The sequence below is a fragment of the Hippocampus bargibanti genome, linkage group LG13 (genome assembly GCF_051943395.1).
Source record: "Hippocampus bargibanti isolate YZ-2025 linkage group LG13, ASM5194339v1, whole genome shotgun sequence".
NCBI lineage: Eukaryota > Metazoa > Chordata > Actinopteri > Syngnathiformes > Syngnathidae > Hippocampus > Hippocampus bargibanti.
Window position 1 is genome coordinate 5105050 of NC_142746.1, and position 144179 is coordinate 5249228.

The 144179-nt window shown below is 39.8% G+C and overlaps 4 protein-coding genes across 4 annotated transcripts; 1 reads left to right on the top strand and 3 right to left on the bottom strand.

Annotated features, from left to right (window-relative positions):
• Positions 1-7060: 7060 nt before the first annotated feature.
• eno4 (enolase 4) lies at positions 7061-29130 on the top strand. Its single transcript, XM_089012002.1, has 13 exons — positions 7061-7478; positions 8097-8225; positions 11547-11731; positions 13252-13385; positions 13996-14162; positions 15213-15341; positions 17759-17827; positions 18682-18846; positions 18956-19081; positions 19682-19856; positions 22957-23018; positions 26760-26877; positions 28061-29130. The coding sequence occupies exons 1-13, from the start codon at positions 7317-7319 to the stop codon at positions 28168-28170; spliced, it is 1731 nt and encodes a 576-aa protein (XP_088868128.1). The 5' UTR covers positions 7061-7316; the 3' UTR covers positions 28171-29130.
• Positions 29131-34976: 5846 nt separating this feature from the next.
• Positions 34977-62905, bottom strand: shtn1 (shootin 1). Its single transcript, XM_089012001.1, has 16 exons — positions 62768-62905; positions 60624-60676; positions 59870-59930; positions 55892-55986; positions 51484-51646; positions 50383-50480; positions 47828-47909; positions 47633-47727; positions 47362-47508; positions 45654-45807; positions 43593-43722; positions 42182-42261; positions 40985-41085; positions 36658-36708; positions 36151-36274; positions 34977-35800 (listed from the first exon to the last, which is right to left on the bottom strand). The coding sequence occupies exons 1-15, from the start codon at positions 62820-62822 to the stop codon at positions 36152-36154; spliced, it is 1488 nt and encodes a 495-aa protein (XP_088868127.1). The 5' UTR covers positions 62823-62905; the 3' UTR covers positions 34977-35800; position 36151.
• A 3685-nt stretch (positions 62906-66590) lies between these two features.
• Positions 66591-107556, bottom strand: atp6v1b2a (ATPase H+ transporting V1 subunit B2a). Its single transcript, XM_089012064.1, has 14 exons — positions 107348-107556; positions 91678-91733; positions 90464-90562; positions 88387-88480; positions 86819-86896; positions 85135-85274; positions 77683-77784; positions 76129-76226; positions 75865-75988; positions 72497-72647; positions 70744-70826; positions 70544-70648; positions 68361-68490; positions 66591-67469 (listed from the first exon to the last, which is right to left on the bottom strand). The coding sequence occupies exons 1-14, from the start codon at positions 107451-107453 to the stop codon at positions 67327-67329; spliced, it is 1509 nt and encodes a 502-aa protein (XP_088868190.1). The 5' UTR covers positions 107454-107556; the 3' UTR covers positions 66591-67326.
• A 16543-nt stretch (positions 107557-124099) lies between these two features.
• Positions 124100-135697, bottom strand: vax1 (ventral anterior homeobox 1). Its single transcript, XM_089012065.1, has 3 exons — positions 135119-135697; positions 133713-133900; positions 124100-125692 (listed from the first exon to the last, which is right to left on the bottom strand). Exons 1-3 carry the CDS (start codon positions 135330-135332, stop codon positions 125162-125164), a joined length of 933 nt encoding a protein of 310 aa, XP_088868191.1. The 5' UTR covers positions 135333-135697; the 3' UTR covers positions 124100-125161.
• Between the last annotated feature and the right edge of the window lie 8482 nt (positions 135698-144179).

Here is a 144179-nt window from a genome sequence, read left to right on the forward strand (position 1 = left end):
TAAGTTTTTTAAGCCATCAACGACCATCACAAAGGTAAATAAAATGACTTTATTATCAAGTGCAGTTTATTTTTTTAATTACAATACCATAGCATATTTATTATACATAACATAAGGTATATATATTGTGTGTAGTTTTAAGGCTTATTTAGTTGTCAATTGTTTTATGGGGACCTGGGAACGGATTATTCTCATTTTATGGGTTTCCTATGGGAAATTAATATTTGGAATACACACTTTTCGCCTTACACACACTTTCTGGGAACCAATTAAGTTCGTAACCCAAGGTATCACTGTATTGTTAATTTTGAACGAAGGTTCCCATTATACTCCAACGGGACAATTACAACTTAGCACATCTGCCTCACAGTGTAGCGGTGCATGATTTGACCTTCCTGAGTGTATGTTCTCCCTGCGCTTGCATGCAGATTTCTCTGGTTTTCTCCAACATTCAAAAATACATGTGAGGCAGGCTGATTGAACACTTGAAATTGTCCCTAGATGTGAGTGTGAGAGTGACTGGTTGTTCGTCGATTGTGATTGGCTGGCAAAAAGTTCAGGGTGTCAATGCCAAAAGATAGCTGGGATAGGATCCAGGATGCCTGTGAGCCTCGTGTGTCCAAGCTTTGTGATAGAATTTAGCTATTTTGTCATTGGCACTGGCCGGGTGTTAAATCCGCACAAAAGCAGTATGTGCTTTACCACTACCTGTCACCAGTCAATAGCAAGGCACGTATACGTTGTACAAACATACACATTCACACTTGGGCAATTTGGGATATTCAATGAACGTAATTCATGTATTCATTTATGCATTGGGGAGGATGAACATGGAATCTCCACACAGAAGGGCCCCAAGTCAAGATTCAAACCAAGAACCTCTTGACTGTGAGGCCAATGTGATATACCTCACTTCATAATTCCACAAAACCAAAATGCATTTGTACAAATGTAGGCTTCCACCTAAATATATTTAACATAATCTCCAGTATGATATCTCTCAGACAGAAAATTGAAAATTCCCTGAAACCTAATCCAGCTAATGAAACATTTGCAATGGGATTCTTATCGTGAATATATACAGCCAATCATATCCATAACATAAAGTCATTAACTTTGAAAAGATGCATCTCTAAAAGCATGCTTTTCATTTTTGTTCAGATCTTGACAAGGCTGTGCTTGCTTTTATCCCATCAAGGGTTGATTATTGTAACACAATGAATTTAAGGTTGAGGAAAAAACCCGTCGCACGGCGACTATAAATGCTGCAGGTTGTTTATGACCAAAAAAGAACATAGGACAAGATCATATCTGTCCCAATTAGGCCACTCTTCACTGTTTACATTCGACATTCATTTTGGGATTGATTTTAGGACATTATATAAAACGACATGTCATGTCTCTGTTACATTACGCCACTATGAGACAGGGTACAGCCTCATATATTCAGTCTGACATTGAACACATGGCCATTCTTTTTTGAAAAAAGTACTTTTTCAAATAGATTATTCTCTGTCTGTTGTCTCTCTGTCTCTGTCTGTCTGTCTGTCTGTCTGTCTGCTCTCTCTCTCTCTCTCTCTCTCTCTCTCTCTCTCTCTCTCTCTCTCTCTCTCTCTCTCTCTCTCTCTCTCTCTCTCTCTGTCCAGGTGGAGTTTTAGTTTAGTCATTATTAACAGTTCCAACTACCAGTCAGTGTTAGCACAATAGTGACATAATTCTGACAAAAAGAAACACATTTCAATAAAAGCCTACTAGAACAGTGGGAATTTATTTGTGGCTAGTGGAAGACATTTTAAATGGTGGCAGAAGTTTCACATGAGATTGATTGTGAATTGGTTATTTTGAACACAATCACATGCATAGTCCAACCACATTGTCTCAGTTGTTTGTGAAGTATACAAAGCATCTTTCCTTGTGAAAATTGTTTCAATGAATTCTTTCAATTGAGTTGTATGTGTTTTAGGTCACATAAATTGTGAAAAAAAGATCAGGCACACAGGTTATCCGCAAAAAATGAAACATTTTAGAACCTGCTAAATCAACTGTGTGTTTTTTCTTTGCACATTGAACGCATTTAACTGAATCAAGGCAGCCACTACTTTCAGTCAGTTTTCAGTCAACAAGCGGGGAGCCGGTTAACACCTCCAAAGACATCCATGGCACGCTGATTGAACACTGTCAAGCGTTTCTCTGTGTGATTGTGAGTTCGTGTGTGCTCTGCGATTGGCTGGGCACAAAACGTGTGTGAGCGTGTGTGTGTGTGTATACTGTATATATAGATGGATGGAGGGATGGCTAGAAGGATATATATCCATTTTCTGCACCGGTTATTACTCATTAGGGTCGCGGGAGGTGCTGGAGCCTATCCCAGCCATCTTTGGGCACAAGGCGGGGGACACCCTGAATTGGTTGCCAGCCAATCGCAGGGCACACAGAGACAAACAACCATCCACACTCACATCTAGGGACAATTTGGAGTGTTCAATCTGCCTGCCATGCATGTTTTTAGAATGTGGGAGGCAACCGGAGGACCCGGAGAAAACCCACGCGGGCCCAGGGAGAACATGCAAACTCCACACAGGGAGGCCGGAGCGTGACGCGAACCGGCGACCTTTGAACTGAACGGCGACCTCTGAACTGTGAATCCAGCATGCGAACCACTTGACTACTGGACCGCCCGGATATATATATATATATATATATATATATATATATATATATATATATATATATATATATATATGTGTGTGTGTGTGTGTGTGTGTGTGCCGAATGCACACACACAAACGCACACACACACACACACACACACACACATATTCAATAACATTGAGCGGCTCCAGTTGTCCCTGTCGCACCACCCATCAAAAAGTGATTCTTCTGCTGAAAAGTGATTCTTCTTCTGATACCAGTTTGAAACCACAGTTTAAAGAAAAGCAATGTTCCCATTGAAAGCACACCTGGCTAAGTTTGAAAACATGGCTAGGATATTTTAATTAGGTGCAATTAGAGATGGTCACCATACATCGACCAAGAAAGCACCCCCGCCTGCTCTTTAGTCAAGAAAGAGAAAAAAGATGCACTAATTAGGCCGAAGGCTACTTTTATTCCTGTGACCTGTTGTGACCCCACACAAGCTGTTTCGTGTCACAGCCTATCCACGAATGGGAATTCATTTAAGAGAGGGGCTGCATGTTGATGTAAACAGACGCCATCACTTTCACACAAATGAGATGAGTTGTCTGTGTATGAGTCTTTACACCTTTACCGAGACAGTATACAGATGAATTCAACCCCTCCCCATGTAGCCAAAAGTTCTTTTTAAAGATTTGAAGATTAAATGTTAAGGAATTGAACATATTTTGTTGTGAATAAATACAATCGGAAGACGACTGAAAATCTATCAGAAGTGAACCCCCCGACCCCTCCCTTTTACACAATGCAAACCATCGCTTTAAGCATACATTCAGTGTACTCTTCAGTGATAAATTAGCTTCTAACACTTCATCCAGCCCAATTTGATGTGCCATTTATGTCAATTAGACCAGAGTGGCCTGGCTACATTTTCATGTCAGTTACAGCAGCATTTTTTTCAGTGAAGACACCCTGCTGTTGTAACCTTCAGTCCTCAGCAAGTCCCTCCCCCGCCCCCTCCACCCAAAAAAAAAGAAAGCAAAGAAAGTATAAAAGGATGTCCCTATTTTAGCTATCTTATATGACAAAGGAATGTTCATATCCTTACAGGGGTTTGTGGTCTTTTAATGTTTTTAAAGGTTATGATCAAACTGTTGCTCCACGTGAGAGAATTCTGCTCTGGTATGCCTGTATCAAAGATGGGTGATCACCCCTTTGAATCGTCATTCTTTTTAATGTATGTATTTCTTTCTTGAATATAGTTTAATGAGAGTGTCAAGGAAAATAAATTATCTTCAAGTGAACAGACGTTGCAAAAGGAAGCTATTGTTTTTATCCATGTGGAGGTGACAAAACAATTGAATAGCATGCTAGCGGACAAAAAAATAAGCGCTGTTTTTATTTATGTCTTCTATTTTGATTCCCATTTAGTCACATAATGGACATAGTGATAAACAATTCGCCATTGTCAAAATTAACTTATGAATGAACAAAATTCTTACTATCTTCTAAATGCTGGTTACAGTTGTAAACATTGACCTCCAACTGGCATAAGTGATGGGATTTTAAAATTCAAAAATGTATAAAATTGAACACGGGGGGATGTATAACGTTCTTTTTTTAAATATATTTTTCTGAATTTGCATATAAACTACAGGTTGATTATATACAGTATGCATTTGCCCATTCAGTTAATTATTTATTAATTTTGTTCTTGATCGTCTGTCTCAAAGGGCACCCTTTGAATGAATTGAGTTGTATCCAAGGTTATGACAATCATTTGGTATATTTGCATCCCGCCACACCAACCTCTGAGTTTCACCAATCCTTTACAGAAGCACAAACATGTACAATACATGCTTGAAAACACTTTAATAATTTTGTTTTAATGCAATTATTGTTTTTATGTTTATCTTTATGTCATGTATGAGGCAATGTTGTAGCGATTACTGTGATAGCAACATATTATTTGGGAAAGTGTCACTGCAAAAGAATTCAACACTCATTTGGAGACGGATTTAGTGCAATAGGTAGTATACAGTACGTGTGTGTGCATGTGTTTATTCTAAATACAAAAAAAAGCCTTGCTTCAGTTTTATGTTTCTATATCTAACATTCTCTGTGAAATAGTGTTGTGAAAATATATCACCTATAATATTGTTTCCAGATATTGGCATCGGTTATTGATGCACAATTGTCAGACATTTTTGTCACTATTTATAGTTTGTTGTTAATTAAACAGCGCATGATTAAATGATTGTGTACATCAAATAAACATCAAAGGTTCATTTATATCAAGTGAGGCAATTTTCTTAAATTCAAATTGTTGTTCACGCTTTTTAAAAGACAGACATTTTTATTTTGAATGATAGAGTGATCAAGCACAGGTGAAATTAACTCTTAAATATCTTCCACATCGCAAGGTAAAGCTGAGTGGAAATTACATTAAAGGACAACAGACACCTCCTGCCACAGTTGCGTCCATAATTTGTCAAATCACTTCAAATGACTTCTACTGACCGCATTTTACAATAGCTATATTTTTATTTGTTGAAATGTGTATTCAATGGGTCTTGTTTTCGAGTTGATGAAGCTGCCGGAAATGACGTATCTTTAGGAGCCTCTCGAGGCAGGCCTCCCTCTTTGTTGTTTGTTGACATTGTAGATTGAGCAAGAAAGCGATACACAGGAGATTTCATGTGCATTTTTGCTCCTTTGTTTAGTCTGAAAACACCATGTTGAGCGCGACATTAGTACATTAATAACGTAATGGTGAATCGTTGTGTAGCAGCGAATTGCGGTAACACGCATAAAGAAGGTGTACATTTACACAATTCCCAGCGGACAAACAAGCCATTTGGGCGGAGTGGGAAAGACAAGTCAATCGAACTAGAGCAGGGTGGAAGGCCATGAAGCATTCATTTTTTGTAGTGCTCATTTTGAAGAAGATTGATTCGAAAGGAAAAAGTGTCCTCAACAACAGATGGAACAGGCACGTCGCCCCCAACCAAAAGACCCCGCACAGCGCTTGCCAAACGGGAGAGGTCCAGGCTAAGTGTATTGATCTAGTCTAGAATTCTAAAATGTGCTTTGGCCGATATACATACATATACATAGTTTGAATTCGTAGGCCTTGGTCTACAGTCTAGTAATATTAATGCATTTTATGGCTTCTATTATCTAGACACTGCTCGATGCATGTCCTGTTCAATGAAATTGTGATTCGAAGCCCATGATTAAATTCTCGATATGATGTGAATTGTGATTCACTACAATTTTCTCGTCATGAACTCCATTGTATAGAAGGCCATTCATACGTGAGTTTTTAACTTTTCATCTTGAAAGTTGTAACTTTTTTCATGCACAACTATTAAACAATCTACCTTGATGTTGACATCTTGTAACTTATTATATGTTATTCATGTCCATATATGTAACATATCACCGAAGTTGATGCGATATATCTAATTCACTGAGCTTCATATATGCTTCATATATTTGCCGCTTGCATACATACTCCTTGAATCGATAGCAAACACTTCAAAACTATTTGAATTATATTCTTAACTGGATGAGGATCACCCTCAAAGTTCCCAATGTGACGTCATAAACATGGCGGCAGAACTCCTGGATCTCTCCAGGTTGAAGATTGCCAGTGGCAGTTTTGGGCAACTTTAAATAATTTTTATTTGTGTTTTGCGTTTGACTAAAAAAATCAGCCTGCGTGTTTTGGGTATTCTAGATGCTGTAAAATGTGATCTGATGTCAGTTAGGCACAAAAAAATGGTGTGTGTTGTAGTTTAAAAACATGTTGAATCGGCTTATTTACTTTATTAACAACTGTGGGTTAAAAGCTACAAGATTATGTAATTTTGTCAAGTGGTTGTAAAAATTAAAACAAACTGTACCCTGATACTTTTCAACTGGATTGGCCTAGATACATGTCCATGTCAGTTGCAAGAGCATTTTTTCCAAGCGTTGTAGACTGTATATGTTGAATTTACGACATTTAATACATCAATTAAAAAATATGCGGAAGAGACGTGATTTTATTTTGTCCAACCAGCTGCCGACATAAAATGCCCCCCAAAAAATCCACACCGATTTTCCCGTTTTATAATCAGCTTCCAGAGCACAAAATACTTATTAATCTAGTTCTAATCAGTGATGCAGAAATGCACTGCATCAAATAGCAATTTATATTCCAATCGTACTTGAGAAATGACACACTAACGCTAATGACACCTTGCTCACGTCATCTTATTTCGACGCCAGTGGATCTATGCGAAGGTGACTGGCAATAATATTCACACCTATCACTGACAATAATGTTTTTCTTTCACTGAGGCTAAATGTGCATTGAATCACGGTGAAAAGGGAATTTCACCGATGTAATGGATGAAGAGCCGTATGTTGCGACTGTTTTTGACCTAATTCAATTACACTGGAACTCGACTCATCGAGACAGATTACATTTCAAGGCTGCATTGAGCGTTCTGCGTAGGGCACTTAAACGTGTTTAAAAATATCTTTTTTTTTTATGAGGATGTCACAAAGGGAACGGGAAAGTGCATAGCGAGAAACTTTCTATTTCCACGTCTCCTACTGTCACCCCAACGTGCCGCTCCCATGGTAACAAGAAAAAAACAGCAGTTTAAGTGAGACCACACGACAGCCGAACAATGTCTGCTTTCGTCAACTGTCTTTCTGAAGAAGACCAGGAATTCGAGGAAATCAAAAACGCAGCTGCGGAGTTTTACCGGGCGAACAGAGTACCTGAGGAACTTGAGAAAGCCCTGGGAGAGCTTTTCTTCCAGAACCCCGAGGACGTCCATGGTTACCTGGTGCATGGAACTTTACTTCCTGATATTTAGCATACATATATTCAGCCTATTTTATTTTTTGTACACTCAGCGCTTTTATTGTTAGCTTGCTAATACACTATGTTTACAAAAAATACAGTTGGCGAAGGCCTATTTATATAGAGCATACAGTCTGCCTTTCTGTTTGTAATGCAAATTCGAGAGAAACGAGCCACGGAAATCAATGAAGCTATATTTGACGTACAATTTGAAAACAATTATTGGGGATAGCGACCACAATATTTCGGGAGTATACAAAACTTAAATCTGTTTTTACACGTGTTATATATTTTAGTGCTTTATGCATGCGTTGTATACCGGGAGGACGTTAAACATATCGGAGTACAGGTGAACAAAATTGAAATCACAATCGGTGTTTTAGAACCGTGACACTTATTAAATAATTCCATAGCCAAGGTACACATTCAAACTGGATTACAACAGCCTGCAACACGCACACAAAAATCAAAATCATTTTACAATATGTAGATTATTTGCATCGAGATAGATGTTCAATGCATGCATTTTACATTTGTATTTGCTCTACTCTTCCTAAATATTCATATTTGAATGAGTTTTCCCCAACCACTGACTCCCTAGGCAAACTATTTCACAAACCTCTCATCACAACCACGTATCAGGAGATTGAATGGAAAGGAGGTCTATGATTCAAGAGGGCAACTGTGTGCTGAGGCTGAAGTGTTTTGCATCATCTGCAATAAGGAAAAGGTAACACTCAATAAATGAGACACAATGTCTTAAAACATTGCACTGCCATACTGATTTCTGAGTCTTTGCATATTTCCTAAATTTAAATGTTCAGATTATCAGACTACTTTTTATACCTCTCAAAGTCAACCCAAGTTCAGAAATTGTAAAGTCAATGTCACACACAAAAATAAACTCAGAACCTTTTGGCCCAATGTGGATAAAATAATTGCTGACTGCACCTAATGTATAGAAAATTGCTTCTTCCACCCTTGGCCACAATCGTTGAAATCAAGAGTCCTTTGAATCCACGTGGAGGGATTCTAATCAAAAACTTCCCTTTTTTCAGCCATTTAGAGGTTGATTCACAGGTGAGCTCTCGGTCATTCTCCTGCAGCCACCTGCACTTGAGATTTAGGAGGGAGGGGGGAAATTGACGTCCAGCCATTTGTCTATAATATTTCCAGGTAGACAAGAGAAATAATTGCTCATTTTATCACAGCAATTTATACAGGACCCAGCAAACCAACTGTCATACTAGCACAACCATATTTGACTGGTGGTATGATGTTCTCTAGAGGCCGATGTGGAAATTTGGTCAGTCTGTCGCCTGTCTGTCATCGTCAAACCATCATTGTTATTTCACCAATCATTCCATCATCACAAAATTACAATTACTGGTAGTCACAACTATTTTCGAACGGTAAGACTTTGATTTAATTCCAATTTTGAAAGGATTTTACATCCTTCATTTTTGATGGTGTGGTGCAAGAATATACATTTCATCACACGCCATTTGACATGGGCGTATACTTTGAGCACGATTGGAAACAAAACACTTGAGTGCATGTACAATTTATGTGCTAATGTCAGCTTGTGGTGACTCGAACCCGAGGCTTTGCTTCATTCTTTCACATCAAGGGTTTAAGTTCCCTGGTGTCTATTTATTTATTATTATTTTTAAAATGTTTATAATTTCTTGCAGCCAATTGTAAATGATAAATGAGCCTTTTTGTTAGACATTATGAATAAAGAATCAAATAGTAGCTGGTTGTCACTATCTTTTCACTCCCATATAAATAACATAACTCGGTCTGCATATTTCCACCTCCGCAATATCAATTGTCTCCGTCCCTCGCTCACCCCTCACTCCGCTGCTATCCTTCTCCACAGTCTCGTCACCTCCCGCATCGATTATTGTCACTCACTTCTCCTCAGTGTCAATCAGAAATTTCTCCATAAACTCCAACTAGTCCAAAATTCTTTAGCCTGGATCATCACTAAAACCCCCTCCTTTCACCACATCACCCCTGTCCTCCAGCAGCTCCACTGGCTCCCATCGGATTGAATTCAAAATACTTCTGTTTACATACAAAGCCATCCATAACCTTGTCCCTCCCTATCTGTCTGACATGCTTCAAATCTCCGTTCCCTCTCGGTCCCTCAGATCCTCATCCTCCCTTCACCTCTATGTGCCCCCTGCCCGTCTCACCACGATGGGGTTCGGAGCTTTCAGCCACTCTGCTCCACAACTCTGGAATTCACTTCCACCCAACATCCGTAATATTGACTGACTCCCTCCCTATTTTCAAGTCCCACCTCAAAACCCATTTGTTTAAAATTGCTTTCAATGTCTAGTTCAATCTGCTATTTTATTATTTATCATTTTACTTATGGTTTTATTGTTGTGTGCTTTGATTTTATTGTAAAGTGTTCTTGGGTGTTTTGAAAGTGGCTTGAAATTAAATGTATTATTATTATTATTATTATTATTATTATTGGATTAGAAAGTATTTGAATGATCAAACCAGTGTTGATTTTATTAGTGATTCCGAAACTAAGCCTTTCCAGCAGCTCCTGTATTTTGTTTTTCTACTTTCATTCCTTTCATAACTTTGCTGCTGTTAAATGTGAATTTCTCCACTACGAGACTAATAAAGGCACATCCAAATCCAATCCAATGGCTAAAGTAAAGCAACTCTTTTCAAGTAACACACGCACAGTCATTCACATTACAACTCACTGCCTTTTAATCGCAGTCTGTCATGACATTTATTATCCACATGATGGCGCAGTAGAGCAAGTGAGGCCGATGATGCATTGCCAAAAGGTGAACCATTTGGGTGGAAGGACTCATTGCTTCGATATGGCCTCATATTCCCATTACTAATGTAAAAAATAATATCAGTCATTATTTTTGACTTCAGATTTGAAAACTAGTTATTCATCAATTTGTTGTGCGCTCTGGATGAAATACGTGGAGGGGATTAACCATTCTAATCGCTTCCCCGAATTTATAACGGCCCCTGAGAGGAACCCACTCCAATGTGGCCCGCTGCAAAAAAAATGAGTTTAACGGCCTTGCATGAAACAGTGCTGCAGTAAAGGAAAAAAAATGAAGGAAATGTCAACAAAAGAGCCACAATTTTCCTTTTTTAATGTCAAATACAAAAATAGAAATTGCAGAAAAGTGTAATGTGTGGTAATGAGCTCAAAATCAGCTATTTATTATTTATCATTTTATTTATGGTTTTATTGTTCTGTGTATTGTTCTTTTAGTTGTAAAGTGCCCTTGGGTGTTTGAAAGGCGCTTGGAAATTAGATGTGTTATTATTATTATTCTTATTAAAAATATTCCACGGAGTTTATCAAAATTGCTCCTTTTTGGCAGCATGAATATGCCAGCACTGTTTTTGATTTCGGAGGAATGTCAGTGCCATTTGACTGTCAGCGCTGGACAGCTCTGGCGCCATTGTGCTTTTTTTGCGCCCTTAATGGGTAGCATTTTCACAGCCCCGCTTTGTTCAGCGGCAAGTCGGTTGCTATTGGACAGTCTGCGGTTAGATGGATGCATGGCTTGAGGAGCCCGCGATGAGAAAACAGGAGCATCGGCGAAGAGCAACTGTCTCGGCTTGGAATGGAAGCGGATTTACGTGGGGCAGGAGATGTGAGACAATGTATTCTCGTCAATGGATGCTACAGCTTCATGTTTGCTTTAAATATTTAGCTTGTAGGAGACGTCCACATTCCACCAATACGTCTCTGATCCACTGGTGAAAAGGATGCTTTGATCCTCTCCTCTTTCATCTAGAACTGATTCATGTAACAGAGTGTGCAGAAAGTGGTTAAGATCGAATGACTGCCTTTTGTTTTGTGTCACATTATCTGTTATTTAGTTTTTTTGTTTTTTTTTACTTCAACATGGCGCCATGAGAGTGGCAGCTTCCTATCTTCTAATTTTTATAACTTTGCTGCTGTGAAATGTAAATTTCTCCACTTCGAGAATAATAAAGGCGAATCCAATCCAACCTCTAAGGGCTAATTTTATTTTATTTTTTCTAGAGGATATCCTCTGCCGCCATCTCCAGTCATTTTGGTCAAAAGGAGACTCAAGCAAACTGGCAAGCAAAAAGTGAGGAAAGAGTGCACCATGTTACGACTGCTGTCCGGTGGATAAATGAACCTCTGAATCTCATGCTGAAAGGACAGAACCCTTGCGACCAGTCAGAAGTTGACCAGAAACTCAGGTAGAATACAGCTGTTGTCCATCTGTTACATCTGCATTTCCACATTCAGTTAAAAGATAGATTGCTCATCAGTGCAGTTTTCAACTTGAACAATCATTTCGTTTCAAGACAAAAAAGAGTTATCATTAAAACAACACAATTTGTCCAGTATCATAAAAATTTTGTTTATGTGGCTGTTTAAAATGAGTATTCTGAGGCCTAGTATTTTTCTCATGTGCATTTTTCAAACAGAAAACTATGCAAAAACCCTGGACAAAATGTTAGTACCCTTAACTTGCTGCACAAATCAAATCATTCCATTAATTCTGTGAACCACTTCTTGTGCACAACACCCCTTCCCAGATAGTCTGTGATTTGCCTTTGCTAGATTTCATTTGGATTCTTCCATAGATTTTGACCCAAAACAAAAACCACATGGTTCACCGAGAATTGTGTTTTTGTCAGTAAAAAGCGCTATGAATGCCTGACATGGCGTACATAACAATAACAATAACAAGAACAAGAACATGAAATAAGAATACAGTTGGACTTGTAAATTCCACAATAAACGAGGGAGTGCTTTTAAAGGACAATCGACGTCTCCGGACAAGTTGTGTCCATAATTTGTAAAATGGCTTCAAATGACTTCTACTGAGCATATTTTAATAAGATTCCACCGCATATAGCTATATTTTACGTTTTAAGACTCGCGCTGAATATTCAGGAAGTCTTGTTTTTGAGTTGGTGACGAGTCTGTACGTGACGTCACTAAAGGAACGCCCCTGACTGAAAAAAAGATGCATCGTAGCGGTCCTTCCATCACATCAATGTATTTTGCTGTACTTGTTTGGTCTGGGGACCTCGTGTTGCACCCAAAAGCCGCCATTGTTGACGCTGGAAACACTTGCACACACACACACACACACACACACACACACACACACACACACACACACACACACACACACACACACACACACACACACACACACACACACACACACACACACACACACACGCACACATACACATACACACAAAGAAAAAGCAGCACTCACTATAGCGGTCCTTCCATCACTTCAACTTGAACTTCAAGCATTTGAATTTTTGCGCATTTCTATTATAGAATACTTGGTTTTAATCTTTTCACCCCCACACTGCTTTCAATTTTGCTAATGTAGATTGTAAATTTCCCCATTGTGGGACTATTAAAGCCTTTCTGATTCTGATTCTGATTTGGATTCAATTTAATCAGTCACCTCAGTTTAAAAAAAACAGCAAAGAGAAATGTTACTGTTTGTGTGTCATTTCACACCAGCACACCTGTTGAGTCTTTTCTGGTTTGCCATGTATATCTTTCTGTTCTAAAATAGTTCATTTTTGACATATGCTCCCAATTTACACACAAAAGATGTGCAGAATGTTTTCACTACATAGTTTGTGACAATGAATTGTAAAAATGTTCAGTGTGAAAGCAAAAAATATATATAGTAATAATAACCGGCTTTGTGGTGATTCTTTCATGTCTGGTCCTTACACAGTGATTTCTTCATGGCCCGCCAGCAGGAGGAGAAAGAAATGAAGGAAAAGCAGGAGTGTCCTTCTTCTGGTGAACAGGATGTTGAAATAGCGTCCTCGCCACCTGAAAAGAAGAAAGAAAAGAAGGCTGATAAAAGTACTAAGTAGTTTACACATTTTGGTCATTTTATATTGCTGGGAGGACACGATAGAATATGTTAGGCCACTGCTTATTTCCTCATCTCAAAATACAGTAAAGTCTCGTTATATCGATATTCTCGGGAGTGGGAAAAAAATAGCGATATAACCGGACTATCGATATATCCGATCCTGCGGCATGTGAATTTTCTCCTTGCGTTCATAGAAATAGTATCGTAATAAGCAGTACTATCGATATAACCGATATCAATATAACGAGACTTTACTGTAATTAATTGAAATACAAAATGATCAAAAAATGTAGGCACACTACAAAAAAACCTGACGTCTCAATAACTTGTCGTGTGCTATTGAGGATTGATTACATTGGATTGGAATTGATTAGCCTTTATTAATCTCGTAGTGGAGAAATTTCCATTACACAGCAGCAAAGTGATTAAAGGAAGAGGAGAGGATAGGAAGAATTAGAAAAACAAAATACAGAAGCTTTTGTAAGGGCAGCCACTCTCACGGCAACATCTTGAAGTAAAAAATAACAACTTGATGATGATGCAACTTTCAGTGTCTTGGCCATTAATGCTGTTTATTTCTGACATTTTTCTTCACAGAAAAAAAAGGAGCCTCAGATAAGCCATTTTGTCCGGCAGAGCCGCCTGAACCAATGTTGCCTGGATGCTTGGCCATTGGCTCAGTGTCTCTTGCAGTGGCCAAGAGTGGGGCTGAGATAAAGGGCGTTCCTCTCTACAAATACATCCATACCCTAAAAAACCCAGAGGTGAGATCCCAGGCATTCATTTGGGTCCAATATTAAAATACATATATGCCCAAATATGTTTGGGCATTAATTTTCCCCAAAAGAAAACAAAGCGATATGTGGTGTGGGATGGAGTAAAATGTTTAAATGCGATTCCTGTCTTTTTGATGCTCTGTGTGTTTCAACTCCTCTAAACCATCCCAAACACTCCTGATGACAATGCCTACTGTTTGTTGACTTAAAGAACAACCGACATCTCCGGACAAGTTGTGTCCATAATTTTTAAAATGGCTTCAAATGACTTCTACTGGGCGTATTTTAATAAGATTCCACCGCATGTAGCTATATTTTACGTTTTAGGACTCGCTGAATATTCAGGAAGTCTTGTTTTTGAGTTGCTGACGAGTCCGTACGTGACATCATGAAAGGACCGCCCCCTGACAGAAAAAAGACACATTGTAGCAGTCCTTCAATCACGTCAATGTATTTTGCTGTACATGTTTGGTCTGAGAACCGTGTTGCACCCAAAAGCCGCCAGAAGAGGGCATCCAAGCTCCATATAAGGAATTTATCAGCCTGTGTAAGCGGAGGTGGCCACTGGAGGTCGCCATTTTGTGCCTTTTTTTTAATGAGAGATTTTCCCCCAATGTTGCCTCAAAATGGCACATATAATTCTTTAATCGATTGCAAACATGTATGCTTTCCTCTTCAGAACTATTTGAATCATATTCATAACTGGATGTGTAACAAGAAAGCATATTCTCTGAATCTGAAGCCATTGTTTGGATTCTCCAGCAATGCAAGACGTCTTGGCATGACGTCACAAACAGGGGGCGGGACTTTCTGAAAATGCCCAATTCGCAGCTCAATTTTTTTGCAGATTTTGCACACTTTAAGTCATTTTTATTGGTGTTTTGCCTTTGAATAAAAATATCATACTGCATGTTTTGGGTATTTTAGATGCTATAAAACGTTTTTCTGATGTCAGTCAAAAAACAAAAAAGTGACGTCGGTTGCCCTTTAAGCTCTACTTTGTTTCGCATGTAAAAATGATGACATTTATGTGCACAGGATCAAGATGGATTTCACATTCCAATCACCCTGGTAACTTTATTAAGCTGTGGGAAGACATCTCCCGGAAAACTTAACTTGCTTGAAGAGGTCATACTGATCCCCAACGCAGGACAACAAGTCAAACAAGTACTCTACTCTCCAACCACTCACATACTGTAGTTGCCAAATGTTTTCTCTGTTTTTGGCCCTCTACTTGTGAGAGAAGCCAGTTGTCTATTAAGGGACAGCGTTTATCCCAGAGTTAAATGACTTGGGTCGTCTGCCATGCTTTTCTTGGATGGATGGATGGGTGGATTGATGGATGCTAAACGCTATAACACTGTGATGTATCATGACTGTCATTATTATAATAATTAATAGTTGCTGGAATACAAATGACCATGGCTTGTTGGAGTGCAGCTATGGTGAGTGTCAGAGATATTCGCTCGGACACTGAACTTTTAATAAAACACAGGAAGATTGTCTTTTACTGCCGACAAGGGGGGCAGTTTCATGAAACCACTTCGTATGCGCTTCTTCGACAGACGCCCAACCTCTGCAGCCCTCTACCAAGCTATTTATTGAGACTATATATAAATTTAAATGATAAATTAGTAAAACACAGTCTTCTTGATTTGAATACCACGCCCCTGGACGTCTCATGGACATCCCCCCAAGTCATCTCTTGGTATGTGCACCAACAAAACGTAGACATTTTAATGGGTACCCTTTCCTTGAACTGATAGATTTGTAACCTGGCTATTGAGCTCTTCCTGTGCAGGAGGTTACCAAGTCTTGCCATAGCTAGATTTCTTACCCGAGGACGACAGTTTGACAGGCTGTGTCTGTTTACCTCAGATTGACCCAGGATTTTCTGTGGTTCCATTGTGGGCCTTGTGTTCGGTCAACTAAGCGTACAACAGCATGAAACTTTTAAATATGATAAGTTCTATTATGTCTTTTCTCTATCAGCGAGTTATCATTTTTCTTATTATGTTACTTGAAAACCTGGAAATAACCATGGGCAGTAAAATGTTTTTGGTCCTGCATTTATTTCAAATTGCAGTTATGGTTTCCTCATGGTTGCCGTTATGAATTTGGAGAAGCCATTAGAATGTTTAATCCTATCAACATTAGATATCGAGTGCACAACAAATTAATGAATAACTACCATAATTTCTGGACTATAGAGCATATCTGATGATAAGCCTCACCCGGTACATTTTTAAAGGAAAACCATTTTGTACATACATAAACTGCGCCTGTCTACAAAATGCATGTGTCCAAATTGAAAGATAAGCTATTTATAAAGAAAGGCGGTACACAGAAAACATTTTTAAAGTGTTCTTTCTTTCAGTGTCTGTAACACGGCAGTAACATAGCAGGCATTACGGTACTGACACAGCCCTAACAGGGCTGGTTAAAAAAATGTGTCGGTAAAAGTCACTGAGACACGGCAGTAACACAACAGCCACACGTTAGCACTCAAAGTCAAAGTCAGCTTTATTGTCAAATATGCTAATATGCATGACATACAGCACAGATGAAATTACTGTCCTCTCTGACCCAGCATGCAAGGCACTTATAATGACTTTAACAAACATAATAAACATGAAAACGCCACAAAAACATACCAAGCGACAGAGAAACGGAAGAAACACTTTACCAATAACTAACAAGGCTGGTTACAAAAACAGCAAGTTGCTGAGAGCCGTCTTCATCTTCCTCCTGTTCACTGAAACCATGGAAGTCTTCCTCCTATGTGTCGGATTGGAATAGCATCAGCTATTCCTCGCCACACACTCTGACATTCTCTCTTTCGTTGTTGCATTAAGTGTCACTTTCATCCTGAGGTCACTCTCGAGCTTGTGCTGTCCTCTCCGTCACGCAGCACACTGGATTTTCGAAACATGTCGGTGATGGTGGATTTTTTTGGCGGCCTTTAAAAGAAATGCATAAATTGGCCGCATCATTGCATAAACCGCGGGGTTAAAAACTTGTGACAAAAGGCACGGCTTATAGTACGGAAATTACGGTAGTTTTAAAATTTCAAGTCAAAAATAATGACTGTTATTTACATGGGACAATTTGAAGTTTTGGTTTGGACTTTAGCAAGCATCATGGAATTTCACAAGTTTGATTTGCTTTCGCGGACCGAATACAATGATTAGGCGGGCCAGATTTGGCCCCCGGGCCTTAACTTTGACACCTGTGGGTTAGGGGGTATTTCGCTTGCTGCCCAAAGACAGCTCCAGCAACCCCCCACGACTATTGTGAGGATGGAGCAAATCGGAAAACGAATGGATGGTTGAATGGAAGTCTTTGGGATAAAAGAGTAAATGTTTTGAAACACCTAAATGGGTCCAGCTGCCGTAACAATGACTTGGATGACCACCAATCTCCACAAACACCACATTCTTGTGTTACGCCATTGTTGTTTTGAATTTGACCAATTCATGGCTATTTTGTTCATCTATTTGCTTCATTTTGTGTGAAAGTGTGTTTCAGAATTCATTCAAGCATTTCTACGTGTGTCATGCTAAACTGTGACCTCCTTTTAACAGATCATCACAATGGCAACACAGTTACAGAAGGAAATGATGCGAATATTGAGTGCTTCATCAAAAGCTGGGGTGAGGGACATTTTTTATCTATTGGTAAAAAGAACAGAAATGGAAGAACACTGTGACATATTTTACCAAGTGTGACAACAATGGTCTACCAAGTTTTATGAGAGAACAGTATAATGAAAGGATGTTCTTGTTGAGCATTTCTTTTAATATATATATATATATAATATGCATTGAGGTTTTGCAACTAGTTTTTCAAATTAATTCAAACACGAAGCCCTGGAGTTTTCTTGAAAAGATTATTCAACTATTCACACTGACAAACAGAATGTTAACAATGGAAATTGAGTGGAACATTCAACTGTCATAACCTTGCAGTCTCAACAGCATATTTCATTCATTATAACCGCAAACAAACACACATTGTCAATCCAACACAGCTGTTTTTTTACACAACTCTATACAAACGGATTTTAAATAAAGGCTAATATATTTATTGAGTCCACACAGTTTGTATTGTAATACCTTAGTACACAGGTGTCAAAGTCAAGGCCCGCGGGCCAAATCCTGCCCGCCACATCGTTTTTTTCGGCCCGCGAAAGCAAATCAAACTTGTTAAATTCCATGATGATTGCTAAAATCTGAGCCAAAATTTCATATTTTTTGATGTCAACCACAATAAAAGTCATTATTCTTGACTTCAGATTTGAAAACGAGTTATTCATTAATTTGCTGTGCGCTCTATATGTAATATTTGAAGGGATTTAAACATTCTAATGGGTTCCCCAGATTCATAACGGCCCTCGAAAGGAAACCATAACTACAACGTGGCCCGCGGCAAAAAATGACTTTGACACCCCTGCCTTAGTAGATGTGGAAAATCCACTTCATAGAATGAATATTGTGTTTGCTATAAGGTCACCCAGTCCATTCTGAGCGAGAATGGTGTGCTGCCTGTGAGCTTTGATCGTCCAGAACAAGCTCTAGATCTGATATCCGAAGCCTGCAATAACCTAGCATTAGAACTGGGAACGGAGATTCATCTGGCACTGAGCTGTGCTGGCCCCGACCTCATGGACTATGTAAGTGCATGATTGTGTGAGTTTGAATAATTCATACGTGCTCACAACTAAGAAATGCAAGTGCTGATAACTGCAATGCTTCCCTCCCTTCTTTATTTCTCCATTTCAGACCAAAGAAAAGTATGAGATTGCAACAGGAGGTTTTAAGTCTGCAGACGAACTGGTGACTTTGTATCAAAACCTTGTCAACAAATTTCCTGCTGTGGTCGCTTTAATTGATCCATTCAGGAGGGAGGTGTGTGTATTTTTGATGTTTTTTTAAATTACTTGGTATTTATTTAAAAGAGTCACTCAAAGGTTGAGAGACACATTTTAATCTATTTAAACTGAGTAACTAAACATAAAAACTTGACAACAGTCAAAATGACGGTTCTGTGAGTTCTCGTGTGACCAAACGGTGCTCTGATGGGTTGATGGCTAGATGACATCAGCAGGAACAGTTGGCTGTGCGCGTTTGGCCGTGATACTCATGTTCTATGGACTGTGAAACATTGAATAGGCTACATTTTGCACAGGTTATCTTGAATCAGAGCAGGGAATACTGAAATCTCGAGATGATCAAGAACATCACAGCAACATTGTGATCATGAGGGCTGTGCGGGAATCAGCAGTGATTTGAACTGCGTTGCACATTGGCTGATGAAAATAAATACAAAATCAGAATTGCAATCAAGTCAGAATGGTTCAGAGCACTATGTAGTATTTATTTTTAATCTTACTGCCAGTTTCAAATTATTTCAGATGAACAGAAGAGCATTAACAATTTGGCCTATATGCGTACTGTACCTACTGCATGGAGGAGCTATATGAAAAATGTGTTTATGGATTTTCCAAGGACAGAGAACAGTGGGAGAAATTGAGCACCGTGATGGGAAAATCATGTGTGCTGCTCTCTGATGCTACCTACAAGCCACACGCTCCGCCCCTTCCTGGAATCACAGGTCATATCATAAATCACATCAACGAGATAACTGTCAGCGACTTGATCCGCATCACATCTGAGCAACAAGGTAACTCATCTGTGCACTGTTGAATGGCACACACACGTACGGATGTTGATTTCATGATTATTATTTATCATCAGCCGAGTTAAGCAAATCACCCAAAACAGTTATCCATTAAAGGACAACCTACGTCACTTTTTTGTTTCTCAACTGATATCAGAAAAACGTTTTATAGCATCTAAAATAGCCAAAACATGCAGTATGATATTTTTAGTCAAATGCAAAACACCAATAAAAATGACTTAAAGTGTCCAAAATCTGCAAAAAATTGGGCTGCAAATTGGGCATTTTCAGAAAGTCCTGCCCCCAGTTTATGACGTCATGTCAAGACGTCTTGCATTGCTTGAGAATCAAAACAATGGCTTCAGATTCGGAGAATATGCTTTCTTGTTACACCTCCAGTTATGAATATGATTCAAATAGTTCTGAAGAGGAAAGCATACATGTTTGCAATCGATTAAAGAATTTATTCCATGCCATTTTGAGGCAACATTGGGGAGAAACGATCACCAGAAAAGAGGCACAAAATGGCGACCTCCTGTGGCCACCTCCGTTTCCACAGGCTGATAAATTCCTTATATGGAGCTTGGACACCCTCTTCTGGCGGCTTCTGGGTTTTCTGACCAAACAATACAGCAAAATACATTGACGTGATGGAAGGACTGCTACAATGTGTCTTTTTTTTCGGTCAGGGGCCGTTCCCTTAGTGACGTCACGTACGGACTCGTCACCAACTCAAAAACAAGACTTCCTGAATATTCAGCGCGTCTTAAAACGTAAAATATACCTATGTGCAGTGGAATCTTTTTAAAATACGCTCAGTAGAAGTCATTTGAATCCATTTTACAAATTATGGACACAACTTGTCCGGAGACGTCAGTTGTCCTTTAAGAATCGTGATATATTGAATCTCCCCCTATTTGCTCGCCATGCTAGCAGCTGGTTTGGACTGTAAACAATCAGATTGTGTGTGCGAGTGGTTTTCCCATTCACAGGACTCACAAAAAAGTAAAAAATAATGGAGATGAGCAGAAATGAAGATGCCCATCTCCTCCCCATAGGTTTCGGGGACAAAAATACACCAAACACAATCGGACAAATACATAGACCGTTCAGAACGTATTTCATTAGTAAGTTGGGGAACCTCTGTGTGTCACGTTTTTGCGAGGTGGTGATGGCGGGTTCGGATCCAAAAAAGCAGGCAGGAGGGAGCAGCAGGTTGTTTGACAAATTGTATTAAAATAAAGTCAGCAGGAACAAAATGTAAAACATCAAAATGATCTGAATGGAAAAAATACAAAGTAGCAAAAGAAGACCAAAAGTAAAAGCCCGCCAAGGTTAAACAAACACGTACACGATGCATGCTGCAACCAAGCAGCAAACAAACAATGAATCGGCACCGGATGATCGTGCCAGGTGTCCTTTTAAGTGTTATTGATTATAACGACCAGCACCTGCGAGGCTGCCGGCAGGGCTGACGTCGCCAATCTGATCGGGACGACCAGCACCTGTGCAGGTGCAGGCGGGGCCGACAGCGCCCCCCGTTGGTCGCCAACCAGATCATGACAGTACCCCCCCTTCAAGGGGCTGCTTCCAGAAGTCCCAACAGTCTCCCAAAAGGTCCACTCGCCAGGGAACGGTCGGTGGAGAGGGCAACCGCTGCCTCTCCAGCATACGACGGGCGGCGGCCTGATGGGAACGGGACTCGGCCTGGGGTGGACGAAGACGCGGCACTGATCGTCGTGGGCGTGAGTGCGATCCCTCTCGCACGTTCACGCGACGGCGCATGGCTCTGCGTGGACGTCGAACTGCCAGGCGCAGAATGGCACCCCGTACGGCCGTATGGGACCAGGTCTCGGCCGGAGGCCGACGTGGGCGTGAACTGCCCGGCTCCGGGGAACGAGACCAGTCCAGAGCCGCTCCGGGATCCAGCGGTGAGTGGGGTCTCGGACTGGCGTTGACACGGACGTTGCACGGCTCGTCGTGGATGAGACTCAATTCGTCATGCACGACGACAGCGTGGCTGGACGTGGGCGTGCAATGCCAGTCACCCAGTGTCACTCTGGACGGCCACCTGGAAGGAGGTCTCGGCCGGACGTTTACGTGGACGTTGCGGCTCGTCGAGTGACGCAATTCAAACTCGACGAGGCTTGCGCTAACGTGGACGTAGCATTGCCAGGCACAGGGTGGAAATGAGACGGGTCCGATGTACCTGCGGGATCCGATGGTTGGCCGATTCATTCTGTCACGTTTTTGCGAGGTGGTGATGGCGGGTTCGGATCCAAAAAAGCAGGCAGGAGGGAGCAGCAGGTTGTTTGACAAATTGTATTAAAATAAAGTCAGCAGGAACAAAATGTAAAACATCAAAATGATCTGAATGGAAAAAATACAAAGTAGCAAAAGAAGACCAAAAGTAAAAGCCCGCCAAGGTTAAACAAACACGTACACGATGCATGCTGCAACCAAGCAGCAAACAAACAATGAATCGGCACCGGATGATCGTGCCAGGTGTCCTTTTAAGTGTTATTGATTATAACGACCAGCACCTGCGAGGCTGCCGGCAGGGCTGACGTCGCCAATCTGATCGGGACGACCAGCACCTGTGCAGGTGCAGGCGGGGCCGACAGCGCCCCCCGTTGGTCGCCAACCAGATCATGACACTGTGTTTATATAAATCTAAAGAAATTGGCTCTTTGTCACTGACTGTTTGCCCACCCCTGATATATACATGATATATTCATACATTAAACACAATTTGTTGTGAGTTTTTTTTCCCCCTGGATTTTAACAAACGCATCTTTAAAAATAATTATTGTTCTTCTTATATATATATATACACAGTAAAGTCTCGTTATATCGATATTCAAGGGAGTCCGAAAAAATATCGATATAACCGGGACTATCGATATATCCGACCCTGTTTGCATGTAATTTTCTCCGTGCGTGCATAGAAATAGTATCAATATAACCGGGACTATCGATATATCCGATATCGATATAACGAGACTTTACTGTATATATATATATATATATATATATATATCTGGGGCATGTGTTACATGAAAGATTGCTGTCAAAGCTAATTTTGTGCACGTCTCTTGTGCAGGCTCACTTGTATTGGGGAAATCTAGCAATGAGTCCTGTGATGACAACTCTCTGTCAGACATAGTGAGTGCTGCTTTTTCTTTGTATGTGCGTGTATGTGTGTGTGTGTGTGTGTGTGTGCGTGCGTGTGTGTGTGTGTGTGTGTGTGTGTGTGTGTGTGTGCGTGCAAGTGTTTCCAGCGTCAACAAAATCGAGTGTTGATTTAGGTATGTCGATCTTGCATTAGTCATCAATGCATACTTGTCAACTTCTATGTTTTCCCCGCTCAAATTCAGTTTGTCTGTCTGCCCATCGCTACTATTGTTACGGCAAACCAGCAAAAGTAATCCTCAATTGTATCCAGGTAACAAATGATTTACGACCGCTGTGAGTTACGACCACCCGTACTTACAACCACGACCGCCAGACCCTTGTTTTTTTTAAATTCTATGACTCGGACCGCTACGGTGGCAGCCTGGCAACGCTGTTGAGGTCTGTAGCGTGTTTGTGATGCATTTGGTAGAATAAAGACTCGAGATGTGTATTTGCCGGCGCATAGAGAGCAACCGTTTCTCTCAGCATTGTATCGGAAGTTTTTTTTTTTAGCGCTGTCAAAGGACCATATGTAGTGTTGTGGCTGCGTTGCCAGATCCGCTCAACATTCAACATGCCCCATTTATCTTAACAGAGAATATCACAGCATTGCACAAAATGAGGATACAAAATAACTGTTTCTTCACAAACGCATACGGCAATTTTGGCCAGCCAGCACGTGATGGCACTGGCGGGGGGGAGTGTCCACTGACGCAGAGGTGGGTGGTCGTTGGCGCTCGGGTGCGCGGGATCGGCGTGACGAGAACGCCACGTCGGGCCCACGCCGCCACGTCTCATTGAGACTTTTTTTCAGACGGCGTCCGCCTAAGCCCGAGCGTATGTGTTGGGCGACCCCTTCTGGCTTCTCCGTTAGCAGGGAGAGCGATTTTTCAACAGCGTGCATGCGTGGGAAGCCGTGCGTATTTGGGTCAACAGAACGACACAGTAATAAAAATCGATAATACAAAACATAAAATGATAAAAATGATGTTAAAAGTTTTATAATTGAACTGTAAGCAGTTTGGTGTATAATAGTACTCAATACAAAACATTCTTTAAAAGCAACAGATTGACATCGTATACTATTCTGTCGTATAAACCTTGCGGCGGCCATTTTGAATGCATTTCGACTAACGCCCGTTTGACTTACTTTGTCGGAATGGAACCCGGTCGTAAGTCGGATGTTACCTGTATATATTTTTTTCTCGCTGCACAACAAGCGCATGTGCGGTAAGCGGTCTTCATTTCCGCTTGTGTTAGCGTTTTTTTTTTTTTATGTCATTTCAAGTAATATACGGGGTACTACAACTTTTATATGGGAATTGCAATCATTTATAAGGGCAGCTATTAGCCAAGGTTGACAGGTATGATCAATGTTAACTCATTTAATGCCAAAACGTGAAAATAGGTTTGCACAAACCCAATCAATGCATGCTTTTTTCATTTTGTATTTTATTATTATTACTATTTTTTATTTTTTTTAAGAAAGGGATTTTTGCCCCTTCTCAGTCAGTATTAAGGCTGTGGGAAAGATTTTAGTATGAGCTACACTTGTCATTTCAAAGCACACCTGGATGCAGAAGAGATGTTCCAGAAGGGACAGTTTTGCAGTGAAATGTATTTTCCTATCCACTCAAGTGAAACATAACAAACTGCAAAATTCAATCAATGTGGACATTTTTTCACAAATTGCCCTTGCGAAGTATGCAGCAATCAGCTGTTCCATTGATTGCCACACTTTCCAAGGCCCAAAACCATTTTCATGGTTTTGGTCACACTTTCTGATTGCGCTGACCTATTTATTTGTTTGCCTCGTCCAGGCCGGGCTGATTCGGCTGTCACATCAACAGCAGTCATGAAATCACAGTCACACGTTTCCCTGAAGGATGTCATTGTTAAGATGTCCTGCAAATTTGCTGTCTTACAAAATAGCATCAGATAGATGTTCTCAATTCCCAAATGCTTAAATTAATGGATAAACACCTGTAAATGTAAACAAATAAAATACATACTCCGAGACTGGTAGGCCTCTCAAAATAAGTCATATTTTGACAAAACTAATTTATTTGCCCAAAACATCTCCTCCGGATGCTGGACAGCTCTACTCCATCCTGAGTGAAACAGATCATTCATTTATACGCCTGAAATTAAAATGATCATTTTCCGCACGATGAGGCGCTTTGGAGTATAATAATAATAATAAAACATTTCATTTAAAAGCGCCTTTTAAAACTCTCAAGGTCATTTTACAGTCACAGGATAAGTTTTTCTGTGGGTGAGCAGCGGCAGCCATATGCGCCAGCGTTCACTCAACCCGAAAGTAACTCAGATAGAAAGCTAGCTGGCTAATAGATAGCTACCTCGATAGCTAGTTGTATTATGTTCATTCTGTCTCCTTATAATTTACCTTTGTGATGGTCGTTGATGGCTTGATGGAATGGATAGCTTTTTGCATAAAGTGTCTCAAGGAACCGGGTTGTACATGTTAGAAGTTGTGAGATTGCAACAGCAACAGATGCCGGCAGACACACGAGAAACTTCATTCATAGCTGGTTTCCTTGCTTGTATGTTCTCTTCAAATTGTACAGATGGCTTGTGCGGGTTATTTGTGGAGCCTGATTGATGGGATATTTTAACCTTGCAGTCTATACTCTGCCTTTGAACTATCAATAAAGTTGAAAAAAGTCCAAATTTCAATGTTTTTTATCCATTTTCTAGTTACTTTCATTACGTTACTTATCGTGTCTTATATTTTGACACTTTTATATACAGTAATCCCTCGTTTTTCGCGATCAATGGGGACCAGAACCCACCGCGATAGGTGCAAAACCCCAATGATTGGCCAGGTGCTGATTTTCAGGAAATTCTACTGCAGGGGTGTCAAAGTCATTTTTTGCCGCGGGCCACATTGTAGTTATGGTTTCCTCTCGAGGGCCGTTATGAATTTGGGGAACCGTTTAGAATGTTTAAATCCCTTCAAATATTACATATAGAGCACACAGCAAATTAATGAATAACTTGTTTTCAAATCTGAAGTCAAGAATAATGACTTTTATTGTGGTTGACATCCAAAAATATGAAATTTTGGCTCAGACTTTAGCAATCATCATGGAATTTAACAAGTTTGATTTATTTTCGCGGGCTGAAAAAAATGATGTGGCGGGCCGGATTTGGCCCGCGGGCCTTGACTTTGACACCTGTGTTCTACTGTCATCAGAGATGTTAAAACACGTTTGGAACCTCTTTTGACAAAGAACAAAATAGAGATGCCTTGGTTAAAATGTAGTAGAAGCCAAGCACAGATCCCTAGTCTACTCAGTTAAAGGAACAATGTGTTTTTTACTTCATTAGCACCGATGTATGCTTCCATCGAATTAGCTACTTGCTGCATGAATATGAACTGCAGGCACAGGAATGTCCTGCTTTGGTGAATGGTACAGGGCAATAAATGTATTACACCTGTGATGCCAAAGGCAGTGTGAAGGGATGACACATGCACACATGTACACACACACACACACACACACACACACACACACACACACACACACACACACACACACACACACACACACGCACGCACGCACGCACGCACGCACGCACGCACGCACGCACACGCACACACACACGCGCGCATGCACACACACACACACACACACACACACACACACACACACCATTTGGTGCAATCAGACTGATTGTTTTTTTTTCTGACCCACTTTTGTCTTTCAGGCGGTGGGTCTGGGTCTGGACTATGTCAAACTGGGAGGTCTGACCAGTGCCGAAAGGATGACTAAATACAACAGGCTGCTTTCTATTGAGGAAGAACTGTCTCAACAGGGAATCCTGGGTATGTTTCTTTTAGTCTCTCTCACTCTTGTCTGAGAGTAAGCCGCACAAAGGCTCAAAGCAAAAGAGGAAGTCTCTCTCTCTGTTTCTCTCTCTGTCACTCACTCTCCCTCATGTGTGTGAAAGAAACCAGTGTGTGTGCAACGATGAAATCTCTTACCTTGTATCTGTTAATTGGCTGCCTAATGGAATGCGAGGACAAATGATTTCCTTGTCTGTCAACCAACACCCACGCCCCACTAAATACATAAATAAATCGAACGGGTGGGGGCTAGAAAATGAGGATGTGCTTGTGAGATAATTTCAGACAGAAAAAGCTTACGCAATATGTTGCGGTTTGATCCATAAAGACAATCTCAGCAATCATTTAAAGGACAACCGACACCATTTTTTTTTGTTTCCTAACTGACATCAGAAAAACGTTTTATAGCATCTAAAATAACCAAAACACCCAGTATGATATTTTTAGTCAAATGCAAAACACCAATAAAAATGACTTAAAGTGTCCAAAAACGACTTTAAAAAGATCTGAGAAAGTTTCAGTTTCAGAAGATTCCGCCCCCTTGTTCGTGACGTCACGCCAAGACGTCTTGCCTTGCTCCAGAATCAAAACAATGGCTTCAGATTCGGAGCAGATGCTTTCTTGTTACTCATCCAGTTATGGATATGATTCAAATAGTTCTGAAGAAGAAAACATAAATGTTTGCAATCGATTAAAGGAGTCCTCCCTTATCAATTCGAGCCGTCAGGACTCCAATGTAGCGGCCCAGAAAATGCAGAAGATGGCGTCCAAGCTCCGTTGGAAATGGGCTGATTTGTCTGTTGGGAATTTGTGTCAACTAGTATCAAATAGTAGTCTTGGTGCAACACACAACCATTCACCATCAAAGTACCCAAAAATCCTTGTGCGTCGCTTTCTCGGTCAGGGGCGTTCCTGACGTGATGTGATGTCAGAAATCGCCGCCAAATCAAAAACAAGACTTCCTGAATATTCAGCACGAGTCTTAAAACGTAAACTATAGCTATATGCGGTTGAATCTTTGTAAAATACGCTCAGTAGAAGTCATTTGAAGTGATTTTACAAATTATAGACACAACTTGTCCAGAGGCGTCGGTTGTCCTTTCAGCCCTTCTGTTTTTCCCCCCACTCATTCACTTTATTTCATTATTTGTTTCAACGGCAGTCCCAAAGGAGCAACACTCTTTGCCGCTATTCCATGAAAAAGAAATAGTAGAAGTAGAAGGAGAAGAAGGAGAAGAAGAAAAAGAGGAAAAAGAAGAAGAGGAAGTCTGAACGGGACCATCTTTTCTGGTTGTATGCCACCATAGCACACATTTCTTGTGCTTCCTTCAACCAATCATTTTCTGTCGACTGCTTTCAACAACATTAGAGCTGAACGCTTCTCTTTCTTGTAGGAAATTCCAGTAACTCATCCGTATTTTCCGGGGTGTAAGACACACCCAAAAGCCTTCATTTTCTTCAAAAGATGACCCTGCACCGTATACGCAGGTACACCTTATATGTGAAGTCATATTGAGCCACAAGAGGTCTCGCAACTCCTCTCAGCCGCTCCTGTCATTTCTCCCTGTCGAATAAGTACTGCGTGACCCCAGTCTCTACTGTAGTGCCTGATAATGTGGTGTGCCTTATTTTTGGAAAACTTTTACAGTGATACCTCAGCTAACGAACTTAATTGGTTCCCAGAAAGTGTGTGTAAGGCAAAAAGTATGTCTTCCAAATAATAATTTCCCAAGGAAACCATTAAATATGACAGTAATCCGTTCCCAGGTCCCCATAAAACATAATTTTCTACTAAATAAGCCTTAAAACTACACTAAATATACCTTATTTTCTGTAAAATAAATGTGCTATTGTATTGTAATTAAAGAAATAAACTGTAATGTATCATAAAGTCGTTTTATTTACCTTTGTGATGGTCGTTGATGTAGTTGCCTTTTGATGATATCCGAGTGAAGTTGCCGTGCTTTCTCGGAGATAATACCCTCACACACTATCCCCGCTTACTGCTTTTCGTTAATCCAAATCAACAGAAGTTTTTCAACCTCTTCTATCCCAAAAATTCATTTCCCATAGGAAACCATTAAAATGAGAATAATCCGTTCCCAGCTCCCCATAAAACATAATTTTATACTTTCTAATTTTCTAAGCCTTAAAACTATACAAAATATACCTTATTTTATGTATCATAAATGTGCTATGGTATGTCTGTGTAGGCTCTCAGTCGTACAGGAGTGGTCCATCGATCAGCCGTCATCTGTACTTCTTTGAAGGTGTCGGGTTTAGCTTCTTATCCAAGAAACTTCGTCAGCAAACTAAAGTCATACTGGTGTGTATATATATATATATATATATATATATATATATATATATATATATATATATATATATATATATATATATATATATCCCTACTGTCCAAACATGGCGGTGCTATGATAGGTCCTTGCTCTCAGGTTGGGGGGAGCAGGGGACTACTCCCTGCAGCTTGGTCAGAACGACAGGAAAATCAGTGGAGCATATCGTTCATAGCAGAGTCCGGCACCGCCATGTTTGATATATATATATATATATGTCCTTAGCTACCAGTAAGCCTTTAGTTTGCTGACGAAGTTTCTTGGATAAGAAGCGAAACGTCCGACACCTTCATAGAAGTACAGATGACGGCTGAAGAAACCTTTTCACCGATGTGCTATGGTATTATAATTAAAGAAAGACAGTACTGTATAATAAAGTTGTTTTATTTACCTGTGTGATGGTCGTTGATGGCTTGATGGAATGGATAGCTAGTTTTTTGCATAAAGTGTCTTAAGGAGCTCTGGGTTGTACATCTTGGAAGTTGTGGTATTGCAACAGCAACAGGCACACACTAGAAACATAATCACTAGCTGGTTCCCTTGATTGTATGTTCTCTTCAAATTGTACAGATGGCTTGTGCAGGTTATTTGTGGAGCCTGATTGATGGGAATTTTAACCTTGCAGTCTACACTCTGCCTTTGAACTACCAAGGTTGAAACGAGTCCAGATTTCACAGTTTTCTATCCATTTTCAAGAGCTCTCTCTCTGTCGTCTGCCTGTCTCTTTAATGTTTAAACCACCTCTCCTCACTGCTGCTTTCTTGACCAATCACGTGGCTTTAACCAAAGACTGTGGGCGGAGAATAGAGGACAAAAAATGTCGGCAGCCAATTTCTTTTAGAAGAACGGGCTTGTTCGCGAACGACACATCACTCATTGTGGCAGATCCGTGTGTATCCCGAAAAATAGTTCGTATGCCAAGGTAAGATTTTCATAAATTCAACGTTCGTAAACCAAAAAGATCATAAGCCAAGGGGTTCGTAAACCGAGGTATCACTGTACTTTCCATCGATTCCATCGCCAAAAACTCCTCCGTTATCTCTAAATTGTCATTAAACCCTCTGATGAAAAATAAAAACTGAGCGGTGTCCTTTATATCATTACTGTCGTCCAGTGCCAAAGAACGACTCAGCTTGTTTGTTTAGTTTGCTTGCTAAATCTTTGGCAATTAGCGCAACACGGCGAGTCACTGTCCTCAGTGACAAGCTTATTTTTCAAATTTGTTCCAGCTCTCAGGGCAAAAAATAGCTACAGTCTCTACCATAGACTCTTGGAGAAACTCCCCTTCGGAGAAAGGCTTACTGGCCTTTGCTAATTTGAACGCCAGTAAATAACTTTCCTCCGTGTTTGATTCTTGGATGGCAGTTTGCCGCATGAATGTGTTTTGCTGAGTCTGTAAACTAGCTGGTGACCGCTGTGCAGTAGCTGTCCTTTCTTGTGGTGACTGGTTGTTGGCGTAATTAGCATGCTTGGTGGAAGAGTGACGGCTGATGTTGTATTCCTTAAAAACCGCCACGTTTTCTTGACGAATAAGACATAGAGCCTTGGAGCGGACTTCAGTTAAAAAATATTTAGTTGTCCATTCCTTATTAAACACTCGGCACTCACTGTCGACTTTTCTTTTCTTTGGCCTGCTCATTGCGTTCACAACAGTAGCAGAGTGAAAACAGAGGAGCACAGGCTCGGCAAAATCAAGTCAACGCATCACTGTAAGTAGTGCACCCCCTTGTGGAATGATCAGGTATTACAGGAAAAGGTCCAATTATTGTCACAATTATGATATATGATTTCAGCAATTATGTGCCAATCTTTGGCGGGCCGGATGAAAATGGCAAACGGGCTGCATGTGGCCCGCGGGCCGTAGTTTGCTCACCATGGTCTCGGCCATTTAGCCCAATATAAACTTTTTTTTTATTCATCAATGTGGTGTTGTTGATGTTTTGAAAGCTAGCTAGCTAATAGATAGCTACCTAGATAGCTAGTTGTGTTAAATTCATTCTGTCTCCTTATAATTTACCTTTGTGATGGTCGTTGGTGGCTTGATGGATAGCTAGCTTTTTGCATAAAGTGTCTCAAGGAGTTCTAGGTTGTACGTCGTAGAAGTTGTGAAATTGCAACAGCAACAGATGCAGGCAGACACACTAGAAACTTCATTCATAGTTGGTTCCCTTGCTTTAAATATTATCATGATTATGTCTGAGAAGTACTATTGTTTCAATTATGTCCTGGTTTTTATTTTGATAAACTTTGTTTTCTTTCTTTTGCTTCCGAAAGTTGCTACCTATTGTCTTGACTTCAGCTACTTTGGTTATGAAATGTGCACTGTAAATAAAACTGCCTTGCCTAACGCGAAAAAAAAAAAAAAAAAACATGAGCAGCCTGCTTGACTCTTATCAATGCCTCACAATATAAATAATATTCTTCAAGCCAGCTGAGGTTTACACATTGGATTGGAGTTACCTTTATTTGTCTCACAGTGGAGAAATTTACATTTGATCGGGTACATTTCAATATACAGTGATACCTCAGCTTACGAACGCTTTAGCTAATGAACTTTTCACTTTACGAACGTTAAATTTGCGAGAATATAATCTTGACAATTTTTCGGCAAACACACGGAACGCCAAAATGAGTGATGTGTCGTTCGCAAATGAGCCGGGTCAGCTCCTGAAATGGCAGCCGGCTTTCCCCTCTATTCCCTGCCCCCAGTCTTCGGTTAAAGCCGCACATGATTGGTCAAGATCCGTGTTACAGGGAGTACAGAAACACACACACACACACACACACACACACACACGACGACAGACGACAGAGCTTGAAACAAAAGTATAAAAACAAAAAACAAAAGTGAAATGGTGATAAAATGGATAGAAAACACAGTGAAATTTGGACTCGTTTCAATTTTATTGATGGTCCAAAGGCAGAGTGTAGACTGCAAGGTTAAAATATCCCATCAATCAGGCTCCACAAATAACCCGCACAAGCCATCTGTACAATTTGAAGAGAACATACAAGCAAGGGAACCAGCTATTAATGAAGTTTCTTGTGTCTGCCTGGATCTGTTGCTGTTGCAATATCACAACTTCTAAGATGTACAACCCAGAGCCCCTTGAGACACTTTATGCAAAAAACTATCCATTCCATCAAGCCATCAACGACCATCACAAAGGTTAATAAAACGACTTTATTAGACAGTACAGTTTATTTCTTTAATTACAATACTATAGCATTTATTATACATAAAATAAGGTATATTGTGTGTAGTTTTAAGGCTTATTTAGTTGAAAATTATGTTTTATGGGGACCTGGGAACATATTATTCTCATTTTAATGGTTTACTATGGGAAATTAATGTTTAGTTGAAAATTATGTTTTATGGGGACCTGGGAACATATTATTCTCATTTTAATGGTTTACTATGGGAAATTAATGCTTGGAATACACACTTTTCGCCTTACACACACTTTCTGGGAACCAATTAAGTTTGTAAGCCAAGGTATCACTGTATGTCGGATCACGTTAGTCTTCTGCAAAAGAGCACATTATTCACATACACACCGCACCGTGCTGTTTTACGAAGCATTTTATACTTATTATACTCTGCTTATTTCAACTCATGTAAAACAGTTGACAATGTTATTCACAGACTGTAATTGTCGTTCAGTAAATTGCTTTTCGGCATGGCAACAGTTTCATCCGAGAACAAATTCTTGCTCGTACCATGCCTACATTTCCTGTGGGTGGAAAGTGTTTTGAATTCCAACCAAATTGGGAGGATGACTGTTGCCGTTGAATGGATTGTGTTGAATCTCAGAGGTTGCGCTATCATTACTTTCTGAAAGGCCTCACCCAAAATTGAGCACTTTGGCTGACGGCGATGCAATGTGCTGCTAGGTGTCATTACGTCCTCTCTGTGTTGCAAACAAATATTAGCTCCAGCGCAGGGGATCAAATCACAGGAGTCAAATTGGGTTTAAATTGAGGTACGAGGACAACAACAAAGACAGCAGTTTCTCTCCATGCTTAAAAAGGAAGTAAAATCGATATAAACCTGCTCGTTTTTCATTGTGTTTTGTCCAAGTGTGTCGCAACATGTGACGCTCTGCTGTCAGACCAAATACACATCTCCTCATTCTAACTTGGTAGGCTGTTTGTCGCATCTTTACAAATGACTTCCCGTTTTGGTAAGGACTATTGTTCGGGCTAAATCAAGCCTGAGCGCGACTTTTTTTCTGCAGCGTTTGTCTCATTGGAAAATGTAAAACAGAGTCTTTGAAGCCATTTGAGGGGTGAATCTGTTTTGCAAAGGAGAGGACTTAGAACAACAATGGCATTTCCTCCGCACTGTGTAACAGAGCGGGCAAGATGGAAATTGCACCTCAGTGCTAAACGAAGCCGAAAACCTTCATAAGTAAAAGTGTCCCAATACGGTGACAGACAGGGGACACTTATTGTGTTTCTGCCATTCAACATGAGGATGCGTCTGGGAAATCTGGGCAGGTGTTGAGCGGAAACAACACAATAGCAGGCGTTGTATAATAACTTGCCTGGCCATTGTTGGGCTTCAATTCAATCAGAACAAAACAACTAATTGGTTGGAATAAACTATTTGGAATATTGGCAATTACACAGATAGGAACTAAAAATGAATGAAAATACAGATGCAAACCCACCAGATGTTTCATGGAAAATAATCAAAAATATGTAACCAGAAAGACTGTCAATCTAATTAATAAACACCAGGAGCAATGCGGATGAACGCTCTGGTCTGTTTGGTCATTGATATCATTTTTTAACCATCTTTTCCTTATTTCAATTTTTTTTAATTGATCTCTTATCAAGATGGTTGTGTGTGTGTGTGTTTGTATGACTGGTCTTGTGAGGACCACTAACATTTTATACCATACGTAGTGTGGACATTTTTGACAAGTGAGGACCTTTTGGCCGGTCCTCACAAGTTTTTCATTCAAAAGGCCTCTAGAGGGTCTATAGATGCAACCGTACAAGTTTCACAGTGGTCCTCACAAATTCACCCAAAATGATTTTTGGTGTGCATTTTCATTTCACTTGGATACACACACTTTTTACTCACTGTGTGTTTGTGTGTGTGTGTGGTTAATGAGAGGAAAAAGTTCATACCACAAAAACAAACGATATTTTAACCAAATTCACTACTGGGGTGAGGACTTTGAATGTACCCATTCAGAAACCTCACTCCTGCTGTTATTTGAGTTTCAAGTCCACTTTTTATTGCTTTGTTTTTAAAGAAGTTGAAGTGGGAAATGGGGTGACATTTAGCGTTCAAATAAAACACTAGTGCTTCTCTAAACTTATCAGCATCGGCGGTCCTCACTCCTTATCTGAAGTTATCAGGACCCCAAAACACCTTTGAAACAGGAATGTGTGTGTGTGTGTGTTTGTGTGTGTGTGCGTGTACGCGTGTGCATGTCTGTGAGTAAGAGAGTGACAAAAGGGCATATGAACTCGTGTTCGGCACCATTGCATTAGAGTCTTGTCAAATATACTTGTCCAATATCCCACTCCTAATTGCACTTACTTAAGCTTACTCACTGCGCTACTGCACATTTGGAAGAACTGAAACAGTAAGTGCTACATTTAATTCTTTTTAAGTGCGAGGTGCGTCAGGGGAGAATACAGGATTTGTACAGGTCATTCTCACTGCTAGGCACAGCTCAGACGAACGATACACTATTTTCATAATACACACCCACCGCGGCTGGCGGAGTGATCTTCGGCGGAAGCACACGACTGAACAGCACCAGAGTTTAAGTTACCAACAATCCATATGGAAGGTGACTCTCCTTCCATAAGCCATCAACGACCATCAAAAAGGTAAATAAAACTTTATTTTACAGCACAGTTTATTTCTTTAATAACAGTCCTCATGTAATGCGCCTCTCTTTCCAAACAGCAATTCCCTTTGACCTTCGACCTCCAACGCCATTCCATCAAGCCGTAAATGACCATCACTAATGTAAATAAAGTGACTTTATGATACAACGCAGTGTATTTCTTTCATTACAATACAATAGCACATTTATTATACATAGAATAAGGTATGTTGTGTGTAGTTTTAAGGCTTATTTAGTTGAAAAGTATATTTTATGGAAACCCGGGAACAGATTATTCCCATTTTAATGGTTTCCTATGGGAATTTTTTTTTGAGATACACACTTTTCACCTTACACACTCTGTCTGGGAACCAATTAAGTTCGTAAGTTGAGGTCTCACTGTATAAGGCACACCACGTTATAAGGCGCTACAGTAGAGGCTGGGAATACGCACCACTTCTACAAGGGGAAATGGAGTCGGTGGCTGCTGACAGTAGTTGTGATTCATTATTAGTTTACATTTAAGGCGCACCTGTGTGTAATCCGCAGGCCATGTTTTGAGGGAAATGGAGGCTTTTGGCTGCGCCTTATACACCGGAAAATATGGTAGTCAGCCTGGTGGTAGTTTTAAATGCAGATGATTATGACGCGGAAGAGGTGCAGCACTGGAGGGAACGCCCTCCGATCTCGCCATAACTGGAATACAAAACAACACAGAACTATGAGAGTCCATTTCCACATGTGTGTGAATTAAAACATTCTTGAGTGTAAATATCCCATCTTACAAAGTGGACACCTGCAGTTTAAACTCCAGTGGGGTCCGATATGTCCACAATTGTTTTAATAATAATAATAATAATAATAATAAATTACATTTTAAGCGCCTTTCAAAGCTCTCAAGGACACTTTACAATCACAGACAAGCATAGGTACTATAATAAATAAAATACAATCACAAATAGAATGTAATAAAGTAAAACATCTCAAATACAGACAAATGATACAAATAAATGTCAGCTGTCATGTGAATATAGTAGCGGTAATACCCTAAGAGGTATTTGTTGCCTCCAGTACATTGCGGCGTCTCATCAAGATTTTCAGCAGTTCGCCATCCGGTGATGATGACGACACTTGTGTCGTCGGCGAGGAAACACTGGTGTCAAAATTCACCTGAAAGTTTCAAACAAAAATACGGACACTTCAACAGAAATTCAGAAAGCTACGGAGCAAATATGTGATTTTGTTACACATGCTCCATTTTCTCCTACATTACAACATCAGACATATTTGCAGAGTCCAGATTCATCAGTCTGTGCTATCTTAAGGCCAAATTTCAAGGTCACATTACGGTTATGCGGTCCAAAGAGGCTACATTCGGTAGAGCCTTCGAAGAACCCAGTCTGCGAAGGGTTCTTGGGAGGATGCAATCTATGAATTTGTACGGAGCTTTTTTTTCTTACTTAAACAACAAAATCCGACAGTGTGTGGTTGTCAGACTGATGGGCAGACACAATTTAAACTCCACACCATAAGAATCGGACAAACTCCATTACCATGATAGCTTTAAGTTCCTGGAAGGCAGAATTAGTGGGCTTCCTTGCCATCTAAGGAAAAGGATGAAAGAGAGGCAACATATAAATACCATATTTATGTCCCGTGTAACACATTTTTAGTCTTCAATGCACCTCCAATTACATGCCAAAGCTGAGCATGGAAACATTTTACAAGCAGACATCAGTAATAACAAAGTCAATACACCATTTCCCATTTTCAAGACAACTAGTATACAGTAGCAGGTCCTAATTATTGTTCTGGAGCAAGGATGTCAAAGTCATTTTTTTGCCGCGGGCCATATTGTCGTTTCCTCTCGAGGGCAGTTTTGAATTTGGGGAAGCCATTTGAATGCTTCACCCCCTGCACATATTATAAACAGAGCGCACAACCAATTGATGAATAACTAGTTTTCAGATTTGAAGTAAAAAATAATGACTGTTATTGTGGTTTACATTCAGAACACACAAATTAATGTACTGTATTACTCGTTTTCTAATCTGAAGTCAAGAAAAATGACTGCTATTGTGGTTTTTATATGTCAATTAGACATTTTGGTTCGGACTAGCTAGCATCGTGGAACTTGACATGCTTTATTTGCTTTTGTGGGCCGAATAAAATGATGTGGTGGGCCAGATCGGGTTCCCGGGCCTTGACTTTGACACCTGTGTTCAGGCACAATATATCTAAAAATATGTAGCCAGTAGATCTCATATGCAGCTCCAGACCGATATAAGAACTATATGTATTGTATTTTGCGGTGTATAAGACGCACCCAAAAGCCTTCATTTTCTTCAAAAGACGACTATGCGCCTTAGACTGAGGTGTGCCTTATATGTGAAGTAATATTGAGCCACAACAGGTCTCACAACGACTGTCAGCAGCCACCGATTCCATTTGACCCTGTAGAAGAGGTAGTGCGTAACAGCCTCTACTGTAGAGCCTTATGTGGTGTGCTTTATATTTGGAAAACTTTTAGATACTCATATATTATATTTGGAAAACCTTTTTCATTCATTGAATGTGCACCTTATACTCCGGTATGCCTTATATATGGAAAAAGTTTGAAAATACACCATTCACTGGGGGTTGCGCCTGATACTACGGTGCGCCTTATATACCGGAAAACACGGTGTGTATATACTGTGTGTGTATATACCGTTTAACTCTTTTTTTTCTGCTGAAAAAGAGAGTCTAAGGTTTATTACGCTGCTTTGAATGTTGATGTATTCTGTGGGTCCTCCATTTTGAGTGAAAATGACAAAAACCCTTGCACTGGAGTGGACACATTTTTGCACATCATCTGGCAGTGAATGAGTTCAGATTATGAACAGAATTGGCGACAGAGGGCAGCCTTAGAATCCAATTGAACAATGCTTTTCATTATTATTATTAGTTATTATTGTTATTTCATTCCTTTCATAACTTTGCTGCTGTGAAATGAAAATTTCTCCACTGCTGGACTAATAAAGGCAAATCCATCCAATCCATCCATTGTTATTATTATTATTATTATTATTATTATTATTACAGTAAAGTCTCAGCAGCAAAGTTATATCGATATCGGATATATCGATAGTCCCGGTTATATCGATACTATTTCTATGCACGCAAGGAGAAAATTACATGCGCGCAGGGTCGGATATATCGATATTTTTCGGACTCCCGAGAATATCGATATAACGAGACTTTACTGTATTATTATTATTATTATTATTATTATTATTATTATTTTGTTTGTTTTAATGTTGATGGCTGTCAGAAAGTTCTAAAAAAAGCACTTTCCACATCGTTTTTGATTGATTTTTGTTGTTGGTTTGTTTTTTCGTTCATGTTTAGTTTTTACTTAACCCATAGTAATCTCATTGGCATATCATTATCGAGATGTCTGGAAAAAAATATACAAATATTGAAATTAAATTGTAGCCAAATCGCACAACCCGACTGAGGACTTTAACTCAGTGGACAAAAAATAAATAAATAAACCAAATAAACTAACTAAAATAAATAATAAATAATAATACATAAATAGCTAATAAACAAATACAAATAAATACATAAATAAAAACATACAAGGTTTACGCATGCGGATGCCAAAGCCAAAAAAATTTGATGACGGCTGCCTCCAAAGGGTTGATTTCTTGTCCCCCCAAAACAACACACACACACACGCACGCGCGCACACACACACACACACACGCTGCCGAAGGACATGGCTGTGTACCTGCATCTCAAAGTGAAACATCACTCTTGAGAAGAAAATATAGATATTGTAGTCAGAGAAGACAAATGTTTGAAAGAGGAGTGAGAGGGGCCATCTGTCCACATTGAGGTTGAGAAACCAACTTGAAACAGATGAGGAAGGGAAATTACAACACCACTTATCTCCCACATACAATGGCACCTTTGCCTCCCCGACAAAGACATTCTATTATTGAGCTTCTAGCAAATAACAAACAAAACACATAACCACTTTTGGCCTTCGGGTGCCTCCGCAAACCATGATTACAAGCGAATCGACATATACAGATGATGATTCCGCCCAAAATGATTGTTGTTGCGTCCCTGAAGAGTGATACCATTTGTGTTGGGGGCATGACTTGAATATACTGTAGGGGATAAATCATTGTACAGTGATACCTCGGCTTACGAACCTTTTGCCTTACGAACATTAAATTTGTGAGAATATAATCTTGGCATACAAACTAGTTTTCGGGAAACGCACGGAGCGCCACAATGGCTGGCTGACTAGTTTTTGGCGGAAGAACACCAAACCACACGTCCGAACAGCGCCACAGTGGCTACCGGACTACCTTTCCACACACCCTTTCTCTGAGTTCATACGTGGTTTGTTATCAAGGATACATTTGCTATTATGGGACCGAAAAAGACCCCACCACAGGCTAGTGTTCATCCGAAGAGTACACTGTGTTGTCAAAGCAACGGTCTCAGGCAATAGAAGAGGTTGAAAAACTTCAGTTGATTTGGATGAACGAAAAGCAGCTAGCAGGGGACAGTGTGTGAGGGTATTATCGCCGAGAAAGCACGGCTTCACTCGGACATCATCAAGAGGCAACTACATCAACGACCATCACAAAGGTAAATAAAACTACTATTATACAGTTTATTTCTTTAATTGCAATCTAATAGCACATTTATTATACCTAAAATAAGGTATACAGTAAAGTCTCGTTATATCGATATCGGATATATCGATAGTCCCGGTTATATCGATACTATTTCTATGCACGCACGGAGAAAATTACATGCAAACAGGGTCGGATATATCGATAGTCCCGGTTATATCGATATTTTTTCGGACTCCCTTGAATATCGATATAACGAGACTTTACTGTATTTTGTGTAGTTATAAGGCTTATTTCGTAGAAAATTATGTTTTATGGGGACCCGGAAACGGACTATTCTAATTTTCAATGGTTTCCTATTGGAAATTAATGTTTGGAAGACACACTTTTCGCCTTACACACTTTCTGGGAACCAATTCAGTTCGTAAGCTGAGGTATCACTGTATCTCTGCCCCAAAGTTGAGGCTGCGACTTTTCAATTGTGGTTTGCGAATGGATCCAAGTGAAGAGAATATCGATAGCAGCATTGGTATTGATACTAACGGACATCGTTGTTGGCGGATGGACAAAGGTGTTTGTTTCTCACTGGAGGGTTTTTGAGAGGTAACTAACTGCGTCCTTGCGTGGCTACTCCCTACCTACAAATTTTGTGTCCAGGCAGCACAGCCACAGTTTGCTCTCCTCACCTGAGCGGCGCTCAGTTAATGAGCAGGTAGGCTGAGCACACCTGTGTGACTTAATTTTGAGAGTGTAAATGATATTGAAGGGACAAGAATATTGTGGAAACACTAAAGATTGATTGAATCCAACAAGGAGTAAGTCACCAGTTAAAAATCAATGAACAAATTGGAAAAACAGGGAGGAGAGAGAAATGGCCCACCGCCTGCATTCAACAAAGCAAGACCCCCGACGAAAAGGCAGTTAATTGTGAGAATTCAGTCCAGCAGACAATTTGCAGGTAAATAACAGTTCTGACAGTATTATTTCAGCTCCTCAGCATTGTGTGAGATGAATTCAATACATCAAGGACATAATGATTGTAAATAATCATGTGATTATTCTGATTATTATGTGATGTATTACACACTTTGAGTGGCTCTAACCCTGTTAGCTGATTTCATGAATACTGTACCGGTGTTTTAAAATCCAAAGCAAGGATAATAAAGTCAGTGTATGTTATTCATATCATAATGCATCACATTAATCAAATGATTAAATTCGAATACAAAAAAAATCGACTAACCTGAACACGGTTAGTAGGTCTCTGCGTGACAGGCCGAAGCTGAACCCCTTTCTTGATCCTGTTCATCATTTCCTCGACGGCCTGCTGCCTGACATCCACTTCTGTAAAACACACGCTGATAGATTTGAATCGCATAGATAAAATAGTCCTATTACGCACGCACACACACACACACACACACACGCGCACTCAATCCCATGAGACTGTTTTCTACAGTTTAAGTTTTGTTGGAACATAAATCTCTAAAAAATCCAAAACATAGCGGGAGAGAGTCAAATGTGTGTGTGTGTATCCAAGTGAAATGAAAAAACACACACAAAATCAATTTTGATGCGTTTGTAAGGACCTCTCCAAAAATAATAATATAAATGATTTTAAGTTATGAGCACCTCTCAAATCTCTCGAGGACACTTTACAGCAGGGGTGTCCAAAGTCGGTCTTCGATGGCCGCTGTCCTGCCTGTTTTCCAGCTGTCCCAGGAGCAACGCACCTGATTCAAATGATCAGCTCATCAGCCAGCTCTGAAGCAGCATCAAAATGGTCCTGATGATTTTAATCAGGTGCGGTGCTCCTGGGAGAGCTGGAAAACAGGCAGGACGACGGCCCTCGAGGACCGACTTTGGACACCCCTGGTATATAATCATGGTTGTCCTCACAAGTACAGCCGTACAAACACGCGCGCACACCCACACACGGAATTGTGTCAAGAAACAAAGTCACTGATTTGGATTGAATGTGCACAATTAGCAAACACTTGAAACACCAATTATGTATTCTAAAAGCTCATTGGACCCATTGTTTTTCGGGATATTGAAGAAACCTCAAGTTTGAGTTTTATTATGTTGATTATGGAGCCAAGGAATGAGAGGAATCAATGATAATATGTTCCCTCAATTTACTTAAATCCGTACTCTCACTTTAGTGCGTCGAGATGCAGAAAAACAAACACATTTTTATTTGAAATTGAAAGCAGCCCTCATAAGACGTACTAATTTCTCCAAGTAGCCAAAATGTGGCTTGAGTGTTAGCTTGTGGAAGCTAACCAGAACACGACACAAGCGGCGATCCAAAGTGTTTCACGGGTTTTGTGCACAACACGTTTGCACTAGCAGCTAGCATCTAAGACAAGAAATGGCAGTCTTATGGTAGAAATGAAAAGCTTTTGAGGAATCAATAAACCATTTGCAATGTTTGTACCTGCTCTCTTGTCAGAATTGTGGACCACAAGTGGAATATCGCTGCTGTTTTGTCGTTTTCTGATCAATGACAGCAGCGAGCTATGGAATGAACACAAATCAATCAGTTCTTTTTGCACTCAAAAGCTGCCACAAATGTTCATTTTTGTTTTCGCTCCCTTCTGCCCTCATTCGTGAACAAGACTCCAAATACTGAAACTCCGCCACTTGGGCCAAGATCTCCTTCCCAACCCGTAGAGGGCACTCCACCCTTTTCTGACTGAGAACAATTGTTTCATATTTGGAGGTGTCGATCTTCATCCCAGCCGCTTCACACTAGGTTGTGAAACGCTCCAGTGAGAGTGGGAGAGCCCGCCTTAAAGAGAGATACTATACTGAGACCACCAAAACGGACTCCCTCAACGCTTCGGCAGCGTCTAGAAATTATGTCCATTAACTCATTCACTGTCATTCCCGAATTCATTCGGGAATATGTGGAGCACAATCATTCCCCAATGTGTTCGGGTTTTTGTTTTTCTTTTTTGAGGGAGTGGTGCAGATAAAGCGCTGGTCAGACCTCTGGCAATGTTTTACCCTCCTAAGAGGGGGCAGTATTTGCCTTTTGCCATGCTTCAAACATTGCATTTGTTCTTTGTAAAGTTTCTGTAAGAGTTTCAACATTTTCCACACTTCTGAATGAATTTTCATTTTTCAATATGTATACATCATTATATTGTCAATTTAAACATAATATGGTATCATAGGATCTAAGATGTAAATGCTTGAAAGAGCAAAAAAAGAAGTGTACAGATAAAGCAAAAAGTTCCAGAACAATAAAAATCGCTTACCCATCTAAAACAGTTTTTGATTCCCGAACTCTTGTCAATTTGCCTCGCACTTTCGCCATCACACACAACGTCACTTGAGTAGTTTGCGCTATCTACCTAGATCTCACGCGCCATTACCACTGGCTAACTGTCAAGTTACACTACGGCTAATGAAAACCGATGGGGAAAGCATGGCAAGGGTGAAACTCGATTTACCGCTAATCCGATAGTGTCATTATACAGTAAAACTCTGTTGTACAATCGAGTCATCTGCCGCAAACACGTTTTAATGTTTATGTTGCAAAACGCAAATATTTACACTACGAAGAGTACAGTATATGATCGTCGTGCTTGTGCCAGCACTTAGACACTAACGTGGAGTCCCCCCTCCCACGCATGGATGGATTAGAACACCCCCCCCCCCCCCCCGGCGGAAAATTCTAGTCCTTATTACAAAAATATGCCTTTGAAAAACAACTCTGCCGACTTTTACAGCATCATGTATCAGATGATATCAGACGCATATATCAGTCTGCTGTCGTCTCATATTGTTGTTTTTCCAAACAAAATTAAAAATTCAAACCACTAAGGGCAGAAAAAAGTTACCTGAGTGGGTTGAACGCTGCAGAGGTTGGAAGAGGTGGTGGTGGTGGTGGAAGTGGTGGCAGCGGACTTGCCGCAACTGGAAGATTTGATGGTTTTGGGGCCATTTCCAATTTCTTTTGAAGTTCTTCAACTGAACAATAAAATAATAAAATTATTTAGTAACTTGTCATTGGTGGTTGACCTTTCCTTATCCTCACGAGGGTTGCGTACACAAACAACCATTCACACTCACAATCATGACGAGGGACAAGTTTGAGTTTTCCATTAGCCTTCCATTTTTGTTTTTGGAATATGGGCTTGTATACCTTGGCTTACGAACACTTTAGCTAACGAACTTTTCGCCTTACAAACGTTAAATTCGCGAGAATATAATCTTGCCATACGAACAATTTTTCGGGAAACACGAAGCGCCACAGTGAGTGATGTGTCATTCGCGAATGAGTCGGTTCTTGGAGCTGGATCTCTGAAGTGAACGAAGAGGGTCTGGGAATGGCAGCCGACTTTTTTTGTCCTCTATTCCCCGCCCCCAGACTTCGGTTAGAGCTGCACGTGATTGAATTACAGACACACGCAGCAGTGAGGAGAAGTAGGAGGGGTTGGAGAAACAGAAGCACAGTGAGCACATGAAATAGGAAAGGCAGACGACAGAGCCTGATAGCACAACAAGGAAAAAACAAAAGTGAAAAGGTGAGAAAATGAATAGAAAACAGTGAAATATGGACTCGTTTCAACTTTATTGATAGTTCAAAGGGTGTAGACTGCAAGGTTTAAATATCCCATCAATCAGGCTCCACAAAAAACCCACACAAGCCATCTGTACAATTTGAAGAGAAAAGTCAAGCATGGGAACCAGCTATTAATGAAGTTTCTAGTGTGTCTGCCTGCATTTGTTGCTGTTGCAAAATCACAACTTCCAAGATGTACACCCCAGAGCTCCTTGAGACCCTTTATGCAAAAGGCTATCAACCCAGCGAAACACAACACAATTGATGAGGAACTGGGTAAAATTACCGCAGAGAAAGCATGGCAACTTCACTCTGATCTCGCCAAGAGGCAACCCGGAAGTTCGTCATCCATTGATGATTTCAAGGCTAGCCACGGATGGTTCGAGGACTTTTAAGTGTCGTACAGGGATTCATAGTGTCATTTGTCATGATGAGGCAGCCAGTTCTGACGATAAAGCTGCCAAAGCTTACAAGGAATCATTCCTCAAGATGTCTGTGTAAGCTCTCAGTCGTACAGGAGTGGTCCATCGATGAGAAGGTTTCTTCAGAGACTTCGTCAGCGAACTGAACTTCGCTGACGAAGTCTCTTGGATAGGAGGCGAAACGTCCGAAACCTTCACTTTTGTACAGATGACGGCTGAAGAAACCTTCTCATCGATTCCTCAAGATGGTGGAAGAAGAAGGCAACGTTCCTCATCAAGTGTTAAATGCTGATGAAACCGGCCTAACCGGACTTTCATTACACAGGAAGAGAAGTGGCCATAAGCCTATGAAAGATAGGCTAACCCACTTTCCTACAGTCCTGATGGAATGTGATTCTCCCTCCCACCTCCTTCCACTCCATTCCATCAAGCCATCAATGACCATCACAAAGGTAAATAAAACGACTTTATGATACAGTACAGTTTATTTCTTTAATTACAATACCATGACATTTATTATACATAAAATAAGGTATATTTTGTGTAGTTTTAAGGATTATTGAGTAGAAAATTATGTTTTATGGGGACCGGGAATGGATTATTCTCATTTTAATAGTTTCCTATGGGAAATTAATGTTTGGAATACACACGTTTTGCCTTACACACACTTTCTGGGAACCAATTAAGTTCGTAGGCCAAGGTATAACTGTAACTGCAGAAAACCTACCTGGGCACGGGGAGAACATACAAACTTCATAGACCAAGGCCTGAGCCCGGAATCAAACCTGCCACTTCTGCACTGTGAGGCGGAAATGCTAACCAGCCGACCACCAGGCCGCATCAAGCCCTTCATACTTGGTTGTGCTTTTACTTGTATTATTTGTCACAACATAGCTTGTTTTCATGGTTCTCACCTGTAAATCTCAGAGCCTTGACCTCCACTTGGGCCTTGGAGCACTCATCACTGCACTCCCTCTTCTCTTCCTCCACAAGCTCAAGTTCACACCTCAAGGCTGTCAGCTCCTTTAGTGTGTCGCAGCTACTGAATTTGTCTTCCAGTTTCTTTATCTGAACACACGCGTGCACACATAGTTTTATATTAAAAAAATAATAATAATAATGTTTCAATTCTATTTTTTGCATCAACTCCTACAGTAGTAATTGTTGCTAAATCCTGGGTGGATGCCAGCTGACATTCAGTGGGCTGCTCTCCACCCCCTTGTCCGTAACCTTTTCCAAGTTCCAATTGTTTATCAAACGAAGGGTATGTTCACCTTCTGTATAGCACCAACAGAGATCACTGATCCCACTCAGCTCTAATTGTTTCACAGTGGAGGTAGGAGCTGGTTTGCGGCCAAGCTTCTGGCTTTCAATACTGAGCGTGTTCTTTGATGCTAATCTCAATGTGCAAAATGTTTAGTTCACCCTGAGGTTATGTTTTGCCTCATGTGTATTCGTGTTTTAACTTTTATTATTCTATTTGACAAAAGAATGACACACAGTAAAATACAAATATAAACAAAGTACCAGTAGGGATTGGAGGTAGTTTTTCTGAGGTGGCAGGAGATACAGTAGGTTTTATGCATGTCACATGAAAAAAATGACTAACTCCTTGTAGGCTAAGAAATAATAACTCTCAACTAATGCTGCCGCGAACAATTACAGTAAAGTCTCGTAATATCGATATCGGTTATATCGATAGTCCCACTTATTACGATACTATTTCTATGCACGCAAGGAGAAAATTACATGTGCGCAGGGTCGGATATATCGATAGTCCCGGTTATATCGATATTTTTCGGACTCCCGAGAATATCGATATAACGAGACTTTACTGTATTTTGCAACTGGTGACTAGTTGACTCGGTATTTGAGTGGTTAGCAAGTTGACTTCACAGTGAAAGGTACCAGGTTCAATTCCAGTTTTTGCCTCCCTGTGTGGAGTTGCATGTTCTGCCGGGGTCTGCCTGGATTTTTCATAATAATAATAATAATAATAATAATACATTTCATTTATAAGCGCCTTTCAAGTCTTAAGGTCACTTTACAGTCACATGATAAGTTTTTCTGTGTGTGAGCAGAAGCAGCCACACGCGCCAGCATTCACTCAACCCGGAAGTAACTCAAATAGAAAGCTAGCTAGCTAGCTAATAGATAGCTATTAGATAGCTAGCTATATAGCTTGCCAGACAGCCAATAGATAGATATTAGATATCCAGCCAAATAACCAGCTAGATAGATAATGGACAGCTAGCCAGATAGCTAGCCAGCCAGCCAGCTAATAGATAGCTTTTTGTCGGGTACTCCGGTTTCCTTCCACATTCCAAAAACATCATCACAACGGAGTATACATTACCTCTGACTGCATTATGAAATCCAGGATGTTTTTAGACAATATGGAAACTCCACACAGGAAGGCCCGAGTCGGGATTGAACTCAAAACCTCAGGAGTGGGAGGTCTACGCGCTAACCACTCAGCCACTGGGCCGCTCGCTATTAAAACACATCAAACTTGAAAATAGACTTTTAGCACTTTTGAGTTTAAAGTTGGTCAAGATTCAGTTTTCCCAACGTGTGCTTTTTTTGTTTGTTTTTGTATCCCAAGTTTATCGGGAGTTCTACCTGGCTCTGGTGCTCCTGCTTTAAGGTTTCCAAATCCTTTGTCAGTGATGTAACCTGGTTGAGCGCCTCCTGTAGAGCGTGGCTAGGTGTGGTGCTCTGCATCAGAATCTGGCTCTGTCTCTTCAGCATCTTTTGCTCAACAACCATCTGAAACAACAAACGCCACCACTCTTGGGAAGGTAGTTCAAAAACAGCGTTGCAAGTCTAACATTGCATATAACACAGGATGAATATCTTACAATGACAACACTGAAATTGTATTATAACTCACGGCTCTGGCAAAGGTCTCTGCCCCCTCTCTCAAGTCCCGCTCCAGGTTCAAGTTGCCCTGTAGGGTTTCAAATTCCTCCACAGCGAGCTTAGACACTGGAGAGAGACACATTTTTAAGCCGTATTCATCATGCAATAAACGTTTTTAAAATTCAAACATTTTTTTTCCTGAAATTTAATCCCTCCTATTCTTCACCTCTGTGATATTTTCTTAGCAGCTTCTTTTGTTGCACTGTTTCGGTCATTAAAACAGCATTAGCTCCTTTTTCTTCCAGGAGCTGCAAATAGAAATGAATGGAAAAAAGGTTGGATTTACAGGAAACAATGAAGGGTCACGGGCAGGACAGTCAATCAATGGTTAACGCCACAGCGGAAATCCATTTGTCGTCCATCAGTCAAGTTCAAAGGGAATGTGAATGTGAGCTATTTCAGATTTTAATTACAGGTATTTACATGTGGGTCAGAAACAGACCATTCTTTTTTTTCTTTTGGCTGACCAAGTATTGGAAACATTACTTGAAATAGCTTGAAATGACTAAAACAAAACATGTTGATCGCCAACCCACTTACATCACCTCACTTTGCATCAATCTTGAGTGATGCCTTGTAAAATTTTGTTTCATCTTATTTTGGAGGGTCATTCCCATTCGTCACCCCTTTAGCCAGGTGAACATATACTTGGTAGGGTCTCAGTGTGGATATTTGCTTCCCAATGTTTCCGTCTTGCTTCTGAAATGTGGTGTGTTTTGGGTCATCATCTTACTGAAGAATGTACCAAAGAGTTAGCTCGCAATTTGTTATTTTAATTAGCTTGAAAAAAAGTTTCAAGTGTATTTTGCTGCTGCTATCCATTAGCTAGCTGGCTGGCTATTAGCTGTATAGCTGTTGGCTATCTATTCGCTATTTATTTGCTATCCATTAGCTAGCTAGCTATTAGCTGTCTAGCTGACTGGCTGTAAGCTGTCGAGGTTTTGGCTATCTGGCTATATATTGGCTATTTATTTGCTATCCATTAGCTAGCTAGCTAGCTTTCTATCTGCGGTATTTGAGTTACTTCAAAGTCAAAGTCAGCTTTATTGTCAAATATGCTAATATGCATGACATACATCACATATGAAATTACAGGGTTGAGTGTACGTGTGGCAGCCGCTGCTCACCCACAGAAAAACTTTATTCTTTGACTGTAAAGTGACCTTGAGAGTTGAAAATTATTATTATTATTATTATTATTATTATTATTATTATTATTATTATTATGTTATTGTTATTATTGTATTATTATTATTATATCAATGAACTTTTGTTAGCTCGTCCCAGATGAAGCCATGACAATGTCATGACATAACCTCCATTGAATTGTAAAGATGAATGACCTTGTACGTTTTGGAACACGAGCATAAGCTTTAGCCTTAGCATCTTTTTGTGAGTCCTCATTGACGATTTCCACCCTGGCCACTCCATTCTTCAAGCTAATAAATTGTTTCCAACTATAGCTCAGTACTTTTGTTCAAGTGAATGAGCTTTACCTCTGCTCTCTGGAGGTTATTGCTAGTGATGGGCTAGTAGTGAAGCTTCATGAAGCACTGGTTTTTGACTCCTCTAGATGGCACTCTTGGTTTAAAGATGCAGTCGATTTTTAAGACATTTCCTTTGCACTAATGTTCATATTCAAACCAAGAGCATCATCTGGAAGAATAAAAAAACACAAGTGCTTCATGAAGCTTTGTTTTCCCATCATTAGTTATTGCCAATGTCACTTCTTTGGATCCATCCATTATTGAGCAGCGAACATTTGTGACTGCCGTGTATGAGTAACAGAGAAGCAAAGGGGCTTGAGTGTGGCAGGTACATACGATTACACATACAGATGTTGAATAAGGGGAATGCGTTCAATTATTTTTACGTGTATGCTATTGCTATTATAAGCAAGAAAATTGCACGCCACATGAATATTCACTCTCGTGATATTGTGCATGCGTCATCTGAAAGCTGCAACTTACTTCCCACATGTGATGTGAGACAATCTCTTTTCGTCAATGGATGCTATAGCTTCGTGTTTGCTTTCAACATTTAGCCTGTAGAAGACGTGCACATTTCATCATGACGTCCCTGATCCACTGTAGAAAATGACGCTTTGATCCTGTCCTCTTTCATCTAGAACTGCTTCATCCAACAAAGACGGTGCACAAAATGTTGAAGATTGAATGACTGTGTGGGTGCTTTGTGTTGTGTCACATTATTTGTTATTCAGTGTTTTTTTTTTTGTTTTAACTTCAAAATGGCGCCTCGAGAATGGCTGCTTTTACAGCAGGTTCTGTATTTTGTTTTTCTACTTTTTCACTTCTTCCTTTCCTCTTACTTTGATCACTTTGCTGCCGTGAAATGTAAATTTCTCCACTCCACTGTGTTTTCGGAAAATGGGAGGAAAACCTGAGTATTCGTCCCAATTCAAAATGCTTTGTATTTTGGCTTGTTCCCGCTTCTATTCTGACTGTGTTGCACAACTGCATTTTATTTATTTATTGTATTTCACAGCAATGTTGCTTTTTTGCTGGGTGTATAATTAGTGGCTATAAATACAACATTTTCAATACAACATGACTCCGGACCATCCCTTGCCACCACGTTGCTCTGCAACTAATGCTGATTGGTTGTCGATGCGATAACGCAGAGTAGTTCTTCACAAAAAAAATGTGCCAATATGATATGTGAATGCCGAACCATGGAAATGTCCGCACCGAAGGCACTCACTTCTTGCCTGGTTTGCTCAAGTTGTTCTTTCAGCGTTGCAAGATTTTCACAAAGATGATTTTTCTCCTCCTGGGTTAACTGCAATTGACTTTGCAGTTCTGAAAAAGGATACCATTTTTTTTAAATGACACTTGGCCTAGACAATGTACACATCAAGTTTTTAACATAAAATAAAATAGTCTTCAAATCAGAATGAATTCCATACAAAAAAAGATCAAATCAACATGAAAGAAGAATTGTACATGTCTTTTTGTGTGTTTATGTTAAAAAATTAAAAACAAGGTGGTGACCATCATACTGTACACCAGTGGTCTCAAACCTGCGGCCCCCGAAAGAATATTTTGCGGCCCGCCTTTATATGAAAGATTAATGTTAGTGTGGCCCGCATGATTGATATGAATGAAACCTGTGTGGAGCTGAACAAGTAGGCAAGAGAAGCCATGTTTAGGACAGTTCATGTTCAATATTTTCTTTATGTTAAAGTAAAAGGTTAAAGAACTGTGAAAACAGACATTTGAAACTTTATTAAAATAATTAGTTTTCCTGTTTTTTTCTGTCGTCTGTATCTGCCTTATTGGATATTGGATATTGGATATGCCTTTATTAGTCTCACAGTGGAGAAATTTACATTTCACAGCAGCAAAGTGATGAAAGGAATGAAAGTATAAAAACAAAATACATGAGCTGCTGGAAAGGCAGCCACTCTCGCGGCGCCGTCTTGAAGTCAAAATAACAAAAAAAACAACTAAATAATAAATAATATGACAGCATAGAGACAATATGACAAAACAAAGACACAGAGAGACATTCATTCTTCAGGACTTGCTGTACCCTCTTTGTGATGACATGAAGCAGTTCTAGATGAAAGATCATTATAATTATTTTATTTATTTATTACTGGCTAATTTATTTTTATTCATTTAATTCCTTTTTGTGTGTGTTAAAAATAAAGACTTTGAGAACATTGGAATGTTTTATCTGTGATTTCTTGTGGAAATCCTGATGCGGCCCAGCCTCACCCAGACTCTGCCTCCAGCGGCCCCCGGGTAAATTGAGTTTGAGACCCCTGCTGTACACTGTATTTTGAGAGAAAATCTGCACCTGAGATTTTGGTCAGGCACGTGGTTGACAAGCAGCTGGCAATGTTTAACTCGTCACTTTCTCCACCTTCATCCTTGAGGTTTATCTCGCTGATGGTCGCTGGGCTAAGTTGAGACAGCAACATCATGCTTTGCCGTTTCAGAGCATGGTTCTGTTTGTTCAACTGTGTGGATGAAAGCAGAAAAAAAGAAAGATGAAAGTTATATGCTTCAACTATGAAGTTTCACTTTGGAAATTAAGGTGGAAAGGAACGTATTTTCCACTCTACAATGTATATGGCATCTATTTTTATAAGCTTACCATGCGCCTTATAATCTATTGCACCTTATACAGTAAAGTCTCGTTATATCAATATTCTCGGGAGTCGGAAAAAATATCGATATAACCGGACTATCGATATATCCGATCCTGCGCATGTAAATTTTCTCCTTGCGTTCATAGAAATAGTATGTGGCCCGCGGCAAAAAATGACTTTGACACCCCTGGTGTAAGGCGAAAAGTGTGTATCCCAAAAATTAATTTCCCATAGGAAACCATTAATATGAGAATAATCTGTTCCCAGGTCCCCATAAAACATCATTTTCTACTTTCAAATTTTCTAAGGCTTAAAGGACAACCGACGTCACTTTTTTGTTTCCTAACTGACATCAGAAAAACGTTTTATAGCATCTAAAATACCCAAAACATGCAGTATGATATTTTTATTCAAATGCAAAACACCAATAAAAATAACTCAAAGTGTCCAAAATCTGCAAAAAATTGAGCTGCGAATTGGGCATTTTCAGAAAGTGCCGCCCCCAGTTCGTGAGGTCACGCCAAGACGTCTTGCATTGCTGGAGAATCAAAACAATGGCTTCAGATTCAGAGAATATGCTTTCTTGTTACACATCCAGTTATGCATATGATTCAAATCGTTCTGAAGAGGAAAGCATACATGTTTGCAATCGATTAAAGAATGTATTCCATACCATTTTGAGGCAACATTGGGGGGAAATGTCTCACCCAAAAAGAGGCAGAAAATAGCCACCGAGCTCCTGTGAGCAATGAATCAACCTGTTTCCACAGGCTGATAAATTCCTTACATGGAGCTTGGATGTCCTCTTCTGGCTCTTTCTGCTGCAGCACGAGGTTTTCCATACCAAACAAGCATTAACGTGATGGAAGGACTGCTACAATGTGTCCTTTTTTTTCGGTCAGGGGCGTTCCTTCAGTGACGTCACGTACAGACTCGTCACCAACTCAAAAACAAGACTTCTGGAATATTCGGCAAGAGTCTTAAAACGTAAAATATAGCTATATGCGGTGGAATCTTTGTAAAATACGCTCAGTAGAAGTCATTTGACGCCATTTTACAAATTATGGACACAACTTGTCCGGAGACGTCAGTTGTCCTTTAACACTACACAAAATATACCTTATTTTATGTATAATAAATGTGCTATGGTATTATAATTAAAGAAATAAACTGTACTGTATAATGAAGTCGTTTTATTTACCTTTGTGATGGTCGTGGATGGCTTGATGGAATGGAGTGGCCGGTTTCATCAGCATTAAACACTTGATGAGAAACGTAATCTTCTTCTTTCACCATCTTGAGGAATGATCCCTTGGAGGTGCTTTCTCTGCAATAATTGTATCTAGTTCCTGATCAATTGTGTTCTGTTTAGCTGGGTTGATAGCTTTTTGCATAAAGTGTACAGATGGCTGGTGCGGGTTGTTTGTGAAGCCTGATTGATGGGATATTTTAACCTTGCAGTCTACACTCTGCCTTTGAACTACCAAAGTTGAAACTCTCACGGTTGTCTGCCTGTCTCTTTTACGTTTATCCCCCCCGCCACCTCACTGCTGCGTTCTTGACCAATCACGTGGCTTTAACCGAAGACTGGAAGCAGGGAATAGAGGACAAAAACAGTCGGCTGCGATTTTGTTGTTAGAAGAACGGGCTCATTTGCGAACGACACATCACTCATTGAGGCAGCTCCGTGTACAAAAAAAGTTCGTATGCCAAGGTAAAATTTTCATAAATGTAACGTTCGTAAACCGAAAAGTTTGTAAGCCAAGGGGTTCGTAAACCAAGGTATCACTGTATATGAAAACAGTTTCAAAATAGGCCATTCATTGAAGGTGCGCTTTATATTCTAAAGCGCCTTATACTGCGTAAAACACTGTCTTTAATGATAGTCACCAAACTTAGTGATTCTCACTGTTGTGAGAAAGTTCGTTATGTAAAAATACAAACATTATGTTAAACAGGTTATCAAAGCTGGTTATCATTAAGTTTAAAAATAATAATTTATATTTGCTGTCGATGAAAAGGTTTCCTCAGCCGTCATCTGTACTTCTTTGAAGGTGTCGGACGTTTCGCTTCTTATCCAAGAAACTTCGTCAGCAAACTAAAGTCTTACTGGTAGTTTAGGCCCTATATATATATATATCCCCTACTGTCCAGACATGGCGGTGCCGGACTCTGCTATGAGGGGTCCCTGCACTCAGGTTGGGGTTATATTTGCTGTCAACCAAAAAGTATGAAATTATTCAAATGCCTCAAATCCCTCATGCAGTAGTTCCTCCATGGACAGAATATGATTAAGAGATACTTGGAGATATTTTACCATGTAATGTATGATAACTTCTCAAAGACTCAAAAGCGTGGCGACAGTCACAGATGTAATATTCTTTGAAATTACTTTGGCTATAAGAATGTCACTTGTGACTCTGAGTGTTTTGGACTTTGAGAATCGAATTACGTAATACGATGACTAATTGTAGATATCTGGTTTCTGGAAACATGACAAGAATAAAGGCCACCTTTAGCACCTTTTATTTTCAATGTAATACAATACTATTTGTAAAGCACTGTTTTCATTTAATACAATGTAAACGTTGTGCATGAGGGACAAGGGATACAATGTGCTCAAATGAAGACCATTGGAACACAAAGCCAATGTTCCTTCGAGAGCTCATATTCAAATGTTCAAATATGTGAAGTGGCTGTGAGTTTGCATTTACAATCAGGACAATCTAGCAAGAAAATAAGATAGCCGTGCAACCAACTGGGCAGACGAGCTGTTTCTTCTTTTCTTTTGCCCTGCAATCAGTCATAATGGCAGGATACATGCAAAGGCTATGATCATGTTTGGAAAAGCATAAATCAGAAGACGACAATGCAGATGAACAAATAGTAAGAATCTTCCCATCTGTACATTATGTTTTTTTAAGTGATCATATTTTATTCATATTCTTATGTTATTCATCAAACATGACTGATCATTTTAAACCGTATTTTCATGTTGAATCCATTGCATTGCCATATCCAACATGTTCAATCATCAGGACGAATTGTGTAAAAAAATAAGCCCATTTTGAAGAAAAACATAAACACAGACGCTCCGCAGCTTACGAATATTAAAGTTACGAAAAACGGTACATACGAACATTTTAGCGCGTACTGTATATCGAAAAATGTTTGGACAGAGATGCTGTAAATTAGATTTTGTATTGCGCGACTTGTTTTCCGTCAGAGCTCAAATACGATTGGCACACAAACACATTGGAGGTTTCAAGGGCTGGCTGGATGTTTAGGCGACGGACACCAAAGCTGACCAATCGTTGCCTGGCTATGCTGAAGTGTTGCCAACGAGTTCAGGTCCCTATCCGCCAAGCTCGCTTACTTTGTGATGGTCGTTGTCAATGGATGACGAACTTCCAGGTTGCCTCTTGATGATATCCGAGTGAAGTTGCCATGCTTTCTTGCCGATAACACACTCACTTACACTGTCACCTGCTAGCTGCTATTCGTTCATGCTAGCTCTCTATTTGCTATCTAGCTGGCTAGCTATTTATCTAGCTATTAGCTATCTATTAGCGAGCAAGCTAGCTTTCTATCTATTTGAGTTACTTTCGGGTTGAGTGAATGCTGGCACGTGTAGCTGCTGCTGCTCACCCACGGAAAAACTTAGCCTGTGACTGTAAAGTGACCTTGAGAGTTTTGAAAGGCGCATATAAATGAAATGTATTATTATTATTATTATTATAAAAAGCTACAAACTACAATGTGTAGACTCCATCACTCTCAAAAACAACTCAGCGAAGACTCCAAAAATGTGCTTTGAATCAAAAGAATAGAATGCAATTCAGAAGACACAAGAAGAGAACAAGAACCGTTTGGTCACAAACAGCTTTTTCTTTTGTTCAAGTCATCAAACTACTGTGATTGGACCCTTATACTGTGTTTGGTGCAATGTTTGCTTGACAAATAATCATACATGTGATCATTTTTCTCTCCACATTGTTATTTGTCAGATTTGTTTGTTATTCTCAACAACAACAACGGACAACATGGGAAGGGGCGGGGAACAGGCGTGATAGTCATTAGGATCAAATACTAAAATGCTAGATAGAAATTCACCTTGGAGGCCAGGGCTTCAGCACTTCCCCTGCATGTCCTCTCAATCTCCAGTTGCTCCTGAATGGCAGTGATCTCTTCAATGACCATCGTAGAAACTAAGGAAGAGAAAGAGCGAGAAACAAATTGATCAAGCACCCGAATGAGGACGTGTTATATCCTCATGTACAGTGGTTTGAAAAGCATATTTTGGAAAAACACTCATTAAAGTAAGGGCAATTTCAATATGACTCATCAAATGAATGCTTTACAAATCTGTCACAGTTGAAAGGAACATAAAGGGCACAGCAACTTGTTTGAAACGTTTTGACCCTCCACTCATTCCCCCAACCCGTAAATGATTCTCCACAAAGCTTTGAAACCACTTTAGAGAAGACGGAATTTGAAACGAAGGATGTAAAAAAAGGGGGGAAAAAGAGCAAATAGTTTGTGTTTGTGACGATGACAGTTACAGACGTTTTCATTTGAATACATCTCACCCATGCTCGTGTATTCAACACTTCTGCAGCCAAAACACATATTATGTTTGACTTCCATGTTAATAGAGGCTGCCTCACTGTGCCAAGCAGCTGCATATTAGGAGCTATTACGTGATTTCATAGCTCTTAGAAAATTGCTCCTATTCACAACAAAACGGCTGGAGGTGGGGTGGCAGGCTTGGTGAGGAGTAGCTGGAGGACAGGACAAAAAGCCCCCGAACACACAATCATGCCTTTTCAATTGGCGATGGCAAGGTTGATGACAACATGACCATTGTGTTATAATGATAACACCACAAAGGCATCTGCCCCCGTCATCACGGCTTCACAGTAGCTGCAAATACAATTTAATTCACCGTTCGGTTGGCGGCGCTGATACCATTATGCAGCCCATCGGCATAGGGGTAATCACTGTCTTTCCTGAGAGGAGAATGAATAAAAGCAGCCACAAAAAGAGAGAAGAAAACAGATGGAGTGATGATGATGATGGTGATAAGGGGGATGCCAAAACTCACAATTAAGACTGCCATATTTGAAGTGTCAAGGGGAACCGGGGGGAGCTGCTGACTTTCATCACTTCGACACTGCTGTTTGTTTATCATGGCTGGCAGTAATCATAATTAACAAATCATTAAGTACAAGGTGTCCATTGGAAGATTTATTGAAGTGGCTGGGGTATGAACGGTGATGGGATGATAGCGTCAAACTGAGACAGAGTATATAAAAACTGGTAGATAAGTGCTATTGAAGCCTGATGTGAAAGATGCTGGGACTACATGGGTATTGCCTCATCATGGTGTTAATCAGGGTCTTAATTAGGTGGCAGTGGTGGGGCTTACCTACAGTCACGGAACAAAGGGTTATTCTTTTCTGGGCTCATTCATCATGTTTAAATAGTTTTGTGAGAAGGCAATTTGTTCGGGGGTCTCTACAGTCATGGTAATATAAAAAATATAACATTGCTTCTTTAAAATTTCACGAAATTTATAATATAATAACAATACATGTCATTCATAAGCGTATTCAAAACTCTCAAGGTCACTTTACAGTCACAGGATCAGTTTTTCTGTGGGTGAGCAGCGGCAGCCACACGCGCCAGCGTTCACTCAACCCGCAACCCGGAAGTAACTCAAATAGATAGAAAGCGAGCCAGCTAGCTATTAGACACCCAACAGATAGCTAGCCAATATACAGCTAATAGATACCTAGCCAACCAGCTAGCTACCTAATAGATAGCAAGCTAGCTGGATAGATAGCCAACAGATAGCCAGCCAGTTATCTATCAGATTTTGCAGTCTCTCGCCAGTTAGTACCATATTTTCCGGTGTATAAGGCGCACCAAAAACACTTTATTTTCTTCAAAAGATGAGCCTGCGCTTTATACGTTGGTGTGCCTTATATGTGAAGTAATATTGAGCCACAGCGGGTCTCGCAATTACGTACTGTCAGGAGCCACCAACTCTATTTCCCCCTGAAGAAGTAGTGCGCGGTCCATGCTGGGAGATATCAAACGTAACCCCTGACTTTACGGTAGCGCCTTAGAATGTGGTGTGCCATATATATGGAAATCATTTTTAATTGTCATTTATTGAAGGTGGCCTTATGCAGACGCTTTACACCTTACGAACAAGACACGTTCCGAGTGGTCGTTCGTAAGGTGAATTTGTTTGTAAGTTGCTTCAGTGCCATATTTTGGATGGAATTTGTGTTTAAGTCAAACACTGAACGGAAAAGTATAGGACACCGATGCTCTAACATTCGTAAAATAATCGATAAAAAGGTTTCTTCAGCCGTCATCTGTACTTCTTTGAAGGTGTCGGACGTTTCGCTTCTTAGCCAAGAAACTTCGTCAGCAAACTAAAGTCATACTGGTAGTTTAGGCCCTATATATATATCCCTACTGTCCAGACAAGGCGGTGCCGGACTCTGCCTTGATAGGTCCTATCATGGAACTGTATGGAACTGTAAAATGGAACTGTATAGTGCCACTTAGCAGTTTGTTTGTTTTTTTTTGACGACGATACTAGTGCAGCGTGTTCTACCGGAAACAAATTCCTTGTGTGTTCTACATACTTGGCAATAAAGATGATTCTGATTCTGATTCTGATCATAGTAGAGTCCGGCACCGCCATGTCTGAACAGTAGGGATATATATCTAGGGCCAAACGTCTGTGTAAGCTCTCAGTCGTACAAGAGTGGTCCATCGATGAAACCTGAAGAAACCTTTTCATCGATGGACCACTCCTGTACGACTGAGAGCTTACACAGACGTATTCATAAAATAAATTCACACCTACTGTAGTATGACAACATATATCCTTGGGTCTTCAGGCAGGTTGAACACTCCGAATTGTCCCTAGGTGTGAGTGTGAGAGTGACTATTGTATGTCTATTGTGTGCCCTGCGTTGGCTGGCAACCAATTCAGGGTGTCCCCCGCCTGCTGCCCAAACGGCTGGGATAGACTCCAACACCCCCCACAACACTAATAAGGAATAGGCGGTACGGAAAATGGATGGATAGTTTTTTTTTTTTAATGTTACTTCCGGGTTGAGTGAACGCTGGCACGTGTGGCTGCCGCTGCTTATCCCCAGAAAAAATATCCTGTGACTGTAAAGTGTCTTTGAGAGTTTTGAAAGGCGCTTAAGAAATGAAATGTATTATTATTATTCAGTAAGCCATTACTGAAGCTGCTGGCATGTAATTATTGAATTACGTGCTAGCAACCATTACTTATGCATCGCGTCCTCCTGGAGCGTCAACTGGGAAGAGGGATATCCTCCCCGCCCACATACTCTACACAGCCAATCGTAAGCGAGCTCAGCGGATCAGGCCTGAACTCGTTGGCAACACTTGAGCATAGCCGGACGCTGATTGGTGACAATAACAGTCATGATTTTTTTTACTTCAAATGAATTGAAAAGTAGTTATTCATTAATTTGTTGTGCGCTATGTAATTTGTGGAGGGGATGAAACATTCTGGATTAATAATGGATTCCCCAAATTCGATTTGGATTGAGAGAAATTTACATTTCACAGCAGAAAAGTGATGAAAGGAAGAGAAAAGGAAAGAAAGTAGTATAAAATGTGTTCTCTAAAGTGAATTTTGTTCAGATTGATCTTCTTACAATTGACTCAAGCAATACTCGAATTAAAATACAACTGGCAGGAATCATGAGGTTGGAGTCGCTACCGCTCGAGCAGAAGGAAATTGGTGGGCGTGATATTCTATATTAATGCAGAAATGTCTGCTGTAAGGTATGTGTACGTGTGTGCAAGTCTGTAAAGGAGCCCACAAGTAAAAAGGAAACAAAGTGGTATTTGGGGTGCTTTCACAATGCATTTAATGTGTAATGTTTTTATGATTGTGAGAGACCAAAATGTCAATCACGATTACCTTTTAAATGATTGCCTCACCATAGCATTATACAGCATACTCCCATTTAGGAAAACTGAATGCACTTTTATCAAATAACTTGCATTTGCGTATTTCAAATGACTTACCTTGTTGAAATGCATTGAGCCTCTTAATTGCCTCATCTCGTTCCTCTTCCAGTATCTTACGCTAAGGGAGGCAAAACATACGGTATGAATGCAGTGTTGTTCCTTTGAGCCAAATGTCTGATCAGCGACTACATGCAATTTAGTTGTTTTGCCTTTTGTCTTTATCCACCCATTAATTATTTGAACCGCTTATTCTCACAGTGTCACGATCTGGTTGGCGACCAACGGGTGGCGCTGTTGGCCCCGCCTGCACCTGCACAGGTGTTGGTCATTCCAATCAGTGGCAGTGAAAAGGACTCCCGACACAACCATTCAGTGTCGGGTCATTGTTTGGTTCACCCTGTCAGGTTGGCTTCACCTTGTCATGGTTTACAGTCAGATTTTATTCCTGCTGACTTTATTTAATACAGTTTGTGAATTACACCCTGTTGCTCCCTCCTGCCCACTTTTTTTGGGATCCACCACCATCACCACCATGCAAACCGTGACACACAGGAGTTGCAGGGTGGATGGTGGTGGACCTAAAAAAATGCAGGCAGGAGGGAGGAGCAGGGTGTATTTGACAAATTGTATTAAATAAAATCGGCAGGAACAAAATCTCAAAGTCATCAGAAGAAAAAGGTCCAACGAGATTTGAACTATTTCATAATAAAACGATAACATGAATGTAAACTCATAAAATAATGTGCTTCTACACTATGTCAAAAGGAGCTAGTCATGGCATGGACAATGTCATATTTTAAATGATATTTACCTCCTTAGTTGCTGCTTCATGTCTCCTTTGCAGGCCTTCATATTCCTGTATCGCTGTGGGAAGCAAAGGATGCCACCCATCCATGGTCAAATCAAAACCCACAAAAAAACAAAACAAAAAAACAGTCAAAGCTCCCCTACGGTTTCCGACTCGTATATTGAGAACATGGGAACTTTGAAAACATGTGATAACTTCTCACGCAATGACTAATTCTTCTGTCACCCGAGTGCAGCAGTGGAAGGCTGAAGAAAAAAAGCGTCAAGATATCCATTTCCTCAATTAGATAAATATACAATACATGTTATACAGTTCCTGATTTATACGGAAAAAAACACTCACATGAGCTTGAAACTTCCACTGTCTCAATTTGGTAGATTTGATGTTCTTTCAGAAATATATACTTTTGGTCAGACAGCACGTGCAGGTGTAGTTTTTTTTTTTAAATTAAACGAATTATTGAGCAATCATAAGTGTTCAATGTTCAATGTCTTGCTCTTTTTAATGTAGCAATGTTAATTAATTAAATTGATGTTTAGCGGGTCTCCTCAGCTCACGAACTTAATTGGTTCCCAGAAAGTGCGTGTAAGGCGAAAAGTTCGTCTGCCAAACATTTATTTTCCAAAAGAAACCATTAAAATGAGAATAATCCGTTCCCAGGTCCCCATAAAACTTAATTTTCTACTAAATAAGCCTAACAACTACATGAGTGAAGTTGCTGTGCTTTCTCGGCGATACTACCCTCACCCAAACTGTCCCCTGCTAGCTGCTATTCGTTAATCAAAATCAACTGAATTTTTTTAACCTCTTCCATTACCTGAGATCCTTGGCTTAGACAACACAGAAACACCCATAGCCACACGTAGCAATGGTCGACTTAGCGTACTGGTACAATAAGTCACACAAATGCACACTTTGTTCGTATTTTTCAATGATCTCCTTCTTCCGCTTGACCGTAATTTTCTTTTGTGTCTTCTTTGGCTTAACAATAGCATGTGGTGGGGTCTTTTTCGGTCCCATAATAGCAAAAGTACTACACTCGATAACAAACCATGTCCGCACTCAAAGAAAGGGGGGTGATGAAAACTAGTCCGCCAGCCACCGTGGCGCCGTGTGGTTTGATTCGTCCGCCGAAAACTAGTTCGTCAGCCGAGACTATATGGTCGCGAATTTAATGTTTGTGAGGCGAAATGTTTGTGAGCGCAAACATTCCTCTGCGGAGATATCACTGGACAAGGATTCTGCTCTAAAACAAAAGAAGGAAAAACAACATTTATCATGCTCAGTAACATTGAAGATATTCAAGAACCACAAACCTCTCCTTTTCCTAAAATAGGGAGCACAACACTGGTGAGTCATTGAAACGTTACAAAGTTTAGATAATGGGCTGTGTGTATTTTGAATCACACAGCTTTAATCAACTTGAATGACTTGGAGGCTGGGCACCCACGTGCATATGCTTGCCTGTGGCCACTCCCATTATGGTGGCTACCCGTGCGGAGTGGAGGGAATGAGCAGTATGTGTGCTCCGTTGATAAAGTGACATTGTTTATTATGTTGGTGCATTACTATTAAAATATTTTTTGACTCACAGAATATGATTGAAAAATGCAGTTGTTTTTATAAAATATACAGTGCGTAACTCAGATAGTCCAATTGAAAGGGGCGTTCACGTGTTCTTTACCTAGTCGGAAATCATAGCATCCAAGACCCACCTTTCTCCAATGTAGCATTTGTTATGAATAGGCGGCAAAGGGGTCTTGCCTCCCACATTACTGGTGTTTAATTGATAAGATGCAACCACATTGTAATTCATTTTAAGGGTAGTGTTGAAGTTCAAATGTCCCTGCAATTGCGTTTTAGGCTTGTAAATGATTATTTCCACTGAATGTCACAAGGTGGACTCCCATTCCAAAGTACATACAGTATGTTGCAGAAAAACTCCTCAAGCCGGTTCTCATTTTAGGAATGTAAAAAGAACACAGTGCCGACAAAGAATCATACAATGGACACCGATGTATAGGCCGAAGTAGTTTTTGTCTTCACTAAAGTTATGACATTATTTAGGCAAGAAACCTTGCGGTACTGAATGCTGTACATTGCGAGGTGCTATACATTTTTTGAACAACTTAATTCGACGCGCCTACCTTGGTTTGTCAATTCAGCAATATTGTCCTTTTTATCGAACTTTTCGGAAGCCATGAGTCTTTTTTTGTAGCAGTGCGTGAACGTCGAGGCACAAATGTAAACTTTCAAACCGTGGCACAAGTGCGGTGGTTCAGTGTCGTCACTATCTAACTCGCTCAAACACAAATACGCATGCGCATTACGCGACACATCATGCCGGTGTTTAACGCACAGGTGTCAAAGTCAACAGCCGATATTATTTTATTCGGCCTGCGAAAGCAAATCAAACTTGTGAAATTCCATGATGCTTACTAATACCCCAACCAACATGTCAGATTGGCATATGTAAACCACAATACGTTATTTTCAACTTCACATTTGAAAACTAGTCACAGACAAAATGCTATGAAATGTAAGGAATGGCTGAGATGTACCTCTTGACTGCAGTCATTCATGTGCTTTACTTTTCATCCATTTTGCGATCCGCTCATCCTCACAAGGGTCTCGGAAGGGTTTTGGAGCCCATCCCAGCTGTCTTCGGGCAGTATGTGGGGGACACCCTGAACTGGTTACCAGCTAATCGCAGGGCACACAGGGACGGGCAACAATCGACGCACATACTCACATCTTGGGATAATTTGGTGTTCAATCAGCCTGCCATGCATGTTTTTGAGAATGTGGGAGGAAACCGGAATACCCAGAGAAACCCCACATATGCCCTGGGTGAATATGCAAACATGCACTGTGGGATCGACATGCTAACCACTGTTTCACTGGACGGCCTGCATACTTTTCTTTCAATCAAGCTCACTTTTGCAGTAATCCCACATTTTTCACGGTTAATGGGGACCAGGACCACCCGCAACGAACGAAAATCAAGTAATGCCAGTGACTGTCAAGTGACCTTGAGATTAAATGTATATTATATCATAATAATACATGTGATAAGACAGAGAGGGGTGGTGGGTGGGGCTGAAAAGATGCACAGCCAATCCACATGGCTTCAAACCATGAGATATAGTGATGTCTTTGGGTAATATCAGCACTGGGAACCAATCAAGCAAGCTACAGCCATGTACAAAACCTCTGAGTCATTGGGCATGTTTTTTATTCTGAACATTTTTTTCAGTGGAAAAAAAACCGCGCGATGCACTGAAACCGCAATAAGTGGACCGCAGAGTAGCGAGGATCACTGCATATCCAGTGTCTGAAACTCATGACAAAAAGTTAGCAGACACCCGGGCAGGCAACTCTGAAAAGTTGCCTGGCCGGCCAGAAACTTGCCTACCCCATTTTTCACAACTTGAAACACAATCTTCTTCTTTTCCTTTCGGCTTTTCCCTTCAAAGGGTCGCCACAGCGAATCAGTAACCTCCATCTTCAGAGGTATGATACGCATGTTTGTTTTGGCCCAGCTTTTACGTCGGATGCCCTTCCTGACACAACCCTCTGTATTTATCCGGGCTTGGGACCGGCACAAGAAGACTTGAAACACAATAAGACGACTAATCGAAAAAAAAACGAAAAAAAAACATTGCAAAGTATAAACAATGTTTTTTTTAAATTAAGAAAATACCTACCACAAATGCTCCCTTGCTTAATTTATGGTAAACACCCCTTGCTGAAGATTTTGCTCCAGTTGTCATTTGTCATCATGGTGCGCAATGTTTGCGTTGTCTTCTTAAAGCCACGTGGACTCCTCTTTCTAAGTGGCTTTCAAAACACTCAAGTAGACTATTCAGTCACTGTGCAGTCCGAAGCACGAAACAGGCTTCTGATTGGCTTTTGGTGCCGAGTATTGGATTGGATTTGCCTTTATTAGTCTCGCAGTGGAGAAATTCACTGGATCCGAAGTCGGTGAAAGCGATGAAGTAAAAAGAAATAAAAACAAAAGTCATTCTGCGACATGGTGAGGCCAGGCAAAATGACGGTCACCGGGGATGGCAGGCGTCGGTGGGGTGGTTGCCGAGGAAGTTTCGTGGTGCCTGAAGTCGTTGTACGGGAGCACGGCAAAGAGTGCTCTACGACTGCCAGTTTGAGTCGATCGATGAGGGATTGTGAGGACGAACAAGCGTGGAGTTGGTCGTGCTGCCGGGCACGGACAGGCCGGTCATCGGCGACGGTGGCGTTGATCGCGCTGCCATGGCGCTCTGCAGGACGCTGAGGAAGAACGCTGACGTCGGCGGCCGTGTCGGCCATGAAGCGTCTTCCCGAAGTCCGATCGTGGACATAAGCGATGTCCGATCGTGGACATATACGATGTCCGACCGTGGACATAAGCGATGTCCGACGATGTCCGATCGTGGACATATACGATGCAGCTAGTTGCAGAGTCGCCAGGCGAATTGGACGATGTTGGCCATCAGGGTGCGGCAGGTTTCACGGTGGGGTCGGGGCGCCCACGGGTGGTGGCGGCCCATCGGGAGCTCGGCTTGAGGGGTCTAGCTGTGAAGATGCCGGGTTCACGGGCGGCTGGGAAATCTGGTTCTTTCCATTAGGAGAGTTGATTGGGCTAAGGAGGACGGAAAAAAAATCCTCCTGGCTGGCTCGCCAATAAAGAACCAACCATAGCAAGTCAACGAACAGAGACTGTAACAGAGACTGTTGTAACACCTCTAATTCCAGGACATGATATCCGAAAATCCTCAAGGAAAGTGAAACCACCTGAGAGACTGATTGAAACCATTTAACATGTTTTTCTAAGTGATCATGTGGTGGAAAAAAAATAATGAATGTATAATGTGAATGTTTCAGTTATTGTTGCAAAATTTGGAAAGACTTTATTCAAGTTTAAATTTGCTAATTACTGAGATAATTAAATTCATTACATTTGTTCAAAGTAAAGAATTCAATTAAGAAAGGGAGATGTAATGATATGAGCAAATCGTATTTGCATGTTCTAGTTCTACTAGTGATGCCTGGCTATAGATCAAAGGAGCAGGCGCTCCTGCAAGTGAGTCTGATGAGAGCCTACGAGAGCCACACATGTCAATTGCCTTCTCCCTCCAACCAACACAGCCGTCCTAATAAAGAACCTCAACTCTATCCAGAAGTTGTATCATTTACCGAACCCGCTTACACAAAGCAACACATGGTATGCAAATTATATTTGCATTATATTTGGCACCGGCGGCCAATCAGAGGCCTGTTTCGTGCTTCGGACTACACCTTGACTGAAAAGTGTACTTGAGTTTTGAAAGCCGCTAAGAAAGAGGAGTCCACTTGGCTTGTAGCGGTTTGCGTGTAGCTTTGGCTTTATTTAATGAAACAAACGTTTGATTTGAAAAAAAAAAAAGCTTCTAGGCCACCCGGGCCTAGATGTTTTGAAAGTTGTACGCCCGACGTAAAAGTTGTACACCCCGGGCCACCGGGCAGACGCGATTTCAGCACAGTTTTCTGTCATATTTTTGACTTGCAAGTACTGTATGTGTGCATTTATTGGTTCTTTATCATAATACATTTAATTTCTAAGCGGCTTTCAAAACTTTCAAGGACACTTTACAGTCACAGGATTTTTTGTGTGCGGGTGAGCAGCGGCAGCCATTCGCACCAGCGTTCACTCTACCCGGAAGTGACACAGCAGCAGTTATGAAAGGAAGAGAAAAGGAAAGAAAGAAGTAGAAAAACAAAATACAGCAGTTGCTGGAAATGCATCTTTGGCGATATGCAGAATATATGCAACAGAGGCAATTTTTTTTTGAAAAAAAAAAAAAAAAAAAAAAAAAAAAAAAAAAGTCAATTTTACCCCATAAAAATGCAACAGAAGTTAGGTTTTAACTCACAAAAAATTGCCACAAAATGGGGAAATAGTATTAAGCAATGTGAAAGAGGACATGATTCTGCTGAGGGTTCCACAGAGATAAATGGTACTCATAATTTATTTTTGTTCACTAACAACAACAAAAAAAAAACAATTGTGATCGCACAACAATTAATTTTTCTGACTACTAGGAATGTTCAATATACTTATAGACTTTTGGAACACAAACCAAACAAAACACTAACAATGTAAACATCCATGATATAGTTGGTATGAGGGCCCGAGAGAGTTTAAATACAGCATGACTACCACCTGCCTTCCATCAATAATGTTCACACTGACGCCTTTGAGTTCATTTGATTGATGAATCACTGCTGAGGATACCATTCATCTTATACCAGATGTGAAATATTCTTCATCATCCTTTGTGACAAGGGACAGTACATAATTTAAAAAAAATACATGTGGCGAATCCAGCAGTAACATATGTAATAGAGGCTTGAATAAAGTTTTACAGATATGATCACATTTCTTTGCCATAAATACAACCACAGATACTTTTCATAAACCACACTTTGCAGAATGACACACTACAATACACATACATCGATTTACTACTGTAATCTTGTGGTGCGTGAGATGGGTACTGAAGGGACATGGGTATGATGGAAGTAAGCTTTAGGATAAGGGGTGCTCGACAATATTCATCGCCATGCCACAAGGTAGAAGGCAGAAGACTGCTGGCATCATAGAGGGAGGAGTATGGTTGTAAGAAGATGAGATGACAAAGAACCACAAAATTCCTTTTTTTGGGGCGCCTCAGTGGCGAGCGGCTGACTCCCTGGGATAAAACTCAGCCAATGTGCTCTGAGGAATCCTCTTCAGCATTTCCTTAGGGAAGATACGGAGGAGCTGCCAGCCGATGTCCAGGGTTTCGTAAACCGTCCTGTTGTCGTATGGGCCTGAGTCAAACAAAAAGATCACACATTAAAAAAAGTATTACCTTTGTTCATATGGAGAAACGTGTCCTAAAAAGAGTCAAATACAGTGATACCTTGGCTTACGAACTTAATTGGTTGCCAGACAGAGTGTGTAAGGCGAAAAGTGTGTATCCCAAAAAATAATTTCCCATAGGAAACCATTAAAATGAGAATAGTCCGTTCCCATGTCCCCGTAAAACATAATTTTCTTCTTTCTAATTTCCTAAGCCTTAAAACAACACAAAATATACCTTATTGTATGTATAATAAATGTGCTATGGTATTATAATTAAAGAAATAAACTGCACTATATAATAAAGTCGTTTTATTTACCTTTGTGTTGGTCATTGATGGCTTGCTGGAATGGAGTGGCCGGTTTACTCAGCATTAAACACTTGATGAGGAACGTAACCTTCTTCTTTCACCATCTTGAGGAATGATCTCTAGGTGGTGCTTTCTATGTGATAATTTTATCTAGTTCCTCATCAATTGTGTTCTGTTTAGCTGGGTTGATAGTTTTTTGCATCAAGTGTACAGATGGCTGGTGCGGGTTGTTTGTGAAGCCTGATTGATGGGATATTTTAACCTTGCAGTCTACACTCTGCTTTTGAACTATCAAAGTTGAAACAAGTCCACATTTCACTGTGTTTCTATCCATTTTCTCACCATTTCACTTTTGTTTATTTATATATACATATATATGTATATATATGGGGGAACACTTTCAAGCAAGAATGAGATGTGCGTTTTCCACACAGGATAACACCAGGCTTCAATTACCCAAGTAATTCAACATTTCAGCATTTACCACTGTTGTTAAGGCATAAACGGAAAAAAATAAGTGGGGGCTTCATTTGTTCAGAACACACTCACCCTGGGCAATGAAGTTCTTCTCAAATTTCTGTAGAAACTCAAGGTAGAGCAAGTCATCAGAAGTGAGGGCTTCTTCTCCCACGACAGCCTTCATGGCCTGAACATCCTTGCCAATAGCATAGCAGGCATACTAAAATGGGTGAGGACATGGAAATAATTAAAAGTTATCAGAGACTGGGGAAATGATTAGAATGTTGCGATGAAGGAAAAGAAAACAAGTATGCTGGCAATTCATTCTCGTGTTTTCACTCAAGCCTCAGCACACTCTTTTAAGCTTTTAAACTATTTCTCGGCACTGGAAAGAAACAAGGAAAAAGCAACAACATTACCAAGCCATGAAAAATAGGTTTGGTCAGCCCAAGAAAAAAAAACCACACACACAGCGATCCCTCACTTATCGTGGCTATTGGGGACTGAGATCCTGCACAAAGTGACAAACCACGCACCATCACCTAGATTTTTTTTGTGTGGCAGGGCTTGTGGGTACTACCAGCATGTTTAAAATATGTAAATAGTATTTATAGTTTACATATTTGAGACAAAGACGATTGCTCAACTCACATTTAATTAAATGAGTAATTATAAAACCGTTTATAGTAATTCACATTCATCATTCAGAGAATGTACTTCCTGAAGCTGCTAAAGAAGCAGCAGTGCCCGGTGCATCGACAGTCCTGAACAGGCATGTACAAATTAAAACTTCAGTAATAGAGCATTTTTTTTCTGAATACAGTACAGTGATACCTCATCTTACAAACACTTTAGCTCACGAACTTTTTGCCATATGAACATTAAATTCACGAGACTATAATCTTGGCATGCAAACTAGTTTTTGGCTGACCAAACCACACAGCGTCACAGTGGCTGGCGGATTAGTTTTCCACAACCCCTTTGAGTGCAGACGTGGTTTGCTATCGAGTGGACTACTTTTGCTATTATGGTACCAAAAAAGACCCCAGGCCAGTGTTAAGCCGAGGAGGACACAAAAGAAAATTAGTCGAGCAGAAGAAGATCATCGAAAAACACAAACGAGGTGTGCGTTTGTGTGACTTAGCATCCTAGTACTAGTATGCTAAGTCGACCATTGAAGACGTTGAAAATTATCTGTTGATTTGGATTAACAAAAAGCAGCTAGCAGGGGACAGTGTGTGAGGGTATTATCGCCGAGAAAGCACGGCAACTTCACTTGGATATCATCAAGAGGCAACTACATCAACGACCATCACAGAGGTAAATAATATGACTTTATTATACAGTAGTTTATTTCTTTAATTATAATCCAATAGCACGTTTATTAGCCATGAAATAAGGTATATTTTGTGTAGTTTTAAGGCTTATTTAGTCGAAAATTCTGTTTCACGGGGACCTGGGAACTGATTATTCTCATTTTTGATGGTTTTTTATGGGAAATAAATGTTAAGGCCGACGAACTTTTCGCCGAACACACACTTTCTGGGAAACAATTAAGTTGGTAAGGTGAGGTATCACTGTAATTTGGAATGTCAAAGAAACAAGGGATCACTGTATATGTATATATTTTCCCTCAAGATGTTACTAGAGTTGGAAAATTACTCCTCTAAAACAGAATGTATTTTACTTGCAATAAATCAGTTTTTTGACATGCGATTCATACTCCGGAGCGATTTATGTGAGCAATTATTAAATACTTTCTCAAGTTATTTTCACATTAAACCACAAGCGAGCATGCTATGCCTTTTTGGAGTCTGCCGTAAGACAAGTAGAAGAGGAAGCACCGCCTTTTCTACCTATGGAGGTAGCAGAGTTGTTTAAAAGTGATACAGAGCGTGGAGATTTCATGGGATTTAAAGATTTGGAGGGACACTGATGGTTTGGTGGACTCATTATTGTGTTCTTTATGTTATACTTATCTGAATAACTCTTGACTTTGTTACATGAAAATAACGGGCAGACCGTGGTTGTTGGTATTGCGTCATAATGAAATCAGCATATCCTTCTCTTATTCAGCCTGTTGTTTGTATATTTATTTGCCTTTCAAGTTGTCAGATTTCATCAAATGTATTGCCAGAAAAATGCAATTTATACTCCAGTGTGACTGATGTATGTTTCTTTTTCTTATTTATTCTGCATTTTATGGCTGGTGCGACATCTACTGCGGAGAGACCTATAATTCGGAAAATAAGGTACAAATGAACTTGTGTTACCAGTTGGTTTGAGACATCAGCATGGTCCTTCCTGGTCATACCCTCTCCGATGGCTGACTTCATCAGACGGGACAAAGAGGGCAAAACATTGATGGGTGGGTAAATCTGAAAGACAAGCACATTTGCAAAACGAATGAAAGAAAAGTTCATTACAGTTGAAAAAAGACTGACAGATATTTTAGGGCATCTGGCCAACTCACCTGACGGTTGTGCAGCTGCCTGTCCACATACACCTGACCCTCAGTAATGTATCCCGTCAGATCAGGAATTGGATGGGTGATGTCTTTCAGAGGGAGGAGGTTGGGAGAATGGGAGGAGCATCTTTTATTTATGTTTCAACAATGGTACAAGTGATCAAACTAACCATTTTATTGTGCTCATTCCGCATTCAGAATGAAATGAAGACTTAAAGGACAACCGACGTCACTTTTTTGTTTCCTAACTGACATCAGAAAAACGCTTTATAGCATCTAAAATACCCAAAACATGCAGTATGATATTTTTATTCAAATGCAAAACACCAATAAAAATGACTTAAAATGTCCAAAATCTGCAAAAAAATGAGCTGCGAATTAGGCATTTTCAGAAAGTCCCGCCCCCGTTCGAGACGTCACGCCAAGACGTCTTGCATTGCTGGAGAATCAAAACAATGGCTTCAGATTCAGAGAATTTGCTTTCTTGTTACACATCCAGTTATGAATATGATTCAAATCGTTCTGAAGAGGAAAGCATACATGTTTGCAACCGATTAAAGAATTTATTCTGTGCCATTTTGAGGCAACACTGGGGGGAAATGTCTCACCCAAAAAGAGGCAAAAAATGGCCACCGAGCTCCTGTGAGGAATGAATCAGCCTGTTTCCAAAGGCTGATAAATTCCTTACATGGAGCTTGGACGCCCTCTTCTGGCTCTTTTTGGTGCAACACGAGGTTTTCAGACCAAACAAGCATTGACGTGATGGAAGGACTGCTACAATGTGTCCTTTTTTTCAGTCAGGGGCGTTACTTCAGTGACGTCATGTACGGATTTGTCACCAAACCTAACAACAAGACTTCCGGAATATTCAGCACGAGTCTTAAAACGTAAAATATAGCTATATGCGGTGGAATCTTTGTAAAATACGCTCAGTAGAAGTCATTTGAAGCGATTTTACAAATTATGGACACAACTTGTCCGGAGACGTCCGTTGTCCTTTAAAAATGGGTTCTAAAGCGAGCCCAGAGCTGGCTTTTTCACAAAGCCAAATTTAAAACAGAAAAACGCATAAATCACCTTTCTAGTAGCCATTTCGACCACCTTCACTTCAAATCAAGCGCCTGATAATCGCTAGGAAACCAGCAGTGTTCGAGTAAAGGTTAACACACTCCTCCACTTGTCATGCTGTAATGGCGTATGAGTGTGCACTATGTAGTGTGGTTGCTATGGTAACTTGGGGCATCATTTATGGCCTGTAAGACCATTTCGAATGCTTACCTTTTTTTTGTGCGATGACAGATTATTGTTTCAATTTCCAAGAGGAGCAACCCACACGACATGTACTCTTTGGGGAAAATGATTGCGACAGTCACCCAAAAAAATTAATGGCCAATGATGTCCGCAGACACACTCCACTAGACCCTTGTAGGAATGATTCTCAAATGAGTGAAACGTATAATAGCTGTAAAGGGATTTTCTGCACCAACTGTTATAATTTAATATTCTATCACTCACATTTGCTCTGCTTGAAACTTTACACTTTGTCTCACGGCTGTCATTGGGTGGTACCACCACACCACGGTTCACTTACATCATGGAATGCTCTTGCATGCTTATTTGTTATGTCTTTGTGCTGATGATATTAGTGCAGCCTGTACTACTGGAGACAAATTCCTTGTGTGGTTGACATACTTGGGCAGTAAAGAAGATTCTGCTTCTGATATGAAAAAGCTTTTGTTGAAAGGACTGCGATTCGTACCGTCATTGGGCATTGTGAGGATGGGGATCTGAGTAATGGAGCCATTCCTGCCCTCGACTCGTCCAGCGCGCTCATAGATGGTGGCCAAGTCAGTGTACATGTAACCGGGGAAACCTCGGCGGCCAGGCACCTCTTCTCTGGCAGCAGACACCTACAGGGTGGAAAAAAGTGTAGGTGGGAAGGAAGAGCGACACAATTTTCCACTTTCAGACAACTACATTTTAGTCCCAAGGACAGAAAGACAAAATGAATCGTAATAGGAAATTCTCAAGATGACCGTAGCGGGGAGAGTTACTGAATGAGCTGGGGATTGCATTGAACTAAAAAAAGGCTTTGCCTGTTTTAGCTACTCTTGACAAAATACCTACAGTGATACCTTGGCTTACGAAACTTAATTGGTTCCCAGAAAATGTGTAAGGCGAAAACTGTGTATTCCAAACAATTTCCCAGAGTAAACCATTAAAATGAGAATAACCCATTCCCACCCCAAAAAAACAATTTTCAACTATATAAGCCTTAAAACTACACACAATATAGCTTATTTCATGTATAATAAATGTGCTATGGTATTGTAATTAAAGAAATAAACTACGGTATAATAAAGTCGTTTTATTAACCTTTGTGATGATCGTTGGTGGCTTGATGGAATGGATAGCTAGCTTTTTGCATAAAGTGTCTCAAGGAGCTCTCGGTTGTACATCTTAGAAGTTGTGATATTGCAACAGCAACAGATCCAGGCAGACACAAGAAACTTCATTAATAGCTGGTTCCCTTGCTTGTATGTTCTCTTCAAATTGTACAGATGGCTTGTGCGGGTTTTTTGTGGAGCCTGATTGATGGGATACTCTGCCTTTGAACTATGAAAGTTGAAACGAGTCCAAAATTCACTGTGTTTTCTATCCATTTTCTCACTATTTCAATTTTTTTTTCACTTTTGTTATTTTGTTTCAAGCTCTGTCATCTCCCTTTCGTGTGTGTGTGTTTCTGTTCTGTAACCCCTCGCCCCCCCTTACTGCTGTGTGTGTCCTGCTGCGTGTGTCCCTTCCCTCCTCTACCACGTATCTTGACCAATCACGTGCGGCATTAACCAAAGACAGGGGGCCCGGAATAGAGGGAAAAAAAGCCAGCTGCCATTTCAGGAGCTCCAAGAACTCTTGTTCGCAAATGACACATCACTCATTGTGGCGCTCCGTGTTTTCCAAGATTATATTCTCGCGAATTTAACGTTCGTAAGGCAAAAAGTTCGGCAGCTAAAGCGTTCGGAAACCGAGGTATCACTGCATTTGGGATTTAAAGACAAACCATGCATTTGTCTGTCTGATGCAGACGCCAATCACGCAGGTGTCTGCTTCACAACAGCAGCAAAATTAATTGCAGTTACAAAAGAAATGTTACCAGCGGCAATTCATGTAATTAGCATGTAGGTGGAATTATCATGGTTAAGATGAAAGCATGAAAATTAGCAGCATATTGGACACAGTACTTTGTGTTGATCAACAGAAAATTATCACCTTTTTGCTAGAACGTGATTACTATGGGAAAAAAAACCTAGTACCCCAAGTTGATTCAATGTCTTAAAATATTACGTGGCCCCCCGACTTCTTTGTTGAATTAATTGGATAGTGCACGCCGTCGTGCTGGTATGAGGCCGTTCACTGCGAGACGAATAAAGGTACATCCAATCTAATCCAATAGCTAGGTGGAATGACGCATCCACTCATGGATGTCCAACATAAATTTCAAGTCACCAAAAATAGTAACCTAAATGAAGTGTCCCTTTTTAGTTGGAAACGTGACCTTTTTCAAGAGCCGAGCTTTTACAAGCTCCTGCTACTTACTGCTTCCTCTGTTAAACCTTCTCTTTTCTTTCTTTGGCTACTTCTTGGAAAGTCAGATCCTTGCTAGTCACCCTTTTGTATCTCCGTCATAATCCTTTCATGTTGTGTAGTTTGCTTTTCAATACAGTCCTCGCAGAAAACCAGGTTTTAATGGCGCATTTGTGATTACCTCAACCTTGACCCGTGCGGTCTACACAGCTAAGAGGCGAATTGCTTGACATCTAGTTCGGCACATACAAAGAGCCTTGAGAAAAATAGCAGATTCCTATTCAGCCATGTAAAGGTTGAGTCTTCAATTGACACATGTATTTAGCCCCAGTCCCCAACACCAACCTGTAACTCCAGCGATAAATGGCTTGGATTCACATTCTCCTTTGCTTTGAATTCACTTGACTTTGGATTAAAATAAAAAAATAAATACAATAAAAAATGTTTTTTTCTGTGTGTTATTTCCCCACATATGTCATCAAACAGAATGACAACATTTGCCTTCCGGTTATCTGCCTCTTTAAAAAAATTGGCATCACTTGACCCCACAGCAGTATTTGTAGTGTAGACTTGCAGCTTTAATTTAAGAAGTGTCCCCAAGCTGGTTGACTTCAGTTGCTCATTGACAGCAAATTAATTTCTGCCTTTGATTCACACACGTTTGTTTGTTTACAATCACGTCAAGGTTTTTTTCCCACCCACTTTTAAGACTTGCCTCCATCGGTTTTAAGAAATTATGCACCCAACATTATTGTGCCAAACAAAAAGGTGTGAAAACTGTGACCGTAAGCACAAATGAAAGAAGAAGACATGTGAAATGCGCTGCCTGTTGGTGGGTCCTAATGGGACTGAGCTCAGTATTATTGTAAGAGGAAGCTAATAAACGTATATAAAACTGAGATTACTCATCTCAGTTGACATTAAAGCTTAGCAGGGGAAATGCTGTATTCTCACCTACTCACTTCATGTTTTAAAATAAAAGCATCTCAGAGTATCAAATGTTCTAAAGCTTTTCACCACATAGGAAGCACAATGGAGTGGGTGCCATTGCATCTCAACCCCAAAACATCATATAATGCTGACTATCTGACATGGGTCTGTTAATATGTGAACAATACGGTCATTGCATGAAGTCTAAAGCTATTTTTTTTCAAGTTGAGCCTCTTATAATGATGTCACATCATGTAAGCTCCATCGCCGTTTTTTTAGTCCGAGCACACAAAACTAACTATAGCAGTGTAACTTTGATATATAGCTACCAGTTGAATGGCGCGTGATTTCAGCACATTCAGTGGACACGCCTTCAGTGATCAACTACTTAATTTTTCATGATTCTCATGCCTCATTATATTATTTTATTAAGTGCCAATATTCTTTGGCACTTTTTATAGTCAAACATGGAAGGGCTTTCCATCCGGTATACAGCATTACTTTTGCTTCACGTGTCTTTTACGGCTCTATATCACACAATGAATTAAGATTGCAAATTCAGCAACAATAAAGTCAGCACACTGTGTTAGTGAGGTGGGAAAGTTCTGTTACCTCTCTCAGAGCCTCGGCATAGGAACTCATATCGGTGAGGATGACCAGAACATGTTTCTCACACTGGTAGGCCAGATATTCTGCTGTCGTCAATGCCAGGCGAGGAGTAATGATACGCTCAATCCTAAATGGTATCACAAAGGAAGAGAAAAAAAAACAACTTGAACAGGCTGTGTTGTTTTTCATTGTACAAAAACACGACTACAATGCAGCTGTCATATGAAGAGAGGAAATCCAATCCTAATAAGTCTGAGTGAATCTTACGTGGGATCATTGGCCAGATTCAAGAAAAGGCAAACATTGTCCATTGAACCGTTTTCTTCAAAATCAGACTTGAAGAAACGAGCAGTTTCCATGTTGACCTGGGGGAGGGATATAGAAACATTGTCAGTGACACTCCATAACTGGAAGTAATGGCATCAGATGGAATACTCGTACCCCAGATATCACCCATTTTAAGAGACCCCCCCTAAAAAAGTAGGAGATTTTTTAAGTCGATTCTGTGGGCTACTTAACTTTATTGCCAGATGATGTGCAAACATGTCTACTCCAGTGCCAGAGATTTAGACATTTTTCACTCAAATTGCAGGACCCACAGAATATTGAGTTTTAGGACTACATAAATATTCAATGCAGAGTAGCAGACCATAGACTCTCTTCTTTCAGCATAAAAAAATAAAAAAATAGTTAATGCCTAAGTTACATGGGACTGGACTTATATGAGCTTGAAATTGGGGCGCCTGTACAAAAGGCAAATATTTCACCCTCATGGGAGGAGGCAAGAAAAAACAAAACTCGAACAAATTCGGGAATGGCGCTCCACGTCATGCTTTTCAATTCCCCAATAAATTCTGGAATGGCAGAGAATGAGTTAAACATGGAAGGGGGGCAACAAATGGCCCCTGAGCCAGAACTTGGAAGCCAATAATCTAAACTGATGAATAAATAAAATAACTACTCCTTTTTTGAAAAGCATCAATTGACAGCAAGGCAAATTATCCACCAAAAACAGATTAATCTACATTTTTGTAATCGGACTGTAAATTTTCCAAAGTAACAAAGTGCTCTGAGGAAGTCATAACTGTGGATCTATTCAAGAATATGAACATCAGAAAATAACATACATGAGCAAATCGTATGCGGCACATTCAAAGCCTTGATTTATTTGTTTAATGATAGACAGTGCCATTTGTTGGTGGATGAAATTGAATCAGCCGTTTGGTTTTAGCTGCAATTCATCCATTCACTACATTCGGTCAGAAAAATGAGAAATGCCACAGTACAGTAAAAACATGGTAACCTCTAATGAACAAGATTTAAATAAGACATTCTGCAGTCAAAGAAGCGGTTCTTTTGATTCCCCACCTCAAAACAAGTGTGTAACTGTAACCTCTTCAATTTGCATTGATGCTACTTGCAAACTCCGATGGTGAAATAATCCCAGTAGGATGTGATTTCGTCAAGTGGGGGTTGAGAGTAGTCGGCAAATGAAGCAAATTGGGAGTTTGGTAAAGGTCAAACCTGTCACAAAAGCTATGCAGGGGGGGAGGCTGAAGGGCAGAGAATTTGATACTGGCAGGATGACAGTGTTAAGGGTCTCTTGAATTAGTAACCTCTACATGGCAGGAGGATATGTTCAGAGCTGCAGAAGTAACAAGAACGACTTAAAGGTTAAATCACCTAATGAATAAAAGACTGAAAAGCAGGGTGAGAAAAAAGGAGGCTGGCTGTCATTTCAGGGTTAAGAGGTGGATTAGCATCACAGATGTGCACAACAGGGAAAAAAAAACGTCTGGATGCTTGAATTTCCTTGCTTACCCCCATGGCTGCAAACACAATGGCAAAGTTTTCCGAGCTGTAGTCCATTACATCCTTGGACTTCTGCACCAAGCCGGCTTGTCGACAGATTTGGGCTGCAATCTTAAAAGAAACAGTAAATGAGTTTAGAGCGCACAAATCATTAAGAAACAAATAATTGCAAATACCAAAAATTACAATTTGCATATAAAGCTGAGTCACAGGTATCTACTATGTATACACTATTATTTGGGGGGGGGGACAATGAAACAAAAACAGGATTATGATGTAAAATAAATTATTAGGGACCATATTTTACAGACTTATCTGTATTAAAAAAATGTGACATGAGAGAGTAGATGCGTATCATTTTGATAATCATTGTGTCACCAAACAATTGTCAGAGATAATAACCGGCAGCTATTAGCCAAGGTTGGCAGGTATGTGACACTGAAGGTTTGGTCAACCTGTTCTTCATGCTATAGTTATCTTAATATGCTACGGGAACATACCAAGCACGTTCCAAATTCATTGATTGTGTCATGTAGTGTTAGCATATTGTACACATATTCAGCATGTTGTTCTCTATTTCATTTTTATTTGTAATTTGCTTTCAAGATAAAAGTCTGCCGAAAATGCCATTTATAACCCAGTGTGACTGGTATTTGTTTTTCTTCTTTGAGGCAAGTGCAATTTAGATTTCAAAGCAATTTATAATCCACAAAATATAGTTATATATATTTCTACTGATACTTTACAGATGTTTATTATCAGCTGATAACATACACTGATGTCATTTCGTGAGTCAATCAGTCGTGTGATAACAACGCACTCACACGCTGATTTTGACTATTTCCAAGAGCCTTGAGGGGAAAAAAATGGATGAATCTTTTTTTTCCCCTAGTATATTTTTGGTTTGTTTCGTTTGACAAAATGGATGTTTTCACAGTCTTGGAAATTAAATTAATATTTGCCAAGACCTGAAAACCTATGAAATCAAATTCCACACTTTGAATGAACCCTGTGTGCTACTTTTAAGGCAGGTGTGGTGTTTGAGACCGCTGGAGAAGAAAGTCGAGTAAGCAGCCTGCCACTCCTTTGTCGAAGGAGTGTTGCACGAGTGAAGAGGAATTTCATGCTTTTCACTTAATGTGTGTTGATCCGGCACGACACCTCAATGGACCCCAGGAGTAGGCACCTGGTCCATATAGAGCAAACCCCCCACATGAATGACCTATGTGACCTGTACTTAATTAAATAACCAGCCAGGTTTTCACCACTATCCAGATGGCACGACAAGTGGGTGGGTAATCATTATGAGGGTGACACAAGCCATGTTTGTTTGACCAATTCTACAGTAGAACCCTTTTGATCAGACACTTATTAAGTGCTAATGATATTAGGAAGGACAGCTGCATTAGTGCTCATAATAGTATAATTAAAGAAAGTGATGCTATTGTGTTCTTGTTATTACATATTTCTTTTCCTTCAATACTGACAAAACTATATATATATACACACATCTTAACATTTGACAGAAGAGTATTTATATCCCAATTTCACATGGTCAACCTCTGGCAGTAAAGTAACAAATTGTTTGTGCTAAATTGTGTGTTTGCGCTAACACCTCTGGTACAATGCTGAGAAGTGCGTTGTGCATGTTCTATTTAGATTGCAATGTCTTTTTAAGATCCAAAGAAGCAGGAATGTCATTGTATGCTCCATAGTAAAAGAAAAAGTGTGCACTGTGCAAACAGATGTAAAATATGCGGTATGCACCCAATTTAAAATAGTGTTTTGGGATTTGATGAGCTCCCAGTTTTCACCATAGAAAATTCAGAAGAGGACAAAGTTTTAGTAGGGAGAGACAAACATTTTACCAAGAGAAAAAAATTACTGATAATTTAGGGTAGATTAGCAACCACATAAAAGCCATGTTTCATTTGAATGAATCTGCTCATTCTGCATTAACGCTGCATAAATAACTTGGGACAACAAACCCGAAAAACTACTCAGAGGCCAGGATTAAATGTCAAAGTCAAAATCAAATCAAATGATCAAGAAATGAGTCAACGCAAGGTTGAAAGAAGTTATGTTTTAAGTGACAAACGAGAACATCAATAGTTTAGCCCAGGAGGCAAATGTTATTTTATGCAAACTTATCCATCGCAATTTCTCTCTGATTTGAAAAATCGCATTGTGCCTGCCTAATTAATCTGTTTGGACTTCCTAAATTAACTTTGCAGTCATTTTTGGCAGACACATGCTTGGGTATACCTGGCTAATACATCCATTTTCATGAGCAATTTGGTAGCAATTTTTGCACTTAATAGGAGCAGCCTTAAATTAAACATAATACATGCTATTCTCAAGGACGAAGGACATTCTGGCTTTGTAGAATGTGTGGCAAACTAAGCCAAAATCCCTCCCCCCCTTCCCCCCCAAAAAATACAGCTGAATTTCCTGCTTCCATTTCCAATATCCTCTTTTTGTAAAGCTATATTTAATGTTGTAAATGCAACGAAATAATTGTTTCTATTCTACTCCCACCCCCCAAATTCTTGCTTTACTTTTAATGGAAAAAAAGATTATGGATCACTTGATGAAAAGGTTTCTTCAGCCGCCACCTGTAGTTCTTTAAAGGTGTCGGACATTTCACTTCTCATCCAAGAGGCTTTGTGAGCAAACTAAAATTTTGCTGGTTCAACGTGAATAAAAAATAAAAATGGCTAACCGGGTACATGTAGGTGCCATAATTGGTTATAAAGGAGATTCCTTGAATTGTTCATTCACAAGCAAAGATGCTGTACATAAAGGATGAATGGTTTTAAACCATACCACAAATAAAAACATCCTGAATTATTTTAAATGCATTCTAGGTTTATTTCATGCATATGTGACTTGTTGTGAATGTATTTTGTTGTAATTTGCAGGTTTTGGAAAATAAAATCTTCATTAACATTGCAATACAGTGAGACCTCAACTTACAAACACCTTATCTTACAAACTTTTCGTCTTACAAACGTCAAATTTATGAAAATTAAACCTTATCAAAAGCACTATTTTCATAATACACACCCACCACGGCTGGCGGAGTGATCTTCGGTGGGAGCACACGACCGAACAGCACCAGAGGTTAAGGTGACTCTCCTTCCATAAGCCATCAACGACCATCAAAAAGGTAAATAAAACTTTATTTTACAGCACAGTTTATTTCTTTAATAACAGTCCTCATGTAATGCGCCTCTCTTTCCAAACAGCAATTCCCTTTGACCTTCGACCTCCAACGCCATTCCATCAAGCCATAAATGACCATCACAAATGTAAATAAAGTGACTTTATGATACAATGCAGTGTATTTCTTTCATTACAATACAATAGCACATTTATTATACATAGAATAAGGTATGTTGTGTGTAGTTTTAAGGCTTATTTAGTTGAAAAGTATATTTTATGGAAACCCGGGAACCGATTATTCCCATTTTAATGGTTTCCTATGGGAATTTTTTTTGGGAGATACACACTTTTCGCCTTACACACTCTGTCTGGGAACCAATTAAGTTAGTAAATTGAGGTCTCACTGTAATTTTCTAAAACTTACTCAACTCAATTTCACACAAAACTGTTATCTTATTCTATTATATATTATGAAAGTGTACTGATTGTTTAATAAAGATTGAACAACAAATAAAGAAGTCATAACAGTTTATTTGAACACACAATGTTAGTTATGAATTTCCTGCTGAAGCCACTCAGGGAGCACACTACAAAGCTGGGGGAAGAAATGCAAAATTCCTGCTAGGGAGGAAAGAGTTAATGCGATTAATTAAGGTGTTATTTTCTTCAGTATCATTTGAGTTTGACTGATTATACATGTGTTAGTTTTGAAACCTTAATGATGCACCAACTATAATTTTACAATAAATCAGCAAATATGCCGCCTGAATTAATTTCAGTCCTGTTTGAAATTTTACTCGTTTGAGGGATTTTGGCAAGTCCTCCCTGCGGAAGAGGCCTGATTTGAACTCCTAGCCTATAAAAAAACATTTCCTGTTTCCTATTGTCTTCTTGTTCATGCTTCCTCTTGTGTCTGTCTCAATTGCTTTTTTCCCCCCTTTGGACAGAAGACAGGCATTTTTCGGCATGTGTGTGTGGCTGTGCCCTCGGTCTGACTTCTTCATTTTCGCAGGCTGACATGTGCCTTTCTTTCAACAATATTTTTCCCTCTTTTCTCGGGTGCCCCGTGTTCTCTGGTCTTGTGTGTTTGCCCCGCATGGACAAAATGTGGGACTGTCGCGGCTTGGAATTGAAGCGGATTTCTGTGGGGCAGGAGATGTGAGACAATCTCTTTTCCTCAATGGTTGCTACAACTGCATGTTTGCTTTCAACATTTAGCTAGTAGTAGACGTGCACGTTCCACCATTAAGTCCCTGATCCACTGCTGAAAAGGACGCTTTGATCCTCTCCTCTTTCATCTACAACTGCTTCATGTCACATAGAGGGTACAGAAGAATGAATGACTCTCTGTGTCTTTGTGTTGTCAGAACCCGCAGAAAAAAATATCCTGTGACTGTAAAGTGTCCTTGAGAGTTTTGAAAGGCGCTTATACATGAAATGATGCTTAAAGGACAACCGACGTCCCCGGACAAGTTGTGTCCATAATTTGTAAAATCACTTCAAATGACTTCTACTGAGCGTATTTTAATACGATTCCACCACATATAGCTATGTTTTACCTTTTAAGACTCACGCTGAATATTCAGGAAGTCTTGTTTTTGAGTTGTTGACGAGTCCGTACGTGACGTCACGAAAGGACCACCCACTGACGGTGAAAAGGACGCATTGCCGCATTGTCCTTCCATCACGTCAATGTATTTTGCTGTAGTTGTTTGGTCAGGGGACCTCGTGTTGCACCCAAAAGCCGCCAGAGGGCGTCCAAGCGCCATTTAAGAATTTATCAGCCTGTGGAAACGGAGGTGGCCACAGGATGTCGCCATTTTGTGCCTCTTTTTTTGTGAGATTGTCCCCCAATGTTGCCTCAAAATGGCCCAAATTAATTCTTTAATCGATTGCAAACATGTATGCTTTGCTCTTCAGAACTATTTGAATCATATTCATAACTGAATGTGTAACAAGAAGGCATATTCTCCGAATCTAAAGCCATTGTTTTGATTCACAAGCAATGCAAGACGTCTTGGCGTGACGTCACGAAATGAGGGCCGGACTTTCTGAAAATGCCCATTTCGCAGCTCAATTTTTTGCAGATTTTGGCCACTTTAAGTCATTTTTATTGGTGTTTTGCCTTTGACTAAAAATATCATACTGCATGTTTTGGGTATTTTGATGCTATAAAACATTTTTCTGGTGTCAGTTAAAAAACAAAAACGTGACGTCGGTTGTCCTTTAAGAATGAATGACTCTCTGTGTCTTTACTTTATCATATTGTCTTTGTGTTGTCAGATTATTTGTTATTTAGTTTTTTTTTGTTCTTTTGACTTCGAGACGGCGCTGCGAAAGTGGCTGCCTTTCCAGCAGCTCATAAAGGTTCTAAGGAAAAAAAATCATGTCATGATGACACTATATATATATATATATATATATATATATATATATATATATATATATATAGATATATACAGTAAAGTCTCGTTATATCGTATATATATATATACTGTATATATATATATATACACACACAGTAAAGTCTCGATATATCGATATCGGATATATCGATAGTCCCGGTTTTTTTCGGACTCCCTAGAATATCGATATAACGAGACTTTTACTATATATATATATATATATATATATATATATATACACAGTAAAGTCTCGATATATCGATATCGGATATATCGATAGTCCCGGTTTTTTTCGGACTCCCTAGAATATCGATATAACGAGACTTTTACTATATATATATATATATATATATATATATATATATATATATATATATATATATATATATATATATCTATCTTTGGGAGTGACCAGGTTGGATAGGATCAGGAATGAGTACATTAGAGGGACAACTCATGTTAGAGGCTTTGCAGAGAAAGTCAGAGTGGTTTGGACATGTCCAGAGGAGAGAGAGTGACTATATAGGGAGAAGGATTCTGAGCCTTGAACTGCCAGGCAGGAGACCGACAGGAAGACCGAAGAGGAGGTTTATGGATGTGGTCAAAGAGGACATGAAGGTAGCTGGTGTGAGAGAAGAGGATGCACAAAACCGGGATAGATGGAGTATACTGATTCGCTGTGGCGACCCCTGAGGGGAAAAGCCGAAAGAAAGAGAAGAAGATATATATATATATATATATATATATATATATATAACTTGTCCATCTTAGAGCACGGTCATTTTGCTACTTGGTGTTGACTGAAATTGATATTAGTTATTCAGGAATCAGGTAATGTCCAATCATTGAAGAAGTCCAATGATGGCGCCCGAGCAGCCGTCAGGAAGTGCTCTCATGAGCCTTGCTTTTTTTTGTTGTTTTTGTATTGTTTTGTGTTTTCTTTTGTCACTTTGTGTTGTTGTGCATCATGTGGAATGGATACGGATTGTTTTTCAGCATTTTTGACCACGACATTCATCAAGGAGGAGACTGTGCTGAGCGGTTGCGCCGTTTCGGCAGCATGAATGTGCCAGTACTGTTTTTGAATGGGAGGAATGTCGGTGCCATTCGACTGTCATCGCTGGACACCAAAGGGGCCATTGTGCTTTTTTGCGCCTGTAATGGGCAGCATCTTCACAGCCCCGCTTTGTTCAGCGGAAAGGTCGGTGCTGGTGGACAGTCTGCGGCTTGAGGAGCCCGCGATAAGAAAGGAGCGTCAGCGCAGAGCGTCGATGCGTATGTGGAACTGTTGCGGCTTGGAATTGAAGCAGATTTATGTGGGACAGGAGATGGAGGAGGTGAGACAATTTCTTTTCATCTATGGATGCTACAGCTGCGTGCTTTCAACATTTAGCTTGTAGTCGACGTGCACCTTCCACCATGATGTCCCTGATCCAATGGTGGAAAGACGCTTTGATCGTATTTTGTTTTTCTACTTTCATTCCTTTCATCACTTTGCTGCTGTGAAATGTAAATTTCTCCACTGCGAGGCAAATCCAATCCAATCAAATCATGGCGCAGTTTGTGGAAACGTGAACGGTGATTGGTCAGTACGCAGGAATTCAGAAACGCTGAGCAAATTCTCAGGGGAGGTGGATTTTGTGGGCCGTATTCCACAAAGGAAATATGAATCAGAATGCAGTGTTTTGACTAGTGAATGCGCAGACCACAGTGGAGAGAAAATTTAGGGTGACCTTTTACCTTTAAAACTGAGTTCATGGATTTAAGTTAGTCTAGGAGCACTATTTTGAGAACGTTTTTACCATCTTATGTGAGAGTTAAAAAGGGGGTGGCAATAGTTGTTCCTTCATTTGTGGCTGAGTAAAAAATAACTGAGAATGACTGGTCTCACTTCATTGTGGGGTAACCCAGCGGCGGAGAAAATAGGAATCTTCTGTCCTCTTGCAATACTGTTCATGCCATCAATAGCAGAGATGCCAGTTTGGATCATTTCTTCAGGGTAGATGCGGCACTGAGGGTTGATGGGCTGACCTGGACAATAAACACATAGTTTTGCTTTAAGTTGCTCAAAACAAAGGTACACCTGATCATGTGGTGCAGACAGAATTCACAGTATTGTCCGGTGCAAATGTTTTAAGCTCTAAGACCATACTCAACAAGAATGACATAAAAGTACAGTGATACCTCGGCTTACAAACGCTTTAGCTAAAGAACTTTTCACCTTATTAACATTAAATTCGCGAGAATATAATCTTGGCATACAAACTAGTTTTCGGCGGACGAACCAAACCACACAGCGCCACGGTGGCTGGCGGACTACTTTTTTCAAACCACACGGTCGAACAGCGCTACAGTAGGTGGTCGTCACCCCCTCTCCTTGAGTGCAGATATGGTTTGCTATCGAGTGGAGTACTTTTGCCTTTATGGGAACAAAAAAGACCCGACCACAGGCTCGTGCTAAGCCTAAAATGCCACAAAAGAAAATTACGGTCGAGCAGAAGAAGGAGCTCATAAGATAAAGATAAAGTACAGTTTATTTCTTTAATTACAATCAAATACCAAATTTATTATACATAAAATAAGGTATATTTTGTGTAGTTTTAAGGCTTTTTTAATAGAGAATTATGTTTTATGGGGACCTGGGAACGGATTATTCTCATTTTTAATGCTCGGCAGACGAACTTTTTTCCTTACACACACTTTCTGGTAACCAATTAAATTTGTAAACTGGGGTATCACTATATATCTTGTGCAACTGTTCTGTCAACCAGTAGCTGATGTTTGGCTCCTCTGGTATCTCTACCACTGTCCTTCTGTGCTTCACTCATGCATTGATCAATGTATCTACTTATAATAATAATACATTTTATTTCAAGCGCCTTTCAAAACACCCAAGGACACTTTACAATAAAAAAAATAAAACAAAGCACATAACAATGAAACCATAAGTAAAATGATACATAATAAAATAGCAGATAGAACTATACATTGAAAGCAATTTTAAACAAGTGGGTTTTGAGGTGAGCCTTGAAAATAGGGAGGGAGTCAATATTGCGGATGTTGGGTGGAAGAGAATTCCAGAGTTTGGGAGCAGAGCGGCTGAAAGCTCTGCAACCCATCGTGGTGAGACGGGCAGAGGGCACATAGAGGTCTTATCTACAATGATGCCTGACATAAGCTTCAACTTTGTGGCAACACCAGGTTATTGGCCAATAGTTGAATGGGACTGCACCCTTTGAGGAATCCATCAGGATCATTCGCCCCTCGGTAAGCCGTCCTGGGTGAGTACCATCCCTCAACAACTGGCTCATTTGTGCTGCTTGGTGTGCTCATGGAGGGTGGAGAGTTTCTTTAGCCTGTGGGTGTGGACCAAATCTGGGACTGGTACTGTCCAGTTTTTCATATATGTCTGCCACTGTTATGGGAACTTGGTTTTATATCCATCCATCCGTCCGTCCATCCATCCATCCATCCATCGATAGATAGATCGATCGATCAATCTATCGATCGATAGCTATTTCATTGCCCAACCACCGGACAAAATAAAATAAATACATATGATAAAGAGCAGGTACCCATAATGTCCAAATAGTCCTCAGCCAGAACACTGGGTCCGCGGTCAATTGGTTTGCCAGAACCGTTGAACACCCGCCCTGAAAGAGAAGGGATTTTCCTTTCTGTCAATAGGATACTGAGACTGTTGGATCAACTAATGCATTTATTTGCATATAAAGAATATTCTAATTTAATGTTAGACGCTAAATAGTTAAGAATGCCTCTTATGAGTGAATGGGGAGTAATAAGCATCGAAATTCTGACTTCATGGACATTATTATTGATACTTGAAAAACAAAAGTCGGCTTATCATTTATTTATTTTTTACTGCAATTCAAATGTGTTACCTTGTGTAATTGTGAGATAATCACATTTATTGAGACTTGAGCATCATAGATAATTAGAGAAAACAACTTTAAACTTTGATTATTATTTTGCTAAAGTTTTAGAATTCCATGTGAAGTGCAGCAAAAATATCAACAACCATTTGAAGCAGGAATGCCGATTAAGTAGATGGTGCAATACCAGCTCAAGAAGGGAGTGCCGGTGACTTACATCAATTCAATTAGTGACAGCCCTCCCAGGGTTATGTCATTGATAAAAATGCCCATCAATGGCAGTGAATAAGTACAACAATGAAAATTATTGGTCTTGCGAGCAATAATTCAATATCATGCATCATAATAGACCCGTAATCAATACCAATTCAAAATAGTTTTGATCAAATATTAGATTAAAAAAGTCAGAACACTGCATTGTATGGATTATAGACAGTACATAAGTTTTTTTTTGTTTTTTTTTCTGCAAGACCTCACTTTAACCTTTTTTTGTGTTTGTTTTTGGATTACTACACTACGTCACTTTACATACGACATTACCTCACTTTACATATGTCACTACCACACTTTATATACGTCACTACCTCACTTTACATACGACACTACCTCACTTTAGATTCAGGAATTATATGTATTGTCTGTTGTCAATTGTCTGTCTTTTTTAGCCACATTATTCGTGCCTTGCACGCTGGGTCCGAGAGGACATTAATTTAATCTGTGCTGTATGTTTTTATTTGGTTATGCTTAGAATATCTTGTTTTCTATCCTTTCACCCCCACCCCAACCCCATCGGTTATATCGATAGTACCGCTTATTACGATACTATTTCTATGAACGCAAGGAGAAAATTACGTGCGCGCAGGGTCGGATATATCGATAGTCCCGGTTATATCGATATTTTTTCGGACTACCAAGAATATCGATATAACGAGACTTTACTGTATATATATATATATATATATATATATATATATATATATATATATATATATATATATATATATATATATATATATATGTACGCACACAAATAAACTTACCATAACACCCCAACCCACCCAATAAAAAAATACTAAACTCATACATATTGCCGACTAAATGAATAAAGTTGGTTAATCATTTGTACTCTGTCATTTTATAATCTCACAAGCTGAAAATGTGTCGGTTCCCAGGTTTTGTACGGAAGCAGACAATCTCAATTGGCAACCTGACATAATGATGTGTGGCTACATTTACTATGGTCTTCATACCAAGCATATCCTCAGAAACTGGTGTACGCAGGATATCGCCAGTAAACTCGCAGGCTGTCTTCTTGGCATCAATGCCTGATGTTCCCTCAAACACCTGAGAAAACGCAAAATAAAAGATTATCAGGATACCTTATTCAACATATATTGCAGCTTATCAGTAAGCTCTGTAAAAGCTTCAAATGAATTGAATCAGCTGTTGGAGTAAGAAGAGATCGAAAACAGGCAACATATGGCTCTTAAAAAAAAGAGTTGGTATATTGGTTGGGTTGTCACACATAGTCTCCAAATAGAAACTGAAGCTGTATGAGAAATGACCTTCCAGAAAAACTCCTGTGATTAAAATAAATCCCCATATAAAAATAACATTTTTTTAACTATAGTTCAACGGTCCTGATGTCAAAATATTTAGATCTCAACCAACACAGGAGAGAAGTAAAAGATGACTTGTGGTTTTGCTTTAGAGCACAGGTATCAAAGTCAAGGCCCGGGGGCCAAATCAGGCTTGCCATACCATTTTATTCAGCCCGTCAAAGTAAATAAAACTTGTGAAATTCCAAAATGCTTGGTAAAGTCCGAACCAAAATTTCAAATTGTAATATGTAACACAATAACACAATAACAGTCATTATTCTTGACTACAGATTTGAAAACTAGTTATACATTATGTTTTGTGCGCTCTATGTAATATGTGGAGGGAATTAACATTCTAATGGTTTCAGCAAATTCATAACGGCCCTCAAGAGGAAACCGTAAATATAATGTGGGCAAAGGTAAATGAGTTTTTCAAACTTGATAAATGGTGATTTAAATGTATGTGTTTCCATATGTCATCAACATTAAGCCACGCTGTTAAGGCAATTCGCTATACGGACATTTTAAACATATTTTCTATTTCCTTTCGCATCATTTTGTTTTTCTTGGACTTCCTGCCATGTCACATCCTATCCGCCTTTACGTGACGTCACATCCTGTCCGTCTTTATAAAAGCCCAACATGCCCCAACATGCCTCTCTCTTTTCCTCTTGGATATTTCCCCCTGCCGGTGCTTCGGGGTGGTGGCGGGAGGGGGGTCACAATTTGTGCCGTCCCCAGATTAAAGAACCTTCTTGTTTTTACTTGATTCCTGCTTCATTAATAATGACTTTATCACACGCGACCTATCCAACTCTCCCGTTTTCGGTCATCTTGCTCGCTGCTGTGAAAGAGTGGACACTCAAATGCACACGTTCACATTTGGGGTGCAACAGATTCAGAAAGCCGTTTAAATCGCTTGATTCGACAGTATACATTAGATTCACAGAGATTTAATACAAAGCAGTCAGCAGTCAGTCGCTGTTCAATAAATGGGTAAATTGCAACTTTGATTTTTTAATCTGTCAACGAACCCCACTTTGGGAAAAGCACAGGAGTGGGAGTCATGCTGAATGGGACAATTACGTGATGGGTCAATTTTACCGGTACATGACAGGATCGATTATTTATTTATTTTCCAGTGGTCCAGGAGAGGAAAGGATTTATTCTGTGGAAGTGGGATGAGATAAAACTGAAATAGAACTCGGGTTACCCTGTAATGACCATCTAGCGCAGGTGTGTCAAACTCATTTTTGCCGCGAACCACATTGTAGTTACGCTTTCCTCTCGAGGGCCGTTATTAATTTGGGAAAACCATGACAATGTTTCATCTCCTCCTCATATTACATACAGAACACACAACAAATTCATGAATTACTAGTATTCAAATCCGAAGTCAAGAATAATCACTGTTATTGTGGTTTACATACATCCATTTGAGAAATTGGTTCGGACTTTAACAAGCATCATGGCACTTAACATGCTTGATTTGCTTTCGCGGGCCGAATAAAATGATGTGGTGCGCCAGATTTGGCCCCGGGGCCTCGACTTTGATCTTGCGTGACTGAGGCAGTTAAATCATTAAAACAGCAATCAAAGGATGGCAAAAAGTCAAATGACTAAAAAATCTTAACAAATTGCATGTATTACAGAAAAACCTAACCTGGATGGTTTTATGGGCCAAAAAAACAACTCAAAACACAATGGGGGTAAACGGGTGTCTCACCTGAACAACTGCCTTGCTACCGATGACTTCAAGGACTTGACCACTCCTTTTTGTGCCATCAGGCAAAGTCAGGTGAACAATTTCGGCATATCGAGGGAACTAGTTGAAACAGTTAACATAAAAACAAATGGAATTATTAGTTATAATATAGTATAAGTTAATTTTTTACTTCAAGCAAGCACACAGAAGCATTATACATGCTCTTAAAGGACAACCGACATCACATTTTTGTTTCCTAACTGACATCAGAAAAACGTTTTATAGCATCTGAAATACCCAAAACACGCAGTATGATTTTTTTATTCAAATGCAAAACACCTATAAAAATGACAAAGTGTCCAAAATCTGCAAAAAATTGAGCTGCGAATTGGGCATTTTCAGTCCCGCCCCCAGTTCGTTACGTCACGCCAAGACGTCTTGCATTGCTGGAGAATCAAAACAATGGCTTCAGATTCGGAGAAAATGCTTTCTTGTTACACATCCATTTATGAATATGATTCAAATAGTTCTGAAGAGGAAGGCATACATGTTTGCAATTGATTAAATAATTTATTCAGTGCCATTTTGAGGCAACATTGGGGGGAAATGTATCACCAAAAAAGAGGCAGAAAATGGCGACCAACCACCTGTGAGGAATTAATCAGCCCGTTTCCACAGGCTGATAAATTCCTTATATGGAGCTTGGTCGCCCACTTTTGGCTCTTTTTGGTGCAACACAACATTTTCAGACCAAACAAGCACAGCAAAATGCATTGACGTGATGGAAGGACTGCTACAATGTGTCCTTTTTTACGGTCAGGGGCGTTCCTTCAGTGATGTCACGTACAGACTCAACTCAACTCAAAAACAAGACTTCCGGAATATTCACCGCGAGTCTTAAAACATAAAATATAGCTATATGCGGTTGAATCTTTGTAAAATACGCTCAGTAGAAGTCATTTGAAGCCATTTTACGAATTATGGACACAACTTGTTCGGAGACGTCAGTTGTCCTGTAAATATGCAGCTAAAATATTTTCCAAAATTAAACATTTTAGGAAGAGGTAATTTAACACTAAATGTAAATGAATCAGTATTGTTGCCATGCAATTAATATATTTTAATTTGCAACCCAATAATCAAGTAAAAAATGCAGAGGAAGAAGAGAAGTCAATTTGTATTTTCATGACAATCTTATCTGAATGAAGTGTAGAAAACAATTGAAGTCACCTCACCTTGACATTATCCAAAATCACTAAGGGTCCATTCACTCCTGACACTGTAGAATAGGCTGAAAGAAAGAACATTTTCAAACTAGAGTTAGTTGTCTAATTAAGTGTGATGGGTCTACATGGCACTCAACCAAACGTAATATAATTATGACTGTATTTGTAATTTTCACTTCTGGTTTAAAGCAACCAATGGACTTGGAAGCGGCATCTGTGCTGGAGCCTATCTCAGCTGTCTTCGGGCACGAGGCGGGGGACACCCTGAAATGGTTGCCAGACAAACTCAGGGCACACAAAGACGTACGAGAGTCACTCCCACACTCACACCTCGGGTCAATTTGGAGTGGTCAATCTGCCTGCCATGCATGTTTTTGGAGTGAGGGAGGAAACCGGAGGACCCAGAGAAAACCCACGCGGGCCCGGGGAGAACATGCAAACTCCACACAGGGAGGCCGGACCGGGACGCGAACCGGCGACCTCTGCACTGTGAAGCCGGTGTGCTAACCACTCGACTACCGGGCCGCCGAATTGAACACAAAGGCGCAAATCCAACGACAGAACTACGAAAAAGGATCATCAAACTACAGCATAGGGCGAACTGGTGCCAAGCATCCAGATTGACACCCATACGTTTCAATATGGTGTTCATTAGGGCTAATTTGTGCCAAATACACAATAGGGGTTATCCCTTCAAATCATGTCATTCCAGGTCTCACAGTCATTACCCATGTAAGAATTGACGTCTCCTTGCAGAACAACTAGTTTAAAATAATTAATGAAATATTCTAAGTTACAATAGCCTGTACAAAACAATGACATCATGCCTTTACGTCAGAACACAATTCAACATGCTCAGAAATAAGATAACAGCAGACAACCATGCATGCCCTTTTTGAGCAGCAGAAAACATGCTTTAATGGAAAGTCCTGTAAGATTTCAAGCATTAACTGACCCTTTCTTCATGTGAATGCTATGGAAGATGTGTGATTTTTCAGATATAATAACCACACTTAGACCCAACAAATTGCCAGAAAATTTCAAGAGATACATACAGCGACAGTATTTCCTGATGGAGGATGATGATAGTAATGATAATGTTGGGGAAATTGGTCCACATAATTAAATAGAAACCTCACAATCTGTACATATACAGCATCTTAATAGCATATCCAGTAACAGCCTGCCAAGGAGGTGAATTAAATTTGACTCAAATATGCATTTTCACATTATCCTTCACTCCCCTCCAAATATAGAAGTCCAAGATGGCGCCCGAGTAGGCAGCCTCAGCAAGTGCTCTCATGAGCCTTGCTTTTTTTTGGTTGTTTTTGTCTTGTTTTGTGTTTTCTTTTGTCACTTTGTGTTGTTGTGCGTCGTGTGGAACGGATACGGATTGTTTTTCAGCATTTTTGACCACGACATTCATCAAGGTGGAGACTGTGCTGAGCGGTTGCGCCTTTGTGGTATAGCATGAATATGCCAGTACTGTTTTTGAATGGGAGGATGTCGGAGCCATTTGACTGCCATCGCTGGACACCACAGGGGCCATTGTGCTTTTTGCGCCTGTAATGGGCAGCGTCTTCACAGCCGCGCTTTGTTCAGTGGAAAGGCCAGTGCTGTTGGACAGTCTGCGGCTGGATGGATGCATGGCTTGAGGAACCCGCGATAAGAAGAAAGGAGCATCAGCGCAGAGCGCCGATGCGTATGTCGAGCTGTTGCGGATTGGAATTGAAGCAGATTGGAACAGGAGATGTGAGACAATCTCTTTTCGTCAATGGATGCTACAGCTGCGTGTTTGCTTTCAACATTTAGCTTGTAGTCGACGTGCACATTCCACCATGATGTCCCTGATCCACTGGTGGAAAGACGCTTTGATCCTCTCCTCTTTCATCCAGAACTGCTTCATGTCATCACAAAGAGGGTACAGCAAGTCCTGAAGAATGAATGTCTCTCTGTGTCTTTGTTTTGTCATATTGTCTCTTTTCTGTCATATTATTTGTTATTTAGTTTTTTTTTTTGTTCTTTTGACTTCAAGACGGCGCCGCGAGAGTGGCTGCCTTTCCAGCAGCTTATGTATTTTTTTTCTACTTTCATTCCTTTCATCACTTTGCTGCTGTGAAATGTAAATTTCTCCACTGTGAGACGAATAAAGGCATATCCAATCCAATATCCAATCCAATCCAAAGGTGTTGAATCAGTGTGGCTATTTCCATAACATTTGCTGTTCACTGAAAATATTTGTTTGACATCAAATGATGGACATGAAAAAACAAAACATATTTTTTTCTGTACATTTACACACAACTGTCAATTGGTGGAAAACTAGTAACATTACAGCCGAAAGATCATTACATAAAGATTGGGCATAGCCATTACAACCTTTTTTTTCACCGATGTGGTACAACCAACTTTAAAAGCCAGCCACAGGATGCTTCTAAGTGTTTGATGCCCATAGTTAGCGCTATGGAACTCGCCGTATCACTAATTGGCGGTCAGGTTATCATGTGGTTGTTAGCACAGCAACAGGTGAAGCACAGTAAATGTTTGTTTACCCGATTATTTGTCAAGCCACAAGCAATTTACTCTAGGGAGTAATCGGATGCATTCCACGGTCATTAGTGGTCCTCTCGGTTTAGATGCCACAAAATCCAGAATGCAAATTTAAATGAATGATATTTTTTTAAATTGGTCCTGATTCCAGTAAAACTCATGCTAATAGATTGTTGTGAATTGATTGCTAATGTAATATCATCACCGAAATTTTAATGCATAGGCTTTTAATCCGGATGAGGGAATTTCCATTTGACAAAAGTTTGTAGGTGGACATACGTACTGTATATATATTACTAGTTTCAACCAACAACACAATCATCTTGAATGTTAAAAGATAGGCTCTGTCGGTCCTCCACTGAGTAATACTGATGTAAATATTGATGGCTACCAAGACTGTCTCATAATATTTTTCATCGCGATGAGCCCTTCGATCGGATCAGTGGTTCTTAATCTTGTTGGAGGCACCGAACCCAACCAGTTTTATATGCTCATTCACCGATCCCTTCTTTACTAAAAAATAAAATGTTTTTTTACTGGTGCGCAAAATAAATTGTGCATTAAAATCACTTTGTTGATTCATATCACTTTGTTCCAATAACAAAACCAACAGTGCATGAACTTGCGTTGTTTTTGTATTCCCCTTCTCCATGCAGCTTCAAGAAGTGTTCCTTCATTTTTGCAGGTGCGAAACTAGAGTTGCTCAACTTGGCATTGCAAATCATGCAGATGGGACGTCGACTACCGTCACATTCCATGATACGTGTAAATCCATGTTTTACATATTCGTCCGACCACTTTCTTTTTTTTGCCAGACAATAGTGTGCATGTATTAAAATGTTACAGAGCCTCACTCAGACACACATGCAGCCATCTTCAAGCGGTCTGATAGGGAGGTCTCACTCTGCTGCATAAACCAGCGACAGCAAAGCGGCCCGGTAGGAAATCTCAGCGCAGGACACTTCCAATGACTGTGCCCACTAACCGCAGACTAGACTCAGCGGTGGACTGCTGCGGCGGACGATCCACCGAACACCTGAGACTGACTCACCGAACCCCTAGGGTTCGATCGAACCCAGTTTAAGAACCACTGCTTTAGATCTAATGACCAACTTCAATACTTGCCTCAAAATTGTGCCTCTCATGGTATCTATCTCTCATGTTCTGTGAATACATCACAGCTGTGTTTTGTGATACACTCTTCGTACAATTCATCTTAACAATCACTGGCATTGTCATGTCTTAAATGTTGTAATTTTTAGACGTTTGTGCTGGTTTTTTTTCGGCGCCATCTCATAATGTCATCCGCACACTTTCTCAGTTTGCGGACAAAAATAGCAACCCGCATGCGCATATTACGTTTATCTATTCCGCCCCCCAGCACTGAAAAAAACACAAAAAACGAAAATTAGAAATCAGAACAAACAAAACACACACACCACACCACAAAGACACATTCAGGCGCAGTGAAATCTCGATCACACAGGAGAGATTTGATTGCATACAGTCAACAAGTGTTTTTTGGGTTGTCAAAATGACGATGCAGAAACCACATAGTACCGGTAACGATTTTTCCTGTGAAATCCTCATGTCCGTGTCGCTCCCTTCCCTCTTACTACTTTTTGTGAAGCACCTTCTTTGGTCTGCCTTTTTGCATCTCTATCCCTCTTTTTTTTAATTGTCAAATGTATTTCATCAATGCAAGATGAGTGTTTAGGTAAACCACTAAAATCATCAAATTTAGTGTCGTCTGTCAAATGTTGTAAATGGCTTCTTATCCTTGTGAAGAATAAACATATTAAAAAATTAAATCACAGGTTGTTCAAGGGTTTTTAAGATTTCTTTGAAATCCTTGTGGCGTGGCAGGTTGCACTAAGCCCACGTGCAATTGTGTGTGCATGCATGTGTGTGTGTGTATGTGTGTGTGCGTATGTGTATGTATGCGTGTGTGTAAAACTTAAATATGTAGTTGTACCTTTCCCATATAATAAAAAATATCACCAAAGCACTTCTTTGTAGGCCATTATGTGCTGCTGACGGTAGTTTGATCTCACTTCAAAACAATCACCATTACTCCATCGACTACATGGTCATGAGTTGTGAAGTAGCAACAATTCCCATTAGGTTTTGAAAACTTTTTCCACCCCTCTTTTCTACTTCAGCTCAAGTGTAGCGGTCTCTTGGCTTGGCAGGCAACCACAGTGTCGGTCACCCTGCAGCCTGTTCAACTGCCAAGGCCTTTGTGAACAAAGATGTTAATTGGTCCTAATCTGCCACTAGAGGCTGTTTTGGTAGCCTGACCTCGCACCCTGAAGGACACCTTGGTGTGAAATACTGAAGAGGCCATTCAAGTGCCAGAGAAAAGAGGCACATAGCATTCCAACACAATTCGATTTTCCAGCTAAAAGGGGGAATGGAGGGGGGCAAGGAGGCTGGATATGGGATGGAGATGGGGCGCCACTGTTCTAACAATAAATGAGTGCAACAAAGCAGTGGCTGCTGTGATGTGCAGCTTCAAATTCTCATCTTAGCCTCAACTACAAGGGATTCTCACAGCCCCACTGAAAGTGGGAATGCTAATTGCCTCAAAAACCCGCACTTATCCACACCTTATCCCCCCAACACACATTAACCATCATCATGACGTTCAGTACATGTCCTCTGACTCACCACACCATGTTTGTTTCGATGTTGGCAAATGATTTCATGGTTGATCGAGTGACAAGCTTAGGGCCCAGGTGTGGTGACCACTGTGAAGTCATTGTTTTGGTAGAAATGCCCCCCTGTACCTCTTTCATTATGGTGGTGATGCACAAAGAAAAAATATTTGAAAGCACAAGATGCATAAAAACACAAACTTTGCACGCACATCAGGCCTGTTGAAAAATTGCAGTCCATAATTTTAAAGAAATAGCTTTTAAAAAAGCGCTGCAGACTATAAAAGTAAGGTATGCTTGGGGAGACGAAGAACATGATATACCGGTCCTATATTTCTGGAATTAATAAAATAAAAAAGTCAATATTAACACGGGAAAAAAACATTTACATAAAACAGAGAATGACTCTGTTTCCTTATGTCTGACAGTATTGTTATCATGAACAATCTTCTTTGCCACCTACTTTTTATGACAGCTTGGTATGCAGGGAATGGTGACACAACTATAAGATCTCAATCAGGAATCTGTCCATATAATCACTTTGTTGACAGTCAGGATGATGTGCTCACTTTCGGTAGCTAGTCTAAGCACACAGCGATAACACTGATAGGATCAAACTGTTATATACTGTAATCACTGTCTCCTTGAACGACAACAAGTTAATGCAAATGACATCTTTCCAACTGCCCCATCTGTGACTTTAAGGCAGTTTGGATTTGGGGCCACAGTGCATTCATTCCTTTGATTTAATTAATTTCTTCTAGACCTGCATCCAAAGTTAAACTAATAAGGTAATTTTAGAGCCAATCAATTTATATCGCACAAGTTCAGCACTCTGCTTTTCATTCCGGCCATTAAACCCCTTTCTGTGGCTGTCAAATCAGATCAATTTTGAGCATGTATCAATGTAGGATGCATAGAACACCGACTCTTGCGGGATCATTTATTTCTCTACAAATCTAACACTGATACCACTTGGCTGGTTACAACAATATGACAGATTTGTGGGATACATGTTGAATTTCCACAAAAGTCACTTAGTTTCTTCACAGATTTTAAATTTGGGACATCAACTTGCCTTTGAAAAATGTAGCCACAAGGGGACACAAGCCAGTGTCTTATTGTGTCAGTTCCAAGCGCTGATAAATACAGAGGGTTGTGTCAGGAAGGGCATCCGACGTAAAATTTTTGCCAAATCGAATATGCGAATCAAACCTCTGAATCGCATACCGGATCGGTCGAGGCCCGAGTTAACAACGACCGCCATTGGCACTGTTGACCTTCAGGGTGCCGGTGGAAAAATGGACTACTGTTGGTCGAAGGACAGGAGGGAGGTGTGCCCGAGGGAAAAGAGAGAAATGGAATTCCAAGAACTAAGAACTTTTTTCCCCAAGATGGCGCCACGAATGGCAACCTCTGTCACACGCTCTGATTTGAATTCTGAAGGGTAGGAACTTTGAATGTAAGAACAATGACAGGTAAAGGTAGCGAGTTAGTTAACATGATGCAGAGAAGGAAGGTGGACATCCTGTCTGTCCAGGAGAACAGGTGGAAAAGGAGCAAGGCAAGAAGCTTAGGGTAAGGGTTCAGGTTTTTCTATCATGGTGAAGACAGAAAGAGAAATGGAGTGGGGTTATCTTGAAATAGGAGTTTGTTAGGAAGGTCTTGGAAGTAAAAAGAGTATAAGATAGAATGATGAGTCTGAAGTTAGAAATTGAAAGTATGATGTTAAATGTTGTTTGTGGGTATGCCCCACAAGTAAGATGTGAGTTGGTGGAGAAGGAGAAATTTTGGTTGGACTTTGATGAAGTCATACAAAACATCCCTAGAAATGAGAGGGTTGTAATTGGTGGAGATTTCAATGGACATGTTGGCGCTGGAAATAAAGATGATGAGGTGATGGGCAGTTTTGGACTCCAAATGAGGAACTCTGAAGGACAGATGGTGGTTGACTTTGCTAAGAGGATGGAAATGGCTATTGTGAACACTTTCTTTCAGAAGAGACAGGAACATAGGGTGACCTGTAAGAGTGGATGTTATCAAAGAAGACATGAAGGTAGCTGGTGTGAGAAAAGAGGATGCACTCATTCTACCTATTTTTATTCTTTTACATATTTTTATACTATGTACAGTTCTTGTTAAGAAACTTTTTGTGCAGTCGTACATTTCAGTATCCTGATATTTTCTTTTGTGCATAGAATAATGTTTTATCTTTTGACCCCCCCCCCTTTTCAATTTTGCTGCTGTGGATTGCAAATGTCCCCGTTTTGGGACTATTAAATACTTTCTGATTCTGATACCTATGGTAATATTTTCTACTAGAAGTAACATTTTACCAAATTTCTGAATAACTTCAAACTGATGTTTAATAGTTCCCTTCAGTATTTAAATACAGTAAAGTCTCGTTATATCGATATTCAAGGGAGTCCGAAAAAATATCGATATAACCGGGATTATCGATATATCCGACCCTGTTTGCATGTAATTTTCTCCGTGCGTGCATAGAAATAGTATCGATATAACCGAGACTATCGATATATCCGATATCGATATAACGAGACTTTACTGTATATATGTTTTAATCATCTGTCAGATTTTTTTAAAATGTAGATGCCGAAATGTGTTAATACATTGAATATTGCCATTGGCAATCAGTTCGGTTAATACTTACACTTTCCCTACTTAGGAATAAAACATTTCGTAAACATTTTGATTCAGTTCCAATTTAATGCAATTATCTTACTGGAAACACATTGTTCGAAACTTTAATAAAAGCAACTACTAAACCTCATTTGAAATGAAGAGATTTATTATCACCATTGTCAAACATGACTAAAAAAAACAAAGGAGAGTTGAATAATGGAATCGGGGATTTCTGTAGGCATGTAATAAGTAGACTGTTCAAGTAGATTGCTTCCTGTTCTTGCCGACACAAATAAGACAGACAGATGCCTACAACAGAAGCCCTCTCCCTGTTCCTGAAAAAGTGAGTTGCTTCAGGCTAATTAGAATACAAATTAGATAACTTTTATAGAAATAACTTTGGAAGTGACAGATGGGGCTTTAAATAATCACGACATTATTGCCACTAATCAAGTCTTCACAAAAGCCGTACTGTGCCTTGATCCATGTCTTTTCATTGCACTTCATGTCGGAATGCAACACTAAAAACAAAGACCAACATTTCATGGACTAATAGCTTTTGTCCTGTTTGACATGAGAGACAAAGGCCGCCAGAAAGAAAAGACTGGGTATGGGGGAAAAAAATTCTTCATTTGTTTATTTTGTTCTAGCTCAGGATGGGTTTGAACCTTAGTGCCTCAGAGAGCTCTGACAAGTCAAGACATTTTTCACAAAAAGCATCTTGCCAATGATCTTATGAACTCTTCGCACGTGCCCACGTCAATACCTTAAGTATTGAAATGTCTTCCTCAGTTAACATTTACATAATTTGCTTCATAGTGCAGGCTATTTCACTTCTTGTTTTTGACTGGTAAAAACATCAAATGTTGAGCCATTAATTCAAACATTATTTAATGGTTGGTTAATGCTAATTATTGTGCTGCAACAATATTATTTCCGTTTTTTAATCTATCGGACTATTGAGGAGGCAACGTTCAAATGAACGCCCCTGCTTATTTCATCAAAGCAATGTTAAACCACATTCTGCATGTGTTACAACAGTCTGCCTTTGTTGTTAAACGTGTGGGTACTTGACTGGCCTGCCAGCAGTCCTGACCATAAAATACTACTGCTGAGACCCAAGATAGTTGAGGATATGAAGCTATACAAGCAAGAATATGAAACATTTCCACCTCCAGATCTTGAAACATTAGTTACCACGGTCATTAATCATTTATCAAATGTATGGTGTCACACAGTAGCGGTGGGGGGGGGGGGGGGGGGATATATATGTTTTAATCATCTGTCAGATTTTTTAAAATGTAGGTGCCGAAATGTGTTAATACATTGAATATTGCCATTGGCAATCAGTTCGGTTAATACTTACACTTTCCCTACTTAGGAATAAAACATTTCGTAAACATTTTGATTCAGTTCCAATTTAATGCAATTATCTTACTGGAAACACATCGTTTGAAACTTTAATAAAAGCAACTACTAAAGCTCATTTGAAACGAAGAGATTTATTATCACCATTGTCAAACGTGACTAAAAAAAACAAAGGAGAGTTGAATAATGGAATCGGGGATTTCTGTAGGCATGTAATAAGTAGACTGTTCAAGTAGATTGCTTCCTGTTCTTGCCGACACAAATAAGACAGACAGATGCCTACAACAGAAGCCCTCTCCCTGTTCCTGAAAAAGTGAGTTGCTTCAGGCTAATTAGAATACAAATTAGATAACTTTTATAGAAATAACTTTGGAAGTGACAGATGGGGCTTTAAATAATCACGACATTATTGCCACTAATCAAGTCTTCACAAAAGCCGTACTGTGCCTTGCTCCATGTCTTTTCATTGCACTTCATGTCGGAATGCAACACTAAAAACAAAGACCAACATTTCATGGACTAATAGCTTTTGTCCTGTTTGACACGAGAGACAAAGGCCGCCAGAAAGAAAAGACTGGGTATGGGGGAAAAAAATTCTTCATTTGTTTATTTTGTTCTAGCTCAGGATGGGTTTGAACCTTAGTGTCTCAGAGAGCTCTGACAAGTCAAGACATTTTTCACAAAAAGCATCTTGCCAATGATCTTATGAACTCTTCGCACGTGCCCACGTCAATACCTTAAGTATTGAAATGTCTTCCTCAGTCAACATTTACATAATTTGCTTCATAGTGCAGGCTATTTCACTTCTTGTTTTTGACTGGTAAAAACATCAAATGTTGAGCCATTAATTCAAACATTATTTAATGGTTGGTTAATGCTAATTATTGTGCTGCAACAATATTATTTCCGTTTTTTAATCTATCGGACTATTGAGGAGGCAACGTTCAAATGCCAGCATCTGTGATGGTATGGCGCTGTGTTGAAGGTATTCGTAACTTACACATCTGTGAACGCATCATTAATGTTAATGGCTGCTGCCATACAAGCAAAAGTCTTTTCATGAACGCCCCTGCTTATTTCATCAAAGCAATGTTAAACCACATTCTGCATGTGTTACAACAGTCTGCCTTTGTTGTTAAAAGTGTGGGTACTTGACTGGCCTGCCAGCAGTCCTGACCATAAAATACTACTGCTGAGACCCAAGATAGTTGAGGATATGAAGCTATACAAGCAAGAATATGAAACATGTCCACCTCCAGATCTTGAAACATTAGTTACCACGGTCATTAATCATTTATCAAATGTATGGTGTCACACAGTAGCGGTGGGAGGGGGGGGGGGGCGTGGCTGCCTGGCTCGTTCTCCACCTGCTGTCAATTCTCTAATCACGGACACGGGGCATTTATACGGTTCGCGATCACCTCACCAATGCCGGATGATTGACTCAACTCGCCACCGTACCTGGACTCTTCCTTCGATGCGCGAGTGTATCCGGTCCGAGGTATTTTCCCTGCAACCCGTAAATTTATGTCATCTTCCGGGATTGCGTAATTTTGCACCCTCGTGTGCCATTTGCTTTTGTGCGTAGTAAGCGGGTCGGATCACCCCCTGCCTTCTTACTCGCTGTGTTTTCTTTTATTTGTGAATAAACATCCTGCTTGGGTAGTATATCTCTGCCGCCTGCTTTGGGATCCCAAACATTCCAATACGTTCCGACGAGTCAGCTGACGTCACTCTCGCTCGGAACGTGACAGCTACGGATGACTCGGCTACAGGATGTTCTTTTTTCTTAAAATATCTATCCAATGACATTTGCTCTCACTCCCATAGCCACATCACTAGATTTCACAGCCTCCTTATTCTTTAATATCGTACAGATCGTAGATTTCGCCATGCTGTATTCCCTAGCCATATCAGACACTCGCACACCTCCTTCATATTTTGCGATTATTTCTTTCTTAAATGCAATAGTTGTACGCACTACTTTTCTTTTGTCACTTTTAGCAACACTTTCTTTGGAGGCATGATTAGGGGCTAAAACTCTTCGTACACCTATATTAAACGCTAGAGCAAAACGCAGCACGTCCGCAAGTGACAACAGTTGGTCACGGAGAGAGCGATAAACCCGTACGCCGCTCCGCACCCCACCCTCGCGTACGCACTCATGCGTCGTATTGGTGTTCGAACACCGATTGGTGTTGGAACTACGAAGCAAGAATATCTCGAATATCTTGTTCGAACTCCGTTTTGATCGAACTGTGAGGCGTTCGAGAACCGAGGTACCACTGTTCTCTTTCTCTTTTCGTCAATGGATGCTACAGCTGCATGTTTGCTCACAACATTTAGCTTGTAGTCGACGTACACATTCCACCATGATGTCCCTGATCCACTGGTGAAGAGATGCTATGATCCTCTCCTCTTTCATCTGGAACTGCTTTATGTAAGAAAGAGGGTACAGGAAGTGCTTAAGAATGAATGTCTCTCTGTGTCTTTGTGTTGTCATGTTATTTGTTATTTAGTTTTTTTTTTGTGTTTTGCTTTTCTACTTTCATTTCTTTCATAAATTTGCTGTTGTGAAATGTAAATTTCTCCACTGCGAGACTAATAAAGGCAAATCCAATCCAATGGCAAGAATGAAAACGGGCGAACCAAGAAACCGATTACAACGGCTATGTGAAGTACCACCTGAAAGTCTCATGGAAACTGTGAATTCAGCACTGAGAGCGATCCCGACCGGAAAGATCACGGAAACCAATGAGCTGATACAGTGAGACCTGGGTAACCCATTGGCTTACAAACTTTTCGGTTTACGAACGTTACATTTATGAAAGTTTTACCTTGGCATACAAAGTATTTTTCGGGTTACACACGGAGCTGCCACAATGAGTGATGTGTCGCTTGTGAACGAGCCCATTCTCCAAACAAGGAAATGGCAGCTGACTTTTTTTGTCCTATATTCCCTGCCCCCAGTCGACGGTTAAAGCCACGTGATTGGTGATTGGACATATATATATATATATATATATATATACAGTAAAGTCTCGTTATATCGATATCGGTTATATCGATAGTACCGCTTATTACGATACTATTTTCATTTCCCTTGCACATTTCTAGTCTTTTTATGTATAATTTGTACCGTTTAGTACGATACCCGGTTATTACGATAATCCGGTTATTACGGTGCTCCTTTTCATCCCCCGCCGGCCATTTTTGTTGTTTATATCGATATATCCGTCGCGCCATTGGTCAACTTGGTCACTTGTCTTGTTACGTGAGCCGCCATCGGTCACGCCATTGGTCGACTTGGTCACATGAGCCGCCATCGGTCACGCTATTGGTCGACTTGGCCGTGTGACTTTGTCACGTGTCACGCCATCAGTCGCGCCATTGGTCGACTTGGTCAGGTGACTTGGTTACGTGCCCAGCACCCGTGTAGCAGAGCCATTTTCATTTTCAGACGCTAGCTCGTGTGTAGCAGACGAGATTGAAGTGTTTGTGTTAAAAGGTAAAAATGGGAAGCAGAAGAAGATTGATGACTTTTTTAAATTGTATACATAATACAGTAAGATGTAAGCGTTGCAGTTTCCCTGTTGTGTTATGTACATGCCCACTGTACTGTATATGAATGCAATCTTTTTTTGCAACAATGTTTCTTGTTTTGTCTGCTGAAGCGCGATGATTTTGAAAATTATTAACATTCCATACTGTGTATTAAAGGACAGCCGATGTCACTTTTTATTCAAATGCAAATAAAAATGACTTCACGCCAAGACGTCTTGCATTGCTTGTGAATCCAAACAATGGCTTCAGATTCGGATAATATGCTTTCTTGTTACACATTCAGTTATGAATATGTTTCAAATACACTGTAGTTCTGAAGATTAAAGCATACATGTTTACAATCATTTAAGAATTATATGTGCCATTTTGAGGCAACATTGGGGAAACATCTCTCACCCAAAAAAAAGGGAGCTAATGGCCAGCTCCGTTTCTTATATGGCGCTTGGCTGCCCTCTTTTGGCGGCTTTTGTTTAATGCAGTTCGGCGCAGGATCGGATACAGTAAAGTCTCGTTATATCTATATCGGATATATCGATAGTCCCGGTTATATCGATACTATTTCTATGCACGCACGGAGAAAATTACATGCAAACAGGGTTGGATATATCGATAGTCCCGGTTATATCGATATTTTTTCGGACTCCCTTGAATATCGATATAACGAGACTTTACTGTATATCGATAGTCCCGGTTATATCGATATTTTTTCGGACTCCCTTGAATATCGATATAACGAGACTTTACTGTATATACATATACACATATATATATATATATATATATATATATATATATATATATATATATATATATATATATATATATATATATATATATATATATATATATATATACATATAGTGACCCCCAAACTCGACGAGTGGTTGCAACAGATCCCGGGAACAACATCGGATATCTCGGTCCAGAAAAGCGCAGTGCTGGGAACAGCACGGATACTGCGCAGAACCCTCAAGCTTCCTGGCCTCTGGTAGAGGACCCGAGCTGAACAGGTGGACAGACACCACCCATGGTGGGTGAGACGAGGATTTTTTTTTTTATATATATATATATACAGTAAAGTCTCGTTATATCGATATCGGTTATATCGATAGTACTGCTTATTACGATACCAGTTCTATGAACGCAAGGAGAAAATTTACATGCCACATCCAGTTATATCGATATTTTTTCCGACTCCCGAGAATATCGATCTAATGATTTTATATATACAGTAAAGTCTCGTTATATCGATATTCAAGGGAGTCCGAAAAAATATCGATATAACCGGGACTATCGATATATCCGACCCTGTTTGCATGTAATTGTCTCCGTGCGTGCATAGAAATAGTATCGATATAACCGGGACTATCGATATATCCGATATCGATATAACGAGACTTTACTGTATATCTATATATATATATATATCTATATATATATATATATATATATATATATATATATATATATATAGAGAGAGAGAGAGAGAGAGAGAGAGAGAGAGAGAGAGAGAGAGAGAGAGAGAGAGAGAGAGAGAGAGAGAGAGAGAGAGAGAGAGAGAGAGAGACAAACAATTCGCCAACTACTTTGGCAGAAGTGCAAGGAAAATGTAATCCAAAGCGACATATTCCCTCAAATGATGACCTGCATGGTACTTAATACAAATGCTGTACTCATCATGTTGAGGAACTATGTACACTAAGTTTGTTTTTTTGAGATATCCCAAGAACAAAAATTGTGGCGAAATATGGCAGCCTCTTGTGAGAAGGCCGACGACTGCTGACAATACATTGATTTGATTAAATTTAACTGAGGCTTTTTGAAACAGTGAACAATCAACCCCTAATCCAAAATAAATTACACGTTGTCCCTCTAAATGGTGAGGTGTGTGAACCTGGCGCCCACTATATACAGTACTTGACTTATACAGTCTCAATCACATCTAACAGTTGACCTCATCTCGTCACTTGACTTCAAGTAAATAAAGCACATGTAGCATAAGCAAGTGTAGAGGTTGTGAGGAAAGCGGAACGCCCTCTGATTCAACACTGACTTTAAACCGCAATATTTGTCCATTTTCAGTTAAGGTTTTTTTTTGTTCAAGACAGTCACGTGACCTCCCTGGTGCAGCAACACTCGTGCTTGTGTCACATGACACATTAACGTCATCATTCAATCTTCACGAAACCAATGCCATTCTCCCGAGTTTTACTGACAGTGTGCGAATATTGTAACATTTTGACAGGAAATATACAATAGGAGCAGTGTTGAAACACACACAATCGAAATATCTTTAGAAGTATCCTCAACGGTGACTGAACCGCAACACCATCTTAAAGCTAAAACAGAACCTTAAATCGCAGGCCAAAGACAATCGTGCCGACACCACAAAAATATTACCACTACATGAATAAATCTCAACACAGTAATTTAATTGAAAAACATCAATTAATTTCATTGTTGGAACGCAAAGAATACGGTTTGTCTAAATAAGACGCTGTCCACACTGAGTAATAGCTTGCAGTGTAGCTTAGCTAATTTGCTACATGACATTTATGACACAAATCCTGAGTTTGTCAAAAACAAACACACATAACCACCAACCCGATACACCCAACACAGTCGTGTGTTAAATTATTATATAGCACGTATGTTGTTTCCGACAGCTCATTAGCTCATTTTGAATTCACTTAATCATAATTTCAGACTGCACATATGATGCTGCAGCAGACTATCGTCTTTATTTTGAACACACACAACTTGGAATGTACTCCTAAAGTCAACATTGTAACAAGAGAGATGAACACGTTTGTTTTCTACTGTATATCTTCAAGTCAAATATATCGAGACATTCGTGTTAGCCAATAGCTAAAGCAGCAGCTAGTTAATGTACGTACTTAGCCTTGGTTGAGAGATATAATTTCTGGTCACGGCTTGAGTGTGGGTCCTCGCTGCTGCTGCCAGACCGTTGTCCATCGCTCTGTTTGCCACCAATGTTGCCATTGTTGGGAAAATGTACCGAAAATTGGGAATAGGAACAGTCGTCTATGAGCTTAGCTGGCTGGTGCTGCGGAACATCGATGACAACGGAGTGGTGGTCATGTGACTGTCTGACTGAGTTGATGACGTTTGTTGGCCTCCGACTGAGCGGTCACAGTTAATGCACGTCAGCGAGTCTCTGGAATATGATTTAGTGTGCGTTTATTTACGACAGTGTTTAATAACTATGTAAACCAAAATGAATTAGAAAATGCGTCAAGAATTCAACCGTTTTTAAATGACCTGTGACTATTTGAGTTGCCTCATATTTTTTAACATGAACACACCCGGTTTTCACAATTGTTAAACTATCTTCTTGTCACATGGACTACAGGCTCATGGAATTTGGTCTCAGAAAGAGTGGTACTTTATTAAATATGCCTGAGGGTAAAATCTGACTGTCGGATTCTCTCTGTCTCTCTGTCTCTGTCTCTGTCTCTCTCTCTCTCTCTCTCTCTCTCTCTCTCTCTCTCTCTCTCTCTCTCTCTCTCTCTCTCTCTCTCTCTCTCTCTCTCTCTCTCTCTCTCTCTCTCTCTCTCTCTCTCTCTCTCTCTCTCTCTCCCCCTCTCTCTCTCTCTCTCTCTCTCTCTCTCTCTCTCTCTCTCTCTCTCTCTCTCTCTCTCTCTCTCTCTCTCTCTCTCTCTCTCTCTCTCTCTCTCTCTCTCTCTCTCTCTCTCTCTCTCTCTCTCTCTCTCTCTCTCTCTCTCTCTATCGTTAATCCGGTAGATTTTTAGATAAATCGGTAGATTTTCTAATTCACGACTCTGTGGTGCGTGTTAAAATAATGCGAGCGTTACAAAACCCGGCTGTTCTCACATTAACAACAGCGCAAAACACCCGTTTTGATTGCGGTAAGGCTGCATAAAAATATCAAAATGTTGCCGAGCCTGTCTTCATGCACAGTTAGACAACTTGTCTCGATAAACTTCAAAAATTGTGCCCTAGAGAGTGAGCTCAGATTCTGATCGATTCCTCATCAGCGAATTATACATACTACTTCAGTTTGTGCCCATTGCCATTTAATAATAACAGTCAATATATACACACTGTCTGCGTTTGGGTGCCAACCAGTTCAGGGTGTCTCCCACCTACTGCCACAAGACAGCTGGGATAGGACCCAGCACGCACTACGACCCTTGTTTCACCACGTAAGCAGATCAGTGGATGGATGAATATATACACTGTATAATATTCATTCATTTTCCATACCGCTTTATCCTCACTGGGGTCACTGGTGCTGTTGGATCCACACAGTGACGATCACGTTCACACCTAGAAACAATTTAGAGCACAGGTGTCAAAGTCAAGGCCCGGGAGCCAAATCCGGCCCGCCACATCATTTTATTCGGCCCGCGCATGCAAATCTAACGTGTGAAATTCCATTATGCTTGTTAACAAATTGTCCAATGTAAACCACAAAAACAGTCATTATTTTTTACTTTAAATTTGAAAACTAGTTATTCATTATTTTGTTGTGTGCTTTGTATATAATATGTGGAGATGATGAACCATTTATATGGTTTCCCAAAATTCATAACGGGCCTCCAAGGGAAACCGTAACTACGACGTGGCCCGCGACAAATATGAGTTTGACACCACTGATCACCATGTGGGTGAAAACCAGAGGACCCGTAGAAAACCTGCACAGGCTTAGGGAGAACATGCAAACTCCAAACAGGGAGGCATGAGTGGGGATCTGAACCCACGACCTCTGCACTATGAGGTCGACTGGCTAACCAATGATCCACCAGGCCGCCCCGCTATAAAATATTAGTTGTTCAAATTCTGACACCCGTCAAGTTAAAATTGACAAAGCGAGACAGTACACAGTAGCACCGGCGAGTATTATTTCCTTTGTTCTCCTATAATTTGCATGTATTGCATCATGTGATGACATACAGTATCTTAAGTTGTGTACTGATTGACTTTTTTAATGACTTTGTATTTAATTGTTCTTCAATCCTAATTGTGTTTTTATTTATTTGATTTTACTATGCAGGGCGGCCCGGTAGTCGAGTGGTTAGCACACCGGCTTCACAGTGCAGAGGTCGCCGGTTCACGTCCCGGTCCGGCCTCCCTGTGTGGAGTTTGCATGTTCTCCCCGGACCCGCATGGGTTTTCTCCGGGTCCTCCGGTTTCCTCCCACACTCCAAAAACATGCATGGCAGGCAGATTGACCACTCCAAATTGTCCCTAGGTGTGAGTGTGAGAGTGACTGTTGTATGTCTTTGTGTGCCCTGCGATTGGCTGGCAACCAATTCAGGGTGTCCCCCGCCTCGTGCCCGAAGACAGCTGAGATAGGCTCCAGCAACCCCCGCGACCCTAATGAGGAATAAGCGGTACGGAAAATGAGATGAGATTTTACTTTGCTTAGAATACCTTGTTTTCTATCATTTCACTCCCCAACCCCCACCCAATCCCACTTTCAAATTGCTGCTGTGGACTGCAAATGTCCCCATTGTGGGACGAATAAATGTTTTCTAAGGTTCGTCACCTTATGTTTTTTTTCTTACGTTTATCATTGTCAGTATAGCTTGTAAGTATATGCTTGAAGAAGATATCCCTATCCAACAAGCACATCTGCAGTCACACATCACATAAGCGCATGCATAAATTTGATGGTGCTGAAAAAAAATTAACGAGAAAACTGAAGAGGAAAACACTACCGTTTTGAGGCTGATGGCAGTCCCATGAGAGCTCATTGAAACGTTCCAGGTTGCGTGCAAAAAAGAAAAAATAATACAACTGAAGGACATCTGCCGACACAAGCTTTGCCCTCATTTTATAAATACCTGTTGTCTCCACTCTTTTATGATGAGATCAAAGGGATTTCACCTCCCGCGATGTGTAAAGTATATTTTACATTTACACTTCAGCAGCGAAGCACTGTTCTCACACAAATGATTTCAATTTGTCAAGCAATTCAATCGTTTGCAACAATTTCCAAATCCAGCCTCCTTCCTTTTTTCAACCACTTATCCGGGTCGTGTTGAGGATACAGCAGTTTTAGCAGGAAAGCGCATACGTTGCTGTCACCAGTTAGATCTTCCAAGGCTTCCTTGAGTGCTCCGGTTCTGATCGTGGACATTCCTCCCAATCATGCTCTTCCAGGTTTCAAAGTCATTTCCGACAGTCGCACTGAAGCACCAGCCGAACGTCCCTCTTGGACACAGTCTGAGGACTACAAAAAGAGTGGATATTCTGGAGCTGGTGTTTGGTGTATAGCCACAAACAACAGTCCTCGCACCTTAAGATGAGGGAGATGACCATTTTGTCAACTGTAATGGACCCAAACGTGCAGTATCTAAGCTCTGTTTTGACCTATTATATCTGTGCACAGTTGAGCAAAACACAAAATGAAGGAAAACTCCACAAATGTGCACAGTTGGACAGAGCTTTACACAAGACCATACGTATCAAAGTCAAGGCCCGGGGCCCAAATCTGGTCCGCCACGTAATTTTATTCGGCCCGCGAAAGCAAATCAAACTGGTGAAATTCCATGATGCCTGCTAAAGTCCGAATCTGTTCGGTTTAAATTTAATGTTCGGTTTAAATTCTTGTTTCTTTCCTGGTTCGGTGTTCAACGAAGTTCAGTGATAAAAATCTCAGTGACGATGATAGATGGTGAACAAAAAACTACTTTATTCTAGTGAGACAGAAAAAGCACTTCTATCGTCGAGGTAGGAGCGAAGTCAGAGCACACGAACAAAGATAGGAACAAAGAGAGCAAGCTCCCGCTCTGACTAGTTTTTGAAAGTCCACAGCAGCGATCTGTTGTCCAATCAGCTACGGACAACTCAGTGTTGGGAGGGTCTTAGACTGAAGTTGGAGCCGTTGCCTCTTTGCAACGACTATTGAACTAATAAGCTTGATAATGCTATGTAACTAAATTAAACGTGCAATAATCATAATGTGTACTAAGCTAAACATGAAATAACATAATATGTTTACTAATGTGCATAAAACACTCTATCAGAATCAAAATTTCAAATTGTCCCGTGTAAACGATGATAACTGTCATTATTTTTTATTTCAAATTTGAAAACTATTTATTCATTAATTTGTTGTGCGCTCTATGTGTAATATGTGGAGGGGATGAAACATTCTAATGGCTTCCCCAAATTCATAACGAGAGGAAACCGAAACTACAATGTGGCCCGTGGCAAAAAAAATGAGTTTCAGAATCAGAATGAGAATAATCTTTATTGCCAAGTACAGTATGTAGAACACACAAGGAATTTATTTCCGGTAGAACACGCTGCACTAGTATCATCATCAAAGAATTGCAAAGAGGCACTCTTGCACTTAACTTTGGCTCGGCACTAACATAAATAGAGTGTGTTAGTCTGGAAAGGAAATACAGAGGGATTGGTACCCTCTTAGACATTTTTGGGTTACCCATTGCTGCTCTCTCTCTCTCTCTCTCTCTCTCTCTCTCTCTCTCTCTCTCTCTCTCTCTCTCTCTCTCTCTCTCTCTCTCTCTTTCCCTCTCACTCTCTTTCCCTCTCTCTCTATCTCTAATGAGAAAATATTAGAATGTTTCATCTCCTCCACATGTTACATCCTGGACGAACCAATAATTAATAAATAATTAGTTTTCAAATCTGAAGTCAAGAATAATGACTTTTATTGTGGTTTACATACAAAAATTAGAAATTTTGGTTCAGATTTTAGCAACTATCGTGGTACTTGACGTGCTTGATTTGCTTTCGTGGGCCAAATGAAATAATGTGGCGGGCCGGATTTGGCCTCTGGGCCTTGATTTTGACACCTGTGTGCTACAGTAACCCAGCAAGGCCAGCCCTGCTGGAAGCTGGTGACCCCAGCATGTCTGCGACTGGTATCCAGCTATCACCATAATAATAAAATAAATAATTTCATTTTCATAAATTTCATTTATAAGTGCCTTTCAGGCCACTTTACAGTCACCTCTTGAAAGGAATGTTCAGCTGTTTGAATCTTGATTGTTTTGTTTTTCCACTGCTGCCCATCTTGCATTTAAACACACTAAAAATAATGTTGGTCTGTGACATACGTATTTTATTTTTTAAACAGGGTGGTAATTACCAATGTACAGAACCAAAATACAGCAAATAACCAAATTTTACCAAATGTACAAAATTTTATTGTAAATTTGCATAATGACAAGTTCGCTCAACCCTTAGCAAGCGTGGTGAAAAACATTCTCCAGCACACCCTGAGCAGTGATTTACATAAACTGATGTACCCTATGAAACAGGAAACTATGGCCACTGCATTTGAAGCCCCCACCGCTCCACAGCCATCAAATAACCCCATTCAAACAGGTGGAATCACCACAGAAATCCCATTACACTTCGTCTGAATTTGATCAACGCAACCTTAATATTGAACATCTATCCATCTATTTTTCAATCCACTTTATCCTCACAAGAGTCCCAGAGCATGCTGGAGCCAATCTCAACTGTCTTTGAGCTATAGGCGGACACAGCCGGAACCGGATGCCAGCCCATCACAGGGCTTACATAAACACCTATTTGCACTCACAATTGCAACTATGGACTTTTTAGAGTGTTTAGTCAGCCTGGCACGCACATTTTTGTAATGTAGGAGGAATCCGCAGTGCTCAGAGAAAACCCATAAAGGCAGGGGGTGGGGGGACATGTAACCTCCACACAGCAAGGCCGGAGCTGTGGTCGGATCCAACGACCTCTGCACTGTGAGGTTGATGTATGAACCAGCCCACCACTGGGCTGCCTTAATATTGAATTTGCACAGCAAAGTAACTGACATATTTTACCTAAACTGCGGACACCCCATCCGCGCAACCCACCAGTGATTCAACACAGATATGTTTTAAGAAAACAATGTGACAAATTGAATTTCTTTTTGAAATATATATCTCAGCCCCTTTTCCACTCCTCAAGTCTGTGCTTCATTACATACCAATTGTATTTGTTAGGGCAGTGTTTTTCAACCTTTTTTTTGAGCCAGGGCACGTTTATTACATTATTATTTTTTGTGGCACACCACTAACCAAAAATGTTATAAAATAACAATCTGAACAGTATATTTAAAAATAATACAATTACGCCATTTATTTGTACTCAGTCAGTGTGAAATTACTAGGTAACAAGCTTTTAGTGCTTCCTCATTTACTTTTGTGGTTTTTCTCATAAACGTAGCCTTTTTCAGTGTATGTCACAAAGACATGTTGTGTTTGTGTTGTCATATTATTTGTTATTTAGATTTGTTTGTTGTTTTTTTACTTTGTTACTTCCGGGTTGAGTGAACGCTGGCGCGTGTGGCTGCCGCTGCTCACCCGCAGAAAAAAATATCCTGTGACTGTAAAGTGTCCTTGAGAGTTTTGAAAGGCGCTTATAAATGAAATGTATTATTATTATTATTATTATTATTATTATTATTATTATTATTATTATTATTATTATTATTATTATTCCATCCATACATTGTCCGTACCGCTTATTCCTCATTAGGGTCGCAGGGGGTGCTGGAGCCAATTCCAGCTGTCTTCGGGCACGAGGCAGGGGACACCCTGAATTGGTTGCCAGCCAATCCCAGGGCACACAAAGACGTACAACAGTCACACTCACACTCATACCTAGGGAGAATTTGGAGTGTTCAATCTGCCTGCCATGCATATTATTATTATTATTATTATTATTATTATTGTTATTATTATTATTATTATTATTATTATTATTATTATTATTATTATTATTATTATTATTATTATTATTATTATTATTATTATTATTATTATTGACACGCCGGCAAACAAAATAGTCTGTCGGCTTTTTTTCGAGCGAATGGTGTTTCGTTTGGAGCTGGTGTTTAAGCTCGCTCGGCACCATGCCGCTATTGGATAGCTTCTCGCCACACACCAGGCAGAATGGTGTCATCTTATCCATGGTGAAAGTAAATCTATCCAAAACATAGCTTTCACTATATTGCCTTGAGCTCAAAATCTTTGGGTTCTTTTTCCCACTACCAATATATAGGGCCTTCACTCGGGTCAGAATCTTGTACAGAGCCCAATTCGGAGTTTTCAGTTGCCCTTTTTAAAAACTTCTCCTTGACTGTCACCACGACCTCTCCCCTGCATCATTAAGTCTCTTGGAGGAACGAGACAATCAGCTATGAATATTTAATTCCAATGACATTCTATTTTCAGAAAATGATTAATAAATGTTTTATAAAATTTTTAAAAAGTGACATTGGATAATTTCTGACGGCACACCTGATGATCTCTCAAGGTACACTAGTGTGCCGCGGCACAGTGGTTGAAGATCACTGAGGTAGAGGAGTGGAAAAAATGGGTGGTTATAGGAAAGAATCATTGCAATGTGATGATTGGTCACTTTCACTCTGGCATCTGCAAGGACTCATTTCACACATATGCAGTCAATGACTGAATAGATGGTCTTTGACATGTTTGAAAACATCATCTACCGGGTCCACTCATTTATACCAGAAGACCCTGGCAGTCACAGAACACACCTGACAAGTCATATCAAACAAAGGAGTGCCAGATTACTGTGTTTAAATCTAATGATTAAATGATTTAAACAAGTTAACAATGAACAGTTTGTCATCTACAATGACTGATATGTTTGCAAATGAATATAATTGCTCAGCCTCACATTGAAACCTTAGCTTCCTTGATATGTCAAAGTCAATCAATATGTGTGCTGTGAGCCAAAATGATTCAAATTAAAGTGACACATTTGTATGACAAGGCTGATATTTCCATGTAAACACATCCCATCTTGGCCGAAAACAAATTTCAAATACTCAACCTTGAATCCTAAATACCTTGACACATCAAAGGTGTTTCAGGCACCTAACCAGGATTATAATTTTTGGAATGGAAGTCGCTTTTCAAAATGTTTACCTTTGACAGCAGTTTTAAAACATCATGTGTCTCATCTATGCAGAAGGCGGCTCAACAGCCGACAGCTTAGCATATCCACCTTACAGTACACAGCTGCATTGAGCACTCAAATTATCCCTTGATGTGATCGTGAGTGCAATTTGCTGGCAACCGGTTCATAGTGTCCAACGTCTATTGCTTGAAGACAGATAGGATAGACTCCAGCAAGCCTTCTGAAGAGAAGAATTTTGGATAATGGAAAACATCGATGCAGCTGTGGCCCATCTATAGTACTGTTATGCATACTGACTACAAAAAATGGATTGTTGAATTCAATCAGTTTAATTTTGTCATGTGGGTGAACACCCAGTGCCTGCACGGGTTTTTCTCTGGGTTCTCTAGTTGCATCCACCTTCAAAAAGCATTCATGGCAGGTTATTAGAACGCTGTAAATTGTCCCTAGGTGTGATTATGAGAATGAATGTTTGTTAATCTATCGGTTGGCAACCAGTCAAGGGTATAAAGAAGTGTGCAGGTTCTGGAATAGAGGTCACCAATATGGTACGAGCACCAAGAAGCCCTGAGGCGCTACATGAGTAGCCCACAGCCCTATTCTCAAAATAGCTCACCAGTGACGAGACACTGTGACTCTCCAGGAATATTATAGAAGCGTCCATTTTGAAATGTTAACACCGGCAGATATTGATATCCAAGTGTGGTAAATTGATATTTATCTAGTTCATAATTATTATGAGAAATTTTTAATGAGATTAGTGTTTTCTCACACATGAATAGAATCCATCCATTCTACACTCAGTTTTTATCCCAGCTGTCTTTGAGCAGAAAGCAAGGGACACCCTGAACCATTTACGATCCAATCACACGGCACTAATAGACAAATAATCATTCGAGTTCACATTCACACCAAGAAACAATTTAGAGTGTTCAATTAGACTGTCATGAATAGTTTTGGAATGTGAGAGGAAACCGAAGGACCCAGGAAAAACCCACGCGGACCCGAGGAGAACATGGAAACTCCACACAGGAAGGTCGAAGCTGGAATTGAACGCATAAACCCTGCACCTTGAGCTCAATGGTCTAATACCTGCTCCAATGGGCCACCATTAATATCAGTCAACATTATAACACGTAATCATTATAACATGCTGATAGAGAAGTACAGAGAAGGTCAGAAGGAATTGCATTGTGTCTTTGTAGATCTGGAGAAAGCGTATGACAGGGTATCCAGAGAAGACCTGTGGTATTGCATGAGGAAGTCTGGAGTGACAGCAAAGTATGTCAGAGCGGTGCAAGACATGTATCCTGACTGTAAGACAGTTGTGAGGTGCGCTGTCTGTGTGACTGAGGAATTCAAGGTGGAGGTGGGACTCCATCAGGGGTCAGCTCTGAGCCCATTCTTGTTTGCTATGGTGATGGACAGGCTGACAGACGATGTTAGACAAGAATCTCCTTGGACCATGATGTTTGCAGATGACATTGTGATCTGTAGCGAGAGCAGGGAACAAGTGGCTGAGAAATTAGAGATGTGGAGATATGCCCAGGAAAGGAGAGGAATGAAGATCAGTCGCAGCAAGACGGAATATATGTGTGTGAATGAGAGGGATCCAAGTGCAAGAGTGATGCTACAGGGAGAAGAGATAAAGAAGGTGGATGATTTTAAGTACTTGGGGTCAACTGTCCAGAGCAATGGAGAGTGTGGAAAAGAGGTGAAGAAGCGTGTCCAGGAAGGCTGGAGCGGCTGGAGAAAAATGTCAGGTGTGATGTGTGATAGAAGGGCTTCAGTTAGGATGAAAGGAAAAGTGTATAAAACCATGGTGATGCCAGCCATGATGTTTGGACTGGAGACAGTGCCACTGAAGAAAAGACAGGAAGCAGAGCTGGAGGTAGCAGAGCTGAAGATGTTGAGGTTGTCTTTGGGAGTGACCAGGTTGGATAGGATCAGGAATGAGTACATTAGAGGGACAACTCATATTAGAGGCTTTGGAGAGAAAGGCAGAGAGGCAAGACTGAGATGGTTTGGACATGTCCAGAGGAGAGAGAGTGACTATATCGGGAGAAGGAGGCTGAGTCTTAAACTGCCAGGCAGGAGACCGAGAGGAAGACCGAAGAGGAGATTTATGGATGTGGTCAAAGAGGACATGAAGGTAGCTGGTGTGAGAGAAGAGGATGCATAAAACCGGGATAGATAGAGGACATTGATTCGCTGTGGCGACCCCTGAGGGGAAAAGACGAAAGGAAAAGAAGAAGAAGAACATTATAACACGTGAAGGTTGTTTGAGCAAATTCCATTCAAGAGTGCATACTGTCAAACTGGCAGCCCTTTGCATTTATCAGTAGCCCAGAGGTACTCTTAATTTTAAAACGGTTGAAAAAAAACGTTCTAAGATACTTTTTTGGGGGTCTCCAGTGCTCTGGAATGCCCTATCATAGTAAATTGGAGTTTTTAAGTCAGTAGAAATGTTTAAAACCCAACTGTAGGCTAATTTGGAGATGCTTGCATTGAACTGAAATGCATGGTGGCCTATTGATTGACACTTCTTGTGTTAATCCTTCCCCCTACTCCCTCATCTGGAGAGTGGGCTAGGTGATGATGACCCATTTGGGTGTAGGTGTATGGCTTCTGTTCTGAGAAGATCTGCACCAACTGAGCTGGACAAGGTTTTGGATGGACTACCAACTCGGAGAAGTAGCTATGAAGATTTCTTCATGGACCAATTGGGGGGGTTTGAGGAGGAACCACTACTCTGAAGTCATCTTCCTTTTTCATCTTGTTAAATGGAATTTGACATGATTTTAACAAACGTGATATAGGACAAAGTTGTGTCAAATTTTGCCCACTCTGCATGTTTTGCAGCCTGGTACCGCAACGCGGTAACGTGTACGACAGTTTTGGCCAGCCAGCCAGCATCTCACTCTCGCACAGTAATCAACCATGTGATGGCACCAGAGGGGGGAATTTGCGAGTCATTTAGCTTCTGAATCTCTATTCAACATTTTGAATGGATTTCGACCGTCTTAAGTTAAGACTCGGTCGTAAGTTGGATGTTACCCGTATTTGTGGGGATTTCTCATGGTTTCCCTTTTTTTGGGGGGGATTTCGAATTTTTTTCTCCTTAACTTTCTGATCACGATTGTCAACTGCAGGAATGTGAAGCTTTTTGAGGCTTTTTGTGATTAAGGGCTATACAAAAAAATAGTTGATGTGAAACAACCAACATTTTGAGGCGTATGTTTGGCAGTACTACAGTGGGCTATTTTGTGAGGTGCACTTTTTATGAGCAACTTCATCGAATAACCTATTTTTATTGAAGTACCTCCTTATCGTGCATGTCAAAGCAGAGTCACAGCACCCCAAACAATTTTCCAAGTGGTTGTCATTCAAATATCTGTTATTCTACATGGCTGTGACTTATCACCCAAACCACCAATTTCACACATTTTTTTTAAATTAATTTGAAGTCTGTACATGAAATACCAGCTTTTTCATATCATACATATATTATTTTATGAATATCGAATGATCAACTAGCTATTCGTATCGATCAGTTATGCGTTCTTTAGCTTTGTCAATTGCCCAATCCAGCAAAGTCAGGGTAGCCCGAGATAAAATGTCCAAGGGTCTCTCAAGAGCTTTGAAACTCAATGAGTGTTTATATGGACACTAATTACAATCAAACACGTCATTTACAGAGAACCTAACCCCAAAGAGCCATTTAACACTGTTTGTGTATATATCCTCAAGCCAGACATTCCGTGGTACGTAAACCTTTGATCAGTGCTTTTTGCACGGTTTGGTTAATGTGCTCTTTTTTGTCTGATAGCAGAGGGCTCTATAAAACCAATATTTATAATAGAATAAGTGTTCCGCGTGATCATGAGGGAGAGAGATTATTATTATTATTATTATTATTATTATTATTATTATTATTATTATTATTATTATTATTATTATTATTATTATTATTATTATTATTATTATTGTTATTATTACTTGTTTTTTGACTTCAAGATGGCGCCGCGAGAGTGGTTGCCTTTCCAGCAGATCTTGTATTTAGTTTTTCGACTTCTTCCTTTCCTTTCCTCTTCTTTCCATAAATTTGCTGCTGTGAAATGTAAATTTCTCCGCTGCAAGAATAATAATAGCTAATCCATCCATTTTCTGCCGCTTATGCAGGGTCAGGTTGCAGGAGCAACTATTATTATTATTTTATTTTTTTTAAACTATTCCAAATGTGAAATGTGAATCCAAATAGCTGGTTGAGCTACTCAGTATTAATTAACTCAGTATGATGGACAAATAACAATGACAATTTTTATCATCTCTATGGAAGTACTTCTTAAAAGCCAACTAGAAGTTCACTTGCAACTGTGTTTTGGATTGTTTTCCTGCTGGAAAACTCAAGTGTGCTGCATATCAGGTCACCAACTCTTCAGGATTTTCCCATAAAGAAATAATGGCTCATCCCAGGTATGTGTCTTATGACACGTGGGTTTAAAAATTCCTTACAATATTCTCCCCAAATGTCTTATGAATCATTCAGAGGTTTATGTTTTTTTCCCACCAAAAGTAAGATGAGCCTTTATATTATTTTTAGCCAGCAGTCATTTTCACCTTCAAACTAAGCCACAGGTGTCATTTTTTTGTCCAACAACTTTGATAATAATGAGCGATGAACACTGACCTTAACTGGGACAAGGGATTCCTGCAGTTCTTCAGTTGTTCTCTGGGTTCCTTTGTGACAAAATGTTGTAGCTGTGTTGTTGAAGTAACATTTCCCAGCCGCGAAGGTTCATCACTCTTCTATGTCTCCAGTTGTGGAGAATTGCTCTGACTGTGGTTCGATGGCATCTGAAAGCTTTAGGAATGGCTTTTTAAACCTTTCCAGAGTTACAGATTTCAGTTACCTTCTCTCATATATTTTCTTTAATTGGATTGGATTTTTTTGCAGCGGTTTTGGATCTTTTAGCTGGTTTTGCTGAACTGATTTGTTAACAAAACATGTCTTAATAATCAGACTTGGGTGTGGTGGCTGAGTTCACCTGTTCACAATGGGATTTGTCATGATTAATTAATGATTTTAAAAGGGCAATTTATGGGTTCAGTGGCTTTTGGAATAATGCTATTGGTGTTTTCAATAATGATTAATTGGATTGGATTCAATATTGCATTTATTTGTAGTTATTTGTGACCTTCAGTTCAAATAATGCATGGATATGAATTATAATTCATTTGTCACTCTGAATGTTTCCTTTCTTGCTTCACAAATTTCTTGTTTTGTGCAAGCATGTTTTTTTTTCTTCTGCAATGAGTAGTTACCTTCAACTTTAACAAAGGAAACACAAAACTTGATTTACTGTCCACGGTTGACAAAACACATGCAAATAAACACTGCATCAAGCAAAATAGGCATACTGTATAGTAATGATTACCACTAGAGCTGAATTTTGAGTATAGTTTTTGCTTTTTGATTGTTGCTGTGCCGATGACCATTTTGTGTTTGGGAGCCTTTGACTGAGTGAGTTGCTTGTTCTGTAGCCACAAAGGGACATAAGTCTTCTTGTGCCGGTCCCAAGCCCGGCTAAATACAGACGGTTGTGTCAGGAAGGGCATCCGACGTAAAAGTGTGGCCAAAACAAACATGCGGATAAAACCTCTAAAGATGGAGGACACTGATTTGCTGTGGTGACCCCTTGAAGAGAAAAGCCGAAAGGAAAAGAAGAAGAAACAAATACCGTATTTTCTGCACCTAAAATATTTTTCTTTCAAAAGTTGGCCATGCGCCTCATGTATGGAAAATGTTTTAAAATATTTCATCCATTGAAGGTGCCCCTTATAATGTGGTGCACCTTATGTATGGAAAAGGTTTTTAAATATGTCATTGTCAACCCCAAATTTGAGCGATTCCATCAGTAAGCTATCTAGCTGGCTAGCTGGCTTGCTCCCTAGCTGGCTATCTAGCTAGCTTGCTATCTATTTGCTATACATTAGCTATCTGGCAGGCTCGCAGGCTATATAGCTGGCTAGCTAGCTGTCTAACTATTAGCTATCTATTGGCTAGCTATTATCTAGCTCACTTCCTATCTATTTGAGTTACTTCTGGGTTGAGTGAACGCTGGCGCGTGTGGCTGCCGCTGCTCACCTACAGAAAAAAACTTTTCCTGTGACAGTAAAGTAACCTTGAGTTTTGAAAGGCGCTTATAAATTAAATGTATTATTATTATTATTATTATTATTATTATTATTATTATTATTATTATTATTATTATTATTATTATTGTTATTATTAACTTTATTCTTAAACTGTGTGTTTTTTTTTATTCAAGCTATTTTTTTGTATTCTTGAAATGAAAAGAGAAATAATTGTTTGTTTTCCGACACAATTTTCATGTATTCATTTATTGATGGAATTAATATCCCTAAAAATTTAGAGGCCATCCCACAAAGCTGAGGTACAAACTTCACCATTAATGTGATACAAATCAAAACAGCTTTAGCTGTTGTGAAAGCGCTCTATAAATCAGGATGTATTCTATTGTTCTGAATACTTCACATTGGCTTTGTTTTCAAATCCAAAACTCTTCATCAATTCTACTTGTTTGATTACTTCATTAGATTCATGATTTTGAAATAAACCTGGACTATAAAGCTATGCAACATGTTGTTGTGCCCTCTTAAACGCGTGAAGGCAAAAGGTGCTTCCTTGAAATATTTTGCAGTGCAGTAATTTTCGGATTACTCTTGCTGAAGGCGTGTTAGTTCGTTAGCACTGAAACCCAAGGCATGACAAAGCCCCACATCCCCCCTCAAAAAAAAGCAGTCACGAAAAAAAACAAGACAGGATGTGACCTCTCTTTCCCCGGCATGAGCTTGAATACTCTCAGGACCATGTGACGAGAGAAAATGCCTTGGTGGTCTGCTCCTATGACAGCCTCGAGGACCCCCACCCCAAAACACACACGCGCGCACACACACACTCTTACAAAAAAACACATTTTTTTCATCCTAATTAGACTTGGGGTGAAGAAAGAGAATAGATGGGGTGAGGGGGACTTTGGAGGGTTGTTGGAGGGGTGTAAGGAAGCATAAATGCGACCTCCACTCCCCAGTCTTCTGCATGGGGCATTCCCAAGACAGATGCTCTCGAATCCAATGGTTTTTGTTTCGTTCTAAACCCAGAGGTGTGATCCCTAACACTTTCCTACTCATAAAAGTCCCATTTTCTTCCCCAAATGCAGCTACATAAATCACTATGCCTTTCTTGATACTTGCACTATGTACAGTTTTTTTATGAAACGGTTTTGCACATTTACAGTATACAGTTGACATTATTATTTTGCGATGCTTAGAATATCTTGTTTTCTATCCTTTCACTCCCCCACCCCATCCCCTTTCAAATTGCTGCTGTGGAATGCAAATTTCCCCATTGTGGGACAAATAAAGGTTTTCTGATTTTGATTCTGATTCTGAAATACATCTCAACAATGTTTCTATCGTCAATTATGCAATGCCAGGTTACCTGCTACTTTGGTATATTGTAAATTTCAAATTCAAAGCTGTCATACACTGAATATATTCATTCTGTCTCTTATATTTTTACAGCCTCACACACACACACACGCACACACATCCCTCTGAAGGAGAGACACTGTGATGGCTACGTTATGTTGATCACTTGCTTGATACGCGGTGACCTTTTTGAATGATTTCGTAGCGGTCATGGATTGCATGCTGGAATACGCGTTCATCATGTCGCTGGTTGGCTCAATGACCATTTCGGTATTTCAGAAAAAAAGGTTGTTTCCCCACCTCAGTAAATTGATTCCACACACAGTAAGTTTTGTCGGTTCCCAGTTTAGCGACCTTATTCTTAAGAAGTACGACATTTTCATAGTGCATGTGCATGAGCTGAACTGGGGTTTCATCATTCATTGGATACAGCAAACACTCGCCTGATGAGGACTTGCTATGAGAGCAAAAGTGCAGCCCAAAAAGTAGGGAAGCTTAACAGGTGGGGAAAGAAATACTCATTTATGGGCAATGCCAACGCTGCCTTCAATATATTGCCAAATATATTATGACTACAATCGAAAAAAAATACAGATTTACAGTATGCATTAACGAAAAAATACTAATAATAGCATTAAAAATCATTTTCATTCAATTGACATAACTTATGATTTTGGAATACTGTAGTCATAATGGTGAAGTACAAACGATGTCAACAACAGATATCACGTTAATTAAACAAGGCAGTAGCAACATTATTTATAAACCTCTTATTTAAATATCTGTAATTCCAGAGTGGTCCTGCTTTGGGTTTACGGTTATGAGTGTGGTCTTTTTACGCATTGAAAGACTGAAAAAAAAAAATGGGTGTCATACTTATCAAACCACCATGTATTTGATATACAGTAAATAAAACAGTCACAGAATGTTTCATATAATAAACTTGACTCATGGGAAGATGAATTAAAAAACAAGGCAAACCACGTAGCCAAATAGTATACATGATATATATATATATATATATATATATATATATATATATATATATATATATATATATATATATATATATATATATATATATATATATATTTTTTCGGACTCCCTTAAATATCGATATAACGAGACTTTACTGTATATATATATATATATATATATATATTGTTCCACATTCGGAATTTGGACTGCACATTTGACAAACCTCACAACACAACAGCACTAAATAGCTTTGAACTGATCACGCAATCCATTCAGTACATTCATCCATCCTTGTGTTTTACCAGATAGACTAATAATATTATAATTACAAAATTGAATAATTTACATTAAAATAACCATTTAAAAACATACATCTTTCTTTTGCACTACTTTTATAGAAACAAACATTTCTCCCTTTCTCCAATTGTGTCTGCCTTAATGGCCGCTGATTTCACAAAGGAGCTAAAGGGATTTCTTTGAGGCTGATAAACCTTTTCCTATTTTGGTGATCATCACAGCAAGCAGCACACTGCTGGTGAAAAGCCAAGCTTTTCGAAAGGACTATACAGCAACAGTCATAATGGTTGCAAAATCACAGACAAGAAAAAATGATCAAAAGTAAAGGTTGGGTACTGCAAGTTGACGACAAAAAAAACCATCATAGACGTGCCAGGAAAGAAAAAGATTCCAGTCTTCAATAAACCATTGAGAAGACAATGAGCAGTTCTGCTGAATGACCACTATATCTCTTGAATGTTTTTGTCGAAGCCAAGTTTCTCACAAACGAATACACAAGACATCTCAAAACCAGGTGTCATCTGACAAAAAGTATTGCTACACAAAACAGTTTCTTTCTCTACAACTACTCACGTCTTGTGTCTTGTTTGACCTATCCAATACATTAAATAATATTACACAGTCAAGAAATATCTTTTTTTTTGTGCTGGCCTCCTTTTGTCATGTCGCTTCACAACCCTGTGCGCAGTGCGGTCTTGCAAACCATCTTTTTTGAATGAATATTTGAAGTTGATTACCAAAGAGCATTTTCTCAATCCTCAAGATCTTCAAATGATCCCTTGAAGGCCTGCCTCTCAAAATCACCCGTCCATGATTTTTTTTCAGACATTTCCATGAGATGAGTGTGTGGAGGTCTGGAAATGTATCTCGATTACCAGATAGTCACTGAACTTGAAGACAGACAGATGAGACAGTAAGTAAAACAAATACAGCTTTAGACAAACAACCCAAAAATTCGAGATGAAACAAACACATTTCCACATCAAAAGACATCATTAGTCCAAAATCTTCTTGTCCATGGATTCTTTGCCATTGGTCCGCGAGTAAGGTTCAAAAGCAGAAGAACTCAAATAGCGGGCAGAGAGTTCTTGCAGATTGCCGGCCAATGAACTGGCCATGGTTAGCGGGTTTGACGACATGCGGCTGCTGACACCGCTAAGTAGGGTGGGCATGGGGAAGGAAAATAAGCCGTGAGCAGCCACGGAGCTCTGCAGGCCTGGCACCGTCCCGGAGTTGGTCGCAGCGGGTAGAGGTGGGCTCCCACCAGCGGCTGCGCTGCTTCCTCCGATGCTGCTGGTATTGCTGCCCATACTAATGGAGGCGGGCCGCAGGGCCGAGCCCAAAGTCCCGCTACCACAATGGGGCAAGATGCCTGGTATGCCCGAGGGTGTTAGCAGTCGACCCTGCTCCAGCAGTCTGAGGACACTGCAGGTTGCTGCAGTTTCCGAAACTACTGAGCGTAGCTCTGAGTCTTTCCCCTGGTCTTTTTTCTGCTTTGTGCGCCGGTTCTGGAACCAAACCTTTACCTGTAGACAAACACAGGGAGACAAAAAAATATGGGGATTTTTCAAATAGGCGCAAGATTGTGTAACCCCATAGACCAAAGGTGTCAAACTCAGCTTCATTCAGGAGCAATATACGTCCGAATTAACTCATTCCCTGCCATTCACGAATTTATTCAGGAATTGAAAAGCATGACGTGGAGCGCCATTCCCAAATTTGTTTGGGTTTTGTTTTTTCTTGCGGGAGGTGCGTTTGAAGCTTTGTTCAGACTTCTTCCAATTTTTTTTCCAACGACAACCAACATTAATCTGTTGTACAGCCGCCCCCACTTTCAATGCAAGATAACTTGACAACCAAGTAAGCTCGAAATATTTTTTTTTCTGATGAAAGAAGAGAATCTAAAGCAGAGGTTGGGAACCTTAGGCTCGCGAGTCATATATGGCTTTTGTGATGATTACATCTGGCTCGCAGATAAAACTAAATATTATTGCTTTTATCCTGTTCATTTCTTGTTTGGACTGCAGTTGGGTGAAAGTGCAATGTCGATTGGATGATACTGACCTAAGGCGGCCGTTGATGTTGAAAGAGAAATTATGATTCAATGATACTGACCTAAGTTGGCTGTTGATGTTAAAAGAGCAACTTTAATTGGATGATACTGACCTAAGTGGCCGTTAATGTCGAAACAGGTAAACACTCCCTTTTGAACAAGCCCAACGAGTAAAAAAAGATGACGAGTATTGTACACTTCAGGTTGAATTGACTGAAGGATTCAGGAGAAAAGGTTCTGCTGTGATTCTAATTTACAATGAAAAAATATCAGCGATGAAACAGTCGAATGTCAGTGGCACTTTAACAAGCCCCATGCTAACGTTAGCATCAATATACTTCTGTGAGAGACAGCAGAAAGCAAGTGTGGAAGCTAATGAGCCGTGTGCAGGCTAGCTAGCAGTAACTTCGCCTATGGACCGTGCAAGTTGACTTTCATTCTGATAGTTTGGCTAGATTTTTACCAATCATGAGGAACAGAAAACTATTCATATTAATGGTGAGTATTATCACAAAGTTATTTTAAATGATACATTCTGACATTTTGTTGAAATCACACACACACACACACACGTACAATATGCGTGTGTGTGCGTGTGTGGCTCCCACTGAAAAATATTTCTAAATATGTATTTTGCTTTTACGGCTCTTAGTCAAAAAGGGTCCCAACCACTGGTCTATGGTTTCTTAAGCTGTATTGAATGTTTATGTAGTCCTAAAACATAATATTAATGTCCTGAAATTTGAGTGAAAATGACAAAAACCCTGGCACTGGAGTGCACACATATTTGCATATTGCCTGGCAGTGAATGACTTAAATGTCAAGCAAGCTGGACCATTAAAGTCATAGCATAATTACCTAAGAACAACAATAAGTCCATGTTTGTCAGTTTTTTTCTGCAAAGTACACTAGGAACATTTTGATTGAAATATTGTTTTACCAAACATCAACAATGGGCCATAAAATACTAATAAAATATAGTCATAAAAAACTCACAATAAATAAATCAATCCTTTTTTTCCCCATCTTCTTTGATTTTTTTTTTTCTTGTTGTTTTTCCCTCATTTCTCATTAGACTGTTTTTTTCCTCTGACCAGTAGCATTTTTTTTTATCTTCGCACTTCTCATTCGTCCACTCAAGAAGTTATATTTTTTCACCATGAGTGGCGCGTCGTGTCATATTCCTTCTGACACTTGTTTATTACATATCGAGCAGACAGGTTTTCCACTCACCTTTGTGAATCACTAAGAACTGCTTCATGTTCATTTAAACAATGCACTCACCATCTACTTTTCGCTTGTGTGATACACATTTTGACAAGTGAGGGTAGATGACACTGTAATTAGCAGAGGGCGCACTAGCGTCATCTGTTTTTATCTGAATTTTATTGCCACTTCTTCTGCGACAATAACAACGTGACCCGTTACTCCGAGTAAAACAGTGCGCCCTCAAGGATAATTTCGGAACTGCCTATTCTTATTTTTTTAAATCAAGTGCTTTTTTTTGTATGTTTTCGCTTTCAACATTCAGCCTACAAGCTGGATGACCGCACCTCCCCCAGCAGGCCGGGACATGGGTCATATGTATGTGCAAAGTGCATCACAGGTGTCAAAGTCAAGGTCCGGGGGCAAAATTTGGCCCATCACACCATTATATTTGGCCCGCGAAAGCTAATGTAACTTGTGAAATTCCATGATGCTTGCTGAAGTCTGAACCAAAATTCCAGATTATGATTTGTAAACGACAAAAAGTCATTATTTTTAACTAACTTTCAAAACTCATTATTCGTGAATTTATTGTGTGCTCTACAGTGTATATGTAATATGTGGACGTGATTATATATTCTAATGGCTTCCCCAAATTTAGAACGGCCCCCGAGAAGAAACCTTAACGACTGTGGCCTGCGGCAAAAAAAATGAGATTGACACCTGTTTGATTAATGTTGTTCTTCCTGGTTCAGCTCTCCATTTGTGTAGTCTAAATATTAAATCAGAAGGAAGCAAGGTGATATACAAAAAAGAATACTTATTTATCAGGCAGCTAGAGGATGTTCTCGAGGGGAGAAGCAAAGCCAAGGGACAGAGAGACAAGAGCGCGCGCACGAGCGCGTCTCAGACAGATATATAGAGTAATGTCACTTTGGAAAGGCCCTATCATCAGCTAGATACAATCATGAATATTTATTATTAGACTGAAACATGATAGCTAGATGTGTATACTAAGAACAAGCTGAGTACATGTATACTAATTAACATATACAAATAACTAAACTACATACATATATGGACTTAATAATTGATAAGAATAAGTAGAAATGAAATTACATAGGATGTTTTTAGCATGTGTATATAACTAGTTCTAACAACACCCTTGATGTCCGTTTTTGGGGAAAGAATCCCAAACAAACATCCACTTTTTACCATCCAAACAGTGCTTCAGGCTAACGTCAAAGACGCAACCCCGATAGTATCTGAGTGTGGTAAGGAAGAAATAGGCATTTTGAAATTGCTGTCAATCAAAAAAAAATATTGTGAAGGACACAGAGGTCCTGTGCAAGATATATATTGTCAGTTTCATCCATTGTCACATTCGCTTATCGTGAAGAGGGTCACGGGAGTATGGGAGCCGGGGTGGGGGTGGAATGGCTGTGCTGGAGCCGATCCCAGTGTCTGTGGGTAAAGGGCAGAGTACACCCTGAACGGGTCGCCAGCCAGTAACAAGGCAATGCATATTGTCACTCATCTAAAATAATGATTCCATCCCAAATAACCTTTTCAGCTAATAAAACACAAAAAAACAGAACTAAATTCTAATTAGATTATATTTAACAGTAATTTAATTCAGGAAACGTGTTTTTAATGTTTGTTTAAGGATGCAGCAGATTTTAGCAGATGTCTAAGACATCTGTTTTTGGGTCAGAATATACACGCCACTATATTATTTTATGAGGCTAAGAACCCATCCTAACAATTGCATGTTTGGTCATTTAGTTTCAAAAACATGGATTCCAACCATTTCACTATAAAGCAGGGATGACAAACTCTTTTTTTTTTGCCACAGGCCACATTGTCTTTACGGTTTCCTCTCGAGGGTCAATATGAATTTAGGGAAACCATTATAATGTTTCTTCTCCTCCACATATTACATATTGAGCCACAACAAATTAATACATAACTAGATTTTAAATCTGAAGTCAATAATAATGACCGTTATTATGGTTTAAAGGACAACCGACATCACTTTTTTGTTTCTTAACTGACATTAGAAAAACGTTTTATAGCATCTAAAATACCCAGAACACGCAGTATGATATTTTTAGTGAAATGCAAAACACCAATAAAAATGACTTAAAGTATCGAAAATCTGCAAAAAAATGAGCAGTGAATTGGGCATTTTCAGAAAGTCCCGCCCCCAGTTCGTGACGTTACGCCAAGATGTCTTGCATTGCTGGAGAATCAAAACAATGGCTTCAGAATCGGAGAATATGCTTTCTTGTTACACATCCAGTTATGAATATGATTCAAATAGTTCTAAAGAGGAAAGCATACATGTTTGCTATCGATTAAAGAATTTATTCCGTGTCATTTTGAGGCATCTGGACTGCAATGTAGCGTCCCAGAAAAGAGGCCGAAAAAATGGCGACCAGCTCCTGTGAGGAATGAATCAGCCCGTTTCCACAGGCTGATAAATTCCTTCCATGGAGCTTGGATGCCCTCTTCTGGCGGCTTTTGGGTGCAACACGAGGTGCAAAATACATTGACGTGATGGAAGGATTGCTACAATGTGTCTTTTTTCGGTCAGGGGTGTTCCTTCAGTGACGTCACGTACGGACTCGTCACCAACTCAAAAACAAGACTTCCTCAATATTCAGCGCGAGTCTTAAAACGTAAAATATAGCTATATGCGGTGGAATCTTATTAAAATATGCTCAGTAGAAGTCATTTGAAGCCATTTTACAAATTATGGACACAACTTGTCCGGAGACGTCGGTAGTCCTTTAATGGGACAATTAGAAATTTTGGTTTGGATTTTAGTAAGCCTCATGGAATTTCACAAGTTTGATTTGCTTTTGTGGGCCGAATAAAATGATATGGTGGACCAGATTTGGCCCTCGGGCCTTAACTTTGACATAAGTCAAAATTTGAGATTTCGCATGGATAATCATTGATCATACCACACAGAGAAACAGGCGACTCATGCACAAACATGCGAGGTGCTGTGCACGCAGGTGTTCAGGGCCTTGCTGAAGGGAGCCATCTTTCAATGTCTTCCTATTGTGGATTTTTGGCATGGCTTTGTTTGTAAACAATGTATTTTCTAATGAGCATGAGCAGGGTTAAGATTATATTTATGAAAGATGTTGAAATGAGAGAGACATGAATTTGAGTGAACTGTGTTGTGATCATTTCCGGTACAGCATTATGAAAGATATAATAAAAATGTGCAGCGTCAGATATTAACGGGTCATTTGAGCTTCATCATTTTGATTCAGCTAATAACCAACCTGTAGGTCATTCTTACTCCTTTGAAGCACACAGTAGAGCGCTGCATAAATCATGGTATTTGCTCTACAACCATGATGATTAAATGTGGAATTTACTTGCGTATTGTATAGACCATGAAGGTGTTTTCCCAGAGCATCGCTAATTAATTCATTTCTCAATGTGACACAATGCATTGTTGCCAGTGATCAGCAAAATCCCCGGTTACATTCAATGGAATTATATTTCAAGGTCGCGGTAATCAGGTAGCGTCATGCACAGACAGGAAATAGACAAGAAAAGCCGACACAAATACTGTCATATGTAGTAATTTCCTAAATATTTGGAAATGGTTTGTCCATTAAACAAGATCTCGGACAAGACAGATCAATTCGCTATGAGTTGAAATCAAATATTTGAATTTACAGTTGTGGCACGTTAGTCAGAAATAGAAAGGTAAGCTGTCAAAGTGTTGGCGTGTCCATCTTTTTGAATCCAATATTTTTTTTACAAATGTGTTAGGACTGTGCGCCCCAGAATTTGGCAACCAGTTACATTTTCTTGGATTCTGGGGAGTCACCATTGGATATTTTCAGGTATTCTGTAGGCTTTGGAGAGAAATAAACCATGTAATATACTGTATCTAAATCTACATAGCCTAAAGGGGAAGCTGAATTTATCTTAAATATTGGATTGGATTGGATTTGCCTTTATTAGTCTCGCAGTGGAGAAATTTACATTTCACAGCAGCAAAGTGATGAAAGGAATGAAAATAGAAAAAAGAAATACATGAGCTGCTGGAAAGGCAGTCACTCTTGCGGCGCCGTCTTGAAATATGTTGAGACACTGTGTTTAAAACTATTTTTTTTTTCACTTGTACTGAATTTTAGACAGTTTGGTTGTTTGGTGTAAATGTATTGCAGAATTAGTTCATTTCAAAATCCTTTTAATCAAAATAATATAAAAAATATTATGGGCGCGTATGCTGTTGCAAGCATAAATTTAAAAAAATGATAAGTAGGTGATATAAATAATCCGAAAGTGATATATATTCAGTGTAGTGTGCTAATCAAGAATGTAAATCACATTCCACACATTGAATCCCATTCACTGTTTTGTGTCATTTTGTGCTCATCTGTGACCGTGACTCTGTTAATCCCAATTAACTGCAGCGATCATTCAATATTTTTTTCAAATTCAGTACCTCTGAATCAAAGACGGTTGTAGGGGGGGGGGGAAGAATTCTAATGACTCAGTAGGTCCTTTATTTGTCATTATGACGGAGCTTCTGTTCACTTTTTGTAACTGCTTATTGCCTAAAGCCAAAACAGCATCCACTGTTGCAATGCACTGAGCAAATTGTTTGAACCATTTGATGTGAACAATGCTCTCTCGTTAATAAAAGATCCCACTGCTCATACCACGAGATAAAAAAAAATTGTAGTCCTGTATTGAGGTCACACATCAAGGAGAAGATAAGAAATAGTCAATATTAATTATTGTAGCAGATTTATTTAATCAATGTCATTTTGTTTCTGTGAATTAGCACAGACAATGAGTTGAATTCTTACTACTCCTTCAAATGTAGAAGATGAGCTTTGACTTCAAAAAGAAATCCTGTTTTGGGCCCTCGAATTCAGTTTACGTGACAAGGTTGACGTGTAAAGTCAACAACCGCCTTCAGCCACACTGAAAACAGTTACCTTTTCATTGCACAATTTAATTAGCAACACGAATTAAAATGCATACACTGTTAGCTAATTTTGATTAGATGAACAACTTTCTCTTTCTTGTGAAAGTTACAAAAGCCACGAAACAGGCCGTCGTGATTCCTTCAAGTTTAAATCCCACAGCGTTACGGCTTGACCTGCTTTGGAATATGGTGTCAAACTCAAGAGTGCAAATGCAGTTCATCCATGACACGTGAACTCTAGCTGACCCCTCACGCATATAAGGGAGGACATCCACAATCTGTTCTGTAGTGACTTTCATCATTGGTGCCTATAGTCACAATTGCGCACATTATAAGCTCTATGTAATCTTTATATGTATTAAGTCGTCAAATATAGCCTGGTCTAACCATGCATTGCATTTCTATAGATATGTTTGTACGATTTGTTTTCTTTGTTTCCCCTTGAAAGGATAAGGTTATGCAGCCGTAGACTCTACAAAATAAAATAGGTTTTCTATCTAGACTGTTCTTAAGAATTTGTTGTTTCGCTAAATACAATTTTCTGAATGAGTCAAATTTGAAATATGAATTGAAAAACGCATGATGTATCAAATATATACACTGTGTGCAAATGTATTTTTGACTTTGGTAAATTAAAATGAAATGATGTCCTCACTGCAAAAGCAATAACGCGATAATTTCACCAAAGTCAGCAAATGAGATGGATTAAAAAAAATACCTCATTAAAATTAATGAAAATAAAGTTTTTTACTTTACATTATTAGAAATGAAATCAAGGTTTAAAAACCCTTGATTTTTCTTTTCATTGTCTTGAAAAGTAGGCCGATGATCCACTCTACCACCCCCTGCTTCAAATGATGTATTTCCTAACATTTTCGGGTGAATCTAGCTGAACACATCAACACAGTGCCAATAAATGGATTCATGTATCACTTTTATCATTATTTATTGATTACGGTGTTGCTCTACCTTGACTTAAATGCTCAAATGTGTGCATTGAACAAAAATATGAAAATAAATAAATGTGTAGCGAGTGACAGTTTTCAACCTTGTTGCCCCCCTTCCACACATGCACATATCAAAGCGCTAGTTATCATTAAATATTGTCACAATTTTCCCTGCCTGTTAAATTTGACATTGTATTATAAAAAAAAGCCCAGAAGACCCACATATTCATTGACATGAAGGTATCTCCACACAATAATTAGCCGAAATTAAACTCCATGATTATTGTTTTAAGAACAAACTAAAGAAAAACTAGATAAAGATCATTTTTGATCTTGAAAACTGAAAAAGACATTGAAAAGGAGTCACCTACCTGAGTTTCGGACAGATTGAGTTGACGGGCCAATTCCGTTCGCTCCCTTCCCACAACATACTGACACCGTTGAAACTCCATCTCTAACCTGTAGAGTTGCTCTGCAGTAAAAGAGGTGCGGGTTCTTTTGGGCCGGTCCAAATCCAAACCCTTGGGTAGGATAATCTCCCGAATGGAGCCTTTTGCATCTACAACAATGACAACAAAGCTGACTCACGCGGCACACTGCATAGTGGGACATACAGAGAAGCACAACTCCAAGTAATGCTTGTGAATTAGTCAGAATGGAATAATGATTCTAAATGATGTTTCGAATTAGATTCTAAATGATGTTTAGCAAAGCAAAGATGTTTTCTAATCACATATGTTTAGAATCCATAAAGGAATCAAGTCTCGCTGCAAACTGATGCTGGTTATAAAACACCAAAACTGTTTCAAAAAAAAAAAAGCGGTTGCACAGCGTTATAGAAATTGAGGGACCAAATCAGTAATTAATAAATCAACCTCCAAATTATTCCAAACTTCAGTTTCATTTAATTCCAACAGTTTTTTGATCACATTTGAAATGTTTTTGTCCAGTCAATAATCCAAATTAAAATCTCGTTTTGAGACCTCCTCTCTCGCTGACTTTTTGCACCATTTCAACCACAGAAGGGGAATAAACTGAAATTCAGGAAATACTACGATCAATGTTTTTTTTTTTAATTTATTGAGCGAATTGATGATCTAAATTAAAATAATATATGAATATAATCTCATTGGCCTTGAATGTAGAATGAAATGGTAATAATAATAAAAACAATTTGCATCAATACGTAGTAATGTCTTCACTAAGGTATAACCAGAATCTAAACTGAAAATATAACAATTCTTCCATACTGGATGACTTTTCATTGGCCCAAAAATATAGAAAATACATATTGACAAATTTAGCTTAATTTTTATCACCTCCTTTCAAGATTTGAACAATTGTTATAGTACGCAATTAGAAAATGTTCAATACGAAGAATTCACATTTCCCTGTTTTCCAATGTCATGGTGGCAGTGAAGAATATATCATTTTTAGAAAATGTTTCTTGTTTGCAAATAAATGTAATTTTTCCTTATTGTCTTTGCCCTAATTATTTTTCTAGCAGCATTTAAAACACACTCCAATAAGTCTGATTGATTGAAGAAAGTATTTCTAGGAAGCGAAAAAAACCTAAACATTTAACCGAATAAGGCTTACGCTATAGTATAATTACAGAAATTTAGCAGTTTTTTATTCAACAAAAAAAGAAAGTGTCATAAAATAAAATAAAATAAAATAAAATAAAATAAAATAAAATAAAATAATGGTAGGATTGTTCCTTCATTGTTTCTACAGTTTTTAGTTCCGATGGTTCACGAAAGAGCACAATATTTACCTCGCACAAGTATTCTCCGACAGTAGTCCGGGTCTGCGGTGCTTCCCCTGTTTTTCTCGCAGTTTTCCACAGTTCCAGAGGGAGAAAAAGAGCCGTGTTGCTCCTTCAGAAAGCATTTGGACAAACTGCTCTGTGAATCCTTTCCATCCTTGCCCTCTTTAAGTCCATTCTTCAGCACCATTGCTTCAGTCTCTTGGTTGTACCTGACCTCCATGCTCAGTTCTTAGACCAGCAGCTTGGCCGCCTCTTTTTCCTTTTTCCTTTGTCCCGGCTTAAAAAAAAAAAGTGAGGAAAAAAAAAGGAAATTCAGGAGAACACAGCGCCACAGATCATCTGTCCAGTGTGTGGGTTTAGTTTGGAAACAACACCTTGCAGCACGCTAGCATCAGCTATCTAAGGGTGAAAGACTTCCGCCACCCAGCGAAGGAAACCCTATTATCACTGACCAACTCCCTTGCCCAATGATCTTGGACGTCGACGTGAAACTCGATGATAATTCAATGCGCCCCTTTCCTTGTTACGAAGACATCAGGCTGATAAATGAGCGACACATAATCAGCCCTCGCTGTTTCAACTGATTGCGGTAATTTTGCTGCCTCCACATTTGCGTAACCTCGTGAATACTCTAAATTGTTTTTTGGGGGGGGGAAGAAAATCGACCAGGTTTTGATGGTTCCCGTCTGTTTGTTGACAGCCCAGGGAATCAAGCAAAATGATTGGTCTTGCCTTGCAACCAAGCCTCCCCGAGCCCTCACAAGAACATCAACAGTCATAGGGACGCAACTTCTCCGGACCTGTCAAAAGTTCCCGATTGCTTCATTCCATCGGCCGCCGTAACAACTCGAGAAGGCATTTTCTTCCTCAACTTTTCATCTGATTGCCGTCGAATGTCAATGAACTTTGATCCCATTTCTTTTTGCCTCTGCTGCCATTCAAGGTTGTCCTGTAATGCTCACATCTGCCGCTATTGTAGGGAAGAGAGACAGTGGGAATTTTCCAACGGTAAAGGAGAGACAGAGAGGAAGAGAGAGGAAAACGCTTCCGAATTAAATCCATATTACTTCGGTGTATGAAGACCCATGACGGTGAGATTTCCGTTCAAAGCTTTTAGCTGTCCTGTTCCTTTTTTCTTGTTGTTTATTTTTTTCAGTCAATAACACAGCAAAGTCCTGTTGACTGCGTCCTCCTGAAAGCAGATGAGTGAAGCCGAAAAACTGACTTCAGCTCCCATGATCTTAATGTATGCATTTGCGAGATGCAAAAGAAAAAGAGGGAACAAAACTTGTCATTAGTGCTTGGGCTCCCCGCACTTTCTCACACACGCATGCCCCTGGAAGGGTCCCTACCCCTCTATACCGCTCGCCTTCCAGCCCACTAACCACCCACCCCAGCACCAACTCTTAGCTATTTTAATTGTCGCTGCAACAATATCTCTGAACACAGCAGTGGTCAGTAATCCAATAAGACCATTGATTAGGCGACAAAGATTCAATTCAATCCAGTGGCGCAGTGCAAGGAACATTCTCTGGTCCTTCTTGTCACCTTAGCCGGCCAGAAGCCCCCTTCAAGCTGCCCCCCTCCCTGAGTGCCATTCATTTCTTTATGGGAAACAGAGAGGGAAAGGAGTGAAAGATGGCAATTATCTAATTGGACTATTAACAGACAATTCTGTGAGTGTGTCTGCCCGGCAGCAGTCTCAGGGTGGCTTTAAGGGCTGCGTGTTGAACTAACTTTATTCACTGAATGTTTGAGGGGCCTCTATTTGGAGTGGGGCAGGATCCATTGTTTGAGAAAGGGAAAAAGGAGGCTAAAAGGCCGCTGATGTGCGGGACCGGGGCTTCTCAAGCTGCAGAGCGCAGCGCTCGGCCTGGGAAATAGATCGAGGATATAGCGTCTTGGCCTTTCAGCGATACACAATCACATAACAGGGTTAAAGACGAGTGTTCGGTTTATGCATTAAGAAACAAAACAAATAAACAAACAAAAAACGCTCGGCAGTGCATATATGAACACTTTTTACTGGTAATTAACCACATGGTGCAACAATCTGAAATTGGATTTACTAATATACACTCGTCAACACATATTAGTCATTATAGTTTGAAAATGAACACTTTGCTTATTACAGGCCTTTGCTGCACCCGGACAAAACTGTCCTTGCAGAAGGTTGTTTTTCCTGATATAAAAAAAAAAAAAAAAAAATAGAAGAATATAAAAACCCAGGCAAGAAAATACATCCACCTTTTTTTGCTCACAAGTGGACACTTTGAGGAACGTTCACAATGTACACAGTGCGACACCAGCGGTACATTTTCCTCACTGTTAAAGGCTAAAAAAATTGGATTGGATTTGCCTTGATTAGTCTCACAGTGGAGTAATTTAAATTTCACAGCAGCAAATTGATGAAAGTGAAATCAAGCTTACTATTATAATGCAGTTCAAATAATTAAGGGAGTTTGGTTCGGTTTCAATTTAAAACACCTCAACACCGAAAAGCAAATGTTTTCGTCAATAAACAATGTGCAAATATGTGATTTGCAAATGAGGGGGGTCAGGACAAAGGGCTGCTCTGGTGTGTTCCTGAAAAAGCTTCCTGCAGTGAGTGTACACCAAATAAAATACTCAATTTTATTTGTAAAATAACATCAACATGATTCAGATTTATCATTCATCATCAGACTAACATATTGAAGTCATTCACTGCCATTTCCGAATTTATTTGCAAATTGAAAATATGACGTGGAGCGCCATTCCCGAATGTGTTTTTCTTGCAACGGGTGCCGATAAAGCACTGGTCAGACCTCTGGCATTTTTTTTTGCCCCTTCTACGAGGGAGCAGCCTGTTGTACAGCCGCCCCCACTTGCACCTCATATTACTCCAGACCCATATAACGTAACTCTTTTTTTTCTGATGAAAGAAGAGAGTCTAAGGTTTCTTACGCTGCATTGAATGTTTATCTCGTCCTAAATCTCGATATTCTGTGGGTCCTCCAATATGAGTGAAAATGACAAAAACCCCGGCACTGGAGTGGACACATTTTTGCATGTTTGACAGTGAATGAGTTAATATTTGCGTGTTACATGGAGAAGCCTATTCCATTTTGTTGAAGCAAAGCAAACAGTACTTTGCTTCACCATATAAACTCACACCACTGGCTACCAGTGCTTCACCAGATTTGAACCGCCCCGCATTTGTAATAATACAGTAAAGTCTCGTTATATCGATATCGGTTATATCGATAGTACTGCTTATTACGATACTATTTCTATGAACGCAAGGAGAAAATGTACATGCCGCAGGATCGGATATATCGATAGTCCGGTTAGATTGATATTTTTCCAGACTCCCGAGAATATCGATATAATGAGACTTTACTGTAATAATAATAATAATACATTTCATATATAAGCGCCTTTTAAAACTCTCAAGGACACTTTACAGTCACAGGATATTTTTTCTGCGGGTGAGCAGCGGCAGCCACACACGCCAGTATTCACTCAACCCGGAAGTAACATAAAGAAAACAAAAACATAATAACAAATAATATCACAACACAAAGACACAGGGAGTCATTCATTCGTCAGCACTTTCTGTACCCTCTTTGTGACATGAAGCAGTTCTCGATGAAAGAGGAGAGGATCAAAGGGTCCTTTTCAGCAGTGGATCAGGGACGTCATGGTAGAATGTGCATTTCTACTACAAGCTAAATGTTGAAAGCAAACATGAAGCTGTAGCATCCACTGATGAAAAGAGATTGTCTCACATCTCCTGTCCCACGTAAATTCGCTTCAATTTCAAGCCGCGACAGTTCAACAGACGCATTGACGCGCTGCGCTGACGCTCCTTTCATCTTATCGCGGGCTCCTCAAGACATGCACCCATCCAGCATACAGCACCAACCTTTTCGCTGAACAAAGCGGGGCTGTGAAGATGCTGCCCATTACAGGCGCAAAAAAGCACAATGGCCCCTTTGGTGTCCAGCGATGACAGTCGAATGGCACCGACATTCCTCCCATTCAAAAACATTACTGGCATATTCATGCTGCCGAAAGGCGCAACCGCTCAGCACAGTCTCCTCCTTGATGAATGTCGTGGCCAAAAATGCTGAAAAACAATCCGTATCCATTCCACATGACGCCCAACAACACAAAGTGACAAAAGAAAACACAAAAACAACTACAAAAAAAGCAAGTCTCATGAGAGCACTTGCTGACAACTGCCTACTCGGGCGCCATCTTGGAAAAAAAAACATTTTACTGCAAACAACATCAATCTTGTCTCTGAACTTAGAGTGGTAGCAACGATGACTTATGAACTTCAATTGAGGCTCGATGGTTGCAGGCCAAGACAGAATCAGAATCATCTTTATTGGCCAAGTATGTAGAACACACAAGGAATTTGTCTCTGGTAGAAGATGCTGCACTTGTATTGTCATAAAAAAGACATGACAAATAAGTATGGAGGATACTTCTTCTTTTCCTTTCGGCTTTTCCCTTCAGGGGTCGCCATAGCGAATGAGTGTCCTCCATCTAACCCGTTTTGTGCATCCTCTTCTCTCACACCAGAACCTTCATATCCTCTTTGACAACATCCATAAACCTCCTCTTTGGTCTTCCTCTCGGTCTCCTGCCTGGCAGTTCAAGGCTCAGCATCCTTCTCCTGATATAGTCACTCTCTCTCCTCTTGACATGTCCAAACCATCTCAGTCTGGCTTCTGTAACTTTCTCTCCAAAGCCTCTAATATGAGATGTCCCTCTAATGTACTCATTCCTGATCCTATCCAACCTGGTCACTCCCAAAGACAACCTCAACATCTTCATCTCTTCTATCTCCAGCTCTGCTCCCTGTTTTTACTTCAGTGACACAGTCTCGAGTCCAAACTTCTTTGCTGGTCTCACCACCGTTATAAAGGTAATCAAATCTAATCAAATTACTAAAATATATTTGGGTATTAGCTATCTATTCGCTAGGTATTCGCTAACTATTCGCTAACTATTCGCTAGCTATTCGCGATCTATTTGCTGGCTATTGGCTATCTATTCGCTAGTTTTTAGCTATCTATTTGCTAGCTGATATCTATCGATTCGCTACCTATTAGCTATCTATTTGCTAGCTATTAGCTATCTATACGCTACCTAGCTAGCTATTTGAGTTAGTTCCGGGTTGAGTGAATGCTGGCGCGTGTGGCTGCCGCTGCTCAGCCACAGGAAAAAAATTATCCTGTGACTGTAAAGTGACCTTGAGAGTTTTGAAAGGTGCTAATAAATGAAATGTATTATTATTATTATTATTATTATTATTATTATTATTATTATTATTATTATTATTATTATTATTATTATTATTATTATTATTATTATTATTATGTGGTACCTCACAGCAACAACTGTGAGTCAATGTGTAAGGTATCAAGCAGACAGTGGTTCAAGCGAGTAAAGAGCTGAAAATACAATTATTATAATGGGATGCTATTGGGCAAAATTGCAAAAAGGCACTATACAGTTATATTTGGGTTACTGTTCTGAGAGTTAATGGCTCGGGGAAAGAAACTGTTTAAATGTCTGCTGGGTAGCGCCTGCCTGAGGGGAGTCGCTGGAAAAGGTGGTGGGCAGGGTGCGCAGGGTCCAGTAGGATTTTCCGCACTCTTGAAACCCAGGGGTGCGGAGAATAATAAGGGGCAGTGATGGTGTATTTTCTCCTTGCAAAAGCAGGTATGGCTAAAGGCTACTGTAAAATCAAAAACAAGTGTTCAGGGAAGTGATTACAAAAAAAAACTATCATCTTAAAATTTAATCCACAGAGGAAAACATGCACCCAAATAAATAGTGTACATGAGTAATTATCAAACTTCTCCATCCATCTATTTTCTAATCCGCTTTTATTGTCTTGGGGGTCGCGGGCATGCACGAGCCTATCCCAGCTGTCTTCAAGCAGTAGGCGGGGGACACCCTGAACTCATTGCCTACTAGACGCAAAGCAATTATCAACTTTTAGTTGGCGTAATGGTGCATTGCAGAATGCTAGCTTGATGCAAACTGCTGTGTGTCAGAAATTTTATTTACCTGGAGTATAAAATTAATTCATTGCTTTAAGGATAACAATTATTTCTACCCAATATTTTCATATATAGTACATCGATTTAACAGGATTTCAGTTTGGATATTTACACAGAATTTTCAAGTTACACAACAATCAAAAAATTATGTCCGGGGTGGACTTAATGTCAGTCTGCCATTCAGCATTTTTTAACAAACATTTTTTGGGAATTGTGAAAAAAGCTGGGTATTGTTACATGGATATTGGAATAAATGCGCAAAGATAAAATAACTCAACACTGGTTTTTAAGAAGAGACAATGTGACACCTATAAATTATTTTTAAGGAGACAATATTTGTTTTGATTTGAAAAACCTACTGTTTATTTACAAATGATGAAAACCTGAATGTGCCCCCCTCCTACACACACACACATAGTTAACACGTCACAGCCCTAACGTGTCGTACTAGTGTATCCTTTAAGATTGTCAGTTTGAATGGAATAAGTTGGCTCTATGTGATTGTATTCCTCAGACTCAAAGCTACATAGTACTTTGTTGGAAAGCCCCTTTCGGTTCTCCAATACAAGGTGGGTTTCTGTGGAGAGTGCAGGCCTTGGAAAGCCGTGATGCATGAGTGACAGCATGGTAACTCAAGATGAATGGTTACATTCATAGGCAGTCTCTATGTTTAAAAATGTGCTTATTATGTTCCACAATAAGAGAGTAAGCTGTTCTTGAACCCTCTAAATAGCTTGTTTTCAACGGTGGTGGGAGGCTGCGCTGGCAGATGAGTTCAAATTCTGTTCTGTGATGATTTTTTTGCCCTTTAATGGCTGTCTGTATTTTTTCCTTTAAATATATAATTGTAAAACCCTATCTCTCTCGCTTCAAAAATGTAGTATACAGTACAGTGAGACCTCAACTTACGAACTTAATTGGTTCCCAGAAAGAGTGTGTAAGGCGAAAAGTGTGTATCTCAAAAAGAAAATTCCCATAGGAAACCATTAAAATGGGAATAATCCGTTCCCGGGTTTCCATAAAATATACTTTTCAACTAAATAAGCCTTAAAACTACACACAACATACCTTATTCTATGTATAATAAATGTGCTATTGTATTGTAATGAAAGAAATACACTGAATTGTATCATAAAATCACTTTATTTACATTTGTGATGGCCATTTATGGCTTGATGGAATGGCGTTGGAGGTCGAAGGTCAAAGGGAATTGCTGTTTGGAAAGAGAGGCGCATTACATGAGGACTGTAATTAAAGAAATAAACTGTGCTGTATAATAAAGTTTTATTTACGTTTTTGATGTTCGTTGATGGCTTATGGAAAGAGAGTCACCTTCCATAAGGACTGTTGGTAAGTTAAACTCTGGTGATGTTCGGTCGTGTGCTTCCGCCGAAGATCACTCCGCCAGCCGTGGTGGGTGTGTATTATGAAAATAGTGCTTATTATAAGTTTGCTTATTTTTGTTTCTATATTTGTGCTTATTTAATTTTCATAAATTTGACGTTTGTAAGTTAAGGTGTTTGTAAGTTGAGGTCTCACTGTACTGCATTCTAATGCAAAAAAAATAACAACAACACCTGGGTTTCAGATACAGATCTGTCATTTATTTTTACAGTGAAAATTACTAGAATGGATTGAATTCTCAGCAATTTTGACACCTGAGAAAATCATGATCAGTTGCCGTGTATATTAACTTTGAAACAATTACTATCTTCCCATTTAAAACAACACTGGGCCCGAATCTGTTCAGCCAAGGTGCTGAAGACGAGACAGACTATATCACATGATGTGGTGACTGCTCGCAAAACATCAATGACACCCATAGAGTAAAATCAGGAAACATGTATCTTGAGTAAAGGTAATATTTTGTCGATTTTGTTTTTGTGATAAATAGCATCACGGCAGTTGCACAAGATGACTGGCAAGATTCTCAAATTAAAGAAACTGTATCTTTACACTCACTATGTCATTAGGCTTGCGAGGTGAAGTAATTTGAAGTATAATTGATATTTTCAAAAGGCACGAAAATTGAAATCACATTTTGGCTTACACCCGACGCTCGCAGCATTTTATCTGACTTGAATCTTGTGGTGGTTGCTTTTGGAAGCAATTTGAATGCTGTTTTTCATTTTCAGGCTTCGATTAGCATGCTCACCACTTAATGGATTAGCTATTTTTTTTAACAGTTGTGGATTTTAGGAATTTGTTGTGTGTGTGTGTGTGTGTGTGTGTGTATGTGTGTGTGTGTGTGTGTGTGTGTGTGTGTGTGTGTGTATAGACTATCAGAACTAAATGTACTTATATACGTATATAAAACAGACTACCATAACTAACTACCTAAGAATTTACAATAAAATACATAGCTTAAAATACATTTATATAGCGCTTTAACTAAAAGCCTTATTTGGCTGGCAACAGGTCTAGACTGAAATATCACTAAAGTTGTGTGTAGTACACGTAGCGTGACTATTGAAAGTATCTCAATGGTGTTGCAGTAATCTCCTTTGTCAATTGCAGACAGCCTAAAAATCCACAACAAAGCCAGAACGGTAATTAATTTTTGTGTATGTTGTCCCTGAATAGTTTTAGGTGACAGTCCTTTGTCCCACATATGGCGCCTTGTGGTAGTTTGTCACAGGTGTAATTTGAGCACTTTCATTGCTGCAACAGTTACACAGTCATTGGCAGGCATCTTAGTCGGACGGCAACCAAAATAATAATTATAAAAGCTGTGTAAATAAAGCATTTTCCTATTTTTTTTGTTTCACTCGTTTACAGCAAATCTCATTATTTGACAACCCACAATTTGTTTTAAACCTACTCCTAACGTAACTGTCTTTGTTCCTTTGTCAGATTAGTCTCGTTGAAATCTTACACTCTTTTTTTCTGTCTTCCTTTTGTGTTTCTATCTGATTTTAAGTTCACAGATGCTGTTTGTGACGTATTACGACATAATTGTCCATAAACACAAGCTTATTGAAAGAAAATGAAACAGAAATGAAGCA

Bases quoted from the DNA above. Each gene is read 5' to 3' on its own strand.
- eno4 (XM_089012002.1), top strand. From the start codon at position 7,317: ATGTCTGCTTTCGTCAACTGTCTTTCTGAAGAAGACCAGGAATTCGAG. The intron at 11,732-13,251 runs GTAGAATACAGC...GTCCTTACACAG, and splicing joins GAAGTTGACCAGAAACTCAG to TGATTTCTTCATGGCCCGCC. The intron at 19,082-19,681 runs GTGTGTGTATTT...GGATTTTCCAAG, and splicing joins TTGATCCATTCAGGAGGGAG to GACAGAGAACAGTGGGAGAA.
- shtn1 (XM_089012001.1), bottom strand. From the start codon at position 62,822: ATGGCTTCCGAAAAGTTCGATAAAAAGGACAATATTGCTGAATTGACA. The intron at 51,647-55,891 runs GTGAATTTCTAT...TCATCCACACAG, and splicing joins CTGAAGCCCTGGCCTCCAAG to TTGAACAAACAGAACCATGC. The intron at 47,910-50,382 runs GTGAGTGCCTTC...TTCTATTTGCAG, and splicing joins TTGAGCAAACCAGGCAAGAA to CTCCTGGAAGAAAAAGGAGC.
- atp6v1b2a (XM_089012064.1), bottom strand. From the start codon at position 107,453: ATGGCAACATTGGTGGCAAACAGAGCGATGGACAACGGTCTGGCAGCA. The intron at 85,275-86,818 runs GTACCTGCTCTT...TTTATTGTCCAG, and splicing joins GGACTATTTGGACATTATGG to GTCAGCCCATCAACCCTCAG. The intron at 67,470-68,360 runs GTGAGTGTGTTC...TGTTTGACTCAG, and splicing joins GAAGAACTTCATTGCCCAGG to GCCCATACGACAACAGGACG.
- vax1 (XM_089012065.1), bottom strand. From the start codon at position 135,332: ATGGAGGTCAGGTACAACCAAGAGACTGAAGCAATGGTGCTGAAGAAT. The intron at 133,901-135,118 runs GTAAATATTGTG...TCATTGTTGTAG, and splicing joins TCGGAGAATACTTGTGCGAG to ATGCAAAAGGCTCCATTCGG. The intron at 125,693-133,712 runs GTAGGTGACTCC...GTTTGTCTACAG, and splicing joins TCAATCTGTCCGAAACTCAG to GTAAAGGTTTGGTTCCAGAA.